This window comes from Mytilus californianus, unplaced genomic scaffold (assembly GCF_021869535.1).
Source record: "Mytilus californianus isolate M0D057914Y unplaced genomic scaffold, xbMytCali1.0.p SCAF_78, whole genome shotgun sequence".
Taxonomy (NCBI): Eukaryota; Metazoa; Mollusca; class Bivalvia; order Mytilida; family Mytilidae; genus Mytilus; species Mytilus californianus.
This window is the reverse complement of record NW_026262732.1, coordinates 417,169-561,347: the sequence shown is the minus strand read 5'-3', so window position 1 is coordinate 561,347 and position 144,179 is coordinate 417,169. Positions and strand designations below refer to the sequence as shown.

Below are 144,179 nucleotides of genomic sequence, written 5' to 3'. Positions count from 1 at the left end.
GTCATGTGACCGTGACGTCATCAACGTTTTTCATGGTTTACTCCGGATTAAAATGGAATTAAGAATTAAATTATAAGAAATGACTGTAATATTTTTTCTGTCTATTCGAAATAACATAAAAAATGCTACGCGTGTTATTCAGTGTGCACCACATTTTTGATGTTATTTCTTCATAGACAGAAAAAATATTACAGTTATTCTTTAAATAGGTAATTTATTACGACAATAAGTAGAAATATTTGCAATATAACTTTATTTTACCAATCTCACTTGATGTTGTATGCATATGATGCTTTTGTGACTATTTATTGATGATATACGGAAGGTCACCAGTAGCATACTGATGTTCAATACTCATAAATCGATTAAGCGAAAAAAATCCTATCAACAACCAAGTCTGTAAAAACAAAACTGTCAAACATGTTTTTTTCTGCTTATAAACGGTTTTCTATTTAATTTATGCAAGCCAACAAGCTATTCAACGTTTATACTCGTAATTACAATGCAAATACTGATCAAAGGTACCAGGCTATTGAGTGTGCACCACATTTTTTATGTTATTTCTTCATAGACAGAAAAAATATTACAGTCATTCCTTAAATAAATTTTCAGTCAGTCACAAAGGATAAGCAATTTTAACTTAAGTTAAATATAATTTTCAATGTCTATATAAAGTAATAGATAAGCCTTACATTTCTCATTAGAAAATAAAAATCTAATAATTTGTAATGAAAATACCTGCCTGTCTGGTGTTGAAATGTTTAACTATTTTGTTACACATTAATATCATATATTATAAAGATAAGATGTGGTATGATCTATTTATCAAATACAAAATAATGAGAATAACTAAAGGACGCGTACGGCCTTCAGCAATGATCAAACCTCACAATTTTTATTCGAGTGTTACTGATGAGTCTTTTATAGACGGAACGCGCGTCTGGCTTACATAATTTTAATCATGGTATCTATGTCGAGTTTATCATAAGGTAATCAAAAAATAGCCACGGGATGACGTTACATATATGGTCATAAGTATGGCACGCAGGAACCACATAAATGAGATAATCACAGTTTATGATAGATGAACGTCGTACATTTACCTTAACTAGAGTTATCGGTCGTAAATGCATTTACGAAATTATCGTAGACAATCTATTATTATCGTTCATAAATGCATTAACCATGTATACGGTCGACAATCTATAATAATGGAACGCGGGAACCACATTATTAGATAATAATAGTTTAACGGGCGATTCGTAAATGCATTTACGCCCTGTTTTCACAAGCAGTCCATGTGTACCCAATCACATTGGATTCTCGACCATGCTAAATAATTTTCCAATCATATCCATCGATACAAATGACAACACATTCAAACCGCAATTCAACAATAGAATCAACAACGCCAGAAACCTTCAGAGTTTAAAAATGTGTATATCATGAATGTAACTTAGCGAAATATACATTGGACATTTATGAACTAGTGTTCAATTATAGAGTATAGAGTATACCATGTTGTGCAGCAGGTCTACAATCAAATATTAAGTAGGCAAAATAGCAAGACTGTAAAATTATATAAAGCTTGCGAAATTGTTTTACTTTATGATAGTAAGTATTCAATAAATAATGTATAAAATATCAGTCTTCTTAACTTAAAAAATCTCAAATTATAAGTTTTCTAATCGTAAATTGAATCAAATTTAATTAAAACTTTATAAATTTCGTCGAACGCAGGACTTTTGTCGATTAACTTTCACCAAGAACGCCCAATCCTGAATAATTCAAAGCCAGTAATGCAGAAATAAGTAGAAAATTTAAAGAGCTATGCGACCAAAAGGGGCATGAAGTAATAGCCAAACGCCTCTCCGGTCAAATATCCCTTATGGAGTTGGACCGTTAGTTTTTTAAGTAAATTTCTTAATGTATTTACGGGAATTTTTAGAAATGTTTATCATAAATTATGTAAATACTGAAATACTACGAATACTGAGCTAATGATACTCTAGGAGATTAACAGTCCACCAGCAGCAATATCGAACCAGTGATAATAAATCGAACAATACTTAATATCAGACTCGTTCACTCTGAAGTTTATTCACGTAACTTACACTAGAATATTTCTTATAAACACACTGAATACAATTTTATCAATAGAAAATATTCAACAAATAACTCATACACGTCTTGTTAATTTAAAAAATCTCAAATCATAAGTTTTCTAACTGTAAATTACCTCAAACTGTCAAATGACCTTTCAAAAATAAACTATATATTTGAAGTTCACTCACGTCATTGCCACTAGAAATCTTTCTAATAAACAGACTAGTAGAAGAAAAACACCTGCTCATTGGACATGTAATTTTACATTGAAGTTTTCTTTATACCAAGAAACAGAAAATTATTTTTGATTTAGAAATCTGTATCGATCTTTGTTTTTGGCACACTGAAGTGCAATAGAAATCAGGGAAGGGTGACAACGCAACATAAAATATGCCATTTAATTTCAATCATTAGAATTTATTTAAAGGAGTTTTGTTTTTCAAATTAAGGAGATACTGTGTGATGGTCATTGAGACAACTATCTGCCAAAGACTGGGTTGTAAACAACAAACTACAAATTCATTCACGTCTTTCAACTAACGAATACCAAAATTCATTCCGTATTGTAAGCTTTAAAACCTTTATAGATGAGACAATGTGAATCTTTAAAAAATGACTAAAAAACCGGCCTTACTTAAGATAATAACATTAAAAGAAAACTAATTATGACTGACAACAAGCAATGACAACCACGGGACACCACGCTCCAGGTTTGAGACCGACAAAGATGTAGTATATAATATTTCAAGGAAAAGGTGAAGGTTTTTTCAACAAAATATACATAAAATTGAGAATGGAAACGGGGAATATGTCAAAGAGACAACAAACCTACAAAAGAGACGAAAACAGCCCAAGGCCACCAATGGGTCTTCAACACAACGAGAATATCTCGCACCCGGAGGTGGGCTTCAGCTGGCCCCTAAACAAAAATGTGTACTAGTACAGTGAAAATGAACGTCACACTAAACTCCAAAACATATAATAGAACTAAAATTAAAAAAAACATACAAGACTAACAAAGGCTTGAGGCTCTTGACTTGGGACAGGCGCACACATGCGGCGGGGTTAAACCTGTTTTGTGAGATCTCAACCATCCCCCTTAACCTCTAGCCAATGTAGAATAAACAAACACACAGCAATACGCACAGTAAAACTCAGTTTAAAAGAAGTCCGAGTCCGATGTCAGAATAGGAAACAGAAGAAACTAAGCAAAATGACAACGATACATACATTAACAAAGGACTACTAGCAGTTACTGACCTGTCAGCTCCAGACCTCAATTAAACTAGTTGAATGATTATGTCTTCATCATATGAAAATCAAGCACAATCCCTCCCGTTAGGGGTTTAGTATCATAACATCATAAAATATATGAGAAGAACATAATCCGTATCATGCCAACAACTGGTTTTAGAATGAATGTGTTTATTTCCGATGCAAAGTCCATATGAGTGAATCGATATTAATTCCGAAATATGCCAAACGGATTATGTTATATCTATCAAATATTGCATAAATAAAATCCTTAGAAGAGTATTGCCTTCGGATTTTAAAATCTTCTATCAAATATCAACGTTTTCAATGCGAATTTGATTTATATTTTAAAGTCAGTGATAAAAAAAACATAAAAATTATGTAGAGCATTTCGTTTTGTTCTTTTTAATAAAACAGACACAAAAATTATTATGTGTGAAGTGGAATGTAAAGTCTAAGAGATATGTAAGCACCATACGATTGGGCAGACTGTATGTTCCTACTGAACAATTGGAAGTTGACAATGGGGAAACTAAAATCATGACGTTTGTCATAAATCCTAGTTTGAAGCGTTTGTCTGTGTCAATTAAAAAAACAAATGACCAAGATATGAAGCATTTCTTCTATTATCAGGAAAAATCTTAATTTCAAAGTAATTGGTATATATGACCTTGCAAGCCCTTGCTTACAATTGATGATGAATATGTTTTACACTGTCATTCCTTGTACCAATGTGTAAACAGTGGCGTTTAAGAATAGACTTGTCTTGTCTTCTCTTTTATGAAATGTTTGGTATTGAGCGTCAAGGTATACAAAATATTACTGTCTATTATTTTGGTAATACATTCCCTTTTTGTCATCTAAGCTATCGTTTTAGTTTGGTCTTGATAATTATCAAAACATATTACACAATCATCAAGTTTTAATTCTTGTAAGAGTATTTATTCTACAGTTTTTACTGTTACTTTTCATGCTAAATAAAAAAACACAGAAAAGATACCATTGGGGGCAATAAAAGATCATCAGTCCAATAAAAACAAACAATATCATGGCCAAAAATAATAAAATGCTTCGCTGGGGCGCAGCTTGATACGACCGCAGAGGTCGAACCCTGAACAGTTGGGGCAAGTATGGACACAACATTCAAGCTTGATACAGCTCTGAATTTGGATTGTTATTAAATATTTGACACAGCATAGGTTTCTGACACAGAAAGAATGTGGTCTAAGAACTTGAATTTTTTTAATTTACCTATTATGGTCTAATGTCCAAAATCAAAATACATGGTTAGATTCAGCATATCAAAGAACCCCATATATTCAATTTTTGTTAAAATCAAACTAAGTTTAATTTTGGACCCTTTGGACCTTAATGTAGACCAATTTAAAAAAAGGGACTTAAAATTAAAAATCTAAATACACGGTTAGATTTGGAATATCAAAGAACCCCAATAATTCAATTTTTGATGAAATCAAACAAAGTTTAATTTTGGACCCTTTTGACCTCAATATGAACCAATTTGATAGCGGGGCCCACAAATAAAAAATCTAAATTCATGGTTAGATTCAGCATATCAAAGAACCCCATATATTCAATTTTTGTTGAAATCAAAAAAAGTTTAATTTTGGACCCCAACTTGGACCAACTTGAAAACTGGGCCCATAATCAAAAATCTAAACACATGTTTAGATTCAGCATATCAAAGAACCCCAAGAATTCAATTTTTGTTAAAATCAAACTAAGTTTAATTTTGGACCCTTTGGACCTTAATGTAGACCAATTTAAAAAACAGGACCCAAAATTAAAAATCTAGATACACGGTTAGATTTGGAATATCAAAGAACCCCAATAATTCAATTTTAGATGAAATCAAACAAATTTTGGACCCTTTTGACCTCAATATGAACCAATTTGATAACGGGGTCCACAAATAAAAAATCTAAATACATGGTTAGATTCAGCATATCAAAGAACCCCATATATTCAATTTTTGTTGAAATCAAACAAAGTTTAATTTTGGACCCCAATTTGGACCAACTTGAAAACTGGGCCAAAAATCAAAAATCTAAATACATGTTTAGATTCAGCATATCAAAGAACCTCATATATTCAATTTTTGCTAAAATCAAACAAAGTTTAATTTTGGACCCTTTGGACCTTAATGTAGACCAATTTGAAAACTGGACCCAAAATTAAAAATCTAAATACACTGTTAGATTCGGCATAACAAATAAATAAATGTGATCAAAGATTTTACAAATCTAATGCGCCATACTGTGCAATTAAAGATTACTTCTTGAAATTTTTCAATATTTGAAATTTGAAAAAAAAAATAATATTTGAAGAATAATTCTTTTTAATTTCTGAAATCTGAAATGAGAAAAAATTGACCCCCCCACAATTTCTTTTTATCCCCCCCCCCCTTTTTTTCCCCAAAAAAATTCTTTCCCTCAAGATATGGTCATAATCTCAATTCAAATTTCCAATGGAGTTGGCAACCATAATTACCCATTTAAATTTACCATAGTGCTAACTTAATCTATTTTATAATAGAATTAAAAATATAGTGTCAAATCTTTCATATGGATTTTTTTGTAACATTTGCAGATATTTTTACTGGTCTTCCTTTATAAATATGCATTTCTTTAAACATGATTTAAAAGCAGTGTAAGGGAAGTAACCAAAACGTTGTATTTGGATTACCTCCCTTACACTGTTTTAAATTATCTTTATTGTTTATTAACCATTACTTTATACATAATTTAAAAGCAGTGTAAGGGGGATAATTTCAATGATGTATTTGATTTATCTCCCTTACACTGCTTTAACTTATGGTTTGTACTAAAGTATTTGTCCATTAACCAGGAAAACCTTGTTTTCCCCCTTTTTTGCCCCTAATTCCTAAACGGTTTGAGCCATAACCCCCAAAGCAAATCCCAACCATCCCTTCGTGGTATGGAAACTTGTAGTATAATTCAGAGAGATCCATACACCGTTCCACAGTTATTGTCTGGAAACTAGAAAATGCTTATTTTTGGCCCCTTTTTGGCCCCTAATTCCTTAACTGTTGGTACCATAACCCCCAAAATCAATCCCCACCTTCCTTTTGTGGTATTTAACCTTATGGTCAAATTTCAAAAAGATCCATTCACTTAAACTAAAGTTAGAGTGCGAAAACCAATGTGTCTTCGGACGACGACGCCGGACGACGACGACGACGACGCCAACGTCATACCAATATACGACCACAAAATTTTTTTGCGGTCGTATAAAAACAACGAAAAGAAAAGAAAACAATAATAGAAATTATTCAGAAAACATACGATTAAGCAACGCGAAACCCACCAAAACCCAAGGAAGAATTCAGGTGGTTCGGAACGGTGAGCAGTTTCTGTTCCATGTGTGGCACCCCTCGTGTTGCTCATAAGTAAATATCCGGAGATAAGTATCATTCTCATAGCACAGAGATTTGTCTACAAAAACAGAAATCGTCGACTCAAATTCTTGTTCTGGTCACATTATTTTATGTTGAGCATAAATGCAAATCCACAGAAAACTATATCATTTAAGTTTTTAAATCGATATAAAATGTGTCAAGTTTAGTGAATTGATATTTCAACAAACATACGGTACGGTATCATCAGTCCAATAAAAACAAACAATATCATGACCAAAAAGAAAAACGACGAAAAGAAAAGAAAACAATAATAGAAATTATTCAGAAAACATACGATTAAGCAACGCGAAACCCACCAAAACCCAAGGAAAAATTCAGGTGGTTCGGAACGGTGAGCAGTTTCTGTTCCATGTGTGGCACCTCTCGTGTTGCTCATAAGTAAATATCCGGAGATAAGTATCATTCTCATAGCACAGAGATTTGTCTACAAAAACACAAATCGTCGACTCAAATTCTTGTTCTGGTCACATTATTTTATGTTGAGCATAAATGCAAATCCACAGAAAACTATATCATTTAAGTTTTTAAATCGATATAAAATGTGTCAAGTTTAGTGGATTGATATTTCAACAAACATACGGTACGGTATCATCAGTCCAATAAAAACAAACAATATCATGGCCAAAAGAAAAACGACGAAAAGAAAAGAAAAACAATAATAGAAATTATTCAGAAAACATACGATTAAGCAACGTGAAACCCACCAAAACCCAAGGAAGAATTCAGGTGGTTCGGAACGGTAAGCAGTTTCTGTTCCATGTGTGCCACCCCTCGTGTTGCTCATAAGTAAATACCCGGAGATAAGTATCATTCTCATAGCACAGAGATTTGTCTACAAAAACAGAAATCGTCGACTCAAATTCTTGTTCTGGTCACATTATTTTATGTTGAGCATAAATGTAAATCCAACAACCAACAAAAACACAGAAAACTATATCATTTAAGCTTTTTAATCGACATAAAATGTGTCAAGTTTAGTGGATTGATATTTCAACAAACATATTCGAATGGATACTTAATTGTACTCTTGTTTTTGTATTTATATGAAGCAGAATCCGTGCACAACTTTTTACACAGTTTTGGCTGCTGGATCCTAATTGTTGTCATACTAATACACTATGTCTGTTTGGGTTGCACACCGTAATTTGTCAATATAACGGATCTATGAACAAGTGTCATACAATTTTGTGGTTTAGCTAGCTTTAAAACCAGGGTTAACCCACCATTTTGTTCGGAAATGAATGTACCGATTCAGGAATGTGACAACTGTTTACCGTTCGTTCCGTTGGTTTATAACATCCAACGTTCGATTTTGTCAGTTTTTATGTAAGGATTTCCCCTTTTTGAATATACCTTGTATTTCAGTATTTTTGTTATACTTTTTTAAAAGATAAAAAAATCATCTAACTAAGATTTTTAATTTCACGTTTAAATTCATTGACTGTATCGACAGTCACAGCTCTTGTGCTGACATGAAATGTCATTGATACAGTTATTTCTTAAATGTGTGAATCATTTCAAACAGTAAAGGTAATTATACCCTTAGCCACAGATGGCCAAATGAAGATTTGGTATTTTTTGGAAAGTTTGATTTTCGATGCTCTTCAAGTTTTTAATTGATTTGGCCTTCAAAACTCTTTTGACTCCAGCCCTTCTGACGAGTCTTATGAGTACGAAACGTACGTCATGCCTACTATATTATAAGTCTGATATATTTAATCAGTTTTGAGCTTACTTCATCTCCAGTTTCGGGATAATTCAAGTCTCATGAAAATACCTGCCAGCCCATTGGTGAAACTGCTGATCTATTTAGTTGCACTTTTTTAATATATATTATCAATTTAAACCTTAAAGTATACCAACATATCTTCAGGTGTTAAAAAAGTTGAATTTTTGTAAATGTTGCTGGGCGTAATATTAAATATCCACGTTTCAGATTAAAAATTTTAATCACATATTGTACTTGTTGTAGAAATTGATTAAGAAATTATGACATAAAAGTATTGGTTTTGCAAAATTTGATATAAAGATTCAACGATAGAAAATATTTAACAAATAACTCACCTATCTAAGTTTTGTTATTTGAATGAAATTCCGATATTATTAGTCCAATTGCAAGCAGAATCAAACTGTCAAATGATCTTTTTAAGTACTAAGTAAACTATTTTGTTTACAATTAACTGACGCCGTTGATACTGACTAGAATCTTTTCAAAATAAGAATCTGATGTTGGAAAAGCACCTGCTTTCAATGAACATGTAATTTGACAGTGACATTACTAAATAATAATATACGGAAAAGCAATATCAATGATGGAATCTGAAGCCTTGATCTTTTTTTAGGACAAACTATATATGATGATACTTTAGCAAAAAGGAAAGAAGCAGCAAGGGTATAACACACCCTAAGGCATTCAATTTACTTACATCCAATAGAAAATTAAATCATTGTCATAAGGGCCACATAGCTACTTCAAGATTGAATTTGTCTATTTTTTGTTTATATTACAATAAAGACATGTGGTATAATTCTCAATAAAACGACCAATAAATCTATCAAAGACCAAACTTGAAGGGTAAGGATGTTAACAAATACAAGTCATTTTAACAATGAACCCATACAGTATAATAAGTTATGAAATGCTTCGGGGAAACAAAATCGGCAACAAGTCAAAAGAGAAAACCAAATTCATATTAAGCTAATAACATTGAGAGAAAGTAACTATGGCAGACATAAAACAACTACAATCGTTTTTTCAAGAACATGTGTCACGAGTTCGACTTCAGTATCAAGACTTAAACAACATGAAAGAAAATTGACCGAGTGAAAATGCAATCGTACACATGGACTTTGCCGAAAACTTTTCATGCACTTCAGTCGATGAAGTCCAATGTGCATATTAGAATTCGAGTGCCGTTACCTTGCACACAGTTGTTGTTTTTTTAAGAACCGACACAAATAACTCTAACATAAAACATTGTGTAAAACTAAGTCTTCGTTTCAGACAATCTTGGGCACAACAAAGGATTCGTTTATGCTATCCTTCAGAAGCTAATGCCTGAAATAAAGAATCATGTCCGGAATATAGAAGTTGTTCACTGGTGGACAGATAGTTCAAGTTCACAATACCGTAACAAGAAGGCCTTATACATCGTATCTGATCATCGAAATATACTTTGGAGTCAATACCATTTGGAATACTTTAATACAGGGTACGGGAAAGGACCATGCAAATAGGTGGAACGTCAAAGTTGCAATGGTTAATAGAGTATTATTATTTTCTAGGGGTTGGGGGTAAATAGAGTACACATAAAAACAATGTGGGAAGAGTTCAAAAGCCAAAAATAAGTACTTCTTTAATATAACGTGCAGAAGGTCAGAATAATATTCAATTTTGCACATACTGGTGATGAAGGGGGAAGAGTTCAAAGGTCAAACCTTGCTTTAAACTAAAAAGACAAAGTGATATTCTCAATTATCAATCTTTTAATATCTATGCATTAATATCATTTGTAAGGATAGGGAGTTAAAAAGGGGACTCATAAAAACAGTCTGCGAATATTAAAACTCTGAAAATAACGGCTAAATGTAATCGTTATTACGTCTTCATTATTACATGTGTATAGTCGGGAAAATTTTAGCTTTAGAACAGACTGGTAATCAAGAGGTCAGAGTTTAAGGTCAAAACTTAATCACGTCTACAAAAACCGTGAAATCAAAACTCTATTCTCAATCTTATGATATCTATGTAATCAACATTCTACTTAATGTTGTCTTTTTCTGAGTCGCTTGAAATTGTCGTTATGAATTATAGCTTAGATACTGCCGTTTCTACGACTGTGATTGTTTTTATATCGATTAATAGATCGATGTCAGGAAAATGTCACAACAATCAAGAATTTAATTCAAACTACATTAGATAAATTGTCGCTGTTTGTCTTCGTTTTGCTCATTTCGAAACCTTTTAAGAAGGCGTAAGGATTAGGAAAACTACACGCGAAACACAAATTAGCTTAAGAGAGTGTTTATGGAATAGTTTGATAGGCCATTTTTCTCCTGAGAACGACCAGTTCCAGCTGATCAAGATCAAACTCTAGAGGTTTTAAATGTACTATAGATAAACTTTGGCGTATGGCTAACTTTCAATTTATGTGTTACACTCACAGGGTCAAAATTTATACGTTATTGTCAAATTTTTCATCGCTAACCAAAATGAATTAATTTTTATTCTAAAGACTATGCATACATTTATTTAAAAAATAATTTTGTTTTTGGTTTTAAAAGTCTGTCCTCATACATTTTGGCATAAATACATTTACAGTACAAACAAAAGGCTGTGATGATATGAATTTAAGTAAAGATTCAAAGACATTTTGGAAATAGTCCTGATGTTTAATACATTCAGAGAAAATTGATCTAACCTCTTCATATTATTTTGTCTCATTTTTTCACTATTTTTAAATTTGCCGCTCTAATAAATCAAATAAACTATTCACCACAAAAAGAAATATTACAGCAGGACACTAAGTTAAATATCTTTGAGTTTGTCTATTAACTTAACACTTAAATGCACTTCTGATGTCTCTGTATGATTGTAAACTTACCGATATATATACTAATGTCTGATTCTAACTTTATCACTTGCAAATTATTATACAATAAAAGCAGATAGGAAATGTTTTATAAGATTATGTGATATTTGGGTAAAATATTCAGTTTCGTTTAACGTATTACTATAGATATCACATGGGTTTCAGGACAAAATACTTAATCCTATTCATATAAATATATATTTTATTTTACCAAAATGAATTTACCTTATACGGCAATTAACGGCGCAAAAATGTTTTTTCCTAAAATGTATAATAGAAAAATAGAACTTTATAATTTCCGCTTCCAGAGCGCTTCTCTGTACTTACCTTCACTGGAACGCTTAAACCCCAACATTTATAAGCTAATAAAGAATCATTACTTGAAAAGGTTAGGAGCTATTTGACCAAAAGGACTTCAAAGGTTTAGCTAAATTATTCTTAGTTGGCACCATTTTTTTACCGAAACTGCATAAGGATTTTTACATAGACAAATTGCAATGCGAATGACACATGAAAATTACAAAACGGGCGGTTTTGAGCATGTAAAACGTAGTTAAATCTTGATAAAGGTTAAATTATTGTTTTTCTACCCCAGCATAGATTCCCTTGGCAGTAATTGGAAAAACTTTTTGGAATTTTTGGTTTTTAATGCTCGTCAATAACATAAATGGTACAAAAGTTAGTACACCAGATGCTCATTTCGACAATTAATGTCTCTTCAGTGATGCTCGAGGCTAAAATATTTGAGAATTCAAAACCTAATACAATGCTGAAGATCGGTCAAACCAAACTCTCGGGCGTATGACATTTGCGCCGATTTTATAAATTCTCAATCTTTCATTTGTGCCGATTTGGTTGTTTCATTTGCGCTGATTCAATAATTTCAAGTTCCATTTGCTCCTTTTTGCATTTTGGTGCTGTGCTTTTTCCATGGCGTAAAGAAGTTTTATTGTCCTTTGATATTTTAAAGGCTGTAAATAGATTAGTATATCATTTGATATGTTATTGCTATACTCAGTTATTTAGTGGATGTAAACAGAGTGTTTTAATTTTAACCTTAAAAGTGACTTGTTTTGCTCGAAATCCTACTTCCACCTCCCCATTGTGGGCAGGGGTCAACATTTATATGCATGTTTTAATTGATAATTCATAACATATGTATAGCTGGCTAGCGGAAGAGGTTTATAATGATAAATAAAAATAGTTTTCACCTGTAATTTACCTGTAAAACAATCGGCGCAATTGAAAGAAATAATCGGCGCAAGTGAAAGAAAAAATCGGCGCAGGTGAAATGCAGATTGGCGCAAATGCAAAACGCCGAAACCTGCGCATATGATTTCGTCATCCAAATGTTTTGATTACCACGGACGAGTCTTATGTACAGTAGGCGACACCCGCGTCTGGCGTACCAAATTATGACCCTGGTATCGTTGATGAGTTTTTACAGAATAGAAACAAAATAAAATGAATAATGACAATGTGTACCATCGAAATGATTTTCAAAACAAGTCAATGACATCAGGTTCGCAATGAGGGTCTGGATTGGGAGTCCATCATTCCTTTCTTCTCTAATTGTTTAGGCCAATTTTCTCTTTCTTTATCTATTTTCCCATTATTCTCTATTTTTTATATTCTGGCACCCAATTATTCTGTATTCTTTATTTTTTGCCTATTTTTCTTTGTTCTTTATTTTTAGGCGATAACTAATTTTATATGTTTAGACATATTCATCCCGCAATTACACCACAGAAAGCATGGACAATTACAAAACAGTTTCCTGAATTTCGTGTCTCTGCCAAATATGTTATTGACTTATGTTCTATAGTACGTTATGAAGATGAACATTTAATTTGTGACAAATGCGACAAGTTCATTTTAAATATTGTTGAACATATACTGGTATCCTGTAATTTTATACAAGACAAACGATTTGATCTATAGCACGACTTAATTAACGTTAATCAAATTGAGTTCAGTGTCCTTATGGACAGTCTCTCTGCACATGAATTCACAACGACAATTCTTTCATGCAATACTTGAATTAGAAATGACGAGTTGACGTTTGTCTCCAAGATTTGTGTTCGTCATCTGCAGAGGTTTTGACAATCGATAGTTTGTTTCCGTAATCGCCATTATAGACAGTGCTCACGTTTTCTCTTCTTTAACTTGAAAGAGTTACTTACATTTTTTTGTTTTTTGTTTTTGTTTTATATATTGCTTGCACACCAAATCTCTATCAAAGAGGAAATAAAGTTATATATATATATATAATTAGTTTATTCAATAAAAAGTTGTGTACTATAGTACTAGCAACACAAATATTTAGACAGAGGATAAATGTGTACTATTTTGTCTTAAATTATATATTATGAAACATTATCTCCTGTTTGAGTTAAGTCATACTTACATGTACTGACTTGTGAATTCAAGCAGCAAAATGTTGAGACCAAATCTGACAAAAACTCCCTTAAAATTATAGTCACAATGATGCTCTAACCTAATTCCCATAAAAACGTAGTCTCTGCCTCATGGAAAAACAGGCAATATAAACAGCTGAAATTTGCGTCACGGTAATGCGATGTAATTTTGTTGAAAATATCGAGATATTAATAACATATCGTTGTAATGATTCGTTTTTAATCCGAATTTTTCTTAACCGTTGCACAATATCTAATGAGTGCGAGAAAGAAAGAAAAGTCATTAAAACAAGAACTGTCATCCTTATAATCCGATATATATGAATTAAAATTTAAAGTCAAACAAGAGTCATTATTAACAAATGATAGTGGTAGCAGAATCTTAACATATTGCTTACTATAGTCAACAAATAAAATACCAAAAGTATACTATCTAAAGATAACATATAAAAGTTTACATGTGTCTTTCTTAATGAGTGTAGATAGAAGTATGAACAAGTAGAACACGTTAAATAAAGATTGATTAATCAGGGTCTGGATTGGGGGTCCTTCATATCTGTATTCTTTAATTTTTTATGTCATTTTTCTATTTTATTCTTAATATTTGTTGCCCATTATTCTCTATTCTTCATATTTTAGCACTCAATATTCTTGTTTTTCTCTATTCTTTATTTTGGGACCCGTTTTTCTGTAGATTTTGCCCATTATTCTCTATTCTGTAAATCCCATCCAGACCCTCTTTAATTGATGATTGGCTCACATTAATCACATTACACTGTACCCAGTTAATGAAATTAGAATAAACCCTGGGCTGATATGCATAAAACTACTTAAGTTAAGATTTATTCCGAACGGACGGATTTTTCTACATGTCCTACGATAAATTAGTACTACGATTGGATATCTTAACTTAAGTGGTTTTATGCATATCAGCCTAGAGTTGTACTAGAACGACAGGTTTATTCGGATATAACGCGGACTAGCTAATAAGGTAACAATCCCCCAGGAACACATATTAGCCTATTCTGACTCGTTAATTATTCTGATTCAGTTTCCGACTGTACAGTGGGTATGATCTTACTCCTAAATGCCTCGGGCTTGGCTGGGATTCAACAATTACATGCTACTATCTTAAAGTCTTATATTTGATCCAGTCATAGTTCAAACCCACGAATTCCCGCCTTCTAGAAGGGAGAATAAGTAAAATATACGTTTAACGTCGTTGATTTGACCTAGCTGGCGAGAAAAACCAGGACGTCCCATGTGCTTGGCGGATAAAAAAGCAAATAACTATTTAAAAGTATTTGATTCCGTCCATTCGGGGATCGAACCCACGACAACCCGCATTCGGGCCACAGTACACTACTGCGAAACCATTAAAATATATACAGGAAAACAAACTTTAAAAATCTATATCACAGAAATATGAAAGAAGGTATATGTCCCTGGTGTCGGAGGCAGAAAGGGTTGGCTCAATCTAAAACATGAGAAAACCTAAAACTTTAAAATGAGTATTTGCTGGTTTCCTAGTTAAAGACCCCCCGCTAACGAGCAAGAACAATAATGGATCACCTTGGAGTCAGAATAATTTGCTTCTGGTACTGGTATATAGTACATAGCAAAGTTGATTAAAAACTACATTATATAGTATTTGTCGCCGGGTGTCAACGATCCATTTACTAATAAAATAATTATACAAATATAAATGAAAGGAGATGAGAAGACAGCACATTTAACATGTTTAAATAACCTATTTAAGTGTTAAAGTTTATGAAATACATTGCTGTACACGAAAAACTCAACCACACGATTTTTTGCATATGTTTTAGTCTTTTTATATTTAATTCACATTCATGTTAGTTAAACTGTACAACTATTTTTTACTTTAATATTATTCTCTGAAAATTTTTAGCTGCAAATTTTAAAAATTATTCCTTTTTTATGGCATGTCTTAGTGCTTCGTATATATGATTTAGTGTTAGGAATATACATATATATATATATATGCTAGAGTTAATGTGGTGCTATTTTATTACTATTTATTTGCATGCTGCATGCCTTGTTCTATTTGTTATTGTATATGTTTTTATATATTCGGTGAAAAGCTCATTAAAGCTTATGTTTAATTTGTTTGTCAATAAAAAGTTTTACTTACTTACTTTATTTCCTGAAAATTGTAAAATATGCTAAGCAATTTCCTATAATGTTTTCAAAAATTAATGAGCTGTGACCTACTTTTAAAAAAGAGGCAGAAGAAACAAAGGCGACAATCATAATCCAATAAAACAGACAAAAAAACTATAATGGCAAAAAACCTATGAAATGCCAAACTGTACACAAAACACTGTAACTACTCTACTAAGGAGTGTGGAACACGAAGCCCGCCAAAAACAAGTGTTGTGCCCAGGAAGGGTAAGCAGCAAATGTACATATTCAACTTAAACTGTAGCAACAATTCAGAGAGTGTAAATCGAAAGTATGCTCGACGTGTGGTAATTCTTGTTAATACGGATTTAGCCTCTGGACGTTAACCAACCACCAATCAATCGAACAGTGATACAAATAAATGGAATAGAAGATTTTGTATGGCATAGATAGATAAAAGAGAAGCAAAAGATACCAAATTAAAGGGAGACATTCAAACTCTTAATTCGAACATAAACTGACAACGCCATGGCAACTATTTAATAAACAAAAACAACAAATAAATGATTATAAATAAATTAAACAAATAAATGACACCTACCGGTATATGTTCTCGTATCCTGAAGTCAACATATAATTTCATCCATATAGTTATTTTACTTGACTTTCTCTGCCATATCGCAAATAAAAACATTCGATCTAACAGCAAATCGTTACTTTAGTTTAATGCAAATAATTACAGCTGTAGTCCTGTGTTATGTTCCGTGCTAATTGGACGTACTTCCGCAACGTTCAAACGCTCAAAGCCAAATGGTACATATTTATAGGGAAAAACTAAAGGATATCCAATTGTAACTTAGAGGACATCGAAGTGTGGTAACTTTTATTTGTTTGGCATTTCACCATTCTATGTGTGTGATGTCACTGTGACAGTTTGTTGCATTTTCTTTATATATAGATTTACACTTTTACGAGTCTATAGTTTAATTGTTTTTCATCAATTATCACTGTCTCGATTTATCAACAATATTGATCAGTAGAAAAAGATTGCTTCACTCGGCATTTATTAAAAAAAAAAATGCCAATACTATAAAAAGATAAATTTGATATAAATAGATATAAATGCATAAAAATTGAACTCAGATTGAACTTTAAGAATAAGAGATTCAGATATGAGGGTTCTGTGTATTGAAAATGTTCAGTGGGTCAGACGAAATTTTAGGAACTTAGGCTACTGATGATTTTGGTTCTTCCTTGTATATACATTTAAATAGTTTGGTTAAAATAATGGAATGAATAAAATTATTTACTATTGAAATAATTGACCAAAATAATTTCGCCCAGTTTAACACCACGTCTACACTCATACGCATTATTCAACATCGGTTAAAAATCATCTCATAGTTTAAAAAAGATTGTTTTAATGACTTCAAAAATACGAAATATAATTAATATGGTACAAACAATATTTTAAAATGTTAAGTTAAACTCACATTAACATACCAGTTTAAACAAAACAACACAAATTTCTATGAAAATTTTAAGAAAGTATTGGTTAGGCTCGCAGAAAACCAGTCAAACATCTTATAAGTAATAATTTTTCTTCTTTATAATAACCATATAACCTAACTGTTCAGGTTGTTATTCTTTATAGCATTATTTTGGATCATAACATATGTTCTAAACTTGGCTGAGTCAGGCGTTGAGGAGCGTATCCTGACTTATAGAACTCTTTTTGGTGTTCGTCCTTGACATTGTCTCATTACAGTCTACTCTACATCTTCTTAAAGTTCATATGAATTTTCAGATATCTAGAATTATTTGTAAAAAAGGGGCGAAAGATACCAGAGGGACAGTCAAACTCATAGATCGAAAATAAACTGACAACGCCATTGCTAGAAAATAAAAAGACAAACAGACAAATAATAGTACACAAGACACAGCATAGAAAACTAAAGACTAAGCAACACGAACCCCACCAAAAACTGGGGGTGATCTCAGGTGCTCCGGAAGGGTATAAGTAGATTCTGCTCCACATGTGGCACCCGTCGTGTTGCTCATGTTATTACAAATCCGGTAATTGTAAAAGATACCAGCCTTTCGTGTATGAAATTGTAATAACGTCATAAAAGCCATCGACTTAATGCATAGAAATATAAACTCATGACACACAGTGATGTATATCTAGCATGCTAGACTTACATGATAAGTTCAAGAAGCCTTGCAGACTTACACACGTTTCCTGTTGGTTTTATGAACTGAACATTCCATTGACCATGATTGAAGAGATTAATAATCCAATTATAGAATTCGTCACCAGCTAGTCTTAAAAGTGTGAAAAAAATTGATATATCATACGGGATATACAATTTACCATAATTCCTTGAGGACCTCAAGGCGGAATAGATCATGTATTGCTAACTGTGCTTCTTGGAAACGTGTATAAATTTACTAATTTCCTGGCCCATCAGTGTGTTTCCTTATAATGTGCCCCACACATTACGATATGTTCAAATCAATGTATTTTTTGCTGTTTTTTTTTACTCTTACGATATATTGTCTTGACAAGAATAGGCAAAGTTTTGCTGCTAGAATATATTAAGCATTGAATTATCCTACCAAGCTTGTATATTAATTTTGTTTGTTTGTATTTTTTTATCCTATTTAATGAGTTATTTGTTGTTTTTTTGTTTGTTTTTGTGGTTGACATAGTTTGATGTGTGTACAACGATTTAACAACTCCTGTTTTCATTAAAGTTGGAGAATAATTACTTAACTAGTGCTGCGATACTTCCCTCAATCAGCTTAGGTTAATGTCCCATTAAGCTTGTTAAATGCCATTATTTAGTTTAATGACATGTACAAATTAAAAATTGCAAATCTATAAAACTAAATGTTATTTGAAAAAAAAGAAAGTAAAACAAATTAAACAAGCAAAAACAGGAGAACATTTATCAACTGATTAAAAAAAAAGAAGCTATTATACATCCCCCCTTTTTTAATGTAGTCTTTCGCAATTGAAAACACAACATGTGTGACACTCTTAGGTTTAAGTTGCTAGAATGCAACTATTATTTGAAGACCAGTAACCAATAGAGTATATTGCTTGAGAGAGAAACATGACTATTCATGTTTCCCTTAATGTGATTGCGTTAAAATTGTCACATTACACTTTCACAAAGCCTTTCTTTTCACAAAGCAATAAAACAAAGATTTTTTTTATTGAGAAGCTGTTTTTTCCAAAACAAAACAATTTACAATCAAATTGGAAAAAAAGGTAACCAAGACTTTTCACTTCTAATTTAACATTAACGGTGCCACTTGTATAGCACCAAAAGCGCATTTCGACAATTAACGTCTCTTAAGGTAGATAGGGTGTCTTCCTCCATCTTGGATTTTGTAATACATGAAAACAATCGGTCTAGATCTTTAATAGAATGTGCAAATTTTTTGAGTAGTAGGTAATTCATGTGTAAGAATTTTCATTTCAATATAGAAAATGACATGTTTTATCATATTTATGGTTGTATTTTACAAAAAACAGAAAACTTTTGTTTTGATTCAATTTTTTCCAACTTTGCCACATAAGGGGAGGCAACTCAAATGTAAGGGCAGATAATTCAGATAAGGGTACTTTTACAATAGAATGTGTTAGGAATTTACCTATTTTATTATGTAGCAAGAAAACGGGTCCGGTGACCCCATTTTTTCTTTTTCTTATCTGAAAGCATACTATTAAAGCTATCTTCTCATATTTTATCTCAAAATTCTATGGTGTAGTTTTCGTTTTATGGCAGAAAATTGGGTTTTCCATGCATAATCTATACAAAATCTGTTAATTTTGAACAACCTGTAGCGTGAAAATAAGCCCCGTGACCCATTCTTTTTATCATTTTTTTTTAAAAAGCTTGATATAAACTACATTTTGGCAAATTATTAAAAAATTCTATGGATTATAATTTAGACACCCCATCTACCTTAAGTGATGATCGAAGCCGAAATATTTGAAAATCTAAAACTTAACGCAAACGTCGAAGAGCTGTTAAATTAAAAAAGACCGAAATTTTAGCCAAACCTAGGCAAGAAATCACAGTTATGCAAGAGGGAGGTACGTTCTTTAATTCTAAATGAGTTCCAAAATTATATAACAGCCTATATCATTTAAACAATATCCGTATTTGTTTGCCAGTACCGAAGTACTGGATACTGAGCAGTTACTGAAAATATTTTAATTTATTTTGGTTAAAGATTTACACTGCACAAATGTCAATATATATGTAATTGATACTGGAAAATTAACTGCAAGAACCACAATTGTGAATGAAAATAAACAAAGAATTTATTGAACAAAATATCGAATCAAGAACAGTTGTTTTATTCATAAATAAAACAGTGGTCACGGCATTGATACAGGACCGTATCGTTCAAGTCAAAGTTTAATGGGATAAACATGAGCACACAAAAGAGCTTCCGTATTTCCACTACCCATTTCCATCGTTTCCCAATACTTGGTCAATTACTACACATCTAGAGCCTCTGTAATCGATACAACGGATGAAAATATTTATTATTCGTTGACAATATTAAGTTTTCTAAGATGAAAAGATTGCATTGCATAGTTCTTCACAATGGCTTTCTATAAATGCAGTAATTGCTTTTAGCTTTCACGTCTCGTATTTAGTTTGAATGACAGTGAAATTCTTGGAATCGTTGCAAATTTTAAAAACCAATCAATTAACGATCGTCTAGCATTAATACTTTGAAGTTTGTGAATGGTTTATCGAAAATATAAATGATGATAGAGTTAATGCTATGCTATTAATGTAAAGGGCTACAGAGAAAATCTATTTAAATTGTTCATGTTTCGTATTTGGATAAGTTGCTGTTCGTGGCAGAAAAAAAGTAAAATAACAAAAATACAGAACTCCACGGAAAATTCAAAACGGAAAGTAGTTCCTTATCAAATGACAAAATCAAAAGCTCAAACACATCTGAGCAAACGAGTAGAAAACAACTGTCATATTCCTGACCTGGTACAGGAATTTCCTTATGTAGAAAATGGTGGTTTAAACCTGGTTTTATAGCTAGCTAAACCCCTAACTTGTATGACAGTCGCATAAAATTCCATTATATTGACAACAATGTGTGAACAAAACAAACAGACATAATTGGTAAAAATGTCAAAAATTGGGGTACAGCAGTCAACATGGCAGACCATTGTTAGTTTCTGTTTATCCCCAACTTTTAAGGCTCGGGACGATTTGGAGTTTGAAATAATGTGTACATTTATAACAAAAATAAACACATAACATCCATCCTATCATTAGCATTCAAAGATACTTTTTTGTAATAACAGATACTTAAATATGTTAATCCTATTGTTTGCAAAATTACAAATTCACGTCGTTAGGTTTTATATATGCTTGGCACTCAAACGTTCCTGATGCGGAAGGTAAATCCAGAAAAGCGCTTCGGACATACACAATTTATATAGTGGTATTTTTATTTTCTAGCACTGCGTAAATACCAATGCTGGTGGACTGTCAGTCCTCAAGGGTATCATCAACTAAGAAGTCGGTGCTTCGGTACAGACATAATATCTAACTATATTTTTTAAAATTCTCTGCTGATAAATTAAGAGATTATTAAGACACTAAGGTTCCAACACCCTCAGGCAAAGTTGACCTAAGACGAATGTGGCTATTTTATGTCCCTTTTGGTCATATAGCTCTTAATGTGTTTAAGGTTTTAACATCCGTCTGAGGTGGCTTTCAAATATTTAAGTTTGAGCGTTCCTGGTGAAGGTGAAATCCAGAAAAGCGTTTCGGGCGCACGAAATTGATAAAGTTCTATTTCATTTACAACAATAGTGCTTAAACTAGAAGGTATGATAACGCCTCTTTTGTCCATTAAACCAGAACACAATGGCTTTAATCATATATTAAAGAACATTTGTCGGACCTTTACCTTAAATTGCTTTGTCAAATATCATGCAGTTTATGTTTTTTTTTGGGAAAGATTGCTTTGAAATCATCTTTTTACCTATACTATCATCCGTCTTCAAAGGCTCTCACAGCAACCGTTTTGTGTATTATATTATTTCAAGTAATTAGGGGGAACTAGAGGATTTTGAAAATGAATATAATGGCCTGGTAAGGGCTGAAAATAAATAACTTTCCTCACGACAAGATGGATTTGAATATTCTCCGACGCAAAACGCAGGAAATAATTGTGTACAAAAGTGAAAATAAATTCCCGTGGGAAAGAATTATCATTTGTAGCAACAGACGAAAATCCTCCTGCCCCTGCCCCAGCCCCAGAATATCAAATGATTTCCCCTCAAATACATGTAGTTAAGTAAATAATGAAAGTAAAAAGATTACGGTGTCTGTATATTAAGATTTAGAATTATAATTAGTGGTAAACTTTTAAAGAGTTTCTATATATATAGCTTTTTTAAAAATTTTCTTCATACTGTCTTCATCCTTGTAAATAAATAATTGTAATTTGCGTCCAACTTGAAGCATTACAGTGGGAAATCTAGTGACAAAATATTACCTCCCCTGTAAACACTGAAAACTAGATCTTCTCAATGTTTGTCCAATTTTAGCAAGGACGCTATCAATTATGGATTCAAGGAAAAACGTTCTGATAAATAGTAAACATTGAAATAAATTGAAATAAAAACAAAACTTCCACTCAATGTTGTCATTTTCCTCCTTAACAAACGACGAGTACAACAAGCTATAGATGCTTGAAGTAGAATTGGTTTAAAATGTTACTATGCGAATAAATTCCTGGAGTACCAACTTCAATTTATTTTTTTGAATGTCTGTATACCTCTCTGGAACATGCTAATTATTCGTATATATATATATATACAGCTAGATCAGAGAAAGTCAGGGGAAAACATTCCAAAGGAATCGATTGATATGCAGCAAGGATTGACACTTTTGAAATTACTAAGTTACTATGCAAAATCAAACAGACCTTATCTCGATGTAAACATTGAATGCAAATAGATCGAGAAGACCGCAAATACTTGTACAAAACTCGAGACGACCTTTTCTTAAAATTGTATACAAAATAGTAGAAAGGTACCTACTTTATAAAAATAGTTATCTTTATTTTGTTAACCTGCACAGACAGAGTTTTAATTGTTTATATTCACGAAAAGACAATAGTTCTCTATTGAATGTACATGTGACAAGAGCAGACCGGTGTGCTCTATATCTTGAAAAAATAAGCATACTTCGGGAAATTGTAACATGCTAGGACTTTTTGGAACACTCAGAAAATTGGTGACCCGAAAGATCTTTCGATTTTGTATATACATGATTTTTTCCAATTTTTTTATCGATATGCAGCAAAGATTGGCAGTTTTTAAATTTCAGTTTCACAAGCTTCTAAAGCAATTATCTTGATTAATACTGAATATAAAACATCGTGTATTTGCATGTATATTTCTAATAACACAGTTTAACAAATAGTTTCTTTGAAATGTACAATTATTAATCAGAAATAACTTTTGATCAGTATCGTCATCGGTATTGTTTTATTATTGACTTTCTCGACTCTATCATAAGAAGAGTGAATTTTCTTTTGTTTTCGTTCACTGGATATTCCACTGATTATTTACTATGTATAACATTATAAAACATCCTAACTGACGATAATTGACTTCTTAGTTCTTAGCTAAAGTTGTTAATACATTGGTTGCATATATGGGTCATTTTCAAAACATGTCGAATTTTCAGTACACCCATGCTAAAATTTTTATTTCTAATGGAAAATGCAGTTGTCTTGAAGTGTTTGTATGAAAGTTTGTAGGATTTATGAGTCAGAACATTAATAATAAACACGATTTAGATCTATTTTGATAAGATTAAAATATATTTAAGTCCGATTTTTGCGTAATTTATGTGCGTACAGTGTCCGAGTAACACATTTCAACTGATTTTTTTCCTATTTTCTGATCGCCTTGATATCTGCAAACGGGACTTTTTCAGAACGTAAATAATAACTCTGGTGAAAAATCGTAGCTTCTTTATTATTATATGAAACATTTTTTCTACAAACTAAATTCAATTAGCGTACATGAAGTTCGTGTCCATCCTGTTACCGCTACTTAAATCAGCCGTTAAATTTTTCTCCCTATGAATATTGAACTAGTCAGTGTTGATTTCAAAAACGCAAAGTAACCTAAACATTTAACACAGCACGTTTCTTGTATAACAGTATAGAGAAAAGAAATTTCAAGACATTTAGTGAAAAAAAATAGTGGGTACTTTTTTGTCATGTCTATGCTGTTACCAACATATTGATTACTTACACCAATATTATACTTGCAAAAAGCGTAATAACGTGTTGGAAACCAAAATCACAACAGAAAAACATTATCACTTCAGCAAAGGGAGTAGTTATTTCACACCAGCATTCAAAAATGAAGAAATTTGTCTATCCTGTTATGTCTTTCCTGCTACTATGGTTGCTATGGTTACAGTAACAGGATAGACAATAGTAGACAGAAACGTCTTTAAAAAGTTTATAATAACATATAGTTGCACACATAATGAAATGTTTCGTTGTTTGAACTCATCTAAAGGTTATAACGTCTTAATCTTCGCAATTTAGCATTTGCAGGTGCAATACTGCTATCGGTAACAGGATAGACAAAAAGGTAACAGGATAGAACTTAATATAGTGATATATCATTAACGTACGTTCCTGTTACCAATAAAATAAAGACAAAAAAAAAACCAACGTGCGAGGGATTTACTTGATGTTGGATTTATTTGAAAGAGAGAACAAATGCTGAACATTATGAATTGCTATCTTAGACTTGCATTACTGGTGGTTATTTTTATAACCTTTGAAAATCAATTTTTAGAGGCATTTTTAGTACAACATGGAAAATTGGCAAATAATCTATTATTTCACAGAATGAATATATATAGAAGTTTTTACTCTTGAAATCCATCTTATTGGCTACGAAAAACAATCTTAAAATTTTATCGAAACCTTTTCTAAATAACCCGAAATTTCTTTTGAACATGGTAACAGGAGAGACAAAGTATTGCACCACCTATCAAAAAATGTTTCAATATATTCTTGCATGACATTATCAAGATTGCATCTTTTTATATGTTGTTCTATAAGTACTGTTTGTTTTGATTTGCTTATGACGAGGGTTGTTTGAATAAGTAACTTTAAATCAATTTTGCAATTTCAAAATTCGACATTTTTTGAAAATGACTTATATATGTTTGACGGATTTCAAAATAGTTTACATGTTTTTGCGAGCTTGTTTATCATGTTTAAAATAGACAATACTTATTTACCTTTCCGCTTAAAAGTGGCTGGAATATTGTTTTGCTGTTTTTCGAACGTCCGTATGTAATACCATGGATAATTTCAAAATCAATATATTGCACTATAGATATAATTTGTACCATATATTACGGAATTCACACACACTTTAGATGTAATTTGTACTATATGTTACGGAATTCACACACACTATATATGTAATTTGTACCATATGTTACGGAATTCACACACACTATAGATGTAATTTGTACCATATGTTACGGAATTCACACACACTTTAGATTAAATTTGTACCATATGTTACGGAAATCACACACACTATAGATGTAATTTGTACCATATGTTACGGAATTCACACACACTTTAGATGTAATTTGTACCATATGTTACGGAATTCATACACACTATAGATGTAATTTGTACCATATGTTACGAAATTCACACACACTATAGATGTAATTTGTGCCATGTTACGGAATTCACACACTATAGATGTAATGTGTACCATATGTTACGGAATTCACACACACTATAGATGTAATTTGTACCATATGTTACGGAATTCACACACTATAGATGTAATTTGTACCATATGTTACGGAATTCAAACACTCTAGATGTAATTTGTACCATATGTTACGGAATTCACACACACTTTAGATGTAATTTGTACCATGTTACGGAATTAACACACTATAGATGTAATTTGTACCATATGTTACGGAATTCACACACACTATAGATGTAATTTGTACCATATGTTACGGAATTCACTCACACTATAGATGTAATTTGTACCATATGTTACGGAATTCACACACACTCTAGATGTAATTTGTACCATATGTTACGGAATTCACACACACTATAGATGTAATTTGTACCATATGTTACGGAATTCACACACTATAGATGTAATTTGTACCATATGTTACGGAATTCACTCACATTATAGATGTAATTTGTACCATATGTTACGGAATTCACACACACTATAGATGTAAGTTGTACCATGTTACGGAATTCATACACACTATAGATGTAATTTGTACCATATGTTACTGAATTCACACACACTATAGATGTAATTTGTACCATATGTTATGGAATTCACACTCACTATAGATGTAGTTTGTACCATATGTTACGGAATTCAAACACACTATAGATGTAATTTGTACCATATGTTACGGAATTCATACACACTATAGATGTAATTTGTACAATATGTTACGGAATTCACACACACTATAGATGTAATTTGTGCCATGTTACGGAATTCACACACTATAGATGTAATGTGTACCATATGTTACGGAATTCACACACACTATAGATGTAATTTGTACCATATGTTACGGAATTCACACACTATAGATGTAATTTGTACCATATGTTACGGAATTCATACACACTCTAGATGTAATTTGTACCATATGTTACGGAATTCACACACACTATAGATGTAATTTGTACCATGTTACGGAATTAACACATTATAGATGTAATTTGTACCATATGTTACGGAATTCACACACACTTTAGATGTAATTTGTACCATATGTTACGGAATTCACACACACTTTAGATGTAATTTGTAACATATGTTTCGGAATTCACACACACTATAGATGTAATTTGTACCATATGTTACGGAATTTAGATGTAATTCGTACCATATGTTACGGAATTCATACACACTGTAGATGTAATTTGTACCATATGTTACGGAATTCACACACACTATAGATGTAATTTGTGCCATGTTACGGAATTCACACACTATAGATGTAATTTGTACCATATGTTACGGAATTCACACACACTATAGATGTAATCTGTACCATATGTTACGGAATTCACACACTCTAGATGTAATTTGTACCATATGTTACGGAATTCACACACACTCTAGATGTAATTTGTACCATATGTTACGGAATTCACACACTATAGATGTAATTTGTACCATATGTTACGGAATTCACTCACACTATAGATGTAATTTGTACCATATGTTACTGAATTCACACACACTATAGAAGTAATTTGTACCATGTTACGGAATTCATACACACTATAGATGTAATTTGTACCATATGTTACTGAATTCACACACACTATAGATGTAATTTGTACCATATGTTATGGAATTCACACACACTATAGATGTAATTTGTACCATATGTTACGGAATTCAAACACACTATAGATGTAATTTGTACCATATGTTACGGAATTCATACACACTATAGATGTAATTTGTACAATATGTTACGGAATTCACACACACTATAGATGTAACTTGTGCCATGTTACGGAATTCACACACTATAGATGTAATGTGTACCATATGTTACGGAATTCACACACACTATAGATGTAATTTGTACCATATGTTACGGAATTCACACACAATAGATGTAATTTGTACCATATGTTACGGAATTCATACACACTCTAGATGTAATTTGTACCATATGTTACGGAATTCACACACACTATAGCTGTAATTTGTACCATGTTACGGAATTAACACATTATAGATGTAATTTGTACCATATGTTACGGAATTCACACACACTTTAGATGTAATTTGTAAGATATGTTACGGAATACACACACACTTTAGATGTAATTTGTAACATATGTTTCGGAATTCACACACACTATAGATGTAATTTGTACCATATGTTACGGAATTTAGATGTAATTCGTACCATATGTTACGGAATTCATACACACTATAGATGTAATTTGTACCATATGTTACGGAATTCACACACACTATAGATGTAATTTGTGCCATGTTACGGAATTCACACACTATAGATGTAATTTGTACCATATGTTACGGAATTCACACACACTATAGATGTAATTTGTACCATATGTTACGGAATTCACACACTCTAGATGTAATTTGTACCATATGTTACGGAATTCACACACACTGTAGATGTAATTTGTACCATATGTTACGGAATTCACACACACTATAGATGTAATTTGTACCATGTTACGGAATTCACACACACTATAGATGTAATTTGTACCATATGTTACGGAATTCACACACTATAGATGTAATTTGTACCATATGTTACGGAATTCACTCACACTATAGATGTAATTTGTACCATATGTTACGGAATTCACACACACTATAGAAGAAATTTGTACCATGTTACGGAATTCATACACACTATAGATGTAATTTGTACCATATGTTACGGAATTCACACACACTATAGATGTAATTTGTACCATATTTTACGGAATTCACACACACTTTTGATGTAATTTGTACCATATGTTACGGAATTCACACACACTATAGATGTAATTTGTACCATATGTTACGGAATTCACACACACTTTAGATGTAATTTGTACCATATGTTACGGAATTCACACACACTATAGATGTAATTTGTACCATATTTTACGGAATTCACACACACTATAGATGTAATTTGTACCATATGTTACGGAATTCACACACACTATAGATGTAATTTGTACCATATGTTACGGAATTCACACACACTATAGAAGTAATTTGTACCATATTTTACGGAATTCACACACACTTTAGATGTAATTTGTACCATATGTTACGGAATTCACACACACTATAGATGTAATTTGTACCATATGTTACGGAATTCACACACAATAGATGTAATTTGTACCATATGTTACGGAATTCATACACACTCTAGATGTAATTTGTACCATATGTTACGGAATTCACACACACTTTAGATGTAATTTGAAACATATGTTTCGGAATTCACACACACTATAGATGTAATTTGTACCATATGTTACGGAATTTAGATGTAATTCGTACCATATGTTACGGAATTCATACACACTATAGATGTAATTTGTACCATATGTTACGGAATTCACACACACTATAGATGTAATTTGTGCCATGTTACGGAATTCACACACTATAGATGTAATTTGTACCATATGTTACGGAATTCACACACACTATAGATGTAATTTGTACCATATGTTACGGAATTCACACACTCTAGATGTAATTTGTACCATATGTTACGGAATTCACACACACTCTAGATGTAATTTGTACCATATGTTACGGAATTCACACACACTATAGATGTAATTTGTACCATGTTTCGGAATTCACACACACTATAGATGTAATTTGTACCATATGTTACGGAATTCACACACTATAGATGTAATTTGTACCATATGTTACGGAATTCAATCACACTATAGATGTAATTTGTACCATATGTTACGGAATTCACACACACACTATAGAAGTAATTTGTACCATGTTACGGAATTCATACACACTATAGATGTAATTTGTACCATATGTTACGGAATTCACACACACTTTAGATGTAATTTGTACCATATGTTACGGAATTCACACACACTTTACATGTAATTTGTACCATATGTTACGGAATTCACACACACTATAGAAGTAATTTGTACCATGTTACGGAATTCATACACACTTTAGATGTAATTTGTAACATATGTTTCGGAATTCACACACACTATAGATGTAATTTGTACCATATGTTACGGAATTTAGATGTAATTCGTACCATATGTTACGGAATTCATACACACTATAGATGTAATTTGTACCATATGTTACGGAATTCACACACACTATAGATGTAATTTGTGCCATGTTACGGAATTCACACACTATAGATGTAATTTGTACCATATGTTACGGAATTCACACACACTATAGATGTAATTTGTACCATATGTTACGGAATTCACACACTCTAGATGTAATTTGTACCATATGTTACGGAATTCACACACACTATAGATGTAATTTGTACCATGTTACGGAATTCACACACACTATAGATGTAATTTGTACCATATGTTACGGAATTCACACACTATAGATGTAATTTGTACCATATGTTACGGAATTCAATCACACTATAGATGTAATTTGTACCATATGTTACGGAATTCACACACACTAAAGAAGTAATTTGTACCATGTTACGGAATTCATACACACTATAGATGTAATTTGTACCATATGTTACGGAATTCACACACACTTTAGATGTAATTTGTACCATATGTTACGGAATTCACACACACTTTAGATGTAATTTGTACCATATGTTACGGAATTCACACACACTATAGATGTAATTTGTACCATATTTTACGGAATTCACACACACTTTAGATGTAATTTGCACCATATGTTACGGAATTCACACACACTATAGATGTAATTTGTACCATATGTTACGGAATTCACACACACTTTAGATGTAATTTGTACCATATGTTACGGAATTCACACACACTATAGATGTAATTTGTACCATATGTTACGGAATTCACACACACTTTAGATGTAATTTGTACTATATGTTACGGAATTCACACATGCTATAGATGTAATTTGTACCATATGTTACGGAATTCCCACACACTATAGATGTTTTTTGTACCATATGTTACGGAATTCCCACATACTATAGATGTAATTTGTACATGTTACGGAAATCACACACACTATAGATGTAATTTGTACCATATGTTACGGAATTCACACATGCTATAGATGTAATTTGTACCATATGTTACGGAAATCACACACACCATAGATGTAATTTGTACCATATGTTACGGAATTCACACACACTATAGATGTAATTTGTACCATATGTTACGGAATTCCCACACACTATAGATGTAAATTGTACATGTTACGGAAATCACACACTATAGATGTAATTTGTACCATATGTTACGGAATTCACACATGCTAAAGATGTAATTCGTACCATATGTTACGGAAATCACACACACTATAGATGTAATTTGTACCATATGTTACGGAATTCACACACACTATAGATGTAATTTGTACCATGTTACGGAATTCACACATGCTATAGATGTAATTTGTACCATATGTTACGGAAATCACACACACTATAGATGTAATTTGTACCATATGTTACGAAATTCGCACACACTATAGATGTAATTTGTACCATATGTTACGGAATTCCCACACACTATAGATGTAATTTGTACATGTTACGGAAATCACACACACTATAGATGTAATTTATACCATATGTTACGGAATTCACACATGCTATAGATGTAATTTGTACCATATGTTACGGAAATCACACACACTATAGATGTAATTTGTACATGTTACGGAATTCACATACACTATAGATGTAATTTGTACCATATATTACAGAATTCACACATTAAAAAAACCAGCAAGACAATATTCCAGTCACTGTTGAGTGGAAGGTAAATATTTAAAAAATACACATTTTCACAGGTTTGAAACCTTTTCCTACTTTTGCCATATAATAGGCCAAATAATAACTCTTAAGTCCAATTCTAGCTTGAAACTTTTATTTATTTTGAGATATTGCGAGCCAGGAATGGTGTCCTATATGGACTCATATTCTTGTTTGTTTATCTTTTTTCTGTTTGTGCTGTAGTCTGTTATGTACCTTCCATTGTGAGACATCTTTTTCGAGATTAAAGGGGCTTTAGATCTTAAACATCCAGTTGAATCTGGCAACATGTCCAAGGTCTTCCGAAGTCACAATCCCAATCATTTTTCCTCTTTTGTTGTATATTAATATTTTATTGTCACATGCGGAATTTGGTGGTGATGACAGATCTTAATAGTCTGTCTTTAATTTATTCAATAATTTTGTAGACAAGGAGTGGGATGGGGTTAGAGCTAGGCATATTGCAAAATAAAAGAAGAATGTGTCTAAGGACACTAATGCCCCCACTCAAGCTTTGCAACACTTTATGCCACCGTCCCCTACCGCGGGGGCATGATAGTAGAAGAATATGTTTGAGGACACAAATGCCCCGGCTCAAGCTTTGAAATGAAAATGGGACGGACGGAAAGACGGAAGGTCAAGGGTAACACTTAATTCAACCCCCTGTCACCTAAGCAGGAGCATTAAAACATGTGGCTCTTGTTTAAAGATTATATGTTGACTACTTGATATATTTCTGTTTCCTTTGGATGCTGTATACTCTGTATTTTCTTATTTTATGTGTATACTGTAGAAAGACATAATTTGAATCTGTCCAGCCTTCTGGAGCACCTTAGATCACCCCCGGATTTTGGTGGGGTTCATGTTGCTCAGTCTTTAGTTTTCTATGTTGTGTTTTGATCGTTTTTCATTTTTGCCATGGCATTGTCAGTTTGTTTTAGAATTATGAGTTTGAATATCCCTTTGGTATCTTTCACTCTCTTTTAAGAATAAATTATGGCAAGTGATAAGTTTGATAAAAACTTTTAATAATTAATGTGAAAAGGCAGGTAGTTTCTATACCAGCTCATAGTGATTGCTTGTTGGTGTCTAACACCACTTTCAGCTCTGTTGGCTACATCATAGTGGCCAGTGTTTATTGGTCGAGGAAGCCAGAGCATCAAGAGAAAACACACCTGTCAAGGGCGGGTTCAAACACATAACCTCATAGTGGAAAGGCTTGTGATCACAGTAAATGAACTATTTAGAGTACTCAACCACATAAGCCCCCTAGCTCATAGTGACATATGTGGTTTCATTTTAAATATAAGAACAATAAATAATATCATTGTAGCATATTTTAATGTCAAAATTGACATATTGTAAAATTGGTTATCTATATTTACATTAAATTTGAAAGACTAAAATTACATATCACAAAATGCTCATATAAAACAATTTTAGGCGATTCAACTAAAAATCTGTTTCAAAGACCTTTTTAAGTTTTTTTGTTTGTTTAAGGGGTATATTTTAACTTTTTGGAAGAAAAATAATAAATTAATAGTTTTGCACTTGATAAGTCTAAATGTACCCAATTTTAATTTAATACCACATTTTACAGATGAAAGAAAAAAAAAATTGCTATTTTACATATCTCTAAATACAGTGTAAAAATCAAATATGAAATTGACAGTACAATAAAAATAAAACTCTCAAAAAATTAAAAAAAAAAAATAAATATGGGGGTATTTTCTGAGAAACAAATTATTTGAATACACCTTACTGATACAGCATGTACACAAACATTTCCAATTTCTTACGTTTGTAAGAACCTTGGCATCAATATTAACATATTCTGCATATTTTGAGAAAACCTGTTATGACAACAAATACATAAAATGGATAAGTAGAAACAGTTGGTGATTTCAGATGACAAAATTGTTTCACAGGTTATATAAATATATCAATATGGCAACAATTAATGATAAAAAAAAAAACCCTAAACATAATAATTCAATTCCAACAACTTAATTTCAGTAAGGTTCTTTTTTTAATAACCTTGAACATCTTGAACTCCAAAACATCACAGGACATTAAACCTAATTGTTTAAAGATCATTTTATAATGAATAACTTTCCTGAAGGAAAATACTGTTGCCATGGTATTGAGATTTTTATACCAATAAAATACTTATGGATTATCATTCTTAACTGATCCCACGTTCACCTGCACCCTGATCTCTTTCATTTCACAGTTTTTGCTGTTATATTAAAAATGTTCATTTGAACTTAGCAACAGTATTTTTCCTACCAATTTAAATTGTTAGATGAAACTATTTGAATATGTTCATTACAATCTTAGATATTTCATATTTTTCTTTTTAAAACTTTTGATTGATTGATTGATTTTTGCTTTACATCTTATAAGGGCAAAAAGTTATATCATGGCAATAAAATGTTTTAGTGTTTTAAAGGTTTACATTATTTTTCAACCATTAACACAGATAAATGTATATGTAAGGAGAACTGTATTGACATGTAAATGCATGTAAATAAACATCTTTTGTGTGAGCATTTAACTATAATTTGCAGGTGTAAAATATCTTATAACAGCTACAATTGAACAAAAAATATGTCTATGCTTAAATACCTGTAACAATCTTCAAAATAGATTATCAATTTAAATAATAACAAACATAATAATTTAATATCTGTAGCATTTTGACTAAAACTGCAATAAAATCACCTGGTAACACGCACTAGCAAAACATAATGGGGGCTTCAGTAGCTCCCCCCCCCTCTAAGTTCACAAGGTCAAGCTTAAAAATTGTCTCATGTCATCAGCACACTTTAAAGGTAGATTAACTGTATACCGTCATCTTGGATTGTAAAATAGCAGTTCACGATAGGTCTAGTTCTTTGCTTAAATCTGTAAGTTTTGAGACAGATTTGCAATTAATGGTTAGACTATTTATTGGAATAAAGAAAAATAAATGATTTATTGCATTATTCAGACTGATTTATCAAATACCAAATATTTGTGTTTGTTCTAATCAAATTGTCTACTTAGCCATTTTAGGGGAGATAACTCAAGTAGATTTTCAAAATTCTATCTCCTAAATTTCTTTTTATTCACAAAATTTTTTTTTTTTCATGAACAACCTATGCAAATAGATGCATGTGCAAAAGATTAGACTTTTTCAGGTGCTTGAAGTTTATGAAAGTAATTATTCCACTTTTTTCTATCTATAATTATAATTAAAAAAAATATGTATCTGAGTGCACCGCCAATACTGTGCTGTAGATAAAAATATCATTTGCTGATAAAATATGTGTAACATTCATAATTTAATCCGACACACAAGATTTTTCTATTTTCAACAGTATCTGTGCGGGAAATGAGATTTTTCACTGAATCAAATGTTTGGAATGCTAAAAGCAAATTTACAAGATTTCCAATTCTTTCCACAGAAACTTTTTTTTACCATCAATTATTGGAATGTTTCGGATGCTGAAAAAACAAAGATTTCCATTTTTTTCAAAATGCAGTTTGATTTTATTCGATGAATTATCTTGGTTGGTGAAATTCAAAAGTTCCACTCTAAATGTCTTGGATGCTACTAAACAAAAGAAGTACAGGAATTCCAATTCTCTTCAATTTTCAACATTTCTTTGCAGACTATAACTCCGTTTTTAGTTACTTTATCAACTAAATGTTGCGGTTACTATCACAGTTATCAATGATCATATGACAAATATATTGCCAGCATAATCTGGAAAAGTCACTTTATTTGTAATCACATGTTCAGACAAATGACGATGACCTATATCCGTTGCCACCTCTTGATATGTTGTAGGAATACTGTCGTGATCTGGACATTGTAGTATTAGGTACTCGCACACTTCTTAAGTTGTCTGAAAAATAGTATTAAATCATATATTAAATAAATAGTAATTTTTTGTTTTGAACAATGAAAAATTGTGTTTCAAGAAGGTGCACATACATTGTCTGATTTTGTGTAATTCTTTTTTTAATTTTGAAGAGGACTTGATAAAAATTCTTTTCTTCTTTAGTGTGAGAATGCTTTCCCATTTGCAACACTTTTCACAAAAAATCTTACGATTAAAATTGATTGTAAGTTATACTGAAATATTCATGACTTACAAGTAATTTTACACATTTGATTTTGTGTGAAAATAGTTGCTGATAAAGAAGTCTAGATAGAATCTACTTAAGCTTGTAAATATGTATCATAGAGCATAATTATTTCCCACTTTATCCAGCAAATCAACCGTACTTTTATACAGTACTGTAAATTCACAAATTATTGTGTGCATTAATATATGCAATTTTTGAAAAATGGACAAAAATTACAGAAATTATCAATATCAATAAGTAATAATTGTGATTTCAGGAATATCTCCATACAGATATCAGAATATGAGTTCTTATTAAATAGCTGACACAATTTAGAAATATTTCATAGTACAAAAAAGGATTATAATTTTACTTGGATTTTCAATTTCCCATTTATCCTATTAAAATCCAAATACATGCCTGAAGTCCATTAAACTTAATATACAATGTTTGTGGTAAAACATAACTTTGAAGCAATTAATATGTCTACTAAAAATTATCCAGCTGAGCCCTACTTTACAAACTACTGACATCACTTGCATACCCTTATATCATGATAATTTTAATGAATGCTTATTAGATTTGGACAAAAAACAGTTTTATTTCTAGGATCTCAGCAGATTAATTAATATTGTTCAATTAAGTAGAAACTACTTACACCAGAGGCAGAAAAATGCAAAGATGGTCATGGTTTTGTTATAAGGATGAACCATAATGTTAATACCATAAGTATCATACCATGAAGATTTTCTGTGCTTTAACGGTCATGCTAATTTAACAATTATATATCATATCCCTACTTCTCCTTTGTATTCAGTAGAAACTTCATATTTTACGTGATAAGAATAAGGACACATCAGCAAAACATAAAATGATTTTTCTAAAAATTCATAGTTCCAGAGGTTTAAAACAATTCAAAATATTAACTAATGGTGTTCTAAAATTTGTTGATTGGTGTTTACTTCCAGCAGCAAATATTACATATACTGGACAATAACATTTAATGACATATTAACATACATGTATTTGTATTAGATAAAGAAGTAATATCAGTTTTTTTGGCATTTTTTTATGATTTATATTGATTGTTGTATTATTTCAATTAATATAAAAAAAAAAGGAGATGAACTATCCACCAAAGTTCAAATGAAGAGGATGAAAGCAATTATAGGCAACCGTACCGCCTTCAACAATGACAAAAACCCATACCGTATAGTCAGCTATTATATGAATAGGAATACACCAATCATCAGCCCATGTTACATATTATGAATATAAATAGACATGTGCAAGGAATTAATAATAATATTGACATAATAAAATCAAGTTAACTATAGCAGTTTTTTTTTATTGTAAAACATTGATAACAAATCAAAGCCACATTGTTGCATATTTCTTCAAGTTAACATGAAAAGTTGATGGAATGATAAAAACACAATTTGTTGAATCAGTGAATGTTTAATTTTGCATAAAATTTGATGAAACTTTTTCATCTATCTATTGATAATTTCTGCCTGATCATAAAGGATATAATACAAAATGCTTAGAGGCAATAGTCTAACTATAAATAGATCTGTAAATGAAAGAGAACTAGAGGCTCCAAGTCTTCATGTTATTTGGATTAGGAATGAAAAATACCGCAAGGATCATATTATTCAGAACTAAAAACCTTTCATGTTTTTGGCTTAAATGTGTTATCAAACTGTACATGTGGACATGTAACAAAACAAAATATGGTTAGTTTCAATCTACAGCAAATACAATGCTATTATTACAGCTGACCGTAAAAATATTATGAAGCAGCATCTCATATCACAAAACCTACTAATATTATATTAATGAGTAACATCACTGTTCAAACTTAATAAAAAAATATTTTTTTTTTACATTGTCTTAGTAAAGCAAACTTTAGTTAGGTAAAATTACAGGCAAAAACATAAACTTCTAAAAAAATAAATAAGATTACAACAATCATCATTTAATTTTTTTTAATCATAATTCAATCACCTAACTCTACTTTAAAACACTTCAAAAACAAAACTATGTCACAGCAGCTTTCTTTTTATACCTCCTAGGTCTATGGTTGCTAAAGCTACTACATCGACTACTGCTTCTCCTGTAGCTTAGCGAACTGCTGCAACGACTTGTGCCACGACTATTTATAAATAGACTAGTGCTACTTTCCTCGTCAATAGATAATACTACAAAGTTCACAATCAGGTCAAATCAGCCTTTTCTATTTATAAGGAGAAACTACATGTCTTTTCAATAACTTCTTATTATAAATGCCTTTTAGTTTGAGTTACATCGGTTATTCAGGAACTTTTAAAATACAAATATTAAGATTTGCATTAGGGATTAGATAAGTTTTAAGTTATTAGACACCAGAATAAATTTTAGGCAAATTTCAAAAATTAAATAAAGCAGAGAGAAACTTTAACTTATAATCAAAATTCCACCATAAAATATATCAGTATATACCTGAAATTGATGTGAAAATATAAACTTATGCTAAGACTTTAAGGAAAGATTTAGTTTTCATTTGTTTAAATGTTTAGTAGGACATCAATGTCTATCTACATCTGTAAGTTAAGAAATCAATCGTGTAAAATTTTACCTCCCCCCCCCCCCCCCCCCCCCCAAAAAAAAAAACTGACTAATATCAGAATCTTTATTTTGAATTTTGTCTTCCATAATTTCCTTTAAAGCCTTCAAACTTTTTGTAATTGAAGAAAAAAGTAAAAGATTGAAAAAATAACTTCATTTTGAGATCTTGTCATATATATTTTGAAGAAAGCAACTGCTTTTATAGGACTATAGCTATCAATCCTGAAAGATCATTTTACTACAAGATGTATTATACAAAAAAGTTCATGTGAGTATTAAAAAATCTTCTTGGGTAATGCTGTAAATTAGTCATTTCAGGCCAAATAAGTCCATTTCAATGTAATGACATAATTTGTATTCCTTTTAACTTATAATTTTCGACATAATATATGAAAAAAAAAATAGTACTTTTTGCAGTTTCATGCTCAATAATATCTTTTATGCCAACCGCAGCCCTTTCTGAGCTTCAGGTCTAGTCTCAAATTAGTGGTAAAAGTGCTGAATGGTGAAAATGGATTGTAAGCAGTTGTGTATGCAAACAGATAAGAAAAAAATGAGGGAAAAACAACAGACATTATACAGAATTATAGAACCAGTGCTCTATTATCTAAAGTGAGCTATAAAAGGGAGAGAACTATGGTACTTACTTGCTAAATCTTCATCTTCTAATGGATTCCAATCAAAGTTTTTAGGATATCCCTGAGGGTCAATAAATGGTGAAGGAAGAAATCCTTTCTTGGAGACAAGAGGATGGTAACGATCAACAGCAAAATTATATGACAAGGCTGAAAAGTACAAAATCTGTAACAGTGAAATCATTTAACATGGCAGTAAATCATAAAAATTCAGTTACAATAAAAGAATGAATGTGTTGTCATGCTAAGCATACCCCTTTCATAATTCAAAGTATAAAAAAAATAGGAAGGTGTCTATTAAACAGATCTGAATAAGGGCACACACATTAAAACTCATCACTATTGAACAGCTAACAAAATATGACATTATTCTGTTAAGTACTGTAAATTCAGAAATTACTGCGTGTATTCATTATTGCGATTTTGGCATTTTAGACTAAAATGCGATTTTAATCTTTGCGATGTTGAGAAAAATCTTAATTCATATAAAAAATTTCAAAATGCGAGTTTAAATTATTGCGATTATAACCTTGTCGCATTTTTCGCAATTATAAAAACATCGCAATAATTTCTGAATTTACAGTAGTTCCTGAGAAAAGTGTGTAGAATTTTTTTACGTTCATTATTGCGATTTTGGCATTTTAGACTAAAATGCGATTTTAATCTTTGCGATGTTGAGAAAAATCTTAATTCATATAAAAAATTTCAAAATGCGAGTTTAAATTATTGCGATTATAACCTTGTAGCATTTTTCGCAATAATAAAAACATCGCAATAATTTCTGAATTTACAGTAGTTCCTGAGAAAAGTGTGTAGAATTTTTTTTACGTTCATTCAATGTATTGAACAATTCAAAGTATTGGCAAATGGAAAGTAGGTATGACAGCTCTGAAAAGTGCTCACACGTTACATATCATCACTGTCATGCTTCTGACCATATTTGATGTCATTCTGTTATGTAGTTTCTAAAAAAAGTGTACGAAAGTATTTGTAGGATCAACAAGACGGACAAGGTAATTGCAATATAAACCCCACTTTTAAAGTGGGGGTAAAATAAATATAATAATTATCTACCCATCATAAAATTGAACTTTCAGACCAACCAAGATTTCATTTTACAAATTAATTTATCCATTTAACCAGTGGCAAGGATATAAATGTGTATTTTTTCAAATTGTACAATCAAAACAGCCATCTTAAAATGAAACAATCTTCCTTCCTATAACTTTACAATGACATGTAATTTATGCTTTTTCGTTGTATATTTAGAGTTTAAAATATTCAAAATAATTAACATCTTTCCTGAGCTTATTATTAATATGGCCATCTTCTCTGCACCTTTCATTATTCCACCACTGATTAGAGATTAAAAGGAGGAAGACCAACTATTCAAAGAACTTCTTTTACCCTTTTTATCTGTACCGATCATTTTCGACTTTTTTACAATCCAAGATGGCAAAAGACCCCCATACTACAGTCTTAGGTCAAAAGTGTTTCACCTATTGGAAATTTCCCTACAATTTCATATAAAAACACATTTTTAAAAACATTGTGAATAAACAGCTGCGCCATGAGCGCATGATACGCCCGTCGTCTTGTGTGTGAATTTTTATGCAATAAGCATAAATAGTTTCTGACATACCGCGTGACATGCGAAAACCCCCTTTTTTTTAAACAAAAAACTCAATATCTCTAAAATAAAATTTTGAATCAAAACCAAAAAGTATACAGATCTTTAGATTAATTTAACTAAGAAGTGTGTAAAATTTTAAGCAATAATCATAAATCGTTTTTGAGATACGGCGTGACATGTGAAAACCCCCCTTTAAAAAAAAAAAAAAATCAATATCTCAAAAATAAAATGTTTGAATCAAAACCAAAAAGTATACAGATCTTCAGATTAATATAACTAAGAAGTGTGTAAAATTTCAAGCAATAATCATAAATCATTTTTGAGATACGGCGCGACATGTGAAAAACCCCTCCCCCTTTTTTTACAAAATACTCAATAACTCAAAAATAAAATTTTGAATCATCACCAAAAAGTATACAGGTCTTAAGATTAATATAACTAAGAAGTGTGTAAAGTTTTAAGCAATAATCATAAACTGTTTTTGAGATACGGCACGACATGTGAAAAACCCCTCCCCCTTTTTTAACAAAATACTCAATATCTCTAAAATAAAATTTGGAATAATCACCAAAAAGTATACAGATCTTAAGATTAATATAACTAAGAAGTGTGTAAAGTTTTAAGCAATAATCATAAATTGTTTTTGAGATACGGCGCGACAAGAGAAAAAAAACACACACCTGTTTTAGTTACTAAGTCCTGTAACTCAAAAAGTTTTAATCTTATTTTCACCAAAAAGTATACAGATCGTTTGACCATCATAAGAAACAACTATATTAAGTTTCATGGAATTTTGATAAGTCATTCTCAAGTTACGGTGGGACATGTTTACGCCGGCCAGACAGACGGACACCGGACATTTGTATACCATAATACGTCCCGTAAAATTGACGGGCGGGCGTATAAAAACTAATTTATTTTAACTTGTAAATGTGTACAGTTTTTTAATGGTTATTATGAAATATTTTTGTCATGTCATTACTGAAAAATCTTGATTTGTATGCAAATATTAAAATGAAGTGTCATTTTTTCATATATAGCCATATGATTTTTTTTAGTGCAAAAATTCCTGTTTGTCTTTACACAGTGAATTCCCTAAAAGTATGAATCATAAATATATTTCATAACTATTGCAAGAAACTGAAAACATTACTGTATTTAATGAAAACAAAAATCATTCTATTCTGACAAGAAATATCTTCAGTAGAATTTTTACTAAAAATGTGTTTTTATATGTTTATGAAATGATAGGGGAAGTTCTGATAGGTGAAACACTTTTGACCTAAGACTGTACCTTGAATGTGATGTTCTTACATACATGTTCACCACATGATCATCTCCTTTTATTAATAAGATTTACAAATCGGAAGAATGTGAGAAACATTGAAAATTTTCATCCACCGACAATTCACATGATTCAATAATAAGTTATTGATTGTGGTAGACAAAAAATAACCACTCCATCAAGGCATAGCAGGATATAAATTATTGGTTTATAGCTAATATTAGCTATAGGCGATTCTCTAATTCTTAATCATCAGTATCAGATTAAATACGGTCCAACTGTTGTCTGCTAGAAAAACAATAATGAGTTAATATAAAAGAGATTCAGTTTGGAAAAATCATGTATGTAAACTTGAAGTTTTATCCTCTTACACTCTTACAGATTACAACAGCTTCCATTTATCAGATTTTTGGATCTTAAAAGGGTCAGCTAAATTTTCGCTTTCATATTTCAGAGTTTTGAACATTGCATTTAAATGTCTTGTTGGGTAAATTTTTCAATAAAATGTGTTCTGTGAAAATAACAGAAATTGGACACATGAGAAAATTTGAAGATATATGGTATATTGTATTCTATGAATATCAGTCAAACAACAAATAGATAATACATAACTCATTTAAGGGTACTATTGAATAATGGATGTATTCATTGATGGCAAATACCTCAGGCATGTCAGGACAAAAAAAAATAATTTAAATATGAACCCCGCTTTGTACTATGTCAACAAGCTGAGTCTTATTTTTTGACATACTAGTTCAAAAGGTAGCCGTATGAAACTAGTCTTTGGTTTTGTTGGTTCATGTTCGTCATATTTGTTTTTCGCTAATTGTTTTGTTATAAATTAGGCCTTTTAGTTTTCTCAATTGAATTGTGTCATATTTTTCATGGGTGGGCCTTTTAGCCGACTATAGGGTATGGGTTTTTCTCATTTTTGAAGGCTGTACGGTTGCCTATAGTTGTCTCATTGGCAATCATACCTCATCTCCTTATTTTTATATTACTCTTATCCCTAAATGCTGTGTTCTTAGCAAAGAAGCAAAAAATATAAGTTTTCAAGTCTTATGTTTGACCCAGTTTGGAATTGAACCCATGATTTCCCACATTTGAGGAAGCATACCATGAGACCACCATGGTGGTCATTGGGAATAGAACAAGTAGTGAAAAATACAACTAACAATGAGATAGTAAATGTTCAATGGTATTTTCAATCCTGTTTTACCAGCTGCTGATGGTACCCCTTGTCTTGTAAAGTTGTACAATATTTTTTAATTTTCAGGTAATAACTATAATAAATTCACCTACCTGCTGCTGATGGTACCCATTTTGACCAGTAAGGTCTTGCAGGTTTTTTGGGAGCTGGGTGCCAAAAAGGTACTGGTGGTGCTTCACCTACAAACACATTTACTACTGTAAACATATAGTGGCTGAAACATTTCTTAAAATTACAAACATTAATAATCATTTTAAATTTGTAGTTTATAATAAATTATATACATCTTTGTTTCCAGTCTTTAAGAGTTGCTTCCCTTTGTATGACCCCCCTCCACCATTTTCTACATAAGGAAATGCCTGCACCAAGTCAGGAATATGACAGTTGTTTTCCATAATTTTGATGTGTTTGAGCTTTTGATTTTGCCATATGATAAGGGACTTTCCAATTTGAATTTTCCTTGGAGTTCGGTATTTTTGTTATTTTACTTTTTTCTGTGGGCACTTTTGAATGTATAAGAACTTTTTGCTAAAAATGCTAGAATAAACCATAATTAATGGTCCAACATTAACTCCCATGTAAATAGTTCCATGACAAACTAACTGTACATTGCTTATGGTAACAAATCATACAAGGAATGGAGGTAAAGGGAGATTACTCACCATAAATTTGTTTGACTAGAGCTTTTTGTTTCATGGCGATCACCTCTGGATCCCACAGATGGAGCTGTCTTCTGTTTGGTGTCAATGACCTCAGAAGTTTACGTCTAAAATACAAATTAGAAATATAATCTTACATATCTTTATCAGTTTTCCTAAACATGTACAAGCAGCTGTGAATCATTTAAAAAAAGAACTTCAGACTTAGGAACTGTCATAGATCCAGGGACAGACATGTAGGTCGTTTCCAGCATACCCTAAAACTTCCAATGCGTGTAATAAATCAAATAGAGGTACTGAAATCAGCCGTGCATTGTGTATTATATGCACACGATGCAACTCCTTTAAAATTATCTTATGATCTCACGAAAAAAAAAATTAGTCTCTTGAATAATTTGCATTAGCTCCAAAATTACATCCGGTGGAAGTCATTCATGAAAACTATCCGTCGAAACAATTCATCTTGGACTAATAGAATCTGGAATAAAATATATCAAATCCACCGAATTACACAGGTGCATTAAAAATCATTACAGCAAATTAAACAACAAATTATCATACCCGTATGGCAACTTTTTTTTCTAATCAAACATATGTCATTATGAATAATTTAAAACCCGCTTAATATAACCAATTAATGACAGAGAAAACATTGTTCATTTTTCATGTCTAGGTAAAAATCAATCTTATATAACTAATTGGTTCAAATTAAACTGATAAATCAATGTTCATTGTAAATGAATCTGACAAAAAAAGAACATTAAAGTAATTTTATGTTTCCTCATTTATAGTTATGAACTATTTGTCAGTAAGAAAAAAATGATGAAAATGATAAAACTTGCTATTTGATAAAAATCAGTATTGAGGAATATTTCTGATTGATCCAAATTACGGACACACCTGGTTGATAATTGATTGTAAGGTTTCCTTTAACATCATCACGAATTCACATAATGAGGATGATTGATTGATTGATTGGTGTTTAATGCTACTTTCAGCACTGTTGTGCTTTTTCGTGGCGTCAGTTTTTATTGGTGGAGGAAGCCAGAGTGCCCAAGAAAACCACTGACCTTCAGAAGGAAAATTGACAATCCTAGTCAATTAAGATTGGAGTTAAGCCCATCTGCCATGTGCATGATTCGAAATCACAACCTCAGTGTTGACAGGCTAGTGATACAGTAGTTCGACTACCTAAGACTACTCGGCCACTGAGGCCCCCCTAATGAGAATGACAATAGTATTATGACCCACATAACAACCCAAATTTCCTTCATCAAAGTCTTCTGCTTTTGATTGAAAATTCATTGTCACTAGATAGGTTGTCACTATGATAAAATTTATCACATTGCAGATGTCTGACAATTGTCATATTTGTAGTTGCTTCCTTTATTTCCTTAACTTCTAGTCATTGTTTGTTTGGTTGAATGAAACAATTACAGCCATCTTCCACAATGGAATTGCACCATAATTAAATCAACTTCTACAGACAACATTGTGTTGTGGGAGTCCTATAGTGATCTATCTTGACTTTTGATAAAATTAGAGAAAGCTTTAATATTGAGACCCAGGTGCAATGATCTTTCTCCCTAAGTAACTATAATGCAAGATTCATACGTTCAACGAATATCTGTCAGAATTTTACTGTTCTATCTCAACACTTCCAATTGCATTATAATGCAGCTTATTTATTTAGCTTGACAACAGAAATTCTGAGAAATATATTGTTATAGTGTTGTATCTCCAATATTTTTCAGATATCTTTGCTCTAGACAATTTGTCATCGAAATTAAGTTAGTAATACTATGCTGAAATGTTTTACCAGATTTGATCTAGATCTATGAGTAATTCTCTGACAGAAAATCTTTTCAGAATTGGGGAATACTACAGAATTCCAAAATCCATGGCCTATCTCCATAAGAAAAGTAAGAAATAAAAAAAAAAGACTTGTTATGCTGGTTAACAGCTCTTTTATTACGAAATTAGGTGTTTTCCTTTAGACTCAGCTTAAAAAAAGACCGTCACAGTGGTTTTAGGTTCTCAACAACTTCGTTGATTTTTTGAAACTAGATACCGGTACATACATGTATGTAAGATATTAATTAGGCATTTTAGAATGTTGCATATCTAAATGAAATTCTATAAAGACAAATATAATTCCATGATGATTGTATGTAATCAAGTATAAATCTTAACCTTGAAACAGTTACTATATAAAAATGCTGCAGTGCCCAGAGTACTATATCTATACTTTACAAAGAAATTCAATGACCTTTGCTTTTTACCTCCTACATTGACATTATATTGCAGAAAGAAAGCGAAAAATAAAAATAAATGAATAGTTGAATAAATAAAATACTATAAATGCAAAGATTATTCTAACCTGAATCTCAAGATTATCTCCCATAGCTAATGATGGAAACTTAAGAAAACAAACTGTCTTCTGCCAACAAAAACAAGACACAAAAGAAATTTAATATAATGTCTCGTAATACCCCATAGTTACAACAGGTGATTTTAACTTTCTATGGGATTATGACCAAAAAATTATGGGGTCCGAAACAATAAGATTATAAGGGCTTTAACATAATGAATGCTCTGATTTTTAAATATTGATTTTCACAATTGAAATTCTTATTTGATTATGGTCTTTAAAGAACATTGTAATCCGATAATATACTTGGTGTAATTAATACATTTAAAAGCTTTTTAATCAATGAAAGAGAGAAAAAGGACACTCTTCAAAGGATGAACAATTGATTTTTAATGTGGATTATTTAGCAGCTACTTATGAATAAGGTTAAATTTGGGGACACATGAATGAAACAGCAACCCAACTGAACAGAAAAAACAAAATAAGTTGGACTGTGAGCTCTTGGTCACTAATGCTACCTCTGCTATAAGTATTTGGTAAATTGGATATTTAATGAGCAGTGGATGTGGCAATGCATCACATGGAATAGCGTGCTAACATGAAGGTTGAAGATAAATTTCAGGGTGCACTGATCCATAGTTAAGTGCCAGTCTTTGTAAGAAAAATTTCAAAACATGGCCGAAAAAAACCAACTGACCTAACCATACTTTTTTGAAGTTACCCTAATCCTGAGTTAGAAATGGTAGGTCTTTCGTTTCTGCGTGTCTGGTAAACCGAGAAAGTTCTAGATAATTTTTGGTTATAATGATAGCGAATTACGGAGTCAGCTCCCCTTAAACCAAAATATATTTTGAACATAAATTAATGTTAACTTGAGTGGGTTTTTGTTTGTCATGTTTTCAACCACTGCCCAATTCTTAGGCAGAATGGCACTTTAAAACAGAAAAATGAGACAAAAATTTCATACATGGTCATTATGTGTAAGAATATATACCGGTAATAATTCAGTAAAAAGGTTGATGAGGGATGACTCTGAAAACACCTCATGTTGTATACCATGCTGACATGAGGCCTGAAACTAAATTTCAGGAAGGGTTGATTTGTAGTTCATGAGAAAATGTGACAGAAATTTAATGGCCTGGATGAATGGGCATCCAGGGAGAATACAGTATACTCACCCCTCCTTAACAAAGATAATTACAGGTCAACATAGTGTCTAAATTAATGGAAAATGTGTCTATGGGACACAGATGATGCCCCCGCTTGCATATGACGTTATAAATGGGCATAATTCATAACGGTAAAAGTTACGACACCCAAATTTGAAACTGATCTGTATTTTGTGGTAATAAGCATTGTGTATAAGTTACATAACATTTAGTTGAGGCAAACTAAAGTTTAAGAACGGAAACTAATTTTGGGACATATGTATGGACAGACAGACAGACAAGGGTAACACTTAATGCCCCCTCCGGTGGCTAAACCATATGTTAACTTCCAAGGTCAAAATCAGCCTGATTCTGTATGTATGTGCTTGTCCCAAGTCAGGAGCCTGTAATTCAGTGGTTGTCGTTTGTTGATGTGGTACACATTTGTTTTTCGTTCATTTTTTTGTTCATAACTTAGGCCGTTAGTTTTCTCGTTTGAATTGTTTTACATTTGTCATTTCTGGGCTTTTATAGCTGACTATGCGGTATGGCTTTGCTCATTGTTGAAGGCTGTACAGTGACCTATAGTTGTTAATTTCTTTGTCATTTGGTCTCTTGTGAAGAGTTGTCTCATTGGCAATCATACCACATCTTCTTTTTTATAAACCTTGAATTGTTTTATTTTTTTATGTCGGGGCCTTTTACAATGTTTTATAGCCGACCATATGGTATGGGTTTTTCTAGTTGTTGAAGGCCGTACTGTTGCCTATAATTGCTTACATCCACTTTATTTGAACTTTGGTGGATAGTTGTCTCATTGGCAATCATACCACATCTCCTTATTTTTATATACTACAAAACTTGTAATTATAAGAGCATACACTGCAATGAATTTAGATAACAGCGATCCTGTTCATTTTGAATATTTAGTATAATGTGTAACTTCTGGATTATAAGATCTCCTCTATGTGTCTACCACGATACATCCGTTTCTAGGCAAGTGTCATGGGTGTCTATACATAATAATTACCTGTAATATTTCCTCCATGCCAACTGTATAGTAAGGGCAGCTATTTGTTTCTGGAATTCCTCTGCCCCAGTCTGTGTCTGTAGTTGATGTATAGACTGCTTGGCTACAGTCAGTATACCAAACTGTCTCATCTTGTATCTGAAAATATATAGAAGAAAACATTATTTAATTTGTATCATTATTATTGTTTTTAAGTTAACAGAGGTACATGTCATCTGAAAATGCTTAAATCTGCAATGACCTTTTACCTGGAAAAAACATAGAAAACAATTAATTATACCAAAATACACTTTTACAATTGTTGCAGAGAATTTGGGTAAAAGTACAGGCTGACACAAAAGGCCAAGGATTTTGAAATTAGATAGTTCTAAATGCATATTCTCTTTCACATTAAAACATTTTTTTTTACTGTCAACTTACGTTTGTTAGCTTATGGGACCTTTGAATTATCCTACGCAAATAATTTTTTGTACAATATCCTGTTTTAAAGTGTCAAATTGTGATGCTGTAATATTTAGCAAAAAATAGTCACTGGCATGGTTAGTCATATTTAATATTTTATAATGGTCCATTGTAAAACATATGACTTATATAACCATATATAAATGGATTTTAATTTTACATGCATTAATAATTTTTAACTAAATCCTTAACTCTTAGGTTGATGTAGTCCCCTCAGACAAATTTAAATTTACTAATGGGACTTTATACAAATGTTTATCTTAAACAAAAGTATTAACAAGATTTTGTTAAAGCATATTTATAGTATTATTTGTAATATTACATAAAAATAAACCAGAAATTTTGAAGGGAGTGATTAAATACTTTAAAACATATGAGCCTACTTACATGAGGCTGTTTCATTGTAGGGGGTATTTTATATTTTAAGATATGACAACAATTTATGATTTTATGCCATATAGTTTAAGTTCTACTGCAGAAAAGAGTTATCAAAACTTAAAACAGTTAAGACAGGCAAAAGATAAGCATATTTCTTCACCATTGAAAAACTGAACACTAGAATTTCCAAGTTTTGTTTTGATTTTGTTGTTTTCTTTTTAGGGGTAAAATACTTTATAACCATTAAAAACCTGAAATGAACAGAATTAATATATTGAGATATATCAAATGCTGGAATATGTAATAATTATCCAAAAGAATTTTTTAGAACCAAAGGAAATATGATATCTGTCATTTTTTGTTCTGACTGGACAAACTAAAAATTTGAAAGGGATTATTTCCCTTTGACTGTACACACTACTTTTGTTTTCATTCAACTTTTTAAATTAGGAGGAGATAATCACATTCACACTTTTCTCTGAAAAAAATAAACAACTGTTTTTACCACTTAATAATCCTCAAAGATAAATCAAAATGAGGAAACCAAGCGTCCATCAGCTGGTGACACTTAGTGACATAACTCGGTAGAATAACCTAGCAACAATGTTTGCAATACAGCTATACGGATGACCACATACACCAAGATTCTGCAGCACCACCTTTGATTAGCATGATTTAATATAAGAGAATCTTATTAACATGGTAAATTGTGAGCTTTTGGGACAAGCAGAGGTGAACAAATATATCCCTGGTTCAAAATACCTTGTGATCCATATAATTTGGAGTATATCTGTAATTTTATTGTTCAAATTTTTTTTAATTGTAGTATATCTGTAATTCAATTGTTCAAAAAATTATGCTGTCATGGTCTCCTTTTCTCATGAAATAATACATATATATTGCAGTATCATATATCATTCCCAGATTAAATCCCGCTCAATCTCTTAAACATTTATGATTAGGTTCTTGAATTGATGTTCAAACAGACTATATGAATAAGATGTGGCATCACTGCCTAAGAGACGACTTTCCATGATTATGGACCAGTGGATAAGGATAGTAAGTTATATAAGGCTGCATCCTGACAAAATGAGAAATAATTCAAAGAGAAAACCAATAGCCTGATTTTAAGAAAACACAATAAACAAAAAAAAAAACAATTATGCATACAACAACCAACTACTGCCACTGTATTACAGACAGGGATATAAAGAATGGAGTCTGGTTAAACATGTTTGAGAGACCTAAACCTTCCCCTAATCTGAGACAGTGGTGATAAAAAGTACAAAAGAACAACAATAAAACAAACAGTAAACAGTTGAAAGGGGTCTAGACTCATCAGATCTGTACTAAGCATAATAACATCTTATGAAATTGCAAAAGACACAAATATATGGTTACTGAGGGAAAACTTTTAATTCTGAAAATTTATCTGAAAATGAGGTCAAGGTTATATGACAATGACTAAGTGACAGGGTCACATCATGAACAATCTGTATACAATATTTATTAACCTTCAAGAAAACTGGGATAGATACTAAGGTAATTGCAAATGGTTAATGTTACTGGGAAAATATTTTTATCCTGAATAAAAGAAGATATGGAATAGACTCGACATCAATGACACGAAAAAAACCAAAGACGCCTATCACCTTAGTCTGGCTTACTATAACTTTTGCTGTAGAGCTATGATAAGAATATTTAGCAATATCAACTAAGTACTCACTTGTCTGACATTTCCTCCCTAATTTTACAGTCCAAACAAACAACTGAGAACTTAAGAACACTACACCATCATAATTTATACTTTGTCTTGCAATCAAAATTGACTTTAAACCTAAGCTTCCTTCTATTCAAAAGAACATTCAATTAAAATTCTTTTCAAATCATAGACTTATAAATCACTTTGGATTATATTACAATGAAGGCTAATCACATTTAATTCAATTGTGTATTTTTAAAGTAAAAAGTGTCATCTTTCTTGATTTACATTTTATAACTTAAATTCTCCTTACCCTTGATACTGCAAGTGTTGATTTTATGCTCACAGAAACAAAACTTAAATATTCTGTGCGTGCTATTTAAAAATTTATAGCAAATATAAACATCCTTAATGCATCATGAAAACTTTCACAAATCTCCACCACTGAGAGACAATGAAGTTATCAATTTTTCATTAAAATATCTTGTGTGCGGGACAGTTAAAAACATGAAGTGTTTATACAATGTTCAGTAACTAATTATAGTCCATTAAAAATACAAAGGCACCAATTCATCTGATTTATTAGATCAAATCTACAATCACAATTGAAATATAAAAATATGTAAAAGCCTACAAGGTTTGCTACATTTGCTTAGATAATTGGTCCAAAGGCCCATAGAGACAATTTATCACAACTTAGTACCACCAGTCCTTGATAAAATCAAAGCTGGTCTTGAAATGAATTTTCTAAACTAGAATAAATATATATAGACACTTACTTAAAAGTTATGTTTCCCGGAAAGAGGTGTCAGTGTCAATTCACAGCCATGTTTTATAACATTAATTTGCTCCAAATTGTCAACTTATTTGTTAATGTCTGTACAATAATATATAAAACTTTCACTGAAAACTAACACGTTTCTTTAAAATGAAGGATTTCGCTATGTAATATGCACCTGGGTTAAATCAAAATTTCAATAAGTATAAGATTTAAATTGTCAATTTCAACCCAGAACCTGAGATGAAAAAGATATTTATCTCTCAAGTACATTTTGTTCAAATAATAAATAATTCTTTATTATAATCCGTTATAATATTACTAATGAAAGGAAAACACTAGAAACTAGTGTTCAAGGTATTTGTTAAAATATGTGTTCGTAGATTTTGATTTAATCAGGCAAAAATACAATGTGGTTATTTCATCAAAGTTTAAAATGAAAAGAATGGCCCATTTAATATTAAAGAACAGGTTTCTTTATGGCTTAACCTTGCATTGCTGTCATAGTGACGAACTATTTGGTTTTGAATTTCGTAATTTTTTTGGTCTAAACATCATGAACATTAATCTTTCTGCAAAAACATATGTAGACCACAAAGACATAGAGTTCAAGGTTAAACAATTCATTTCAAAAAGAAGCAAAAGATCCCAGAGGGAGAATCAAAACTCATAAATTGAATAGAGATAGACAAACTCATTTCAGAAAACTAAAAACAACAAACAACAGTCTACAAAACACCACATAAAAATTTAAGATTGAGAAACACAAACCCCACCTGAAAGCAACAGATGGGGATCTCTTAAAGTATCTTAAAACTACAACAATAAATCAAATGAGGAACAGTTGGGGAAAACATTGCATGATGACTTTTTTGGTGCAACAAAAATTTATGGTATAAATTTCAAAATTGGGAAATCCAAAATAATATTGGAGCAAAATTACCAAACGGTGTATCAACTGAAAATACTGAACCATCTAAAGTCAACTTTATAGTCTGTTATCTTTATTCACAAGTCAGAGCAACATCATGTGTAGACACCTGTCTTTTATTGAAAGCCATACTGTGTTATATATGAAATTATTTTGGATCATCTCAATAGTAAGCTTCTAAATTGATATTTCTGACATGTTTTTAAGTATGTAATTTTGTAGGTATTTTGTTAACAAATAATAATAGCTGTATATGAATATATATGTTATTTAACAATGTTAACAAGGCTAGGAAAGAGTAAAAATGTATCAAGCTAACCAGGTATGTTTTTAATAAAATTATTATTGAATTATCTCCCTTAGTACATATTTTGACAATGTCAAAAAATAAAAGTTGAATACTAAAAGAATTGACAATGAAGGAACATAAAATAACAAATCTAATATAGGGTACTAAAGTAAAGATCTTTATTTTTTGTTATCCAAATTCTTCAAATGAAGCTCATGGATTTTTAACTTTTATGTGTATGTCGTCAAGTAAAACCTTGCTCCCACACAAAAATCTGTAGTTTCCACCCTCTTATCTATATATAATTATATATGTACAAGTCTAAATTGAAAACAACATTCAAACCTATGATTGGGTTGGATAAAAACCACAATTTTTATACGTGTGCATGCAAAACAAATTTCTTGGAAGAGGGGGTCAAAATACAACAAAAACAACATTTTCCAAAAGACCTAAAAAGTGAAAAAGTATATTTTAACAAAACGCATTTGACTAGCAGGTCGAACAACAGATGTTCTTAAACCCTGCTGACTGCCATGGCGATTGCCAAATAAACAGATCACCAGATGTAACAAAATGGATCTTAATTATTAATTTAATACCAAACAGAAAACAATAAACTAGCGGAAAAGATGGTATACTGCAAACATGAGGTGCAAAAATTTGTACACCATATCCGGATTTCGACAATTAATGTCTCTTCAGTGATGTCAGGAATTGAAACGGTATTTGGAATGTCATATAATTTACCTCAATTTAGGATTGACTCTTGAATTTTGAAGAGTTGAAATAGGATGGATGGATTATATAAACCTGAAGGCAAATATAATACAAGCCCAAACAAAAAAATATAAACAAGTCTAAATTGAAAACAACATTCAAACCTATGATTGCATTGGCATATATATGTATATATGAGTCAGTTGTCTAAAAAAAACTTCCTTCCAAGCCTTTTACATGATAAGGGATAGTTTGTACCATCATAACAACTATATATATATTTTATCATTGGGTAAATCTTACAACAGCCAGGTATAGATTTAGTTTTTGAATTATCTCCCTTAGCACACAAAGAATAAAAAAGTTGTAAACTTAAAATAACAGAATAAACAAAATACAAGAAGACTTTTTAATAAAAGAATAGCTCATTTGATTTATATATCTTAAGCTAATTAATGATTTTCAAAGATGACTCCTAGACTTATAAAGCAAACTTAATAAAATGCTTCGCTGGGCGCAGCTTGATACGACCGCAGAGGTCGAACCCTGAACAGTTGGGGCAAGTATGGACACAACATTCAAGCTTGATACAGCTCTGAATTTGGATTGTGATTAAATATTTGACACAGCATAGGTTTCTGACACAGAAAGAATGTGGTCTAAGAACTTCAATTTTTTTAATTTACCTATTATGGTCCAATGTCCAAAATCAAAATACATGGTTAGATTCAGCATATCAAAGAACCCCATATATTCAATTTTTGTTGAAATCAAACAAAGTTTAATTTTGGACCCCAACTTGGACAAACTTGAAAACTGGTCCCATAATCAAAAATCTAAACACATGTTTAGATTCAGCATATCAAAGTACCCGAAGAATTCAATTTTTGTTAAAATCAAACTAAGTTTAATTTTGGACCCTTTGGACCTTAATGTAGACAAATTTAAAAAACGGGACCCAAAATTAAAAATCTAAAAACACGGTTAGATTTGGCATATCAAAGAACCCCAATTATTCAATTTTTGATGAAATCAAACAAAGTTTAATTTTGGACCCTTTTGACCTCAATATGAACCAATTTGATAGCGGGCCCACAAATAAAAAATCTAAATACATGGTAAGATTCAGCATATCAAAGAACCCCATATATTCAATTTTTGTTGAAATCAAACAAAGTTTAATTTTGGACCCCAATTTGGACCAACTTGAAAACTGGGCCAAAAATCTAAAATCTAAATACATGTTTAGATTCAGCATATCAAAGAACCCCATATATTCAATTTTTGTTGAAATCAAACAAAGTTTAATTTTGGACCCCAACTTGGACCAACTTGAAAACTGGTCCCATAATTAAAAATCTAAACACATGTTTAGATTCAGCATATCAAAGAACCCCAAAAATTCAATTTTTGTTAAAATCAAACTAAGTTTAATTTTGGACCCTTTGGACCTTAATGTAGACCAATTTAAAAAACAGGACCCAAAATTAAAAATCTAAATACACAGTTAGATTTGGCATATCAAAGAACCCCAATAATTCAATTTTTTATGAAATCAAACAAAGTTTAATTTTGGACCCTTTTGACCTCAATATGAACCAATTTGATAGCAGGCCCACAAATAAAAAATCTAAATACATGGTAAGATTCAGCATATCAAAGAACCCCATATATTCAATTTTTGTTGAAATCAAACAAAGTTTAATTTTGGACCCCAATTTGGACCAACTTGAAAACTGGGCCAAAAATCTAAAATCTAAATACATGTTTAGATTTTGCATATCAAATAACCCCATATAGTCAATTTTTGTTGAAATCAAACAAAGTTTAATTTTGGACCCCAACTTGGACCAACTTGAAAACTGGGCCCATAATCAAAAATCTAAACACATGTTTAGATTCAGCATATCAAAGAACCCCAAGAATTCAATTTTTGTTAAAATCAAATTAAGTTTAATTTTAAACCCTTTGGACCTTAATGTAGACCAATTTAAAAAACGGGACCCCAAATTAAAAATCTAAATACACGGTTAGATTCGGCAAATCAAAGAACCCCAATAATTCAATTTTTGATGAAATCAAACAAAGTTAAATTTTGGACCCTTTGGACCTCAATGTGGACCAATTTAAAAACGGGGCCCAAAATCCAAAAACTTAATACACGGTTAGATTCAGCATATTAAAGAACCCCAAGAATTCAAGAATAAAACCCCATTGAAATTGATCAAGAAATAAGCAATTTATACGAAGTATCTTCTTTTGCACAACACTGTGCAATTGAATATTTCTTGCTATTGCGCAATACTGTACAATTGACAATTTCTTGCTATTGCGCAATATTGTGCTATTGGATATTTCTTGCTATTGCGCAATACTGTGCAATTGAAGATTTCTTGCTATTGCGCAATACTGTGCAATTGAAGATTTCTTGCTATTGTGCAATACTGTGCAATTGAAAATTTCTTGCTATTGCACAATACTTATTATATAATAATTTACACATCCTGTTTGGTGTGTATCTCCTACCATATCATTATTATTTGCTTTTAAATATAAATCAGAAATAATCAACTTAAAATGGAAAATTTTAAAAGAAAAAAAAAAGGAAAAAAAGAAAAAAAAAAAAAAAAAAAAATCTCCCCCCCAAAATTTTTTGAACCCCCTTATGATTCATCACCCCCAAACTCAATCCCAGCCTTCCCTTTGTGGTATGGTACCTTGCAGTACAATTTCAGAGAGATCCATACACTTGAACACAAGTTATTGTCTGGAAACTAGAAAAATGCTTATTTTTGGCCCCTTTTTGGCCCCCAATTCCTAAACGTTTCGGGCAATTACCCCCAAACTCAATTCCAGCTTTCCCTTTGTGATATGGAACCTTGTAGTACAATTTCAGAAATATCCAAACACTTACACACAAGTTATTGTCATGAAACTAGAAAAATGCTTGTTTTTTGCCCCTTTTTTGGCCCCTAATTCCTAAAATTTTGAGGCAATTACCCCCAAAATCAATTACAGCCTTCCCTTTGTGATATGGAACCTTGTGGTACAATGTCAGAGAGATCTATACACTTACACACAAGTTATTGTCTGAAAATTACAAAAATGCTTATTTTTGGCCCCTTTTTGGCCCCTAATTCCTTAACTGTTGGTACCATAACCCCCAAAATCAATCCCAACCTTCCTTTCGTGGTATTGAACCTTATGGTGAAATTTCATGGAGATCCATTCACTTAAACTAAAGTTAGAGTGCGAAAACCAATGTGTCTTCGGACGACGCCAGACGACGCCGGACGACGACGACGACGACGACGACAACGACGACGACGACGACGACGACGACGCCAACGTCATACCAATATACGACCAAAAAATTTTTAATTTTTGCGGTCGTATAAAAAAACTGCACATGTCAACTTATATATAATTAAGATTTTATACAAAACAAACAGGAACCAAAAGAGAATTTTCCAGATTTATGGAAGAAACTTATAAAGGTAGTACACCGATCTCCAATACAAAACAGACATAAAATGCTCCGCAGGGCGCAGCTTGATACGACCGCAGAGGTCGAACCCTGAACAGTTGGGGCAAGTATGGACACAACATTCAAGCTTGATACAGCTCTGAATTTGGATTGTGATTAAATATTTGACACAGCATAGGTTTCTGACACAGAATGAATGTGGTCTAAGAACTTAAAAATTTTAAATTGGACATTCACCTATTATGGTCCAATATCCAAAATCTAAATACATGGTTAGATTCAGCATATCAAAGAACCCCAAGAATTCAATTTTTGATGAAATCAAACAAAGTTTAATTTTGGACCCTTTTGATCTCAATGTGGACAAAAATGATAACAGGGCCCAAAAATCAAAAATCTAAATACATGGTTAGATTCAGCATATCAAAGAACCCCATATATTCAATTTTTGTTGAAATCAAACAAAGTTTAATTTTGGACCCCGATTTGGACCAACTTGAAAACTGGGCCCATAATCAAAAATCTAAATACATGTTTAGATTCAGCATATCAAAGAACCCTAAAAATTCAATTTTTGTTAAAATCAAACTAAGTTTAATTTTGGACCCTTTGGACCTTTATGTAGACCAATTTGAAAACGGAACCAAAAATTAAGAATCTAAATACACAGTTAGATTCGGCATATCAAAGAACCCCAATAATTCAATTTTTGATGAAATCAAACAAAGTTAAATTTTGGACCCTTTGGACTTCAATGTGGACCAATTTAAAAACGGGGCCCAAAATCCAAAAACTTAATACACGGTTAGATTCAGCATATTAGAGAACCCCATATATTCCATTTTTGTTGAAATCAAACAAAGTTTAATTTTGGACCCCGATTTGGACCAACTTGAAAACTGGGCCCATAATCAAAAATCTAAATACATGGTTAGATTCAGCATATCAAAGAACCCCATATATTCAATTTTTGTTGAAATCAAACAAAGTTTAATTTTGGACCCCGATTTGGACCAACTTGAAAACTGGGCCCATAATCAAAAATCTAAATACATGGTTAGATTCAGCATATCAAAGAACCCCATATATTCAATTTTTGATGAAATCAAACAAAGTTTAATTTTGGACCCTTTTGATCTCAATATGGACAAAGTTGATAACGGGGCCCAACAATCAAAAATCTAAATACATGGTTAGATTCAGCATATCAAAGAACCCCATATATTCAATTTTTGTTGAAATCAAACAAAGTTTAATTTTGGACCCCGATTTGGACCAACTTGAAAACTGGGCCCATAATCAAAAATCTAAATACATGGTTAGATTCAGCATATCAAAGAACCCCATATATTCAATTTTTGTTGAAATCAAACAAAGTTTAATTTTGGACCCCGATTTGGACCAACTCGAAAACTGGTCCCATAATCAAAAATCTAAATACATGGTTAGATTCAGCATATCAAAGAACCCCATATATTCAATTTTTGATGAAATCAAACAAAGTTTAATTTTGGACCCTTTTGATCTCAATGTGGACAAAGTTGATAACGGGGCCCAACAATCAAAAATCTAAATACATGGTTAGATTCAGCATATCAAAGAACCCCATATATTCAATTTTTGTTGAAATCAAACAAAGTTTAATTTTGGACCCCGATTTGGACCAACTTGAAAACTGGGCCCATAATCAAAAATCTAAATACATGGTTAGATTCAGCATATCAAAGAACCCCATATATTCAATTTTTGTTGAAATCAAACAAAGTTTAATTTTGGACCCCAATTTGGACCAACTTGAAAACTGGGCCAAAAATCTAAAATCTAAATACATGTTTAGATTTTGCATATCAAATAACCCCATATAGTCAATTTTTGTTGAAATCAAACAAAGTTTAATTTTGGACCCCAACTTGGACCAACTTGAAAACTGGGCCCATAATCAAAAATCTAAACACATGTTTAGATTCAGCATATCAAAGAACCCCAAGAATTCAATTTTTGTTAAAATCAAATTAAGTTTAATTTTAAACCCTTTGGACCTTAATGTAGACCAATTTAAAAAACGGGACCCCAAATTAAAAATCTAAATACACGGTTAGATTCGGCAAATCAAAGAACCCCAATAATTCAATTTTTGATGAAATCAAACAAAGTTAAATTTTGGACCCTTTGGACCTCAATGTGGACCAATTTAAAAACGGGGCCCAAAATCCAAAAACTTAATACACGGTTAGATTCAGCATATTAAAGAACCCCAAGAATTCAAGAATAAAACCCCATTGAAATTGATCAAGAAATAAGCAATTTATACGAAGTATCTTCTTTTGCACAACACTGTGCAATTGAATATTTCTTGCTATTGCGCAATACTGTACAATTGACAATTTCTTGCTATTGCGCAATATTGTGCTATTGGATATTTCTTGCTATTGCGCAATACTGTGCAATTGAAGATTTCTTGCTATTGCGCAATACTGTGCAATTGAAGATTTCTTGCTATTGTGCAATACTGTGCAATTGAAAATTTCTTGCTATTGCACAATACTTATTATATAATAATTTACACATCCTGTTTGGTGTGTATCTCCTACCATATCATTATTATTTGCTTTTAAATATAAATCAGAAATAATCAACTTAAAATGGAAAATTTTAAAAGAAAAAAAAAAGGAAAAAAAGAAAAAAAAAAAAAAAAAAAAATCTCCCCCCCAAAATTTTTTGAACCCCCTTATGATTCATCACCCCCAAACTCAATCCCAGCCTTCCCTTTGTGGTATGGTACCTTGCAGTACAATTTCAGAGAGATCCATACACTTGAACACAAGTTATTGTCTGGAAACTAGAAAAATGCTTATTTTTGGCCCCTTTTTGGCCCCCAATTCCTAAACGTTTCGGGCAATTACCCCCAAACTCAATTCCAGCTTTCCCTTTGTGATATGGAACCTTGTAGTACAATTTCAGAAATATCCAAACACTTACACACAAGTTATTGTCATGAAACTAGAAAAATGCTTGTTTTTTGCCCCTTTTTTGGCCCCTAATTCCTAAAATTTTGAGGCAATTACCCCCAAAATCAATTACAGCCTTCCCTTTGTGATATGGAACCTTGTGGTACAATGTCAGAGAGATCTATACACTTACACACAAGTTATTGTCTGAAAATTACAAAAATGCTTATTTTTGGCCCCTTTTTGGCCCCTAATTCCTTAACTGTTGGTACCATAACCCCCAAAATCAATCCCAACCTTCCTTTCGTGGTATTGAACCTTATGGTGAAATTTCATGGAGATCCATTCACTTAAACTAAAGTTAGAGTGCGAAAACCAATGTGTCTTCGGACGACGCCAGACGACGCCGGACGACGACGACGACGACGACGACAACGACGACGACGACGACGACGACGACGCCAACGTCATACCAATATACGACCAAAAAATTTTTAATTTTTGCGGTCGTATAAAAAAACTGCACATGTCAACTTATATATAATTAAGATTTTATACAAAACAAACAGGAACCAAAAGAGAATTTTCCAGATTTATGGAAGAAACTTATAAAGGTAGTACACCGATCTCCAATACAAAACAGACATAAAATGCTCCGCAGGGCGCAGCTTGATACGACCGCAGAGGTCGAACCCTGAACAGTTGGGGCAAGTATGGACACAACATTCAAGCTTGATACAGCTCTGAATTTGGATTGTGATTAAATATTTGACACAGCATAGGTTTCTGACACAGAATGAATGTGGTCTAAGAACTTAAAAATTTTAAATTGGACATTCACCTATTATGGTCCAATATCCAAAATCTAAATACATGGTTAGATTCAGCATATCAAAGAACCCCAAGAATTCAATTTTTGATGAAATCAAACAAAGTTTAATTTTGGACCCTTTTGATCTCAATGTGGACAAAAATGATAACAGGGCCCAAAAATCAAAAATCTAAATACATGGTTAGATTCAGCATATCAAAGAACCCCATATATTCAATTTTTGTTGAAATCAAACAAAGTTTAATTTTGGACCCCGATTTGGACCAACTTGAAAACTGGGCCCATAATCAAAAATCTAAATACATGTTTAGATTCAGCATATCAAAGAACCCTAAAAATTCAATTTTTGTTAAAATCAAACTAAGTTTAATTTTGGACCCTTTGGACCTTTATGTAGACCAATTTGAAAACGGAACCAAAAATTAAGAATCTAAATACACAGTTAGATTCGGCATATCAAAGAACCCCAATAATTCAATTTTTGATGAAATCAAACAAAGTTAAATTTTGGACCCTTTGGACTTCAATGTGGACCAATTTAAAAACGGGGCCCAAAATCCAAAAACTTAATACACGGTTAGATTCAGCATATTAGAGAACCCCATATATTCCATTTTTGTTGAAATCAAACAAAGTTTAATTTTGGACCCCGATTTGGACCAACTTGAAAACTGGGCCCATAATCAAAAATCTAAATACATGGTTAGATTCAGCATATCAAAGAACCCCATATATTCAATTTTTGTTGAAATCAAACAAAGTTTAATTTTGGACCCCGATTTGGACCAACTTGAAAACTGGGCCCATAATCAAAAATCTAAATACATGGTTAGATTCAGCATATCAAAGAACCCCATATATTCAATTTTTGATGAAATCAAACAAAGTTTAATTTTGGACCCTTTTGATCTCAATATGGACAAAGTTGATAACGGGGCCCAACAATCAAAAATCTAAATACATGGTTAGATTCAGCATATCAAAGAACCCCATATATTCAATTTTTGTTGAAATCAAACAAAGTTTAATTTTGGACCCCGATTTGGACCAACTTGAAAACTGGGCCCATAATCAAAAATCTAAATACATGGTTAGATTCAGCATATCAAAGAACCCCATATATTCAATTTTTGTTGAAATCAAACAAAGTTTAATTTTGGACCCCGATTTGGACCAACTCGAAAACTGGTCCCATAATCAAAAATCTAAATACATGGTTAGATTCAGCATATCAAAGAACCCCATATATTCAATTTTTGATGAAATCAAACAAAGTTTAATTTTGGACCCTTTTGATCTCAATGTGGACAAAGTTGATAACGGGGCCCAACAATCAAAAATCTAAATACATGGTTAGATTCAGCATATCAAAGAACCCCATATATTCAATTTTTGTTGAAATCAAACAAAGTTTAATTTTGGACCCCGATTTGGACCAACTTGAAAACTGGGCCCATAATCAAAAATCTAAATACATGGTTAGATTCAGCATATCAAAGAACCCCATATATTCAATTTTTGTTGAAATCAAACAAAGTTTAATTTTGGACCCCGATTTGGACCAACTCGAAAACTGGGCCCATAATCAAAAATCTAAATACATGGTTAGATTCAGCATATCAAAAAACCCCATATATTCAATTTTTGTTGAAATCAAACTAAGTTTAATTTTGGACCCTTTGGACCTTTATGTAGACCAATTTGAAAACAGAACCAAAAATTAAGAATCTAAATACACGGTTAGATTCGGCATATCAAAGAACCCCAATAATTCAATTTTTGATGAAATCAAACAAAGTAAAATTTTGGACCCTTTGGACCAATTTAAAAACGGGGCCCAAAATCTAAAAACTTAATACACGGTTAGATTCAGCATATTAAAGAACCCCAAGAATTCAAGAATAAAACCCCATTGAAATTGATCAAGAAATAAGCAATTTATACGAAGTATCTTCTTTTGCACAATACTGTGCAATTGATTATTTCTTGCTATTGCGCAATACTGTACAATTGACAATTTCTTGCTATTGCGCAATATTGTGCTATTGGATATTTCTTGCTATTGCGCAATACTGTGCAATTGAAGATTTCTTGCTATTGCGCAATACTGTGCAATTGAAGATTTCTTGCTATTGTGCAATACTGTGCAATTGAAAATTTCTTGCTATTGCACAATACTTATTATATAATAATTTACACATCCTGTTTGGTGTGTATCTCCTACCATATCATTATTATTTGCTTTTAAATATAAATCAGAAATAACCAACTTAAAATGGAAAATTTTAAAAGAAAAAAAAAAAGGAAAAAAAGAAAAAAAAAAGAAAAAAAAAAAATCCCCCCCCCCCAAAATTTTTTGAACCCCCTTATGATTCATCACCCCCAAACTCAATCTCAGCCTTCCCTTTGTGGTATGGTACCTTGCAGTACAATTTCAGAGAGATCCATACACTTGAACACAAGTTATTGTCTGGAAACTAGAAAAATGCTTATTTTTGGCCCCTTTTTGGCCCCCAATTCCTAAACGTTTCGGGCAATTACCCCCAAACTCAATTCCAGCTTTCCCTTTGTGATATGGAACCTTGTAGTACAATTTCAGAAATATCCAAACACTTACACACAAGTTATTGTCATGAAACTAGAAAAATGCTTGTTTTTTGCCCCTTTTTTGGCCCCTAATTCCTAACATTTTGAGGCAATTACCCCCAAAATCAATTACAGCCTTCCCTTTGTGATATGGAACCTTGTGGTACAATGTCAGAGAGATCCATACACTTACACACAAGTTATTGTCTGGAAGTTACAAAAATGCTTATTGTTGGCCCCTTTTTGGCCCCTAATTCCTTAACTGTTGGTACCATAACCCCCAAAATCAATCCCAACCTTCCTTTCATGGTATTGAACCTTATGGTAAAATTTCATGGAGATCCATTCACTTAAACTAAAGTTAGAGTGCGAAAACCAATGTGTCTTCGGACGACGCCGGACGACGACGACGACGACGACGACGACGACGACGTCATACCAATATACGACCAAAAAATTTTCAATTTTTGCGGTCGTATAAAAAATGAAAAAAAAAAACTCGCCAAAGATAAAAGGACTTATGATTTTGTACGCCAGATGTGCATTCCATCTTTAAAAGACTCATCAGTGACACACGAATCATGAAAGTGAAGTAATGAGCTATACAAACTCTTATCTTAATATGAAGTCTTAAAATAAAGCCTTTCAAAACTATTTTTACTTTGTTGATAATAAATGGGATGATATGATCTTGACATCTAAGTACAGAAATGCATTGAAATATGTCATCTGTGATGTCATTATCCTGACATATTATTTCATGAAATTTTGGTAAGGGGTTTATTATTTGTCTATCTTTTTATCAAGATTAGATCACATAAATATTCTCCTTGTAGAAATTTGATCTTCATTAAATCAGCCTTATCAATAAACTATTGCAGCCACAGGCCTAACACTGCTTTTTGGGAAATTCGCGTATTCATTTTACTGACCTATAGTAGAAATTCTTATTGGCCAAATAGAAATTTTACAAGCCTGGGCGAGTGGGTCTGCGGTCAAGCGTCAAGACTTAATATTAAAGGAAGATCAAATACAGGGACAAGACAAATGCTGAAAATGGATTCTAGCAAACAGGAATAGCCGTAGATATCAAGAAATTTTAGTTTATATAAAAATAAAAAGATGTGGTATGATTGCCAATGAGACAACTCTCCACAAGAGACCAAATGACACAGAAATTAACAACTATAGGTCATTGTACAGCCTTCAACAATGAGCAAACCCATACCGCATAATCAGCTTTAAAAGGCCCCGAAATGACAAATGTAAAACAATTCAAACGAGAAAATTAACGGCCTAATTTATATACAAAATAATTTAGTATATATTTATCAATTTCAAATTATTCTAAGTGGTCACTTAGCATTCTTTTAAAGGAGTGGGTATGGTAAGAGCCATTATAATGCTCCTAAAATGCAAAAATAGTCAAATCTTTACAAGAATTATATAATCTGGACACTTAAGCACATAAATATGTCACTTACAATGTCATTATAATGTGGAAATTAATATTTATTTGATCTAAAACTGTCTTTATACACAGTTTTTTTATGAGCCAAGGCCTTACCCAGAATAATGTTTTACCCACAATACATCTTTGTATAATATGTCATGTAGTAAAATCTCTTTTTGGGTAATGCCGAGGATCATATCTTATTACTAATGACAAGATCATTAAATGAGTCTACTTTTACAATTTTTGGCCTTTTTGCATTAAATGCAAGATGTTTGAAACCCTAATTCAATATGTTAGATAGAAGAAAAATATTAAGGTAGACTTAACTTCTTATGAACATTTGCAGGATGGTATTCTATTGAGTCATAATATTTTTTTATTTTCAAAATCAAGGGACTAAAAGATATCCTTGGCCTTATTATATCTTCTCCTTAAAAATTCTTTTTGATATGTACTTTTAATAAAATGCTTCGCTGGGGTGCAGCTTGATACGACCGCAGAGGTCGAACCCTGAACAGTTGGGGCAAGTATGGACACAACATTCAAGCTTGATACAGCTCTGAATTTGGATTGTTATTAAATATTTGACACAGCATAGGTTTCTGACACAGAAAGAATGTGGTCTAAGAACTTGAATTTTTTTTAATTTACCTATTATGGTCCAATGTCCAAAATCAAAATACATGGTTAGATTCAGCATATCAAAGAACCCCATATATTCATTTTTTGTTAAAATCAAACAAAGTTTAATTTTGGACCCCAACTTGGACAAACTTGAAAACTGGGCCCATAATCAAAAATCTAAACACATGTTTAGATTCAGCATATCAAAGAACCCCAAGAATTCAATTTTTGCTAAAATCAAACTATGTTTAATTTTGGACCCTTTGGACCTTAATGTAGACCAATTTAAAAAACGGGACTTAAAATTAAAAGTCTAAATACACGGTTAGATTTGGAATATCAAAGAACCCCAATAATTCAATTTTTGATGAAATCAAACAAAGTTTAATTTTGGACCCTTTTGACCTCAATATGAACCAATTTGATAGCGGGGCCCACAAATAAAAAATCTAAATTCATGGTTAGATTCAGCATATCAAAGAACCCCATATATTCAATTTTTGTTGAAATCAAAAAAAGTTTAATTTTGGACCCCAACTTGGACCAACTTGAAAACTGGGCCCATAATCAAAAATCTAAACACATGTTTAGATTCAGCATATCAAAGAACCCCAAGAATTCAATTTTTGTTAAAATCAAACTAAGCTTAATTTTGGACCCTTTGGACCTCAATGAAGACCAATTTAAAAAAAACGGGACCCAAATTAAAAATCTAAAAACACGGTTAGATTTGGCATATCAAAGAACCCCAATAATTCAATTTTTGATGAAATCAAACAAAGTTTAATTTTGGACCCCAATTTGGACCAACTTGAAAACTGGGCCCATAATCAAAAATCTAAATACATGTTTAGATTCAGCATATCAAAGAACCCCATATATTCAATTTTTGTTGAAATCAAACAAAGTTTAAATACTGGACCCTATCTTGGACCAACTTGAAAACTGGGCCCATAATCAAAAATCTAAACACATGTTTAGATTCAGCATATCAAAGAACCCCAAGAATTCAATTTTTGTTAAAATCAAACTAAGTTTAATTTTGGACCCTTTGGACCTTAATGTAGACCAATTTAAAAAACAGGACCCAAAATTAAAAATCTAAATACACGGTTAGATTTGGAATATCAAAGAACCCTAATAATTCAATTTTAGATGAAATCAAACAAAGTTTAATTTTGGACCCTTTTGACCTCAATATGAACCAATTTGATAACGGGGTCCACAAATCAAAAATCTAAATACATGGTTAGATTCAGCATATCAAAGAACCCCATATATTCAATTTTTGTTGAAATCAAACATAGTTTAATTTTGGACCCCAATTTGGACCAACTTGAAAACTGGGCCAAAAATCAAAAATCTAAATACATGTTTAGATTCAGCATATCAAAGAACCTCATATATTCAATTTTTGCTAAAATCAAACAAAGTTTAATTTTGGACCCTTTGGACCTTAATGTAGACCAATTTGAAAACTGGACCCAAAATTAAAAATCTAAATACACTGTTAGATTCGGCATAACAAATAAATAAATGTGATCAAAGATTTTACAAATCTAATGCGCCATACTGTGCAATTAAAGATTACTTCTTGAAATTTTTCAATATTTGAAATTTAAAAAAAAAATAATATTTGAAGAACAATTCTTTTTAATTTCTGAAATCTGAAATGAGAAAAAATTGACCCCCCACAATTTCTTTTTATCCTCCCCCCCCCCCCCCCCCCTTTTTTCCCCCAAAAAATTCTTTCCCTCAAGATATGGTCAAAATCTCAATTCAAATTTCCAATGGAGTTGGCAACCATAATTACCCATTTAAATTTACCATAGTGCTAACTTAATCTATTTTATAATAGAATTAAAAATAAAGTGTCAAATCTTTCATATGGATTTTTTTGTAAAAAAAAAGATGCAACATTTGCAGATATTTTTACTGGTCTTCCTTTATAAATATGCATTTCTTTAAACATAATTTAAAAGCAGTGTAAGGGAAGTAACCAAAACGTTGTATTTGGATTACCTCCCTTACATTGTTTTAAATTATCTTTATTGTTCATTAACCATTACTTTATACATAATTTAAAAGCAGTGTAAGGGAGATAATTTCAATGATGTATTTGATTTATCTCCCTTACACTGCTTTAAATTATGTTTTGTACTAAAGTATTTGTCCATTAACCAGGACAACCTTGTTTTTCACCCTTTTTTGCCCCTAATTCCTAAACGGTTTGAGCCATAACCCCCCAAAGCAAATCCTAACCATCCCTTTGTGGTATGGAAACTTGTAGTATAATTTCAGAGAGATCCATACACCGTTCCACAGTTATTGTCTGGAAACTAGAAAATGCTTATTTTTGGCCCCTTTTTGGCCCCTAACTCCTTAACTGTTGGTACCATAACCCCCAAAATCAATCCCAACCTTCCTTTTGTGGTATTTAACCTTATGGTAAAATTTCAAAAAGATCCATTCACTTAAACTAAAGTTAGAGTGCGAAAACCAATGTGTATTCGGACGACGACGACGCCGGACGACGACGACGACGCCAACGTCATACCAATATACGACCACAAATTTTTTTTGCGGTCGTATAAAAATTAAAACCTTGTAGGTAACATTACATGCCTCAAATTTTTGGCATTATTATATATATATAAGCTGTCTTTAATAAATAAACAAAATAAACCAGTATTTGGCTTCAAATTGGTATTTTAACTGATCATTTAATTTAAAAGTTTTAAACCATACACTGAATTAAAAGTTCAATTATTGGTTAATGTATAATATGGCATTTAAATATTTTTTTTTTAACAAGGTTTTAAATTTTTTTCCAAGCCTATAATTTATATCATGAAATTAAATATGCTTAAATCTCTTGATCTAAATTTGAAGTGAAATTTCATATGTTTTTTAAATTAAAATTTTGACACAAAAACATATATAGTTAAACCTGTTTTAAGAGACCACTTAAGGAAGAGCAGAAAAGGGAAGGGGTCTCATAAGACAGGTGGTCTTTTAATACAGGTTCGATCTTTATGAAATGCACTACAAAGGGACCAAAAATTAATGGTCTTATAACACAGGTTTTTGCTTAATACAGGTGGTCTCTTTAGAAGGTTTGACTGAATATGTCTTTTCCAGCCTACTGTAAGCAAGTTGCAAAGTAGAGTATATATCTGAACCGAAGTATTTTTTTTTTGAAAGGCACCTAAGTCCTTTGGACATGTTATGAATTAATTCTATCAAATTTCTTTCTATCAATACATGGTAGATTCTGCATAGAAAAAAAAGTCCCTATTTTTAGTAATGTCAAACTCAATCTTTTTCCTATAATAATCCAATAAATCTGATCACCACAATGAACAAGTATTGTCCCATTCAAAAGTAGCAGATTTTTCACCGACAAACTTCCCTAAAGGTAAAAATGGTAAATTCCATAATTGCCATAGAGAAAACTAAAAAAAATCTAATAGGAGAGCACACTTAACGTTAGCACAAGAATTTTTTTTCAAGAATTGTTGCCTATGCTGTAAACATTGTTGGAGATTTTGTGTTGTGCAACTTTGTTGACAGACTGAAACTTTATTGACAGACATGCAATTGTCTACCAGAGTTACACACATCCTAGTGTCATGTAAAATTAGGACTAGATGACTTTTTTAGAAGTGTACTAGTCCTTGGACCTAATTTTAGACCTATGACAAAAAGTCATACTGTCCTTTATTATAATACATACTAAACTTGTATGGAATACACAGTTTACCACTTGTATTTTCCTTAAAAATTTGTCAGAAGCAGATTTCCTGTTTAGAACCTTTTTCAAACAAATCATAAGATTTTAAAAGGCTGTCTATTTTAACTTTATATATGAAGGTTTGTTCAGGTTAAATAAGATATTTAATTTGGGATTATAAGTAAAATAAATACTGATATAATAATATAAGGACAAGAAGTGGGAACAACCACTTCAATTCAGATGAGGGGCTGTTCAAGCATTAATTTGTATTATTATATTGATTGCACTGAAGTACAGGTCAATCTTTTTTATATGTAAAAGAGGTGGGTAAGGAGGGGTCTCATCCGAATTTCACAGAAAATAAATATCAAATCCAGAATTCCAGTGAAAATAATGTGTCTGCTCTTACATCATAATGTAATTAAATCCTGAATTCCTGACAAAATAACTGGCTGGGTATTCCTGAATTCCTGAGAATTAAATGGCTCAATCCCGTATGGTGATGTCCATAATTTGCTAAAGAGAAAACTAATTCAGTTATAAATTCAAATAGGAGAGAACATTTAAAAACAGTATGCAATAATTTCTTCAAGAATCATGTCTATGCTGTATACCTGTACATTGAAGATTTCTCATTGAGAAATTTTTGACAGACATGACAGACGTACAATTATCTACGTTACACACATCCGAAAGTCATATGATGTAAAATAAGACCATTGAAACCATGCCTACACAGAGTTCCAGATCAACTGAAAGTCCACTAGTGCTATTTTAAATAGGAACATAAACATGATAAAACAATTTATTCCATATGTCCTGCTGATAACCTTGCTAACTTTATTTGAGCAACTTTGAGATGAACTAATCTGTTAGACCAAAACCTATGCCAAATATTTATACTGCTCTTCTAAAGAAAGTTATAAAATAAGGTACTAGGCTTTATCATTGTTTATGATGATGTTACCACAAACTACCTTTAACCAAAACTGATTTGGAATGGACAGACAAACTAACAGATGGGCAGACCACAGACTGGAAAACATAATACTCCTCGTAGGTGGGGATTAAACAAATTGAATATTTTTTATTTCAAATTTCCTGTTAAGAACCGTTTTCAAGCAAGTCTTAAGATTTTAAAAGGCTGTTTATTTTAACTTTATATATTCAGGTTTATTCAGTTTAAATAAGATATTTAATTTGGGATTACAAGAATTAAGTAAATACTGATATAATAATATAAGGACAAAAAGTGGGAACAACCCCTTCAATTCCAAAGAGGAGCTGTTCAAATATTATTGTATAATATTCACAAAATAACAAGAGTGCACAGGCTGAGATGTCTCACCTACTTTACTGATCATGATTGACTAAAAATATCACATTAACTTATGGGGCCCCTTTATTGATATGTGGTTAGTGCATGGTCTTTTTATAAGTTCCACTCCTAGTATTGCCTTTGTGAGACCCCCCCCCCCCCTTATTTTTTCTTGCTGAAAGGGTATTAGTGTTGGTGTGTTAAACAGTAAAAAAACATAAAATTTAATTTTTTTTCTAGATGTTAGTTTAAATCTCCTACAAATCTGCAGATCTGATAGTTTTGTTGATAAGAATTATTTAACATTTTGACTATACAACATTTTTGAAGGTTGTTCCTAGCTCTAAACTAATATAAAATGGAACCTTTTCATATCAGCAAAAATGAAGCTTTTACATGGTTCAGCTTCTGCTTACAAAAACTTTGGTGTTTGTGTCAATTTATTTTTTCAGTTATTATTAGTTAAAGGACAACTTTAATTGATATTTAGAATCATTGCAAGGTACATCTTCGTCAGTTTCACCTGACATAAAATGACCTCATTTCATGAATTACTGATCAACGTTAAGTTAATTGATGAGGTCCTTTTCTCTCGTTTCTCTGATTATGTAAGCAGAAGGTCAACTATATTTGGTGAATGGAATGATTGTAAAGTTTACATGTTTGTCTTTTAGGGGTCATCTGAACTTGACCTCATTTCATGGGTAATTGGTCAGTGTTTAGTTTTGTGGTTATGTCATGGTTATCAGATACCATAAGCAATAAGTTGCTGATCCAGGATTTGAAAAAGGCATTTATTTTGTACATATATCAGGCCGTTAGTTTTCTTGTTTGAATTGTTTTACATTTATTCTTTTGTGGGCCTTTTATCATGTTTATAGCTGATTATGCAGTATGGGTTTTACTCATTGTTGAAGGCTGTACGGTGACCTATAGTTGTTAATTTCTGTGTCATTTGGTCTCTTGTGGAGAGTTGTCTCATTGGTAATCATACCATATCTCCTTATTTATATATGTACTTATAAACAAAACATACTCTTTGTGACAGTTTTTCATTCATTCATAGAAAAGGAATTACATATTGATTAAATGATTGTTGTGTGATTTAATGCCCAGAGGCAAGTATTTCATACATATTCAGAATAGACATTTGTACGGGTGTTACCTGTTATCCATTTCACACAATATTAATACAATGATTGAAATCAAATATTGTAAATCAACTAATTTTCATGACTTTCGTAAGAATAAAAATAACAAGAATAAGTAAAACTTGCATCTTTCCTTATATAAATTAAATAAATCTTGTTTCAAAATTCTAATAGGGTTACTACAATAAAACAAATTCAATAAGACAAATAGATAATAGTGAAAATTAACTACTGTTCAGACTGCTAGAAAGGGTTAAATGCACTTTAAGTTTCTATCAGAATGATTTGGTTTACAATATACAAAATTGTTTACTTACTTTTTCCATGCTTTTTGTATTCTAAATGCAGCTTTCTGTTTGAGACGGAAGTTCTTCTGTCGTTGTTTTTCTATAGATTTGGCATTTTTGACTCCTTCGTGTGACCGTAACAATTTTTCTTGCTCGGAAACTTCTTTCTCTCTTTTCCTGTAAGTAATACGAGCTTGTTTAGACGATTGCAACAAACCATGGATGGATGTGGACAAAGTTTGGAAAAAGTGTGGCATTTTTAATGAATTTATTTAACAATATACAACTCTGAATTATTTGAAACAGTCTAAAATCACAGCTTCATGTGCCTGATATATAAATGATCACATGTTATGACTGCACATTTCTGATGGACTCTGACGATGATCTTCACTTTTATCGAATGTCAATCAAATCCAATTCTCTGTAATAACAAAATTTATCTGAACAACCAATTTTTTCACAATTTTACACATTTACTGTTGGTCACTAAATATATTGCTTCCATACAATGCCTGCTGAACTAGTGAAATCTTTCTATCACATTTGATTTGAAATTTGTCCGAAAAGTAATGCTAAATATAGTTTTCTTGCAAAAAATATTAATATGTCTGTTAATTAATTCATATACTTTTAACTATTCCTCAGGAGATGAAAAGTTCAAGAGTTTAATAGATATTTCTAAACAAATCCATAGTTTAAATATAATGTAAATCCAATTAAAATTTCCTTAAATATTTTTAAACTCCACAATCAACTTATAAACTTGAAATACAGATGAATTTGATAAGGCTAAGTCCACTTCTAACTATTGAAATGGCATATTTCTAGTTCGTTGTTAGGTTATAGAAAGACGTAACAACTAAAACACTGGATATATGATTAGAAAAAAAACAATCGCAGCTTTGTGCAAAAAACTGATCTATCATGCAAACTCTCCTGCCTATAAAACTAATAAAATCAAAATTGCATGAGTCAGTTTACAAATTTAAACAAAAAACGCTCTGTTTACAAAATTTACTTATTTTCCCCAAGCGTGAAATTTGAACATAATATATTTTTATTTCCATTTAAAATTACACCCTCAATTTGTTAGCCTAGGCTTCTTAGTACTATATCCCTTACAAAGTGTTTTATTGTCCCTGTTATTTCAAAGCCGTTATACTTCTTATATTGAACCAGAAAAGCAGAAAATTAAATATAACACATAACAAATAAGAAATAAAAAGACTACATCCAATTTGTTCATATTAAGAGCTAGTTCTATTATCAGTTTTTCAATGGATTTTTAAAGTTCTCCATAAAACGCTGTTGGTATAATTAAACACTGATTAAAAACACGTACTCATGAGAAGTTTACACATATATGACTAAATTGTGTTTATAGAAAAAATTCTATTGAGAAAGTTTCATTTTCAGTTAATTACACAGTTTACACGCTCTCACATTAATTTGTCATAAACTGAGACTTTTTTTGTTAATTGACAATTTCTTATTTCATTTTATCCATTTCAATATGTACTTGTTGAAACTGACGCTTGAGTATAAAGTACTAGTATCAACTGATATGTAACAGTACAACCACACTCAATATCACATACCTCCAAAGAACTTTCTTAATCTTAAGGCCAGAATAAAATACCTGTGTTACTGCCAACACTACCTACCCTATATTTTTGTGCCTTAATAATCCTAAAGTTTTTTTTGCCATTTTGGAACAAGCATTTATATTAAAGTCAAGAATAGTCCTCTGCAGAACCTAGGTAGAAAACTTAAAACTCTTCCCTACCTTCTGACCTTTATTCTTTCCAGTAGGTTAGCGGAAAACGGAGATAATTTTTTACCTACGCATATTCCAGTACAGTACAAAACTTATTACATAGATAATGATGGTGAATTAGTGTTAAGTGTCCAGTAGCAAGTATTACATGCATATAAGGAGGAGAACATGTAAATGCTTAAATTAATATGAAACAATTTTTTTCTTATTTGCAGATTGCTAATGAGCCACTTGTGTCGTGGTTTTTATATGTAGTGAGATCTGTCTAAGCTGAACCCTGTGTAAACAGAAAAACAATCTACACTTAAGTCTCAGTGGAGGATTCAGAGGGAGCATAGAGAGCCTGGTACCCCTTTGATAAGAAAATATATTAGCATAAAATTGTCCAAATTTTTTTCTCTATAAATAGCATTATCTGCACTTATGCCTACCCCAACCCCCTTTTTTCATAAATCTTGGTGGATCTGTCCCACAGTCTTGTATCAGTATATTTAATTGATTTTTAATAGAAACGTGATTGGATGAAACCTAATAGGAACAAAAACTTCAGTCCCAAATAGATTCTAATGGTCAGACAGATTTTACTGTTTATAAGTCATTCAGTGTTTATGATAAAAAAAAAAATAAAGCAAATAAAATGCTCCGCTGGGCCGCAACTTGATACGACCGCAGAGGTCAAACCCTGAACAATTGGGGCAAGTATGGACACAACATTCAAGCTTGATACAGCACTGAATTTGGATTGTGATTAAATATTTGACACAGCATAGGTTTCTGACACAGAATGAATGTGGTCTAAAAACTTAAAAGTTCTTAATTTACCTATTCAAACCATATCATTATTATTTGCTTTTATAAATAAATCAGAAATAACCAATTTAAAATGGAAAATTTTAAAGAAAAAAAAAGGAAAAAAAGGAAAAAATAATCCCCCCTCCCCAATTTTTTGAACCCCCTTATGATTCATCACCCCCAAACTCAATCCCAGCCTTCCCTTTGTGGTATGGTACCTTGCAGTACAATTTCAGAGAGATCCATACACTTGAACACAAGTTATTGTCTGGAAACTAGAAAAATGCTAATTTTTTGGCCCCAAATTCCTAAACGTTTAGGGCAATTACCCCCAAACTCAAACCCAGCTTTCCCTTTGTGATATGGAACCTTGTAGTACAATTTCATAAAGATCCATACACTTAAACACAAGTTATTGTCCTGAAACTAGAAAAATGCTTGTTTTTTTGCCCCTTTATGGCCCCTTATTCCTAAAATTTTGAGGCAATTACCCCCAAAATCAATCCCAGCCTTCCCTTTGTGGTATGGTACCTTGCACTACAATTTCAGAGAGATCCATACACTTGAACACAAGTTATTGTCTGGAAACTAGAAAAATGCTTATTTTTTGCCCCTTTTTGGCCCCTTATTCCTAAACGTTTTGGGCAATTACCCCCAAACTCAATTCAAGCTTTCCCTTTGTGATATGGAACCTTGTAGTACAATTTCATAAAGATCCATACACTTACACACAAGTTATTGTCATGAAACTGGAAAACTGCTTGTTTTTTGCCCTTTTTGGCCCCTAATTCCTAAAATTTTGAGGCAAATACCCCCAAAATCAATCCCAGCATTCCCTTTGTGATATGGAACCTTGTGGTACAATGTCAGAGAGATCCATACACTTACACACAAGTTATTGTCATGAAACTAGAAAAATGCTTGTTTTTTGCCCCTTTTTTGTCCCAAATTCCTAAAATTTGGAGGCAATTACCCCCAAAATCAATTCCAGCATTCCCTTTGTGATATGGAACCTTGTGGTACAATGTCAGAGAGATCCATACACTAACACACAAGTTATGTCTGGAAGTTACAATAAAGCTTATTTTAGGCCCCTAATTCCTTAACTGTTGGTACCATAACCCCCAAAATCAATCCCCACCTTCCTTTTGTGGTATGGAACCTTATGGTAGAATTTCATAGAGATCCATTCACTTAAACTAAAGTTAGAGTGCGAAAACCAATGTGTCTTCGGACGACGACGACGACACCAACATCATACCAATATACGTCGTATAAAAAGTACAAACCTGATCCAAACTAAAACTACCCATAGAGCAATGTATTTCTCAGACAAGATCTGAATGTATTCGACACATGGTGTTTTGTTTTACTAAATCAATGTTTCCCTATCATGGAAATAAGAATACTGTAAATTCAGAAATTATTGAGTTGTTTCAATTATTGAGAAAAAAACAACAGTTTTGCAATAATAAAAACTTGCATTCATAATGACAGTAGTGATTTTTCTTCATGAATTTTTTTTGTAATCACATTAATTAGATTTCTCATTTTGTAATATGTCAAGGATTCGCAATAATAAATGCATGCATTAATTGCTGAATTTACAGTAAATAATAGTGCTATTTTTATTTAAAGAGTTCGCATATCTATCCACAGTAAGTTTTGATGAAATCTTGAAAAGTTTAAAAGCAGAACCTGTTATGAAATGAAAAATCAACCACAACTAAACACCCAAGAAATTAAGTACCTTTGAAAAGAAGAAAAATTTAAACTCCTTTCTTCTTTGTACTATAATCTTCATAAGGAATTACGATATAAGTAAAAGGGTATATTGATACATCACCAAGCTCAAGCTTTTAACATGCATTGTAGTTGAATTTGCCTAATTTCAAATTCATGCATAATTTATGAATTATTAATGATATTAATAAAAATAGGTATAAAATAATGATGGTTTAACAATACTGTTTTACATCTAAAATTGTAAGTATTATAGGTGTATGTTACTATGTGGGGAATGAATATAAATGTTCTCATCTTCTAATTCTTTTCTTAAAGTTTTCTTTTAAAATTATATGTTATTGCCATTGAAAATTCAATTTCATCAATATCAAAATTTAATATACAATATTACCCCCTCCCTTCCCCCATATTCATATGCAGTTCAACATGGCATCCACACTTGTTGGCTACAATTTGGAGCCAACCTGGCCTTAAAATCAAATATATTTCAAACTATATCTGATTTTTGGAATCAAATATTCAATCTATGTTAACTTTATACTTTCATGACTTTATTAATTACTTAGTTTTGGTGCCAAATATACCTTTTTCAAGGTTTAAAAGTCTATTTTCAAATTATCAGTTTGATTCTGTCAGAACATACTTTTAACACTTTGTGTATTGTAAACTGGTTCTACATTTTCTATACCAGACAAAATGGACTGATCCCCATGAAAAGCATGATAAGTTGAAAGTGATATGGCACTATAACCACTCTTTTATAAAACAAATAACTATTGATATCAAAAGTTTTTAGTGCAAAAACAAAAGAAACAAAGAATGAAAAGATTAGGAATACTGAAAGATTACACACAGATAAATTTGGTAGTTCCGCTAGCTCTTCATTGTCAATAAAAATTTGTTCATCCTAATGGAAGCAACTCAAAATGAACTGTAATTACAGGGTCAATTACGGAATTTGCAAAAAGACTTCTAAGCCATTAAATGACAGAAAATTTAGAGAAATTGCACAATTAACGAAACCTTACCTATAAGACTAAAGAGGTTATTTAACTAACCAAAATAATCAATTTACACACTTTTGATTACTTTTTTAAAAGATATGTTTTTCAGAAATCTTAAATCATGAAATAAGCTGCATATGAAATCTTGACAGCTTAAACCAGAGAGATATGAGTTAAACTACAATGAGACAAAATGCCAGCAAAAAAAACTTCTGGTTTTAATCACTTCCATAAAATACACTGTAAGATTTTATATCAGAAAAAGCTTGTATTATGTAAAAGACTGACTTAAGATTCTAAATCTTATAGGTAGCATGGAGTTCACATTCAAGTCCGAGGATTATAATGTATTTTTGCAGAAGATAATGTTTGTCATAAAAGAGATAAATGAGGTGTAAATCAATATATAAAGTTTTGTTTAAATCTTTAATGTATGATTATAAATTGACTTTTTTTCTTTCTCAGGTTTCTAGATGAAAATAGGTATGGGAAAAGAACATTTATGTATTTAATTCTGAAAACAAGTCACACGATAAAATATGACCCAGCATTAATACATTTGTAGTTTGTCTTTATTGTGTAAAAAATGAATTGATCTACCCTACTGCTGCAAGAACTTAATAAATATTAATTCAAAGTAGAAAATATGAGACAGGATTTATATATCCTAGTTATCAGGTGCAACTGAACCTTCATTTATAAAAAAACTTAAAACTGTCAGATATTACTTAATGTCTGAAAATGTAATTTTTTCCCTTGGGATAATCATGTTGTCTTTGATAAAAAATACCATAGGTTCAAACAGTGGCTATTGAATGTTTAAAACCTTTCTCAAGCTTTGAAGTCTGACACTAAAAAGAGTACAAGACAAGATAATCTAAAGACCCTATAAGAAAGATTCCAGCCACATCTAATAAGGGTCCCTTAGCATCAATTTGAGACGCCGGGCCATTCTTACCTATGAAAGAGAACATGAGATTTATACCCTATGAAATTGTACTATTTTTGGTGATCTCAAAATAACTCTTTATAAAATTTGTGCGTCTGAAGCACTTTTCTGGATTAACCTTCAAACCTTTCTATTTGAAAATACAGGGATGTTAAAATACGTAGAAACCTGAAAAATACTGACATAAGAGGGACCTAAAAGGCAAATCTAAATTCATCTAAGGTCAACCTTGTCTGCAATTTACACACCTACCTACTCCTGAGAAATCTTAACCCAACAAATATTTCCACGAATAATAACTAATCCACAGTCAACAGAAATCCGTTACCTGTATTCTTGTTTTTGAGCGAATTTCTCCACAGCAGTAACTTTTGCTAAACTCTTTCTCCATTTAGCTGATGTAGATGGATTTTCAGGAGATGGTATTCCTTTAATTGATGGTAAAGAAGTCTTTGATGTCATTGAGAGTGCATTAATTGTTTGTATTTTCCCTGTTGCCATTCTAAATCGATCACTCCCCCTTCTGAATAATTCTCCCATGATTCACAATCAAAATGATCTTATTATATGTTTCAGAAAAAACTTGAAGCCTTTTATATGCAGCAGAATAATTCAAAATAAAAAGACATTTGATTCAATAAAAATGCTATGAACATTTTCCTTAAAGATGACTGACACTGTACTTTAGCAATATATTCCAATTCATCTAAATATATGTAACCCTTTAAAACACAAATTCCAATTAATTGCTTACTGTAGAATTTAACATTCCAAAGTTTTTAACCTCTAATTATATATAAAACTGTTTTTACTGAACTTTCTACAAACAAATCACTACCTTCACATCAATATATATATATATATATATATAAGATGAAAACAAATATACTATAGTTGATAAATATACTGCAACTGTAGAAGAGAATTTCCAATTACGTTTGACAAGAAAAGCATAAAAATTAAGTTCCTCGGTACACTTTTAGTCAAACTTATCATTCATAGAACATCCATTTTATCTATTTTCTGAAAAAATCACTAAACAATGGCTCCAAGATATTTTTCCATCAATGAAAATTTCAATCTATATCAGTACAATGCATTATTCCCAATAATAACATATACAAGCATACCACTATCACTTAACGAATTAAATGTTCTAAAGATTTTCAATATTAATTTCCCCTTACCAACGGATATGACCACTGGAGGGGTTTAAAGCGATTTTAATTTTTAATTCTTCTATTGCTTGTATTAAGAAGAAAACTGTGAAAGATTTGTGATTTAAAATCATCTTATATAAGACTGATTAGTTTCTCGATTTTGTTGTTTCAAGTGGCACTTTACTTGAAAAAATAATTACATACAAATACATATATGTATAAACTACAATGACTCTTTCTTTGTATGACACCTTGTTCTTTCCCTATATATATAAATGGTGCATCCCTTTTTTTACTGTATTTCAGCAGACCAATTAGGTTAGTTAATAATACAGCATAGATGTAAAAATAAAGAGCTGCGCCATGAGCGCATGATACGCCCGTTGCTTTTTTCAACGAACAAAGTTCCATAACTCCTCAATGTCATATCAGAAATTTATAAAAACTAAATGGAGCTTAGTTAAATAGATATAAACCAGTCACCAAAGTTTCATGAAAACTACTCAAAGCGTTTTTGAGTTATGGGAAAAAACAGGAAAATCCCCCCTTTTTTATGAATAAAATCCTCTTACTCGGAAATGTGAACCTTAAAATTTATAAAAATCGAAAGTGAACTTACATCAATAGATATAATCAATTCATCAAAGCTTCATGAAAATTGGTTCAAGAGTTTTTGAGTTATTGTCCGACATGTTGATGACTGACAGATAGACAGACTGATGGACGGATTGACAGACAATGGTATACCATAATACGTTCCGTAAACAGGCATATAAAAACAGTATAATCTGAAATGTATCCACACGTTCATATCTCCATGCAAATCCTGAGAGTACACTTCTACCTGAGATATTAGTTTAAAAGATTCACATTTATATGGTTTATTTGGGTTTTTTATGCATCTGTGTACAGTCAAACCTGTATTTAGCAGTCATTCTTGGGAAGTATAAAAAATTACTGCTCCAGAGAAGCGACCTTTTAAAATAGGTTCCAAATAATTCTAATTCCGACATTGCCTGTGCCCTGGATCGGGGCAAATTGTTTTAGTGTTTTAAATCGGTAGAGAAATCGTACTTGCAAGCAGTAATATAAATAAAATGGTGGATACCGGTGCTGTAAATCGAAGAAAAATTCGAAATATCTGAATATTCCTAGAGAATATTCGTTGGTACAGTTTTCAGTGGAAATTGAAAGAAGTGGAACACAGGAAATTCACGAATCCACCTTCTATTGTTCCATCTCGTTTGCAAGTAGGTTTGGACTTTCAATTGGACTTCGATATTGGTAACATTTATATTTGTAATAAGTCTATTCTTCTTCATAATTATTTTGGTAGTTAAAAAAATCATAAAAATTTAAAATGACTATTTCGTGTGGAAATTAGGCGATCTCTGATCGCGTTAGACAGATGACCACTGAAAAGAGTCAAATTATATAAAGAAAACATTTGGGAGGGTCTGAAAGTGACCGTTAAAGGCAGGTGATCACTGAAACGAGGGGACCTGAAAGTTTAAGGCAGGTTTGCATGTACGTTAAAACTTGTCAGTCTTGTTGATTCCAGTGCTAAAGATACTGACCCAGCCAGGTCACCTAGCAAAGACTATAAAATTATTACTGCTTCTCCAGTGCTTATAGTCCAGGAAATTGTGTAACTATCAATTCATAAAAAAAAACAAATATAAGAAAATGTCATGTAATTTAAATTCAATCCATATTCAAGGTCCATAGCGTTCAGCAAAAATCAGATTTGGTCATGTAGTACTTTGATCTACATTGTAGGAATTTAATCCAAGTCTGACATGTCTGAAATGAGTTTAAGTTTTATGCAAATATAAGGACTGCATTAAGATTAAGAGCTTTTAAACAACACTTTAAAGGTCTCGGTAAATTAAACAACTCATTACCCACACTTTAGCAACTGCATAAATCTAATGACAGTTTTGAACATCCAGGCCCAGGAATCTGAAAATGTGATGGACAGAAATAGGGATAAACAGAGGAAGAAAAAGAGAGGAACTGCTTCTATCGATTTTTAGGATTTTTTGTCTTCAAACTATTTATTTACAAAAATAAACACATCCATATAAATACACTATGGAACAATTTGTATATTTATTCAGTACAAATTGATTTAATATAATTGTTTTTGTAAAATTTAAAACCAATTAAAGTGAATTATATTGTAATATAATTTTAACAATTGAAAATCTAATATTGACACATGGTATTTAAATTTATCTGTAAAGTACAATATATTACTCACTCCCTTGTTCATACCTAGGGAAGATTTCATACTTGTCAAAATCAAACTGTCATGCTATCTTATTGGCCAAATAAATGGGGAATGTGTCCATGGGACACAGATGATGCCCCAGCTTGCATGTAACATTATATAGGGACATAACTTAAGAACGGTAAGAGTGACCCTACCCAAATTCATACTTGATCTGAGTTTTGTGGAAATAAGCATTGTGTATAAGATTCATAACATTTAGCATTGTTTAGTTGAGGCAAACTTAAGTAAGAGAACGGAAACGAAAAATTCAGCAATTTTTCAATATGTAAAGGGGCATAACTCTAGAAAGGTAAAAGTGACATCACCTAAATTCAAACTTGATCTTTGTTTTGTGGTAATAAGCTTTGTGTATTAGCTTCATAAAATTTGGTTGAGGCAAACTAAAGTTAGGGAACAGCAATTTTTCCATTTGTAAAGGGGCATAACTCAAGAAAGGTAAAAGTGACGTCACCCAAATTCAAACTTGATCTGTGTTTAGTGGTAATAAGCATTGTGTATGAGTTTCATAACATTTGTTAAGGCAAACTAAAGTTAGAGAATGGAAACAAAAAATTCAGCAATTTTTCCATTTGTAAACGAGCATAACTCTAGAACGGTTAAAGGGACGCCACCAAAATTCAATCTTGATCTGTGTTTTGTGGTAATAGGCATTGTGTATAAGTTTCATAACATTTGGTTGAGGCAAACTAAAGTTAGAGAACGGAAACCAACTTTGGGATGTACGGATGTACAGACGGACAAGGGTAAAACTTAATGCCCCCTCCGCTAAAGCGGGGACATAAAAACGGAAACCAATTACGGGACATACAGACAGACAAGGGTAAAACTTAATGCCCCCTCTGCTACGTCGGGGGCATTAAAACAGAAACCAATTACGGGACATACAGACAGACAAGGGTTAAACTTAATGCCCCCTCCACTACAGCGGGGGCATAAAAAATAAAGTCTCTCACTCTGTGAAACTTAGAATACCGTTCCAAAAACAACTGAACCGTAGGAAATCTATAATTTATATTTCACTAAGTAGGATATTTATATTCTTAAAAAAGGAAATATATGTGGTAGAGTTAAAATCTCTTTACATGACAATGTTAGTCAGCATAAATAATTATATAAATATCATATGCTTCCATGCAAATGAGAATAAGAAAGGGGATATAATTCTTCCCTTACCATTTAAGATACAGAACTTTCTCATTTTAATTCTTACATATCCCCCACCATCTACAGTTGATACCTGAACAGTAAAAAAAGGCTGGAGCCTAGAGGTTACATTTAGGAAATTTTAGTAAACAATTTTTACCACAATGATAGTAACATTTTCAAACCACCAAACATATTACTGTAAATTCATAGATTTTTATGTGCATTATATATAACTATTGCTATTGTTCATTGTTGTTGAATAAGGGTCAAAATCCACATGGATTCATTATTACCATTTCAAGAATTTTGCATACAAATATAAACGCTATAAATATTCAAAAAGAGTGTTTATTTTAAATTTGGCAAAACCTATCCCCTTTGCAATTCCAAAATCATCACAGGCATTTCTTCAACTCAAAACAGCAAATTACAATGAAAAGACTTTTAAGACAATATGTCTGAAATATGATTCTGAGAGTAATTTGTAATCACCTTCAAGAGGGTAGGAATGCCCTTTATCGTCAGGTGTCAAATGGTCATTTTCGGCTACCATTAGTGTCAACTTGGTTAAAATTTTATCGTGATTCGTCACAATATCCTTGTCAGAGGTCTCAAATAATTATCCCTTATTGTTATTTTTGAAAAGAATTTAACGTGATTCGTCAAAATCAGTCAATTTTTTTATCATCATAAAGAAAATGTACATTTTATATAGTCATGCACCAAAAATTACCGTTAACGTCATTTCGCAAGATTTTTTACCGTCATTCGTCATGAAAGTACCCCCATTACGACCCTCATTCAAGAGAGTTATATTTTCAAAAATTTAAGTATTGATTGTGGATAATCATATAATATAATTTATGTTATTGGTAAAGAAATGGAATCGGTTTCTAAAATGATTCAATGAAAAATATTGATAATGACTGGGGATGATTTATAAACAGATTTGGCAGGAAAGCTTGTAGACCCTAATTTAATCAATATCTGGTTGATCACATATTTATCAAATTGATCTAAACCAGTTTATATGCATGAAGATTTTACCAAATACCCCTGCAAGTTATAATATTTATCCATCAAAATAGTTAAATTTTTAAATTTAACTATCGAAAGTAGGTAAATATAATTGTACTTAACTGGTTACATTGTAGAATCTGTTTCTCTAATGATTTAATAGAAATTGCTGATTGCACTGTTCCAAATGGATATGGCCAGGAATTACACGAGACATATTTAATGAATGTGTGGTTTGTCAAATTTTATCAACCTATTCAGAAACCGTATATATGCATACAGAATTCGAAACAATATAAGTAATAAACACCTGAGGAAAAATCTATGCTAAAAACAGTCCCAAACCTTCCAAACTAACTGACATGCCGTTTACCAGCGGAAGGATCCATGCAAAAGACAGTCCCAAACCTTCCAAACTAACTGACATGCCGTTTTTCATGCACAAATCTAAAAACTCTTACCATATATACAGACTGTTATTAATTTTCATACCTTCAAGTAAATTATTTATCAAATAAGTCAGTCATGAAGAGTAAATAGCATAGCCTAAAAATTTAACCAAGAAAATGAAATGTTATACCAAGTTTCAGTGTTAAACTGTAAACTAGTGTAAAATATACTAGTAGTACATTCGAGGATAAATCATATTTCTACAAAGTCTAGAACAACAAGCCTAGTTACAGTAGGATTCAGCAATCTGACTAAGTTGATGAAACTTAATATCCCAACCACACAATCTCAAAAGTAATTTTTTTTAAAAACAAATTATAATAATGAAAAATATAAAATATTGACTCAATCTGACTTAGAAAATTTAAGGCTATAATTACCTGTGAAAATATATAAGAAATTATATTAAGGGGACGAAGTCCCCTATTACAGTAGAAAAATCAATAAAAAAAAAAAAAAAAAAAAAAAATCGGGAAAATTTCCCGAAATTTTCATTGTACTAATGAACTCAAAATCGTTAACTTTTTCTTTGTAACTTTTTTTAATTCCCGCATTTGCGCAGAAATCTACTTCCTTCTTCCGGTCTCGTTTGTCATGAGACTTTGAGTGAAATATATATTGATCAGTCCAGTAAAATATAGGAAGGAACACAATAACAATTTCATTTCTAATTATTCTTTGATATGAAAAAACGTTACCTGATGATAGCGTTTCTTTGTCAGTTTACATTAAATATGATGTCATAACTAAAATAACGTCACAACTAAAATCCCTAACAACAGAACCAAAATCGGAAACGTTACGGTATTTCCGTTTCTTTTTTAACAGATTTAGAACATAAAATATGTTTGAATTAAAAAAAATAATTTATATAGACTTCGTCCCCTTTCACAGGTAATGCCTGCCTCATATTACCATTGTAAATCTAGGTTAAGGTGGTAACTTTAGACCATTTAACTTGTTTCATTAGGTAAAATATTAATGAATATTTGTATACAAAAAGGGAGGTTACTCTGGTCAATATATCAACTCACAGCCAAATAAGGGCTATTCCATTTAAATGTATGTGGGAGGGTAGGAAGGGAAGTTTAATTATTGAATGTGGGTCATGGGTCTCTTTTCAGTACACGTCTATTACCATTATGCCAAATTATCTAAAAAATGGTTCTTGGTTGTAGGGATATTTTGAAAGTCCCTTCCTACCCTCCCACATACATTTTAATGGAATAGCCCTAATCAATAGAATGAAGACAATATCCTAGTAATAAAGATTATTTGACAAGACAGTGTACAACATTACACTGAGTTGAGCCAAAATCAATTTGACCATTTTTAAAGTTCAGATAACCTTGTATTTACTGTCGAGCTTATAGTTTTTAGACTACACCCTTAAAACATGATATGATGTTGGATCTGACACCAGTAACAATGATTCAAATTCAATTAATATAGGAAACATTAAGGGCTCCTGCAACTCATTTCATAAAAAATCTTACAAGAAAAAATACTTGTAAGTAGTGAACATTTCAGTATAATTTACGATCAATTTTGGTTGCAAGATTTTTTGTGAAGAGACCCTGAATTTTAATTAACTAACGAATAACAGGTGCAAAATTTTATCATAAAAATTATTGTTTGGCAGATATATAACTCATGGCTAAGACTTGTTCAGAACTTGGCCCATAAGTAACAATGACTAGAGGTTTATAAACTTACTTTTTGCCAGATATATAACTCATGGCAAACACTTGTTTAGACTTTAGCTAATGAGTAACAGTGACTTGTTCTAATAAACAAACTTTTTTTTGGCAGATATGTAACTCATGGCAAAGACTTGTTCAGACTTTAGCTCTTGAGTAACAGTGACTTGTTCTAATATACAAACCTACTATTTGGCAGATATGTAACTCACGGCAAAGACTTGTACAGACTTTGGCTCACAAGTAACAGTGACTAGTTCTAACCAACAAACTTACTTTTTGACTGATATATTACTCATGGGAAAGACTTCAGACTTTGGCTCACAAGTACCAGTGACTAGTTCTAATAAACAAACTTACTTTTTGACTGATATATTACTCATGGCAAAGACTTGTTCAGACTTTGGCTCACAAGTAAAAGTGACTAATCCTAATAAACAAACTTACTTTTTGACTGATATATTACTCATGGCAAAGACTTGTTCAGACTTTGGCTCACAAGTACCAGTAACTACTACAATAAACAAACTAACTTTTTGACTGATATATTACTCATGGCAAAGACTTGTTCAGACTTTGGCTCACAAGTAACAGTGACTAATCCTAATAAACAAACTTACTTTTTGGCAGATATGTAACTCATGGCAAAGACTTTTTCAGTCTTTGGCTCATGAGTAACAATGACTTGTTCTAATAAAGTTAAACAAACCTACTTTTTGGTAGATATGTAACTCATGGCAAAGACTTGTTCAGACTTTGCCTCACAAGTAACAGTGACTAGTCCTAATAAACAAACTTACTTTTTGGCAGATATGTAACTCATGGCAAAGACTTGTTCAGTCTTTGGCTCATGAGTAACAGTGACTAGAGTTTTATCAACATAGGCTGGCCTTTGCCTCTCTTCTACTTCCTCTTTATGCTTTGTATCTTCCTTCTTTCTTGTCTCTTCAACAGCTCTTTTTCTGCAATTAAATAAAAGGATAAAAAAAAAATAGTTTTCTGTAAAAAAATTATGTCTCGTCTATAAATACAACTTTTTCAGACAACAAAAAAATCCCTGCATGTAAGTTTTTAACTGATTCATTGGAAACTCATCTTATGGCATATGATCATAAATTTCAAAATTTGCTTGAACAGAATTTTGATGCCATAACATTTGTAAAAATTAAATTCAAACTGTATTTTTTATCCTGCAATCAGCCAACTTTTGCACAAATAGCAGGTACACCAATAAACTATCCTGTCACCCCGCTTCCCATGTTGATCAAGCGGTAATGTGGATATTTCTTTTTGCGTAACAGTTCATTATGGGGTCCTCTTCCCAGTGTGCTTTTAAACTTCCAGGTCTGCGTTTAAACTATGTTGATTTCTTTGAAAAATCAGAGACAAAGATTTGGATATAAACAACTAATGTTTTAGGTTCTCGGTAACATTGGAAATGTAAAGCAAACATTAACAAGTAAAACTGTGAGCTAATGCTCACTGATGATACCCCCGCCGAAAATATTTCGGTAAACAGGAAATTGTTGAGTGATGAATCTGAAAACACATCACAAGGTATAGCTGACTTATATAAACCCTGAAACCAAATTTCAGAAATCCTTGTCAAGTAGTTCCTGAGAAAAATGTGACGAAAATTTTCAACTTTGCTATCGTGTGTAAAATTATACAAGTGTTCGGTAAACAAGAAGTTGTTGAGTGATGAATCTGAAAACTCTTCACACGGTGTAACTTACTTATATATTCCCTGAAACCAAATTTCAGACATCCTTTTCAAGTAGTTCCTGAGAAAAATGTGTCGAAAATATTCATGGGATGGACGCACTGACGTATTGACTGACAGATGGATGGATGGACTGACGGAAGGACAGACAGAGGTAAAACAGTAAACCCCCACTTTTTAAAAGCAGGGGTATAATTAATTTGATAGTCCTCTATCATATAAAAATAAGATGTGGTATGATTACAACTCTCCACAAGAGACCAAACGACACAGAAATTAACAACTATAGGTCACCATACAGCCTTCAACAATGAGCAATGTCCACACCGCATAATCGGCTATAAAAGGCCCCGAAATGACAAAGGTAAAACAATTCAAACGAGAAAACTAACAGCCTAATTTATGTACAAAATAATGAACAAAAAACAAATATGATATACAACAACAAACGACAACCACTGTATAATCATAATCATGTCTATTAATATCAAAAGTATAATAACCTTGCAGCTTCTTTCTTCAGCTGTTCATGCTTCATCAGCAATCGTTTTCTTTCAGTGAATGTCTTCCTGACACGAAATCCTCTGAATGCGGACTAAAAAAGACAGCATATTAACAATTATTGGTGACTTTGATCCCAAATTCAACTTACAGTATTAAGGTCAAAGACACATAAATAACAACCAGAGTAACTTCACATCTTTAGTAATCCTACAATGATTAGAATCAATCAAAATTCACATTTTGTTCCAATGTCAAATTTTTCAATGGTAATTTTTACAACTTCCAGGAGAACATCGAAATGAAAGATTAATAATAATCAAACACTTTTTTCATACAATGTAACATTCAAAAGAAAACCTCATTAAAAACCAGTATCCAAGTTATGAAATCTTTGTTATAAAAAATTTCCTACATTAAATCATCATAAATTATTGACTTTACTACTTTTAAATCTGATCTACAAATCTTTCATTTTTTTCCATTTTTATTGGTACTTGATTTTACAACAAGTCAAGGACAAGATTATATAAAAAGATTGATTCATCATATGAAACTAATCTCCAACAATAAAAAATAGAACTCTAATTTGATTGCACTTTACTGTAAAAACTGAATCAACCATTTATTACAAATGAAGACATTCATATGTCATATACACAAATTTTACATTAAAAAGGGAAAATCCAAGGATTATTTAAATAAAGGACACTTCAGATTTTAATCACATATTTAGACATTTTTATTGTGTCATTAGCTCAATATTTCGACCTTAAAGTCATCATCGATGATCAATTACTGGAAACTTCATAAATCATTGACTTTTTAAAAAAACATTTAAAATTTGATCTACCAAAATGCTTTTTCTTCTTTTTATTAGAAACCTAAGGTAATTCATAGTTTTCAAGAAGTTATTAAGCATCTCTCATTATAGAAGATATAAGAGCATTCTAAAAGCTGCTTCCTATTAAATTAGAGAGATTTTAAGTTTTGAAAACATGACAAAAGGAGATAAAAGGACAGCCTTGGCAGATCTGAAAGCACTTCAGTCCTACATTGATTTTGTCTTTGACTTTATCTAGTTTCAATGGAAGACAAAAAACGTCAATATTTTTACTGAACTTTTTAACAATATAATCTGAACACCTTTAAGTGATCAAAGAACTTAAAATCAACAGCTCCTGATAGATTATAATGAATTATACTTCAAACTTCAATTCTTTTAATGGTGGTGCAAACAAGGGGAGATGACTCTAATTTATCTAGTTTCAATGGAAGACAAAAAATAGTCAATACTTTTTATCTTAGTTTCTATCAACAGAATGTGAATCCATTTAGTGATCAATGAAATTTAAATCAAAATACAATCTGAACACCTTTAAGTGATCAAAGAACTTTTAAAAATCAACAGCTCTTAACAGATTATAATGAAAAATATTTCAGGCATCAATTTTTTTAAATGGTTCCGCAAACAAGGGGAGATGACTCTAACTTACCTAGTTTCAATGAAAGACAAAAACAGTCAATACTTTAGATTTTACTTTCTAATGTCATTATCAGAATTCATTTACTGTTTAAAAGAAATTCAAACAACAGCTCCTAACAGATTACAATTAATTATGCTTCATTTGTTAAGTTTTTTTTATGGTTCTGCAAACAAGACTCTTAACTTATCTAGTTTCAATGGAAGACATAAACACTGAGTCAATATTTTTTATTTTAGTTTCTATCAACTTAATGTGAATCCATTTAGTAATCAATAAAATTTAAATCAGCAGCTCCTGACAGATATAATTAATTATACTTCAAATATTTTTATGGTTTTGCAAACACAAACAAAGGGAGATGACTCTAACTTATTTATTTTAAATGAAAGACAAAAAATAGTCAATACTTTTGATTTTTCTTTCTCTCAATATTATCTGAATCAATTAACTGTTTGAAGAAATTAAAATCAACAGCTCCTGACAGATTATAATGAATTATACTAAACACTTTTTTTATGATGGATCTGCACATAAGGGGAGATCGACTCTAACTTATCTAGTTTCAATGGAAGACAAACAAGTGAAGCTGCGAGCTACTGCTCACTGATGATACCCCCGACGCAATTTTCAACTACTTGGATGTCATGTGTAAAATGATGTAAGTGTTCGGTAAACAGGAAGATGTTGAGTGATGAATCCGAAAACGCATCACACGGTATAGCTGACTTATATAAACCCTGAAACCAAATTTCAGAAATCCTTATGTAGTTCCTGAGAAAGATGCGACAAAAATATTCATGGGACTGATGGACAGACAGACAGACAGACAGACAGAGGTAAAACAGTATAGCACCACTTTTTTAAAGCAGGGGTATAAAAACAATCAACACTTTTGATTTTACTCTCCATCAATATTGTGGGAAATTATTTACTGTTCAAAGAAATCAAATCAACAGCTCCCGGCAGATTTTAATGATTTGATTCAAAATTCAATTTTTTTAATGGTTCTACGAACAAGGGAGAAGACTTTAACTTATTTAGTTACAATGGAAGCAAAAATGGTCAATATTTTTGATTTTCTTTCTTTCAATATTATCTGAATCCAAATCTGAATCAACAGTTACATTTAATGACAGATTATACTTAATACAACAGCTCTGAAACTACTGATTTTTATTATATTGTAAATATTTCACTAATTTATGGCCACCTTTTTTATTCTAAGATTGTATCATCAATTAAAAGTGAAAAAGTTGTACCTGAATTTTCAGAGCTGCAATATCTTGAATACCCGTAATCGACAGTGCCCCCTGTTCAATCATATACTGGGCCACATCATGGTGCTCACCCATCAAAGCATAATCCAATGGAGTGTACCTGTAAGGAAAGAAAATTTATTTCATTAAAACAAAAATTCTAATATTAAAGATGTAACTAGAAATTCTGAGAAAAAAAATGGATATGTCTTACATGAGAAAATGCATACATGTCTGATAGAGGAGATAACATGCAAATAGGGAATTCTCTATAAAACATTCTACAAGTTATATAGATGTTTAGGAAGTGACCAATTATCATCTTTTAACTACTGTAGAAACATTTTTTTGTGTGGTTTTGGTCTCTAAACTTTATTTCATGTGGAGTAATTTTCATGGTTTCCAGTATGTGTAAGTTATATTCTCTGTAGGTTAAAATATCATTGGGGTTTCAGTTTCATGAATTATTACTATCCATGAAATTATTCTGATTCACAGACACTGCTTCAACAGAAAAAATATCAACTACATGTCATTGATGACAGATTAGAACAAAACTGACCTATAAAAATAACACTCCTTTTAATTCTTTCAAGGTTAAACTTTTGCAAATCAAAATCACTGACCTTGCTGTTTTGGTGATTGCTTGAGGTTACTTGTGATACAACATATGACAATTGAATCTCTCATCACAGAAATGATATTGAATTCTTGATAAATTTGAAATTTTTCTTTCTGGAAATTGTATAATTTGATTCACATTTTATGTCAGTCCTAATTATAAATTGCTGCTAGACATATCAATAAATGCCCTTCACATCAAAAATAATAATCAAGCATCTGAGAACCAAACAATTAATTCTATATGACTTTTTTATTTTGTTTATTTGTCAAAGACAAAAATGTAATACCTATTCTATACAAACATGACAAAATAAACAATAAACTTTTTTCCCCAATTTTTTCAATCAAGATATGATACTTACAAATAAATACATTTACTGATTGTCTTGTCTTTACTTTTACAAAATTTATTATTAATATTACTACCAAAATTTGTTTTTATTTTTTTTACTGTTTTTCTGTGTTTATTATTCTCTTGTTGCAAATTGTTACATGATCTGAAACCAATAATAATTCATGTTTACCTATCTTCAGTAAACTCCATGTGGTTAGGAAATGCTCTATACTCCATCAGAAGTTTTACAGCATCAAGATGACCTTTACTACAGGCCCAGTGTAGAGCTGTCATTCCCTGAAACACACAAAACAATATGTAACTTGAGTGCTATCACATGGTTTTTGTTGGTGTTTTTTTCTTCAAACATTTAAACAAAACTTTATTGCCAAAATGCTGTATACTTTTACCAAGATTACAAATTTTGTCTGGGTACCTCTGTAATGAGTTACTGATCAGGACTTTTCTGGGAATAATCATGTTTTTTTCTTTCTCACAGATAAGCTAGATGCAAATCTCACAATTTCTGACTTAGAGTTATCTCTCTTTGTATGTTTTTTACAGTTCTATAACTTTAATTTCAGTGTCATAAAATTGACTCTTGTGTCAATTACAAAATCCTGCCCTCAATTTTAAAACTACAACGCAAAAATTTGAAACATTGTTGTCCTTTATAAATATAGTAATGTTACTATGAATCTCTTTGGTCGGGTTGTTGTCTCTTTGGCACATTCCCCATTTCTATTCTAAATTTTTAATGCAACATAAATTGAAAAAAAAACTTTTCCCTAAAAATACTTTTAAGTCATGAACATTTCAGTAGAATTTATAATAATATCTAATCACAAATATTTTTTTTGTATGAAAAGAGCCAATTGTTCAAAAATACAGGATTAAACCACCAAAATTTTAATGGATGATTATGATTTGTGGAAACTATGGTTAAAATTTCTCTAATTAAGTATAATCAGCAAATTGAACAGCCTGTCAAAAAATAAAATACCTCATTGTCTTGATCATTAGGATCAGCTTTATGTTCCATTAAAACAGACATACAATTAACATAGCCACCATAAGCTGCACATTGTAGAGGTGTTCGTCTGAAGAAACAAAAAAAAACAGATTGATCTATACATTGTAAATTCAAACATTTTTGCAATGGGATAGGTTTGAAAATAAAAACACACACTCTAAATTTTGAGAGCATTATTTCTATGAGGTATTTCATGATATTGCAATAATTAATCTTGCATTTGTGTCAATTGTTCAACAATCACAATACTATAAGCATGTAAAAATTTCTGAATTTACAGTACATGTCCTGTGAAATTAGACGTAGTGAATACATTCTGTCCACTAAAAGTGTATTTCAAAAGGAAGTCTTTTTCATTTTATATGTCACACACAAATAAAATTTACACCAGTGAAAATTTTCAGCAGAAATTTTGGCTCTGAATAGGATAACTCAAAATTTTTGTACACCTGTTTATCTCCAAAACATCCTTCACAGTTTTCATGAAAGTCTATAGCTATACCACAAAGATTTTATATACTGTGAATTCATTTATTTTCGTGGGTATCAATTTTCATGGATTGAGGAAAACTTGCATTTTCCTGGATATTTGATTTCGTGGTTTTGCCATACCTTGGATACAAAGCCTAAAGAAAATTTGTAATTCGTTGACCATTTGAATTCGTGGTTTACCAGTATCAACGAAAGCCACGAAAATTGGTATCCAACGAATAATAATGAATCCACAGTAGATGCAGCAATATATTACCATCAATTTTGAAATTAATTTATTATTTCAAATCCTTGACTTCCGGCAAAAATGTGAAATCTAATTAATACAATTACGTGCAAAAATTTTATGTCAGAAGTAAACTCACTACTATGAACATGATGAATGCAAACCTATTACTGTCAAATTTTTGGCATTAATAAATAAATCGCAATAATTTCTGAATTTACAGTACTAGGAATTTTTCAGGCAACACAATGACCCAAATCTGTCCTGTAAATAATTTAATAATAGAAATTATAAATCTTTATTGTCAAATAAACAAATTAAACATGTTATTGACAAAAACATGCATTAAAGATTGATCAAAGCTTTATCAACTTGCATGAATTTAAAGAACTACAAAGAAATTTTATAGCAATTAATAAAGATAAACATACATTTAAAATAAACAGCTGCGCCATGAGCGCATGATACGCCCGTCGCTTTTTCAAAGAATAAAGTTCAATAACTTCTCAATGTCAAATCAGAAATTTAACAAAAACTAAAGGGAGGTTATCTTAATAGATATAAACCAGTCACCAAAGTTCCATGAAAACTGCTCAAAGCACTTTAATGATATAGTCTGAAAACTGGAAAATCACCCCTTTTTATGAATAAAATCCCATAACTCGGAAAAGTAAAATCTAAAATTTATAAAAATCGACAGGGAGTTTATGTCAATAGATATAAACAATTCACCAAAGTTTCATGAAAAACTGCTGAAAGCATTTTTGAGTTATTGTCCGAAAATGGAAAATCACCCTTTTTTAATGAATAAAGCCCCACAACTCGGAAAAATAAAATAAAAAATTTATAAAAATCGAAAGGGAGCTCATGTCAATAGATATAAACAATTCATCAAAGTTTCTTGCAAATTGGTGAAAGTGTTTTTGAGTTATTGTCCGAAAACTGGAAAATCCCCCTTTTTTAATGAATAAAACAACCATAACTCGAAAACATAAAATCTAAAATTTATAAAACACGAAAGGGAGCTCACGTCAATAGATATAAACTATTCACCAAAGTTTCATGCAGATTGGTTAAAGTGTTTTTGAGTTATTGTCCGACATGTTGACGACAGACGGCCAACAACGGTATACCATAATACGTCCCGTAAACGGGCGTGTAAAAAGATGGATTAACAAAATAAAATTACAAAAACACACTACATATCTTTGATATCTCCATATTTCTATATATCAATAATATCTTACCCATTATGATCCCTGAAGTTTGGATCCACACCATATTTGATTAAAGTTTGACAAATGTATGCATGGCCTCCCAACGCTGCCCTAAAATGAGAGACAAAAACACTACATTATCATTAAACTATATAGCAACAAATAAATCTTTCTATAGTGGGCAGTTTCTAGTAGTTGTCGTCATTTGTGGCGATAACTCTTTTTTTACCTATACAACAAAGAGAAGCACATATTCAAGAAATCAAAGTAACTGCCTTAGTTAAGATAAAGATTTACATTAATAAGTGGAGCAAGATTTGACCACAAAATCTGATACAAGGACAAGAACAAGCAATTATGGACACTGTCACATCACTGAGCTTGACAGTGAGTTATTTACTGAAACATTTAATACTCTTTCCACTACTGTGCCATTTTCTTGTCATGCAATAAAGTAATCATGTATTTAGATAAAGTGTAACGATGAAAGCATCGATTTTTGTACTTTTTCTGGAAGGACTATGATAACAAATAATTCTCTGTTGGGGCACTCAAATTTATTCTCAACATTATATATTAAAAGTTTCTTATTTGTAAAATCAATGCCAATATTTTAAATGTAAATGATTTCTATGTTTTTACACAAAGAAAAATGATTTTTTTTCAATTATTTCTTGTAAAGTTTCCTTTGCCTAAAAAACAGTCTTTTATATTAAATAGAATACAGGTAGCCTATTTTACTTTAATTTACACACATGTTCTGAGAACAGTGTATTTAGCTCACCAGTGTAGAGAAGACCTGCCATCATGGTCCAATACATCAACCCGAGCACCATAATCTATGAGAGTCTGAACCACATCTGTGTGGCCCATTTCACAGGCCCTGAATAATGGGGTATGTTTGAGAAGGTCTGGAGCATCAATCAGTGCACCATGGTCCAGTAATATCTTGACTGTTGAAGCATGACCAGAAAGTGCTGCAGCGTGCAATGCTGAAAAGATAAGATACAAATTTAAGAATCTAATGCATTCTGGGTAATATTTTCAAGTGTTATCAAAAGTTTGAAATTGGTTCAAAACATCATGAACAATGACAACTGAACCAATGGCATGATGTTTTCTTAACATATTGGTTTACTACTTCATGACATCCAATGAAAAAACCTAAACTCCAATGCCAATTAACTATAAGGACATTGAAAACAAATTTCTAATATGTCTTGTTTCATCTTTTCTTATCAAAGTGATGTAATAATTGGCAGCAGCATTTTTATCCTTGCTATATATACTACATGTACCATGCTTTCTTTTCTCATGTGTATAAAAAAAAATTGAAGTCAAGAGAGGCTTGAAGCAAAAGTTAACCAGACTTTACAATGCTTTAATCATGAATATGAGCTACAATATAACCTAATCATTTTCTTAGGATATCAACAGGCCTTAATAACTAGTTCAATGAAACATGGACATGTCAAGATCATTTAAAATAAATGGGGAATGTGTCCATGGGACACAGATGATGCCCCTGCTTGCATATAAAGTTATAAAGGAACATAACTCAAGAACAGCAGAAGTGACACTACCCAAAAATCATACTTGATCTGTGTTTTGTGGTAATAAGCATTGTGTATAAGTTTCATAACATTTGGTTGAGGCAAACTAAAGTTAGAGAACGGAAACCAATTTCGGGACATACTGACAAAGGTAAAAATTAATGCCCCCTCCGCTATGGCAAGGGCATAAAAAAATAGAATTTACACAAAAAGCCTGGAGAAAATCTGGTTGCTCTGGCTTTACGAGTCAACTATCTGATTTTCAAAAATCTAACAATATGCAAAATTAACCTAATTACATTCATTCCTCATTTTGTTAGTCAATATGCTTGTTTTAAAGGTAAAACCCCAATTCAAAAACCTATAGTTTCACCTCATTACATACAAATGTGCCCTTTCAAAGCAGGGAACTTCTTTATCATTAGTTTTTTTCAATTATAACAAGTATTTTTGGCTTTAGGTAGTCATTTCTTTAAATTTTATTCACAGTTTGTTTATATTCAGGATAATTCAGTGCTAAACATATTGTGTAGACACTTGTCTAATATAAATTAAAGACAACATGATGACATCAACATGCCTTATGTTTTTTGTGTTGTTGGATTGTTTTCTGATTGACTAACATCCCCAACTCATATTCATATAGTTATCATTATACTAACCTGTGCCACCATTTTTATCAACTTGTTGAATATCTACATCAGACCGTAAGAAAACTGTGACCACATCATCAGCACCTTTCCCTCCCGCCCACATAAAAGCTGACCTTCCTTCCACATCTGGTTCATCTACTACTATCTTGTATGTCAGGAACACAGCTACTGTATCCTATAATTCATCCATCAATGAATGAATACAAATATAATTGAACTTCTATAGGAAATGATTTATTAGATGCAGAAGGACTTGCTTATTTTTCCAGGACACCAACCCCCTTTTTGTAGGGTTCATGTTGTTTAAATTCATTTTGATCTGTAATATTTTTGAAACTGTTGTTTCTTCCCACCTTTTTTCATTTGATCATGGTGCTTTGTCCTTTACCAACTGTTGTTTCTGTAGTGTTTTTAATATATCCTTCATTGACATAAGATTGTAATTGTTTAATATTGAAAATCATATACCGGTAGAGAGCATTAAATGCATTTTTTGTTACGCTTTATCTATGGTTTTTTATACCCCACATCATATTTTATCTACAATAAGTATTATCACAATAACATACAACTGCAGGATGATTATTTTGAGTAGCACAATAATTAGGTGATGTGTAATCTTTAATGATATCAATTCTTACAAAAATGCATGTGTTCCGGACCATATGAGTATTAGGACCATGTGCGTATGGTCATGACCATCTGCATATATATATTCATATGTTGCGGTTAATTGAAACAAAAAATGTTGAAAAAGTGTCCCATAAATTAAGAGTTTCCATATTAAAATGAATTTTTTATCTATTCAATCATATTGAAATCATTGTAACATAATTAATGAAATAAAGTGAATTTTATTTACAAGTAAGAATTACAGTAAAATTATTTTTACATGGTTATTGATTTGTCCTTACATTTGTACGAAACCAATATGAAAACAAGTGAAACTGTGAGCACTGATGATACCCCCGCCCAAATATTTCGGTAAACAGGAAGTTGTTGAGTGATGAATCTGAAAACACATCACACGGTATAGCCGATTTATATAAACCCTGAAACCAAATTTCAGAAATCCTTGTATTGTAGTTCCTGAGAAAAATGCGACGAAAAATTTTCATGGGACGGATGGACGGACTGACGGACAGACAGAGGTAAAACAGTATACCCCCACTTTTTTAAAGCGGGGTATAATTACAAGAAATATCTATATGAACTGTTAAACAAGGAGTCAATTGCTTAACTCACATGAACTTTGGTCATTGAACCCTCTTTCTTTTCTTATATAAAGCCTGTTAAACTTTTATTTTCGTGATTTTATTAAATCAAAATTTCTTAAATATATCAAATGGTTTTAGTTATCTAATCTATTCCTGCTCTAATTTATACGATCTTAACATAACTGAAAAATCGTATGAATAGGAGAAAGAACCCAATAATTAAATGAAAATACGTTGAGATAAGAAGATTTTTTTTTCTCTGAAATAATAATTTAAACGCTTAGAAAAAAGAAAAAGAGGAACATGCTCAAAACAGCTGCAGATTCACTTCAGAACAAAAAAGTGGACAAGATAAAACGCTCTAAATTGATTCTAACGAAAGCAAGATAACAGATACACCAAGATTCGGACAATATGTAAAGATAAAATAATTCAGTTAGTTACTTGTGCCGGTTTGGATTTGGTGAATGAGGTGTGTGCTCCTGCAAAGGAAGTTAGAATTTATTTGAAAAATACCTATATAGTCTTAATACTGATATGGTCTGGCCCGTTAATAACCAAACGAATATAATACTTATATGGTCATGACCATACGCATATGGTCCAAATACTCATATGGTCCGGAACACATGTGTTATCATGCTAAACATACTCCATCTGGTAATTCAAAGTATTAGAAAACAGGAAGTCAGTGTCTAGCAGAATAGAAAAGTCCTCACACATTACAACACATCATTGTTGGGCTGCAGACCAGATATGAAGTCTTTTTGTTTGTTATTAGCTGAGATAAATGTTAGGGACATATTTGTAGGAGGAATGGACAAACTGAAGAACGAAAGAACAGATAGTCAAAGTGAATGCAACAATATAGCTCTCACTCCTCGAGTAAAATATAATAACACAAAACTTACAGAATGATTATTTTGAGCAGCATAATGAAGGGGCGTGGCACCATTTGCGTCTGCAGAAGCATAATCTCCACCATTGTCTAATAGCAGGGAAACAATTCCTGAGTGACCTGCAATATAGATATAAAATTCCAACATATTTAAAGTTTTAGATCAAGAGCTTTTTAATATTGTGCAAGGAAGACGTCACCTGACAGACCTTCAATGCTTGTTTAAATCATATCAAATCAAATATTATATCTGGCACCTGGCAGGTCCAGACCAATGAAAAAAAAAATTCAAAGATTTTGAAAGAAAATATAATTGTAAAACCAAATTTTTGTATGTGCAACTTCAAGTTTTTTTCAAGATATAATGCAATTAATTTTGAGTGTGTGTTTTTTAAACCTGAATAAATTAACACAATATTTGTATTTGCAGTGTCCAGGTTTAAATTTTGCTTTTTCAAGTAATGTTGTAAAATTTATTAGAAAATAAATTCTATCGGTTTAAGAAAAGATACAAATTTCAATACAGCTTAATCATGAGGATTTTCTTTCATCACTAAATCAATGGTTTAAATGAAAATGTGACTGAAATTTCACTTTTTTCTTTCCTTTAGTCATTTGACAAAATATTTGCATTTTATATTGCGGTTATTTCCCTTTGACTGTAAGCTAACATACAACATTAAATGAAAAAGTACATATAATTTCAAAGAAAAGATAATTTTAAACATAACATTTGAAACCATGAGTTTCGACAATTTTTAAGGTGTTGCGTTTAACAATTTTTTTTCATTTTTTACTGCAGTTATTTCCCTTTGACTGTACGTTATGTAAAGACAACATTTAGAAACTGAAACTTATTAACTTACCCACTATTCCTGAAACCAGTGTTAAGCTTCTTACCTAAAACTGCAGCCCAATGAAGAGGTGTTCTAAACATATTATCTAAAGCAGATATATTACTGTTTACAACAGAAATCTGAAATATAGTTTTCTAATCATTATAATTGTATTTTCTTTCATACGATTTGATTTCTTTCATTGGGTTATTATTTTCTTATGGGAATACTTGTCATTTTAATTATATTAAAAGAAAAATTCATATGCTAGTGTCATTTTGAATTGATGAGGATATAAGGAATTAAAACATCTTACAAAACATAACAATATGGATTTTGGTGATATACTGTGGGTTCACTATTTTTCATGGGTATCATTTTTGTGAATTATCATAACCCAAATATTGTATGTTTGATGATATTTGATTTATTGTGGTTTTGCCAAAAAATGTGTATTTTGTTGAACATATAAATGTGTGGTTCACCTTTACCCATGAAATCCACTGAAATTGATATTCCACGAATAATAATGAATCCACAGTATTACAAATCATTTAAAGTTTGTGTTGACTGATGAGTTAAGCCTTTTTCAACTGATTTTTATAGTTTGTTCTTATATTGTACTGTTACACCACTGTCCCAGGTTAGGGGGAGGGTTGGGCACCCGCTAACATGTTTAACCCCACCACATTCTGTGTGTGCCTGTCCCAAGTCAGAAGCCTGTAATTCATTGGTTGTCGTTTGTTTCTGCATGTGTATCATATTTTTTTTTCATTCATTATTTTGTACATTAGGCCATTAGTTTTCTCATTTGATTGTTTTACATTTGTCATTTCGGGGCCTTTTATAGCTGACTATGCAATATGGGTTCATCTCATTGTTGAAGGCTGTACGGTGACCTATAGTAGTAAATTTCTGTGTCATTTGCTCTCTTGTGGAGAGTTGTCTCATTGGCAATTATACCACATCTTATTTTTATAATTAATACTTTATTCTAAATCTGTCGATTCCTGTTCAAAAGATACCAATCTTTTCTTTTATGCAATAACTAAATATTACTGAGATGTTCGAAATTTCTGAATTTTCCTATGATAAGTTTTGAAAACTGAAAATTGTTTTGAAAAAAAATTATTTGCAGCTTTTTTATAAATGATTACTGGGAATCAAACAACAAATACTTTAGATCTTTAACGTCATTACTAGCAAATGGTGCTAACTACAGACTTACTAGCACTTTTACAATAGATTCATTCCCATCAGCCACTGCTAAATGTAAAGCTGTTCTCCCTTCATAGTCTGGCCAGTTTATAACAGTCGGTGTCGTTTCCTAGAAATATAGCAAAATTGTAAATCTATGTTGGGAATGCATCTACAAAATGTATAGTATCAGCAATCATAAATACATGTAATATATCCTTGCAGACAGTTTGTATTGGTGGAATATTACATGTAAAACTCTTATACAAAGATTGGCATTTTGTGGTGTTAATTTAAGTTGAAATTCAAAAACATTTACTAACACCTCAAATCAAAGCACTTTAACAGTAAAGTACCAACCATTCTTTTTTATCCAAGGCATGGTTACGATACTATCAGGAGCTAGAAAATTTAAAATCATGTGATAGCAAAAACAATTCTTTTCAAGTATTTATAAAAGGAACTTGGACATGACATCAAATTTTTTAATTTAGGATTGGAAAAAAATTTCCACATTTCCACCTTCTTGATGATTGTATTGGTTTACATTTCAAAATACTTACCAATATAAGTCTGACACAACTAGGAGCTTCTGGATCCATACAGCTAGCTGCCCAATGTAAAGGAGTTTTACCTTCGATATCAGGTATACCTATGTTTGAATCCTGAAAAAAAAGAAATATATCAAAAGTTAAAGAACAAATTTTAAAGATTTTTACTAACAAACAATTTAAGCTTGACACTTGTAACAACTTTGGGCAAAGGAAAAAATAACAATGCAGACAAAATTTGCTTAGCCTCATCAATAAGCCTCATCAGTGGTTGTTGTTGGTTGCTGTCTATCTTATTTGTTTCTGTATTTTTTTTGTAAATTAATCAGGTAGTTGTGTTTTTTTTTGCATTGATAATAACGCTGAAGTGTGATGGATTACATAAACTATATTTTCAATGTTTTCGTGTTTATATGTCGATGTAGAAGTCAATATGTTTATTAGAAGCAGCTTTTCAGGTTTTTAAGTAAATCGTCTTAAAGTATGTAGCAAAATCAAATAGGACAATCACTCATTTAGTATGAACCTGTAACAATGACATAGTACATAATATGAAATATATTCTTGTACTTCAATTGTTGCAAACACTGATTAAAGAGATAAACGTAAGTATAGATGAACTTTCATATTAGCACTGCAGGGTACTCTCAGATGATATTCAAACAGTATATGGTTATCAATAATCCTTTTTTGTTTGGTAAACAGGCATATTCCAGAATGATAGTTCTTTTAACAATTTTTTTTATTTCAACCATACACAAACATATCCTCTGAAATGCTGTAAGCGTTTTATGGACAATAATGAATGCAAACATATAAATTAACTTATAAAAAAATCAATTTCTCATAATGATAGCACATCTGCAGATTTTATAGTAGCAATCACTCATTATATAGATCATCAACTTTCGGCAAAGGCCATCGCACTACGGTGTCCCCATCACACATCTGAGTCCTACACATGAATTTCCATGAAAACTCATTGCAAAAATTCATCAATTACAAGTGCCTGTGCGATGTTGTTTACCAGTATGTAAGTCTAGTCTGTTTTGCTACACTATCTACTGTTTTGAAGTGTAATTTACCATTCCTCTCCCATCTTACCTGCTTAATTAAAAGTTTGACATGTTCCACATTGCCATAGGAAGCTGCCCAGTGTAAAGCTGTCCTCTGAAAGGAAATAAAACAGAACATTATATACAAACACATTTTTCAAACTGATAGTTAACTAATTATTCTATGTATTGCACATTTAATATTTATGAAATTCATATTTAACTCTTATGTAAATTACAACTGAAATACTTCATATCTATCTCCTATGAATTTTTTTTAAAATCTAATTCCATAGGTAAAATTGTTGTGTTTCAAGTAAAATGTGCAGTTTACTCAGTACACCAGTACACTGAATATTGCTCTTCTAAATTGGCATCCCATTGACCATTCCTTCTGATAACAAACTTTATACAGAACATGGTCCTAACCAGCAAATTTACTGTACACAATGTATTGCAATATATGATATTTAAATGAGGGCTATTCCATTTAAATGTATGAGGGAGAGGGAGAGGGGGAAGGGAATTGTTATTTGTTGATATAAGTTGAGGGTCATTTATGGTTTTATGTCTACTTGATGTATACAAACTTAAAAAAAAAAGAATGCTGGATGTTCGGCAAGCAAACATCACTTAAAGAAAGTATGATGGTTGTGTGTGTGTGTGTGGGGGGTGGGGGGGGGATTTGGAATTGGAGATCACCCCTGGTTTTGGTTGGGTTTGTGTTGCTTAGTATTAGTTTTGTGTGTAGTGTTTTGTCGATAGTTGTCTCTTCGTTTTATTGCCATGGAGTTATCGGTTTCTCTTGAACTTATAAATTTACATTGTAGCTTCAGTATCACTTGCTTCTTTTTTTTTTATTAGTACAGTAGCATTACTGAACAGTTAAATAAAGTAACAAAACATGTGATTTGGAGTACCTGTTGATATATCCATATCATGTATATCGACCACTATATCTTTTCATTGTTAACAACATCATTGTCTACATGGAATTGAAATTCATGTATTTCAAATTAATTTCAGGGGAAAAAATATTTCTCTCAGAATTTTTCTTTTTATCATCACATTTACAAGTTTTAAACATTTCAAATTAAAAAAGAAAACATTTTCAAATAAGCTACATCAGAGTTTAAGTTTAAGATGGAATTCTTGTTAAGTTAGTTTACCCTTTCCTGACAGTAGTTGTAACACTAATTAATTTCCTAAGTTAAAAAATACAAAGTCAGCCTATTTTGAGATCTATTTCCTTGTTCAGATATTAAGCTACAATTGGCATCTAATCATCTAGCAAAGAATTTTGTTCAAACCAGTGCTAGGCCAATCTTAGGCTTACAGTGATGTGAATGTTTGTGCAATGTAAAAAGTTTCACTTTGTATTTTAAGATGAAAATCTGAAATAAAAATGCTCTTCCTATGCTTTTACTTTTTTTCAAGTATTTGTCATGAATTAATACACTTTTTTCTTGATTTCTTGTAATGAATTAAAACATTGTATTCTTTCTTTGTTTTTTGCCTTATGAGCCACCTTGTTTTAATCAAAAGAATAACAGATAAAAATTTACCATACTGTTTTCTTGTCATACCTTTTTCTTGTCTTGATCATCAATTTCCCCTGGGGACAGTTGCCGTAGTAACAAATTCATGCATTTTGTAGATTTATGTCGTGTACAAAGATGGAGAACTGTTTGACCTTCATTATCTTTCTGTTTGATGTCAGCCCCCTTGGATAATAATAACTTCAGCAATCGATTATTGCCCTGTAATAAAAAAAAAAACATTGTATAATATATGATAAGGCCAAAAATAAAATTTAAATTGTTTGATGTTGCCTACCTACCCAACTAAAAAGCAGCCTACACAAAATATTCTATGGCACAAATCTGTTCAATTTCTTTTTAAATGATTTTTCCTGCTCTAAGGTTGTTTTCTTGTCTAAAACATGTGACTAATGTTGTCAGCCAAAAAAAGAAAAAAATAATCCCAAACTACCTACCCAACCCTACAAGGAATGTGTAGGCAACATCAAACAAAGAATTTTTAAGGGTGGCCTAAGTTGACTATTACTTATTAAAGAATTGTTAGAACCTGCAAAGAATGTATAAGTAGTGCACAACATGATCCATTAAAAAGACAAGGATGTAAATATTTGTTTGTTTGTGTTTAACGCCACTTTCAGCAACATTTGCTATATCAAGGAGGCATGTTTTTATTGGTAGAGGAGACTAAAAGACCCTTGTCAGGATAATTGTCAGTTCTTGTCAATTAAGATCGGTTAGAACTCCAAACCTCAAATCTGACAGGCTAGAGATTCATGTAAATAAACTTCTAAGACTACTTGGCCACCAAAGATGTAAAAACAAAAGTGATATAAATTCCTCATATTTCAATAATGTAAACAAACTCATTTTCACCAGTGATCATCTAAAAACAATTTCACAGAAAGCCTTTAAATAATTTAGTGTGCCATATAAAGTAAGGCAAGTATATCATATAAAAAATTCTTAAGGGTTCCGTTGAACCCAAGGTCTCGCCTACTTTTGCAATTGGAATTTTTTTTTCCCAAAATTTCCTTCTAGATACTAGCTTTTAATCAGTGTTCTCCCCAGGCCGTTTTAGCGTCGCGGCACCGAGACGCTATATTTTTTTCCTGTGATGCTATAATAATTTCCGCAACGCTATAATTATTTTGAGGATGCCATTTTTCTTCTCTATATTGCAAAACCATGTCCTAAATTTTGAACTTTCATCGAATTACCGCTTGTGATCATAAAAATTATATCACCTTTAATTGTAATCCCTTCAAGTCGGACAATAGAGGCAATTTAGAGTGATTAAATAGGTGTTAATTGCCCTTTGGGTGATAACTGTTTTGATACGAATACCCCAAGCTGACACTTGTGACATGACTAATACCTGAATACCACGTGGTCCAATCGCAAATTTCGACATGAAGAAAATGTAATCAGGAAATCATAAAACAATTCGAAATCTACGTTTGCATAATGAAAATTCAAAGATACAAACGATTTATCTCTTTAGAAAAGAGGTGTGGTCGTATGTTTTTACAACTTTCAAAAAATAAAAATTTACTTTCTTTCCCTTTCGGTACTACTTGTTAATCGAGAGCGTATATTAAACATTTTGATTTTGAGCTAAATAACTATAGTTTGATACTTCTTTAGAAAGTGATTATAATTGGCTTTTGTTAATGTTTCATCCATTTAATGCATTAAAAGCGTCATATTCATTCCCAATCTCTTCATGCTCTTGTCAAACATTGTTTATTTTCGTTAATTTTTCTTCAGCCGTCATTGAAATATTTGTGTAAACTACGGATCGGAACCAGACAGATATGACAAAAATCCGCATTTTTATGATTATAACTACAGATGCACAAATGGCACAGTAGACAGAAAAATGACCCCAAAAGAGAAAACTACGCATTCCACACGCATTAACAGACTACTTGTTTGATCTCCTTGCTATTAAATGTATTCTTTTTGAAAATGCATTGTTTCAATATACTGATTAAAGTAGCTTAACTTTGTTAAAAATATATATCATTTTGATATAAAGAAACAACTGGGGCTTATTCATTGAGTACCATGAAACAATGAATTTCATAGACATGATAAAGAAAAAGTTTTTTAAATGAAATTTTATTGCTATATGATACTTTCTCTTCCCTTTTTATATAAAAACCAGTTCTTTTTTTTTTACTAGATATTTAGTATTGTATATATACAGGTTGCACTATAATAAACCATTCATTCATGGCCGTTCATTCATTCATTAATTTAGTTGGGTAGGTAGGGTAACTGGAACCACACATATATTTTTATTTGGCCCAAGAGGAAAAAAATAATACTGTAACTATAAATGAATATAGAAAACATAAACTGAAACAACTGTTATCATGGTTATAATTTAATTGTATTCTCAGTTATGATTTGAACAATATAAACATAACATATTTAAGGAAATAGAGCATCGCCGCGATGTGACAAATGACATTGAAAAAAATACAGTTTATTTGTTTACGCCAAATGTGATGCTATCCAAAATTTCTGGGGAGAACACTGTTTTAATCATGAACAAGCTTCTGTCCAAGTTTGGTACAAATCCAGGATAGTTTAAGAAAGTTGTTCAAATTTTAAAAACTTTAACCACAGAGTGAATGTAATGTTAACTGGCAGAAAAACTAAGTCCATTTATAAGTAAAATATGGAAAAAATGGAATTTTTTTTTCTCCAAAATTTACTTCTGGATACTATCTTATGATCATAAACAAGCTTCTTTCCAAGTTTGGTAGAAATCCAGGATAGTTTAAGAAAGTTATTAAAATTTCAAAAACTTTAACCACAGAGTGAATGTAATGTTTCCTGGCAGAAAAACTAAGTCCATTTATAAGTAAAATACGGAAAAAATGGGATTTTTTTTTTTTACCAAATTTACTTTTGGATATTATCTTATGATCATAAACAAGCTTCTGTCCAAGTTTGGTAGAAATCCAGGATAGTTTAAGAAAGTTATTAAAATTTCAAAAACTTTAACCACAGAGTGAATATTTGTGGACGCCGCCGCCGTCGACAACGACGACACCAATGACGGAATGTAGGATCGCTTTTTCGACAAAAGTCGAAGGCTAGACAAAAAGAGACAGACGTCCCCTTTATAAACACATTTTTAACATATCCTTACCTACATGTATGTGCAATATATTACCTGAAGCAGTCCAAACACATTCTAGTCTACTTACTTTATGAGCTGCCCAATGTAGTGCTGTTCTACCTCCTTTGTCAGATCTATTAACCTGGGTCCCTGCTCGCAATAACAACTCAGCACAATCCAGTCTATCAGCCAACACACAGAACATGAGAGGAGTCCGCCCAAACTGATCACCTGTATCTAATTCCTGAGTACTTGCTAAAATGGAACAAATAATCCAAAATATTATTATCAACATTTTTAAAAATAGCAAAGCAGGCGAAAAATTGATGTTGATTGTAGATTATGTTTGGGAATATGGCAGGAAAATCTCTAAAAACATGAGAAAAACAAAACAAATGAGAGTCACTGTTACCATATCAAGGATAGACAGAGGTACAATAGTAGTATTATCAAAATACTTAATGTTTTAAATTGAGCTAAATTCATATACAAGGATCCTACTGATCGAGATAAAAAAAAGTTGGCGAATTGAAATCTGTAAAACACAAGCTTAGCCCTGCCATGTTTTAATGTGAATTTCACAATTCATGATTATAAATATTAATCTTTGGTTCTTAATGCCTTATTTCCTAATAGGACTTTGGTGTTGATAGCAGGTCCTTGTAAGTTGATAGTCTGTTAATTTTATACATAACTTTTCTTCATAGGGTGATACAAAGTTAAGTTTAAGCATATTCTTTTGTTCAAAATTAAAGGATAAATGGATCAGACACATATTTTCCAACTTAGTAACTTTTCTTTCCTATTGTTGAAGACTATATGTTGAGCTTTAAATGTTTTTTGATTGTTTTTCTATCTTTGGTTGCTGTCTCATTGACATATACCCCACATCTCCTTTTATTCATAAGACAACTTAAATGACCTACAGACTATTTGTTTGGCAAGTAAGGCTTTATCTCCATTAACAGCAGCCACATGCATCTGTGTGACTCCTTCCAACTCCTGCTCAATCTCGGCAACATTATCCATCCCACCATTCTCCATCTAGGAATGAAAATTAAAAAACAACTTAAAATTGTATAAGATGATAAGGGATGGTTTAGAAATAAATGAAAGGTGTTCTGAAGGCAGTTGTTATTCCACCCCATCATGCATACAATTTTTTTAAATTTAAAGAATATTTTCTATAATGGTTTTGGCTATTTTTTTAAAATGATCACCAGAAATTAATTTTTCCGAAAGAAGTACCTTCAACCCACTCCCCCTCTTTTCTCTCCTGTGACACCTCTAATAGGTTTAATCATGCATACTAAATTATTTTCTGTTTATCATGTTCATTGTAAAATCTTTCATTTGTACTTTTGTTTATGATAATTTGGATCTCATTTCTAAAGTGTAACCATACTTAACACAAACTGCACAAAACGCTACACCCTGACACCTGTGATTTGTGCTAAAATTGACCAAATAAATAGATACTGAACATTTGATATGAATTATATATGTTCTGCCAACAACAAATCTAGCTCTGATCAACTGTCTTAAAGGAAATGATCAGATGTAGATAATGTTGAAATAATTGATATCAGACATGTCAGACTCAATATCAATATCATTGCACAGGGACCTAATATAATCATGATAACATAAATAAGGTTCAAGGATTGCATACTACATTTTTAAAATCATATGTTCTATAAATTATAATTCTAAAAGTAAAAGCTTAAGATGATATCATATGATAGTTATCAAATGGAAGGAAGGTGTCTTTATATTGATTGATGATTGCTTAAAGTCGTGTCAGCAGGGAAAGGCCAGATTTCACCAAGTCAGTTCAACCAACATGACCAAGTGGAATTGGTGTAGCACAAGCTGAATAAAAAATAAATCACAATTTCAGAAACATACCATCGTGTATGTGTTATCTCTACAATATTAATGGATACCTTTTTTCTCTTTCTTGCATAAAAACGTCAATATTTCACAGCCTGACAGGGAAATGATTTTAGCTAAGAAAATTTCTTTGATAATATTTGCTCCATGACTATTGATTGTAGAGAATATTTAATAAGTTACATTACAATGTAGTTCAAAAGAAAATATTGAATACATTCATGCTAATATATTGATCTCATCCGTCTTAAACATATATATGAGTGTTAAATAAATAATATACACTGTAACAAAATTAATATACATATATATGCATGATATATTTATATTTTAAATTTTACATAGTTAAAAGACAATGGCACACGCCAGTAAGGCTCTAACAACTGAACGTTGGCCAAAACGGCCATTACATAACCAAATATTGACTATTTTTTGCATTTACACAAAACAGGAATTACTGATTGTCAAGAGATATAGGTGTCAAAGTACGTTTGAAGATTGCCAATTATAATAAGACGTATGTGCATTGTCCGTATTTAATATCTCTATATCTTCCTTCATCAGATCATTGTCAGCGAGGTTTTGTCAAATTCAAGATTTAAAATTAAGATAATAATCTTGGTGTCTTTTAATTTATACAACCCACCTTAAACTTAAGACCTAACATGACTAAAAAAGCATGAACAAGTTGTATTTCAATATCGTAGTTTATATTATATGTATATATAGAATTGTGTAACATGTAGATGTAACTTTGTGAGGACCATTGTCCTAAGTGCCTCAGAAATTTAATTTTGGAAGATTTTTCAAACTTTTCTTCTGAAGAGTTTGTTTATGATATGTCATTGAATATTTTATCTAAGTTACACAACAGTTTTTCATCGTCATTCATAGAATGTTAACAAAACTCTGTCTTGCTTTTATTTGTTTTTGAACATTCAAAGATCATTAACCAAAGGTCTACATATCAATGATCTTTTCATTGGCTTGTTTTTTTGTTTAAATTTTAGTCATAAGTTTGGAGGGTGGTGAAAGGTTATTTTGCATGCATCATGCTAAGCAGTTTATGGAAGGTGTTTTTCACAGAAAGACTGTTCTTCATTGGTTGCAACCATGAAAAACATCCCTAACTTTTTATCATACTTAAAGCCGCTCTCATAGTTTTTACCTTTTTATCACATATGTGCATGTGTAAAATAATCTTATAAAAGATTATTCAATTACATGTAAGTCTAAAACCTTGGCCTATCGATAATCATTACAAGACTGATCCTTTATTTTCATATTTACCTGTGTCTTTATGCCCCCCCCCTCCCCATCACTTATTTAATCTTATCTAATATTTACCTGTGTCACCCCGGGGCCATCTGCCCCCATAACCGATGTCATCTCATTTCCTGTAACCTATAAAAACAAATAAATCTTATTATTCATCTTGAAGTTAAAAATGTTCTCTGAAACAATTAATATTTACTTTTCTACCACAATTATATAACATGTTTTTTTCTCTTTACTGTTTCATATATATACAGGGATCATCCCTTAATCATGTTAATAGGGGAAAAGTTCAGTTCTCACAAAATAATTCTAACATTGACTTTACTTGGCTCGTGTATTTGTATGTATCAAGGAATTTAGTGTTCGTCTCTTTTAAATTCATACACATGTGACATGATACACACTTTAACTAGGCTCTAGCAGTTTATATGTTCAATTAAATCATGAAAATTGTATAGACAGAGAATTGCAAATTGCTGAAGACGGTATGCTTAATTCGAGATAATTTTAGTATTGTCATGTTGAGTTTTTGTCTCATCAACGCATACACCCCATCTGTCTTTTTTCATATAAAAATTCTGAAGAGAATCTAACCTTCTGTATGTGCCTGTCCCAAGTCAGGAGCCTGTAATTCAGTGGTTGTTGCTTGTTGCTGTATATCATATTTGTTTTTCGTTTATTGTTTTGTACATAAATCATGCTGTTAATTTTCTTGTTTGAATTGTCATGATTGTTTTACATTTGTCATTTAACTTGGACCTTTTATAATATAGCTTACTATGGGGTATGAGTTGTTTATTTCTACCTCATGTGGTCTCTGGTGGAGAGTGGCAATCATATCACAGATTCATAATTAAGGGGAAAAGGCATGCTGTTTCTATTGCATTTATTTTTTATTCATTCTTAATTTAACATTTCTTAAATTGATTTTTTTTGGATGTATTGTATCGCTTTATTTCTCAGACAAGCCTAACTCAATATGTTTTCTAACAAGGTCATACAAAATGCAAAGAGTGTGTCTTTATTTAGTTATAAAATTATCTAACTACATATAAACAAAAGAACAAAAATGACCTTAAAAACCCATAACAACTTTTATTGATGTTATTCACATATCTCTTAAGAAACTAAATATTAGTCAAGTTCATTTAAATTTTTCCAATAAATGTTTTTATGAAGTCAAGTAGAAAGAGATACGTTTATTTAATATAGAGTCAATATTTAAACATTGTGCCTTTGTTAATAAACAAACAAGACCATTCATTAATGATCTGGGTCAATATTTATACAGCTTTAACATAAGTTACAGCCCAAAAGAAAAGTTTAATTAAGCAGGTCCAATATATTTTCAGACTCCAACTCAACCTTCAGTATTAATAATTCCTTAGATAACCATACATGTCATATATAATTATAATCAACAAGGGATACCGTCATGTGTACATGCCGATTATTTTAAGATTCTTAATACATGTAAATAAATTTAAAACATATTTTTTTTTCAATTTCATTCTTTTTCAACAGTTACCAAATGGTTAGGGGGATGACACGCTTTTGGGATGTGGAGTATGTATGATATAGGGGTAAGGGGTAAAAAAAAAAGTGGGATCTGGGAAAAAGAAGGGGGGGAGGGGGAAATTTAAAAAAAAAAGCAGGATTGGGAAATGAGCACCCTCGTGTCACCCCACTCAACAGTATGAAACCTTTGTCAGATACCAGAAATAAACCTTCCAATGAAATCTGCATTCCACGCAAAACAAAACACAATCTTGTAAACGTGACTATCATCAATTGAAATAATTTTTTTTGTCGCTATACTGACCAATGCCTACAGCATATACGGGCCCCAAGGGTATCATCTGCCCAATGACCAGTATTTCAATACTGACATACACGACATAATTAAGCTTATACAATTTGTCTGTAATTTTCAGTTTAAATGTTTACGAGCTTATGTAGTATTTTTATTTGTATGGTATAGGTGCAGAAATTCCTAACTGGGGTTGCTGTCTCATATATTCATCATCTCCATTTATCAATATCTTCATACTATTATGTGAAACAGCAACATCAGATTCATAACTCATGCAATTTCTTATTATAATATTCTTTAGAAAAATCAGTGGGGGATCCAGAACTTTTTATACGGGGGGCCCACTGACTGACATAAGAGGGGCACTGCTCCAGTCATGCTTCAGTGATTCCCTATATAATCAACCAAATTTTTCCCACAAAAGACCCCCCCCTCCCCGGATCCGAAAATGCCCACAAATATCAAATATAAGATCTACAGAGTAAAGCAAAACTATTTTCTCTTCATGTCATTTAGAAAGTCCTCTTTAGACATGCAGGAAGGCAAAGAATGACCATTTTGCTTCATTGTTACAAATACTGTATTAGTAATCAAACCATTTCATCAACTGTTCTGTAAATATAGGTTCTACATGAACAACATGCACAGAAAAGTTCTACCATCTCCATAACTTTCCACAGGAAGTGAAGGCATCATGCTACCTCAGCAGAAAATATATACCTATTTCCAAATGGTTATTATTCAGAGCTATTTCAATTTGTCTTCATATCCAAAGTTTATATTGCTACAAATTTTTGCAAGCATTAACCAATTACTGAAAGTAACTTACCAACATTTCTTAAAAAATTGATAAAAACTTCTGAAATTTTACATTACATGTAATTTGCAGATGTCTTATATGAAACAGACTTTAACAAGATCAGCTAAAAATAGAACACTGATGAAAGCTGTGTTGATGATAAACAAAAATAGACAGGAAGCAATCAACATATTATTATCTACATTGTACCAGCACATAACACCCACATCAAATATAAACTGTTTAATTAACCTGAAATTAAGGAAATCAGTTCATGAATTTCTAAAAGTTTGTTCTTTCCTTAAATCATCTCAGAATGTTAATTTACAGCAGCTCATGTATAAACCTAGTTTTTTACTGAATTGTTGAAATTAAGCTATATATTTCCTTAAAAAAAACCAAAAAAATGAATTATTTAATAAAAGAAAATTTCATTAATTTTTCACTTTCCTCTAACAAGCATGCAGATCAATATTTTCACTTATTGTACATGTCCTGGTGGCAGAATTGGATTTCACTTTTTTTTTTTTAATTCTAAAACATCAAAAAATTTTAATTTCTTATCACTGCATGGTCACAAATATAATGTTTTAATTAACTTCCACGCTCAAGTGACAAATCTAAATCTAAGGAAATAAAGGATAAAAATCAATTCACATGCAGTCTGCACCAATAATTAAAATCTTTTCCAACTACTAGTCCGAAGACCAATATATCTGACATTTTTCTTATGCGTCTTAACAAAGTTTTACAAATACTTATTAGTCCGAATAAAATTTTACTAGTCTTGGGCATCAGACTAGTGGCTAAAGGTGCCGACTGAATTTGAACAACCCCACTCACCATGCTCACCCAAACATGACATACTTTACTCTTGGTTCAGTCTAGTAAGACATGTCACCCACACAAACACTGCAGAGATGACCAGACCCTGTTCCCGAAACTAAATATTACATGTACATGTATGCTACATAGAGAAGATCCACAAAAAAATAATAATTGTAGTCTTAAATTCTTGTTTGACCTAGTGGACCATAGATATTATATTATAATCATCTCCAACCTAGACACTGAAAAACTCGTCAACTGTAAAAAAAAAGCCAGCATTAACCAACTCTAGATGAAAACATACAAATATCAAGGCTTTCATTCAAATTTGATCTCTACCCTCACCTTTTGAGTCAACTACTTGTTAGATGTTAAGCATTTAAAAACAATAACAATATATCTAAATGCTATTCATCAACTCTATTATAATTATGAATAAACAGCTGCGCCATGAGCGCATGATACGCCGTCACATTTTTTACAAATAAAGTTCAATAACTTCTCAATGTCATATCAGAAATTTGTGAAAAACTAAAGGGAGGTTATCTTAACTGATATAAACCAGTCACCAAAGTTTGATGAAAACTGCTCAAAGCACTTTAAAGGTATTGTGTGAAAACTAGAAAATCACCCCTTTTTATGAATAAAATCCCATAACTTGGAAGTGTAAAATCTAAAATTTATAAAAATTGAAAGGGAGCTTACATCAATAGATATAAACAATTCAAAGTTTCATGAGAACTGCTGAAAGCATTTTTGAGTTATTGTCCAAAAACTGGAAAATCCCCCTTTTTTTTTAATGAATAAAACTCCATAACTCGGAAACATAAAATCTAAAATTTATAAAAATCAAAAGGGAGCTCATGTCAATAGATATAAACAATTGACCAAAGTTTCTTGCAAATTGGTGAAAGCATTTTTGAGTTATTGTCCGAAATACTTGAAAATCTCCCCTTTTTTAATGAATAAAACCCGATAACTCAGAAACGTAAAATCTAAATTTTATAAAAAACGAAAGGGAGCTCACATCAATAGATATGAACAATTCACCAAAGTTTTATGCAAATTGGTTGAAGCGTTTTTGAGTTAATGTCCGACATGTTGACAACGGACGGACGGACAGACGGACAACGGTATACCATAATACGTCCTGAAACGGGCATAAAAAAGCTATCCAAAGGCTTTGTTAAAGCTTGTAAAATTTATTTTAAATAAAATCACTTTCTACTCACACTTTTTAAAGATTTAAAATGAAAAACAGCATTACATTTTATACAGCAAGATTTTAATTTACAGGCACACAATACATTTTACACTGTAAGTATTAGATGTAAGCTTCTCATATTTTTTTGAGGGGCAATCGCCCCGAAAATACGAGATGATTACATTATTGTACATCTGATTTACGAAGTAATAAATAAATTGTTTATCTTTTCTCTTGTTCTTAAAAGACCAATTAGTTTTGATAAAACAAGAAAAGTGTCATTATCTCAAATTTACCAGACGCAGTAACACTTTCAGAAGATGTTTAATATTTATGGATTAGGAACAAAATCTTAATTGCGTCTATTTTTCTGTCATCAAATTGATACCTTATCACTGCTTTTGTATGGCATTATGAATTGCTGTACTATCTTGTTTTTTCTGGTTTAATTGCCAAAACATGAACTTTTTTACTCATAAATGATAACAATTCTATGTTAATACATGTATAATAATGTATCTCAATTCAATTAATAAATGTTAATATCAACCCATTACTTTAAATTAGGAAATAAACAAATAAAACCTGAGCAGCATTTACTGGTCAAAATCAATCTTACTTACATGACTTACACATCCATTAAACATGACTAAGTCATTAAAGACTAAGTCACTATAGCTAACTCACAAATATTCACTTTGTCTCCTGTAGAAAAAATATGAATGAGAGCTCGAGTCTGTCTAAAATCAGAGACAATTTGTGTACTTTCCAATTCAATGTTATAAACACTAAATAAAACATGCAAAAATCTTAGATTTGAGAAAATTATGTCAAACTAGAGGATTGGGTAGTGATATGACACCCAAATGATACCCTACAGAAAGCAATGGCAAGGTCTATGATATAGGGCAACCCCAAGATATCTTAAATGTAGATAAAAAACAAATAGGAGGTGCACAAATGACAATGGCATTTATATTAAGTTAAGAATATTATGAGAAAGTTTCAATCAATTCTTATCAAGAGGTAAGGAGTAGTTGTGGATACAAAATAGGCACTCCCCTAGATATATAAGGCATTGGCAAAGCCTTTGATTTGCTAAGCGAAACCAAAAAAAATATTTCTGATAAAAAATCAAAATGGGAGGTCCCCATTAACATTTTTCTGTTCATGTTCTGAGAAAGTTTAGTGAAAGAGGAGCTGTGGATACAAAATGAGTACCCCATGAAAACTAAGTCCATGATTTCTAAATCTAAGGAAAACTAAAAACAATTCAGATAAAAAATTAAAATAGGAGGTGAAGTATGGCATCATATAGTAAAGATTCTGAGAAAATTTCATTAAATTCTAATCTATGATTTAGGAGTTCTAAGTAAAAAATAAAAATTATTGAGAAACTTTTCACATTTGTCTACATGTACATGTATGTATTACTGTACCAACACTTTCTCACATTCATACACTTTATAATAATTTTACAGTCTCAAACAAATGAACATACAAATTAAAATATAATGTCATATACATGTACATATTACATATTTTCTGTATTGCATTTGTAATTTATAGTAATTGAATTTCGTTATTTTACTGCAAAGGAAAAGGACAACCATGTCCGATGACGTAATATATAAAGTACAAAATTTGTTTCGCAGATTATTGAAAACATAAGATTAATTAGTCTGCAAATCCATTTGATATTGTCAAAAAATAATTAGAGAAAAAGTTTCCACCACTGTAACTCATCATGTGATACCATATTTCTCAACAGTTAAATTAGAAATAGTTCTTAAAAAAACCTGCAAGAACAGATATTTTACTAGGTACAAACAAATGTAAAATAAGCGGAGTTTCAGTTGTTTATTAGCCTAATGTCTCTTAATTCATACTCTGCTATACACCTGTATAAGCACAATAATTAATTTGATAAAAGCCTTAGCCAATTAATGGTTAAGGATGGATACTAATTACTTTAAAGTCTTATTTGTAGAAAAAATCAAATGTCATTGACATTATATACACTCCAGACAATGCACCGATAAGATTATTTGTTTAACATTCTTCAACATGCATTTTGATATGTTCAAGTTGTAAATACATGAAATATATATATTTTTAAAGTATTTTCTTAATCCATGTTCATGATATTAATTGTCGAGAACCATCTCCAATAACATAACAAAATTTTTCTTTCTCAACATGTGAATTTTGTTAATTCTGTGGAAACAAATGACAGCCCAAATATATTTATTATATGACATGTCACATCACTTAAAAGGGGCTAGTTGTTGCATAATCATTTTGAAGGTTAAGGATTCAATTGAGTTAAATTAAACATATATTAATTTAAAATTAAATGCAACTATCAACATGGTTCATGGCTATACTTTGTCAAAAATGACTTTTCATGGAACAGGGTTAATTGTTGGCCTTCTTTTACCTATAGATGTTCTAACCAGTGGAGATCTATACTAAACCAATTTCAACTATAACATTAATATTGTACCTAGCAATAGCACCATTGACAGTCAGCCCTGACCTTAAAACTTACCTAAAATAAACCTTAGCCTAACCCTGTTCTTTAAATGAACCCTAACCCTGAAGTACAGATACCCCTTAAGAATTGTATTAGTTACTTCAGGGGCCATACATGTAGTTATTATCTGTTAATAACTACTTTTACAGTATTTAGTTTGCTCAGAGACTGTCCTGTAGTCTGTAAGAATCCAGGTCTGCTTGCCCAAAATCACGATCGCTCCCATTCATGTTCACCAACTTTCACGTTTGCACTCCACACATTCACACCCTGGGTCCATTCGCACCCTATTTATTGGTCTTGTGTTGAATAATTTTGGAATTGTGTTTTTGGTAGTGTGTTGCTTTAAATAAGTTTTATTATTGTTTCAAAATAAAGTGACATTCTGAAAACATAAACATGTTTCCTTAAGTGTTTTATTAATTAATTTTGACAAAAAGAATAATAAATAAAAAATTGTCAAGATGGTCATGGCAAAGTTCGTTCATGTAAGACTTGTAAGACTTTTAAAAGAAAGACAGAAGATACCAAATGGCTATCAAACTCGTCACAATGACTTTGCCAGAAAAACACAAATACTAGGCTACAAATCACATGTTTTTTTTAGGTGTTTATGGTGTTGTATGTCAGCTATAAGTACCTTCAGAGCATTTATTTCCATGTGTTAAGAAGATTGAAGGTACCAGCATATATATTTACATTAAAAAAAAGTACCCAAAACAATAAATATTACATGTATTACAATCATCCAAATTGACCAATTATTAAAAAAAAAACTTCATTTAACATGTTTAAAAATCCCCAAATTTTTATTCATCATCATGATCATGATCATGAAAATATAAATATTTTTATATATATATATATATATACATCTAAAAAACATCAAATAATTCAACCGGTAGTTGAATATAAAAATAAGGTGCGAACTGACCCAGGGGTGAATGTGTGGGGTGCGTATGTAAGCGTACTTTCATTCCGCCGTGTATTTATTCCGGGTAACTGTTTTTCACTAGAGAATATTGGATGTAAATAGTGTGAAAGCGTCGATCTTGATATCGTTGTTTTGTTGATATTAGACCGGTTTATTGTTTACATAAATAAATGGGTTAAAATTAAAATGATTTTCAAGGAACAAGTTTAATTAATCTGAGTCAATCTAGTAAATAATATTGATGATAATGAGGAGGATGTTTTTATAACTCAAAATACTTTATCAATGATCAGGACATTGAACATGATACAAACCAAATTTAAACATTTGTTAAAGAGCAGATTTGTTCTTACATAAAGTTTCAATTATAGAAGCATCCTTTGATACTGACATAGAAGATATGATTTTATATACAAGTCGACCGAAAGGCAATACACAGAAAAACTTCGGGAATCCAGTAAAAATAAATATTACAATTAGTGACAATTTAAAAGCATATGATTTGATAGATTTGCATAGAAAAATTATTTAATGTAAATCTTATTCGTTAATAAGCATTATTGTGTTTATATCTTGCTTCAAAATGAGTACTAATCACTTTATCAATGTATGGATCCAAAGCACTGGTGTAATTGATCCCGGTATAAAATAACTGGTGCAATCATTCCGGTACAAAATCACTAGTGTAATCATTCCTTGTTTAAAACCACTAGTGTGAACATTCCTTGGATGAAAACTCTCCACTTTTTACATAAATCAACTATGCAAGTTTCAAATACACTAAAATCTATAAAGCCACATTTTATATATATTTCCCCTTCAAAAAACCCTTTTTAGAACCTTATAATGACTTGTGGATGTTTTACACTGGACCCGGATAGAAAAACCTAGTGAATTTTCGTAGGTGGATAAAAATCACTGGGGATTTTCTTCCGCCGGATAAAGTACACTGGCGGAATCAAACCACTGTTACACGAACGTGTAGGGTTCAAAGGTGCATTGGGAGCGAACGGACTTCAGTGTAGTTGGATAGTTATTGGTCGTGGATGAATATTCTCTTACTGTTAGTGGCATTGAATTATACCAGATCTCAATAATTTTTACACAGATTTAGATTAATAATTTATTTTATTTTTCAAAGGATTTTAAATTAAATGTCTTAAGTACAATGTTAAAACATGGACACTGGACTTTTATATGTAACAATTATTCAAATTATTCAATTTAATAAAAAAAAAAAAAATAGCTACTTGCTACTATTACTAACTTCGTCATCTTCCGCATGTATAATTAATATATATTATTGTAAATCATAAATGATAATAATCCGCAAACTGGTTAAAGACTAAAGTGTCCGATAATTTAATAATAATTAAATAATCTATGTGATTACTGAGATTAATTGGATTACCTGTGTGTCCGTCACAATATTTTCACCCATGAACACCTCAGGGTGGAGTATAATGTTATTCTTTCACGGGTGAATGAGTTAATTTTTTACACTTCCGTGGCACATGTCGAACCGCCATATTGTTGTGCATAGAAACCAAACTGGTCGATAAGACGGCAATTCTGATTGGATGATTTTGAAAGGCGGTAATTTTGTATAGGATAAATAATTAATTCGCACAAAGGACACGAAGCGTCCGAGAAAGACATTGATTAATTGATTAATTGGTGTTTAACACCACTGTCCCAAGTCAGCAGCCTGTTCAGTGGTTCATACCTTTCATATATTTGTTTATCTTTTGGTAAATTGTTTTCTTATAAATTAGGCCGTTAGTTTTCTTATTTGAATTGTTTCATATTCTTCATGTCGGGCTCTTTTATATGTTTATAGCCGACTATACGGTATGGATATGTCTAATTGTTGAAGGCCGCACAGTTGCCTATAATTGCTTACATCCACTTCATTTGAACTTTGAAGGATAAAACTTTGTCTCATGGGCAATCATATACAACTGACATCTCCTTATTTTTATATTTGCATTGTATGAATCTCAGGCGTGGATCCAAGATTTCATCTTTTAATTTTGAGGTTATTAGGAAGGCTAAACCCTTCCTAAAAATGACGTATCTTTAAAAAAAACAAGGATTTTTATCTCCAATGATTTTCACGCCTTGATCAAGTTTCCTTTAATATCCTACTATGACCACAGCCAGGCGTGGACCCTCCAACTTAAGGTAAATTCAAAAAAGGGGATTCCCATAAAACCTTGATAAAAATCAAGCATTAGACTATATCAACCAACGAACAGGAAGGAATGGAAAACAACGGTCATATTCCTGACTTGGTATAGGCATTCTTCAACGAAAATGTTGGGTTAAATTACACCAGGTTTTATAGGTAGCTAATTATAACCTTCAACTTGTATGCCATTTGTGTAAAGATCAATATAGATTTTAATAGAAATAAGAAGGTGTGATATGAGTGCCAATGAGAAATCTCTCCATCCAAGTCACAATGTGTAAAAAGTAAACAATTATAGGCCAAAGTACGGCCTTCAACACGGAGCCTTGGCTCACAGCGAACAGCAAGCTATAAATGGCCCCAAAATGACAAGTGTAAAACAATTCAAACAGGAAAACCAACGGTCCAATCTATACAACTGAAAACGAGAAACGAGAAACACTCAAGAACCACACCAACAAACGACAACCACTTAACAACAGGTGCAAATAAACGCAGCGGGCCCAAACGTTTCAACAGGCGCCAACACTCACCCCAACCCGAAACAGCAGTGTAACACTACAACACAGAAAGACACACTATAAAACACCTACCGAAATGGCCTAACTCAACCAAAAAGACACACCAGCAAAAACAAGCAAACACACACTGAACGAACAAACCCGATCTATGACACAACACAATGCATGTTTAATAACATTGTAAATGTACCATTAAAGATAGTTATTAAAGAAGGAAAAGGGAAAGAGGGGGGGGGGGTATTTTTGTTTGTTTGTTCTGAAATGATTTTTTTTCGTACACGCTACCATATCAATTTTTTTTTTGTCGCGCAAAGTGCGACTTTTTTTCAAAGAACTTAACATAAAATTTTCAAATTGTATGGCAAAACTCTGGATTAGAATTTTTTTTCCCTATCTACTTGATCAAAATATGTATTTCTTCAGAGTTGGGAATGAGAATATTTCTTAATAGAAAAAAACACAACCCCGTCAGAGTTAAATGATCGTTTCTTACATAGCACTGGGCAAGAAATGCAGTGAATGAATACAAAAAAGAGTATGTATATTTATATCAAAGATCTGATCAGGATGAGTAGACTTTAATTAAGCTTGATTTCAAACACTTTTTTTCAAAATATTTAAACAAGCAAAAACTATAAAGGATTAATAATCAACTGCTTTCACGATACCGGAAAAGTCAACTGAGGGTTAATAACGCCACTGTTATTGATATTGCACACACTGTTGTTTTTTTTTTATCACAGACTCCTCGGTGGAACTGGAGTACCATTAACAAATCTTAGAATATATCAATGTGTAGTGTCTTCGTGTGAGAACACGAAAGAAGGACAAAATAGGTGACAATATATATATATATATAACATGTATAATGAATTGTCTTATCTTTTTTGTATTGAAAGTACAGGCAGACGTTTTTCTTCGACAGTTTTAATACAATGCTCGAAAACAGTAAGGTATATATATATAAAAAGAAGATGTGGTATGATTGCCAATGAGACAACTCTCCACAATAGACCAAATGACACAGAAATTAACAACTATAGGTCACTATATATATAATCACTTTAGTATAAAAAAAAATCAGGAGACGTGCCAATAAACAGGTACCCACTAAAGAGAAAGGAAAAAAGACGTCAACAGCATTAGCACACGGTCTTCAAGCTCATATATTTGAATAGAGAAATATGAAAGTATGTAAGATGGTTCAAATTACCAAACAATTTCTTCCATGAAATTCTGCATAAAGTAAACTATACGAAATAAGGAGTCGATGGGCAAACTTCAATGAGACGACAATTTTCCTATTGCGTATATACTTGATTATTGTTAGTTTTTGTTGTTGTTTAAATAATGTCTTATATTGTAATATGCTCAACGTGACCCCATTTAATGGAAATAAAACATCTTCAAACACCTTCTTCTTCTATTCGCAAAACGAAGAAAAAAGACATCTTGAGTTTAACATAGGGCATTCAACAACATTCAAGTATGTTATATTCCTTTTGTTTCATTATAGAGATTATGACAGATCTTTCATCGACATCGAACTTCCCAAATGTCAAAAAGGTATTACTAATGACGGGTACTCCGAACTTAGGAACAGGCACTGGAGATAGTCGTGTCAGTAATGTTCCTTAAACTGAACTGTAAACGGGATGTACGTCGTACTTGCAAATATTTTTTAAATGTTGTAGACAAGTATTAATTTGTATGGCAGCCATATATCCAGAAGAAGAAAACATAGTTTTTACGCAATAGGAACTGTAACATGTAAGATGTGACAGATGAACATTTAGTGGAATAATTGAATATCGCTTGTTTTTCAACAAGTGTCTTTACAACATGCTCTCACTGTATCACCCTGATTGACTTTACAATTTATCTTGTCATCAATTGGGACCATTTAACCGACACTGACAGTATCTTTATTATATATATTATATATATATATACACACTTGAATAAAGTTTCAATTTTACACAATATAAATGTTTTCCGCTGCTCTTTGGTCGGCACGGTTGTTAATTGTCTCTTTGACACATTCCCCGTTTCCATTCTCTATTTTATAAATAGCTGCCTCCTACAATAAGTATATTCATACTAGTTATCTTAGTCTAAGACTGTGACCCAACACGGTAATTGGACGAAATCGTACCGTGTAATCGAACCTTAAGGTGGCTCGACGACGAGGGGGGTCAGTTTTAACGACCTTGACTACCCATGAGGGTCTTGCACGGTCGGGTTAAGGTGATTAACTAATTGATGGTTAACGACCTTGACTGGCTATACAGCCCTCGCACGGTCGGCTCGATGCCCGAAGGTGATTGGTGAGCATTAAATAATTTCTGATGCAAAGTTGGTCAGGAACAGGTAGAAGGCACCATTTTGGTAGGCGGCCGTTTTGGTTTACGTAAGTTGTTTTGGTTTTTAACTATTTTGTTGTTTCTTTTCAGTCTGGACTCCACAACGGCTGCTTCCAGTGTCAGGGTGATCAGCTGGGCAGCCCGCTAACCACGTCGATGTGTTGCTGGTAAATCTTTGACTCTGTAGTAGATGACTGCTACTGCACCTAACTACGATACAGCTTGCCCTCGGACGTCTGGGCAGCATATGACACTCACCCATCTACAATGGGTTTCAGAGTGTCGCTAACGCAAGCTTACTGTATGGTGTTTCATAAACTAGTTTGTCGTTGTTGTTGAACCATCTGAGCAGCGTAACATGTTGTAGTTTACGGATAATCAGGAGCTGATCCAGCACGTCTGTTCAGCTGTAAGGACTGAGACGTGATTGATGATGATTTTTTTTTTCATCTTTATTCTGATGATGATGATGCTGATGGATGGCAATGTAAGGTGATAATGTGATTATGTGATTGATGATGATGGGGATTTTTAACGACCTTGACTGGCTATAAAGCCCTCGCACGGTCGGATTGGGGTGTCTTCCTCCATCTTATATTTTACAATAGCAGATAGATAACAATCGGTCTAGATCTTTAATGAAATATTCAAATTTCGACAATAGTATGTAATTCATGTGTAAGATTTTTATGTTAATATAGAAAATTATGTGTTTTATCATATTTTACGGCTGTATTTTACCAAAAACAAAATGTTTTTGTTTGATTCATTTTTTTCAACTTTGCCATATAAGGGGAGATAACTCAGATATCGTGACTTTTATGATAGAATGTGTTGTGAATACATCTATTTTATTTTGTAGCAAGAAAACCAGTGCGGTGACCCCATTTTTTCTTTTTCTTATCTGAAAGCATATTATTAGAGCTATCTTCTCATTCTTAAAGTTATATTTTGAAAAAAACATGATATGAACTACATTTTGACAAATTATTAAGAAATTCTATGGATTTCAATTTAGACCCCCAATCTACCTTAATGCAATATAGGTACAGAAATAATGCGTATAGTTCAACGGAGAAATCTCAAGGGAAACAAATAGTGACATGCAAAATAAATGACACAGTAAAAGTATGTTGAGAACAAAACTTGTGACATTACGTACAGCAAAAGACATGAATTAAATTTTCTATTGTGAAATTTCCATATTTCCTAAGTAACTGCAAACTGTGGAAAAATCCCAGTTTGTAAGATATTTCAAAGCTTGCTTTCCTACGATTGCTACTTACACTAAAGCTGCTGAAACCATGGTTTGAATGATAAAATTAAAGTCCTTTGTTTGAAAGCTTAATGGACGCCATCATGGTTTCGTAAAAAGTTATTGAATATCTGTGTCACAAAGTACCCTAGATATATGTTCCATATGTCGAATCACAATCCCATGCCCTTTCAGTGTTTATGACATCACCGAATGCGACTTATCATCAGGCTTTTGTTTGTCATGAGCAATACAGGAGGGTAGGAATGCTCTTTACCGTCAGGCGTCAAATGGTCATTTTCGGCGACCGTTAGCGTCAAATTGGTTACAATTTTATCGTGATTTGTCAAAGTGTCCTTATCGTGATTCGTCAGAGGTCTCAAATAATTATCCGTTACCATTATTTTCGTCATAAAGAAAATGTACATTTTATCGTCATGCACCAAAAATTACCGTTAACGTCATTTGGCAAGATTCTTTTACCGTTATTCGTCACGAAGGTACCTCCCATTACGACCCTCATACAGCGGGTGCCAATTGTGGAGCAGGAACTGCTTATCCTTTCGATGTATTAGTGTTCACCTCTGTTTTGGCGGGATTAGTGTTGCTTTATCTTAATTGTTTGTGTAATACTTGTGGACTGTTTTGTTTGCTTTTTTGTCATGATCTAGACCTGGATTTGTCTGTCACTCTTCTTAATAGTTTTTGGTTGACTTCTTGGTATCTTAATTGTTACATATTTCTGCATAACAGATAAACATGATTTAGGTCACACAACATCTATATCCGACTGACACTATTTATATAAACTATCGAAACACTTCACTGTATTTGAAATTATTTCCGCTTCTAATTGATTTGTAAGTTTGTAAGTACATGCCAGAATAAAAGCAATGAGAAAAAAAAATGTTGTTATTAGTGGAAATAAAATATGATAATATTAACGGTACAAATTTTACTACTCCAAATGCGCATTTCGACAGTTAATGTACCTTCAGTAATGCTCGAGGCCAAAATATTTGAAAATCAAAAAACAGTTAATAAGCTAAAGTATAGCAAAATCCGGACAAGGAATACGAGCTTTGCAGAGGAATCTATGAACTTTGATATGTTGACAAAAGTCCCAGATTCACTTATAGTGACATATCACCAAATCTGATAAAGTTTTTTCTAAATATAAACATTGTGTATGAAGCGCGAAAGTAATTCATACAAAAAACGTGCGCACGATTAATGCTTTTACAACCCTATAAATTTGCAATAAGAAACATTCAATCCTTATGATTATATATTTATACTACAACCATGAAATTACGATTTATTCATTTATTTCAAAATTAATTACATTGTTTATGTCTACATTGTTGTGACGTTGCCACGGGAAGCACTTGCTGTCTAGAATATTGCATTTTATTATGAAATGCAATCTAAATTCTAATCCTGGAATGCCTGAGAATGTTCTCGGTCTATCATAAGTACGGATTCTTATGAAACATACATGTAATGTAATTATTTTGCAAAGATGAAACCTCATAGACATATGTATATCTGACATTTTTTCAAATTATATTATGCATCTGAAATATAAGTTTAAACAAAATTGAAATAATAAAAATCAAACGACATAAAAAGTCGACCTAGTATTTCGACTTAAAAGGTATTCGTCCAGGTTGCATGCAAGTCTATTTTTCGGGACATCTTTTACACATTTTCTAGTTGAATGTAGATACAGTTAAGTCTGCCTCATATCTTGAGTAACATACAGAAATTGACAATAAGAGTCGGTTGAAAACACAACTTTATACAACAAACAAGATGATTTCAGCTTCACAATTGTGAGCAACATTCCAGCAGCGAGTATATATTAGGAGTATATATCTCCCTGTTGATACGAGATTCCATAGCTTGAGTTTCATATCATGATGTCCTTGAAAGAGAGTTGCTGCTTACAGGGAAGCTTTTAAACCAAGAGTTCCAAGTGGTAAAGTTAAGATCATCCTTTCCGAAATTTTACGAACGCCAACACAAGTTGTAGAATATCTGTTCCACAAATGACGAAGGATATGTTCCAATTGTCGTAACCAAATCCCGTCCTCTTGTCCTAAAACGTCACCTACCGAATAAGATTTATCCCCGGGATTTTACTTACATGGGCAAGACGACGGGTGCCACATGTGGAGCAGGATATGCATTCCCTTCTGAAACACCTGAGATCACCACCAGTGTTTGGTGGGATTCGTGCTGCTTAGTCGTTAGTTTTATATGTTGTGTTTTATATACTGTTGTTTGTTTGTTTTTTGTTTTGAATAATTTTTCATTATGTCTATTTCGGTTTGTTATTGGGTTCAGTGCAGTTCTGAGCAAAGAATGATTTTTTTGTCTTTTATTAATAAACGCACTGCAGCCGATATATTGGTTGCGGGCGTGAATTGAATAGTAGTGCTAACTACTAGACTGGTGATAGCGTCAGGGGAGGACCCCCCCCCCCCTTTCCTCAAAACGTTTATTCCTGATCAAGTGTTGTGGGCGCTGAAAAATAGTATTACCATTGTTTTATTTGTTAGTTGACTGTTTTCTTCGATACTACCATCTGCATAGGAGCCAATACTTTGAACATGGTCAAATGAAATAATCCTTTTTGACTATACATTTTCTCAGTCTATAATGTTGATATGTTGACATTTGACATAAAAAATATTTTTGTAAAATTATTTATTATTTTTAGTATTGTATATAACAAAATTCAAGTGTTTGATGTCATTGAGTAATATTTCCTATTTCTACATTGATTTCATCATTGAAAACCAATTATATTAACACACATGTATATGAGGAAATACATAAGGAAAGCTATACGCAGCTCTATAAGTCACAAAGATTTATGCTTGGAAAAGAACAGATTGACAAGGTAAATGTTCCATTTTGCAATTTGTTTTCTAAGCATTGGAGTTTTTATCGGAATACTCGAACGACCATTCGACATTGGACATTTACCAATTATGGTCCTATATCAAAAATATGAATACATGTTTAAATTCATCATATCAAAGACCCCAAGAATTCATTTTTTGTTAAAATCAAACAAATTTAATTTTGGACCCTTTGGATCTTAATGTGAACCATTTTGAAAACGGGGCCCAAATCAATAATCTAAATACACGGTTAGATTCGGCATATCCAAAGAACCCCAATAATTCAATTTTTGATGAAATCAAACAAACTTTAATTTTGTTCCCTTTGGACCTTAATGTATACAATTTAAAAACGGAGCCCAAAATCCAAAATCTAAAAAAACGGTTAGATTCAGCATATTAAAGACTTTGAATTAAACCACATTGAAATTGGCCAAGATTAAAGCAATTTATACAAAGTATTAAAAAAGTATTGATATTGGCCCCTTTTCCTTAACGGTAACCATAACCCCCAAAATCAATCCCAACAACCTATATGGAACCTGTTGGTACAATTTCATGAAGATCCATACACTAATAAACAAGTTATTGTCCTGAAACAAGAAACATGCTTGTTTTTGGTCCCTTATTCATAAACAGTGAGGACAGGAACCCCAAAAATTCCTTTTGTGGTATGGAATTCGAAACTTGTGGAACAATTTCATAAAGATATACACCTATATTCAAGTTAATGCCTGGAAACAAAATTTTTGTGGTCGTACAAAAAAACTGAATTAGATAAAAAGATTTTATTTAAATTATTGCAGAGAATGTTTGGCGTATTTATTTGTTTATATTTTTCTATTGAACAAAATGTGACATCAATCCAAAAACAATGAGAAGCAAATGGTGTGCAAAATGCCTAAATTTAGAAAATGCCTGTAACATATATATTCATATATATTATTATATATTCATAATATTATAAAACGTTACAGTACAGTTATGTTTTTCAGACATGAATACATTTATGTTGAAGTCTCAACTACTACTACTCATCATGCAGATTTTAGGTACTGTATACATTCTTATATATTCGTGTTATCGAAGTTGTTGATGATGTTAATGTCGTAAGACAGAAAATTATTTTTTGTCGACATGCATTACATTTTTTTCATGATTAAATCATCTCGTGCATTGCACTTTTAGGGAGAATGAATTCTAACGTTCCCTCTGAATGTGAGGTTATGCTTATCTTGGACTTCAATCGTTTAAGACTATGCGCAAGCTCGCCTTTTAATGTGAGATTATGTTTATCTTGGAAAACCAAATGATGAACCTAAATTGTTTCATTAAGACCATGTGCTAGTATTGTCCTCAAAGCGCTTTGCAGACAAATATTTCGAAAACTTCATTATAAAGATAAATCAAACTCAGTTGTCTGCACACAAGGAATAACGTCGGTTTTGGCGGATCCCCAACAGAGTCAAATATTTACAGTTTCGTATGATAAGGAAATGCTAGTTTCTGTACATATGTAATCGATTATGCCATCAGATTTACAGCTTCGTCAATTTTGTGCGTTGTATGCATTTTTTAAGTTGACCATGGCCAACAAATAGTTGAAATTGAGACTTTCAAATTGACAAGATTAGCCAGGACCCCAGGCTAGGTTTTTATTGACTACTCCCTTTTTTATTTACCACAAAGTTCAGTATTTTTGTAAATACTTTTTTTTAAATCACAGTAGAGGTCATTCCTAACAGGTTATGTACGGAGAGCGTATACGCGTATTAAATATTTAATCACGTTGTTTAGGTCAGATAGATTGTGGCTGTTCATCAGTTCATTAAGTTTCAACGAATTTGGTTGGTTTCTATATTTTCTTGTTTATAACTGCTTACAGTCATCATAAGATATAGTACATGTACAATATAATGGAGTTTATTACCTATGTCTCAGGAGATGAAAACTAAACATTTTTCTATTGCCAATATTTGGTCATCTACCATTCTCAATAGGCAATATTTGATTTCGCATTTTAACTCTACACCAATCAATAAAGTTCAAATAAAATTCAAATTGATTTCACGGTATTTTTTATACATAAGATAATTGAGTGCTTTTTGTGGTTCTTTACAGAAGTGTGTATGTCTAAAATAAACTATATTTATAGTTTGGCCATAGTATATATAGCAATATTTCTGTGTATCCCGCACACATTCCAAACCACGACTATGCCGAAGTATGCCAGGATTTTACATATATCATTTCTAGATTAAGATAATGAGTTCTTTAAAAAATAAAATTACCGGAAGTATTTCTTGTTTTTCGGATAACATTTATCTCGATTAATTAATAATACAAAGTTATATATTGATTTCCAAAGGATATCTGCTCGATTCTCTATAAATTATGAATTAAATCGAGTGTATATTGATCTACATTTAACAAATATAAAGATCTTGAATTGGACACATAGTTCTGGTGAAAACATTTGTTTTTTGTCTAGTAATCAAATGCGTTCCGATACTGTTGGAATGAAACCAGAAAATATTAATATCTAGGATAAGTTTTGGTATCGGGTAGTTTTAAAATTCAAATATGGTAAATGGTTTGCAGTAATGGCTCTTAGACCTATGTCATTTCGGATAAGTACATAGAAACCATATATACACGGAATAACGAGACCACGAACAACAGCAGTTACATAAACAAATTTTGCAATTCGAACTTGGTTAAATGTCCTAGTAAAAGATTTATGGACCATGCATCTTTTGTTTACAAAAGTACAAAGTAATTTGTACTGTTCTAGCTATATTTGACCGGTTTTAAAATCTTACTAGTTTTAAAGGCATTGACTCTATGGTCATACCATTATGTAGATAGATTGATTGATTGGTTTTTGCTTTACGCCACCTAGATAGATAATTGACAAATACTTTAAAAAATATACTATTTCTAGAATATTAATTTCTTTATTTTTTTCTGTTTTTTTTTTCTTTCTTCCTCATAGTTTTTAATATTCTTATATTTCTTTATTGGAAGTTATCGATATTATGATTGAGTAATCTATATATTTCAGCATTCAAATTATCAACAAGCACTAACTCCATATTTTCTATATATTATTAATGTCATGCCGGTACTTTTTGTATCTAACTAGAATATGTAAATTTGATAGATTAAAAAAAAGATATGATGCACTTTGTGGGGAATTTGTCAAAACGTCTTAAAAGTTTCAAAGATGATTTACTTGCCATCAAAAGAGTGCATACATAGTGTTTGCTTAACATGAAACTACAAATTTTAAAAACTTATCGGCTTATCAGTTTAACATATTTATTGACAGGAACTAGGTGCGATAAAATTTTAGAGAACACAACACTTTTCGTAGACAAAGGTGACACAGTTGTCTTAAATTGCACACGTTTTTGTGCAAATGGAATTACTTGGGAAGGTCCAGACGGGTCAACAGTTATGCCAAATGAAACTGTACCAATAGCTTACTCAGATGGTCTACATATCCATCCCAACTTAACAATACCAAATATCGCTATATATGGTAATTTCACTAGAGGAACATGTCATCTGCAAATAAAAAACTTTTCGACAGCCAACGATGGTATTTACCAGTGTATTTATTTCCTGTCTGATAGTTTAAATATTCGAAGATACAACGTATTCAGTAATAGTAAGTTAGATACAATAGTTTATTGCTGACCTCAATCTGCAAACTGCCTGTTTAAATTTTTAATAAATTTCTTCAAGTACCTTCAATACCAAACGTTTTTGACACGATCTAACGTCAACATTGTCCTACGGAGTTTTAAATTTGATAAATATGGTCTGTGTAAGTAACATTTTCCCCTTTAAAACATTACAGATAGTTTTTGCTGTTCTTTATCATAAATAATACGAAAAATTATTCATTAATCCGTTATGTCATTAAGTAAACCCATTTGTAGTTATATGTTTCAATAATTAAATTAAGGTGGCAGTATTTTACCGATGTTCAAATCACGTAAATCGAATGGGAAGAGACAAGCCAAGGTAACAATCACAAACCGAGGGAATCACCTGAACTTATTGAACTCATAAAGGAGTTAAACACGTGCATCGACAGAGTAAGCTTCTCCTGCTATGAATCTATATCACCCATGTGAATTCAGACTCAGTGAAAATGTCACAACCGGAATAAGACACAATCGTGTAAAACACGCAACAAACAACTATTAATAGAGTTTAATCGATTTGATCTGTATTGAAAAATATGCATTTGTAAAAACTAGAATGAAGATACAAAGGGGGCATGCGAAAATTATTAGTCCAATAAGAAAGGACAACATTCTGACCAAAAACGAAAACGACGAAAGGACAAATAACAATTACAAAAAACTTAGCATAGAAAAAAATAAAGACTTATAGGTACATATAGTAACAATTAACATGCGTTTTAATTTCAAACAGATTAGTCTGACGGATTTTAAACTTTCATTGAAGTGCAATGTCATTTATTTTTTTAAGGACCGCCGACCAATTTGAAAATAGTAAACGTTTCAGAGAATAATATAATATATGGAAAAGAGGGAGTTCGAATGGAAATAAAATGTACTGTGAAAACTGGTATACCAGCAGCAAACTTGATTTGGAGAAAAGAGGATTTGACTGTTTCAAATGATAGCAGAGGAAGTATTCTGTATAAAATTACTCTAACTAGATTCGATCATAAGCAAAACATGACATGTTATGCCATTAGTGATTTGTTGACAGCTCCACTGTCTCAGACAATATACTTAGATATACAATGTAAGTCAATACATACGACCCCTGATGTTCAGACCATATAAACATGTAGATTTCCAATGAACATAATATTCTTTAAGAAGGAGATATGTACGCATGTTTATTTGTTGCCGTCTCTTTTTAGCTACTCTATACATTGTCTTTTATATATAGGTATAATACGGATTTCAGTGCATAGAAAGAGTAAACTTCATCAAGTATGCTCGGGACAAAATGTTTGGAAAGTTAAATACTCGAGACAATATGTATGGAAAGATAACTACATTATATAAACGCATGATTCCTACGCACTGTTGTTTGCAACTCAAAATATGGATTCCTTATAGACCAGCTGTGTCATGCTATTATAGAAATTTAAAAAGCCATGACAGATTTAAAACCTTATGTTAATAAGGTTTAACGTAAACAAAAACAGCATGGAGACATGTTTATTTTCGTTCAACTCAGTGGTAGAAGATACCGATGCGTTATAAGTAGGGATGACAACGAGTACTCGAGTACCAAAATAATACTCGACTAATCGGTTTTCTGTTAGAATATGTTGTTGCCTTCTTAAAGGAAAAATATTTTTATTAAGCGCGCCTCCCGGAAAATTAAATATTTATCAAAATTAAAATACGTTTCGAATGTTTGCGTTTAATTGTCATTTAACATTTCCTGGAACAGAGGTAGGCTATGCAAAAGAACACTTTTCCAAGGTCTACATTTTAGCTAATCTTGTCTTAGTCATTCTACCACCTCTGTAACGCCAGAGCAATTTTTATTTATTATTTGATTTTCATCAGCAGAACTGTTAGTTACGTTACAAAGTTGATAAATCGACTCGTCCCAGAAAAAGTTGTCAAGATAATATATCTAAATCAGAACAAATTCGTTGCACCCTTTGTCGACCCTCAGAAAATGGTTAAAGTTCTGATCATCACTCCTTTGTTGATCATTTGATGTGTTTCTTTACGATTCCCAAATATTGTTGTTTGAGTAATCAATTTTCTATAGATATTTATTAATTAATTGATTAGATTTTTGCCAGTTGACATAATTAGTACATGTAGTAAATGAGCTATTAATTATGGTATACAATTCCTGGGACTATCATCTAGTCCTAGGTAATAATGTTGTGGGTTTTACGTCCATAAGACAACTCCCCACAATCCGTAAATTGGGTATAATTTTGAATGAATGAATGGATGCATCTTTATTCTCACAAACCAAATACATAATTACAGAGAAGATAATATATTACATTGATAACAAATATTAATAATATAGCACATGTGAAATACAGATGACTGTTATATAATATTATAATATACATTTGGACAAAAGATAAAAAAAAAAAAAATTACTAGTAGTTCAGTTGTTTTTAACCAAGAGGATAGACTTTCACAGAAATATATTTAATAAATCTACCAAGTTTCTTAAGCTCAACACAATTTCGGGTTGAACATACTTGTTTGAATATAATCATTTATATTATTATTACAATATTGTGGTAAGTATTTGCTTCTTTCATCTTTGTGTTTCCATTTTGTAGATGCTTTTCCGAGCGAGTACTCGAGTATCGCTCGGTAAATCCAACGAGCACTCGATTAGTAAATCTTCACCGAATTGACATCCCTAGTTATAAGGTGATAAAGAAATCGGAATACAGAAGCTGTCAAACATATATTTTGATTTATGAATGTAGGCTTTGTAACATCATTAAGATAGAGAGAACTGAATGTTGTATTTTTCTTCGTAATTTATCCTTTCGACATTATTTTCTGTGTTCTTGGCTTCTGCTTCAGCTGTATAAAACAACCGATGATATAACTATAAAAGTAATGAGATGTCGAATTAGAATAATCTTAAGTCTTCACATCGAGAAATCCATCCCGCTTTTTATAAGAAACTTATTCATACTTGAATACCTAAAAGGTTGATTATCATTTATTATTTAAAATAGATAGACCTTACTTGACGATTATTCGAAGCAAAAACGGATCAATAATTGAAGGTGAATCTGTGGAATTGTGCTGTCTTTCAAACAGTAATCCACCCGTACATTACATAGCATGGTATCAAAACATGTATGAAGTTTTTTCTTGGAGACAAAATGGTACATCTAAATTTGATGGACTCAATAAAGATTTCTGCCTCCCGATTTCTACAGTATATAGAAGTCATACTGGAATTTACACATGTTTTGCAGAAAATAACATTGCAAAATCGACTTCCTCAATTGGCGTCACTGTTTTATGTGAGTAATTTATGTAGTCTTATCTTTTTAAACACATATTTTCTCAGTTGAACTACATTGTTAGGGTTTAAAATTTGAAGCCAACTGCGAACGCTATTTCAACTTATATTCAATAATTGTTAAGATTGGTGGAAGATTTGAATAAATAATTAATTTTTCTAGAATTTCTTATATTGAATATCAGCCTGCGTTCTATCTACACAACCTGAAAAGTCATAACTTCAAATATATTTATACTTTTCTATATTGGTCTATTTATCACTTTTAAAAATACAAATATTACATCAGTTTGATGTTCTACGTGCCTGGAAAATAGCAGTGGAAGTGTATATGATTAATAGATAAGTACACGACCCTATTTTCATCCGCCCGGTTATCATTTTTTGGCCAACTTCAAATGCCTTGGCGAAAATAGGACTCTCTGCATGATGACCAGTTCGATATCGAAAAAGTCCATGTATTTTTCTGATTTGAATAAGGTACACTTGAAGATATATAAATTTAAATAAAATGAATAAAGGAGTTTTAAATTGCTTGTTCTTGAATCATAACATGAACAATTGCATTGCATACAAATAGCATTACGTTTGGACGAGTTTGTTTTAAAGACGCAAAATACACATCAAAGGTACATGATTTATTAGTTTGAATATCAGACGCTCGTTTCGTACTTAAGACTCATCAGAAACATTAGAATAAAAGCAACAATAACGAAGTTAATTTATGTCTGACATTTATTTGACATTTTATAGATGCACCAGATGTTAAAGTAACCTACATAAATTCAGAGCAAAGCATAACTCTTCATTGCATTCCCGACGGAAATCCAGACAATTACACATTTTATGATTGGGAACACAGATCAGAATTCAATGAACACATTCGTCGTATCCATGGAACACCGGAAGGTCAACTTATTATAAAAAAATCTCAGATCAGGAAAGCAAATGAGGACGACGGTATTTACGTGTGTACTGTATCTAATGGTATCTCTAATCTAAAAGAGAATTTTACTCAAGAAGGTCAAATTTGCATTGAATCAAGTGGTAAGAGTGATGTGAATGAAAATTAAAAGCACGAAAACAACCATATTTAAGAGTAGCATAAGTGATTTTACATTTTTGTCTCGCCTCGACGGAGTCAAAAAGCGAGACATAGGTATGCTGTTTCCGGCGTCGGCGGCGGCGGCGGCCGGCGTCAACAATGTATTAGTTTGTGATAAGGTCTAATTCATGGTGAACCACTAGTGGTAGGTCAATGATATTTGGTATGCAGTTCTATTAGCATTGGCACATCTCATTACTATGGAGATTATTTGGATACGCCCCCTCAGTCAAGGTCTATTGACTTTGAAACTTTGCTTAGTTTACATGTATTAGTTTGTGATTTGGTCAGTTTATGGGGAACCACTTGTGGTAGGTCAATGATATTTGGTATGCAGTTGTATAAACATTGGCATATCTCATTTCCATGGAGATTATTTGGCCTCGCCCCCTCATTCATGGTCTATTGACTTTGAAACTTTTGCCTAGTTTTCATGTATTAGTTTGTGATTAGGTCAGTTTAAGGGGAACAGTTAGTGGTAGGTCAATGATAATTGGTATGCAGTTGTAAAAGCATTAGCACATCTCATTTCCATCGAGAATATTTGGCTCCGCCCCCTTAGTCATGTTCTTTTGACTTTGAAAATTTTGCTTAGTTTACATGTATTAGTTTGTGATTAGGTTAGTTCAAGGGGAACCATTAGTGGTAGGCCAATGTTAATTGGTATTCAGTTGTGTAAGCATTAGCACATCTCATTTCCATGGAGAATATTTGGCCCCATCCCCTCAGTCATGGTCTATTGACTTTGAAACTTTTGCTTACTTTATGGCATGTATTAGTTTGTGATTAGATCAGTTTAAGATGAAATGCTAATGTTAAGTCAATGATATTTGGTATGCAGTTGTATTAGCATTGGCACATAGCATGTTGTAATACTAGGTGTGAACCATGTTAAAGTATAAATGTATGCTTTTCAAACTCAAATATTACCTATATAATCAAGTTTTAGATAACTTTTTTTTCCACGATATTTTATTACAATATATGATACATGAAATATATTTATACACGTGTCAAATCAGGACAAGTTAACAAGTTAATGGTTAATAAAATCTTTGCAATGTTGATCTAAAATAGTAATGCATAAGCATTATGATAGTATGCGAATTGCAGAGTGCCAGTGTCAAAGAATAAAATCAGAATATGCACAAAAGAGACCTCTTTTAATCATACATTGTAACATGATAAATCGAAGTAAGGTATAGTTACTTCAGAGGGTAAGTTAAAGAAAGTAACATCTGGAGACCGACTCGATAAGTCGAGTCCTGATTCTAAATGTAATTCGTATCGTTATTTGAATTTGCAATGTTTAATAGAGATATGACAAACAGGAAGAGACGCGATTGGTAAGTTCTCGATCTTGGCATTACAGAATAGAACTCAGAACACTGAACTCGGCTTCAAACAACTACACAAATATAATCAGAGAGACCAACGAAAATATTTACATTTTAAATAAAAAATGCTGAGCAATAATTAAATCATGGACATTAGGACATGCCAATATAATAATATTATGTTAAGAAGAGGCCGACATCTTTGCAAATACAGTAGCAAAGGAATTTAAGAAATACCATCATTACCTTACAGAAAGTTAAAAAGCAGTCATAGCGTGCTTCGAGAAAATAACAGGGTAGATACATTATTTGTTCAAATAAAAAGTAAACACTGAACTATCACATGAAACAAACATGTAAGCCTAGACCGTATTATGTGTTCGAGTTAATTCTGTAATTCATTTTCACCAGATGGAACATATTCATATATTTTGTATAGGCACAGTAAAATATAAGACGACAGCTGTAAATGAATTTGATTTCATTAATATTGTTGATACGTTTGTGTAACGCGCAGTTTATACTTCGTTTATGGTGTCCTGGTGTACTGTCGTAAATTCATGGGAGATGTCCGTTGCTATTCTGTGGTTTACAAGTCGTAATGTACTATTATATTATTTATTTATGTATTTCTCTGTCCTGAGTGTTCTTGCGTTTATTTGTACTGTATTCCTGTCACGTAATGTTGTCATTTTAGCGGTATTTTCACATTGCCATATAAGCGGGAGGTTTGGCTAGCCATAAAACCAGGTTCAACCCACTATGTTTTCTTAAAATGTCCTGTACCAAGTCAGGAATATGGCAGTTGTTATCAAATAGTCCGTTTCTATGTATGTTGGCGTTTGTTTTTGTTGCAGTTCAGTGTTTCTGTTGTTCCGTTGTTTTCCTCTTATAGTTGATGTGTTTCCTTCGGTTTTAGTTTGTAACCCGGATATGTTTTCGCTTAATCGATTGATGACTATTGAACAGCGGTATAGTAATGTGCATTTATGTATGGTACATAAGAAATAAAAAAAACAGGTTTTAACTTTTTAGGACAGAGTTTGGACATATGGGAAATTTCATAATGATGATGCCACTAATATTATTGAATCAAAAACTACTCCAGCAAAGTTAAAATGATGATATTGTCACATCAAAAAGTTTTCGATCTTCGTTATTTTTTTATTTATTGTTTGATTGTCCAGAGTTTCAGTCCTTAACTAAATAATGACATTTTAGCTATAGAATAAATCGCAGATGTCAACACACTTGCATTATCACATTATATTGGCATTTTCTTATTTGGGTTGGATGTTTGCATAGCAGGAGTTTGGGTTTTGTTACTGTCAGAAAAAAGTATACTCAACATACATAGATACAAAAAGAAAACCGAATTGAATGTTTCAATGTATAAAATAGTTAAATTTAGATTGAGGTCATTAAGTTTCGTGTGAATAATCAGATTAACATGGAAAAACATGTTTTGTCTATTCCAGCATCACCAGTTTTTGTTGCAGACAATAAACCAGTTCAAATTGGACAATATGGAAAAATAATAAAATTAACCATAACAGTTTATGATAAGCTCTATAATAGCAATGTTTTGATTAAAAAGAATGGTACGACTGTTATGGTTAAGTCGACAATAGAAAATATAACAACACATGATACATTTTATGGAGCAAAAATAAGAGTTTCTGGAATGCAATATACTTTTCACCTGCATTTGACATCAACAAACAATTTCACGACCTACATGATGGAAGCATGCAACGATGTAGGATGTAATCATTTTTACGTACACGTACAATCTGCAAGTAAGTTAATCAAAATCTTGAATGAATATTTAAAAAAAATAGATGTTTATTTTTTTTTTACACATAATACAAACATATTTGATTACTGCCAATTTGTTAACCTATAAAGAAGAATATAATTCAAGGAAACAAATTTTCATGCGAATTCGTATATTTTGTAACGAAATGCACGGACAAAACAATACGAAAGGCAATTTATTTCAAAGTGCTTTCACAGATGAACATAGTCAAGAATGCTCACTCTCAAATAATGGTTTGCACGCCACAGAATCACAACACTTACCAAAAAATTTTAAAAAAATCTACCAATTGCCAGAAGAGAGTTAATACTTTCTTTTAAATAGCAAACATTATTTCTACTACACTACGATACAATAAACCAAGAAATAACAAAGACAGTGTTAAAATAAAAACAGGATAAGAAATACCATTGATAGTTCATTGTTTGATTACAGATCAATATTGTAATTGTATTTTCCGCAGTTTGTTCCAAACGTTAACTGGAATACTTTTTGTTGTTTGTGAGAAATTCAAGTAAGATTGGTTTTAACCAGCAATGGAAAGGTAAACCTCAACAAGTCATTACCTGAGAATAGAAAACACAATTATGTTGACTTAATATTAGTTTGAATTTGGAATTTGTTTAAACGCGTCACAGGGTTTTGAAAGATAGGACGGATAAATACAAAATTTCAATATGTTTTTTTTTATACCATTTTAATTCAGGAGGATAGAAAATCCGTTTCTATAAGATTTAAACCGATTATCAACACTACTGTAGAGACGTGTCGTTTATATCTTACTAGTAAAGTTAAACTTTTTTGTTAGATTTCTTCCAGAACTATTTTTCTTTCCTTTATTACAATCAATTTTATTTGTTTAAAAAAGCTGTTTCTAACGACTGCTCACGAAACTATTTCATTATATTGTTTTCTGTTACAAATTATATTTACAGGTTGTCCGGAACCGCCATCAAATGTTTCAGTTAAAGCAACAGGACATATAGTAACCGTGTCATGGATCCCAGGTTTCAATGGAGGTTTTGTTCAAGAGTTTTTCTTAGAATTTGGAATAGACTTCAATTTGAACTTTACAATAAGAGTACCTGAAACGGATACAAAAGAGGAAAACATGAACCACAGTTTAGATAACCTGTCTCCAAATACAGCATATTTCATCTGCATATTTTCTAGAAACAAGATAGGAGATAGTAATAAAACAGATTCCGTTGCTTTCGTGACATCACGTAAGTGTCTCTCAAATATTTTTCTTTCTTATATCCTGGACACCAGCTTAACCACAAATACGTTCTATTGTATAACGTGGCATACTCTTTAAAAAGCAATTGTTTTACAAAGCATTTAGATTTAGATTGCAAAAATACATAAGTTGAGGAAGAAAATTACCTGTGGGCGTCTTTGTAGTACGTACTGCATCAATTAACATCTAAGAACATATTCCCAATGAATTTAATTTACTTTTATTAACCTATAACTCCTTGCTTTTCCATTTTCTATAAATTCTTGGCTTTCAAAGTGATTAGTTTGAGCGTTCATGAAAAGTTTTTTTGGCGCACCAAATGTGTACAGTTTTATTTTCATTTTTGGCACTGGAACCCAAGGGTATAATCAGCTCAGTACTGAGTGCATAAGTTCTGAAATGATTATCAACATACCTTTGTTTTTAATTCGCCGTTGATAAACTATGAAATTAGTTACGTTGCAACCCCCTCAAGCAAAGTTGACCGTAGATAGATTCGGTTATTCTTTTTATGTCTAATTTGGCCATATAGTGCCAATGCATATTTTTTTTTAACTGTGACAGATTTGGGTTACATCTCTCCCAACGAAGAAACAACATGAAAAGGTCTTCGGAGTATGAAATTTATAAATTGTTATTTTCATTTTTTTTTTATATCTTATCATTTCATTCATCCAGAGGTATCACAAAACGATTCTACTTTGCATAGAAAACTAATTTCACTACCAGTTGTTACCACGATTGGACTGTGTTTAACCATTGGAATTGGAATTTTTCTGTACATGAAACAGAAAGGTAAATAGTATATGTTAGTTAAACCTTACATTGTATTTTAAAAGCGATATTAATATTTTACATTTATATGAGTCTATCAATGAATGTTAACGTTTTTAAATTTACGAAACTGCTGATATTCGAAATGAACACATCAACGAAATAAGGCCACCTGCTTTAAAACTATGGTCATGATGGTAATTTTTTGGACAAAAAAATGCAGTAATTAATTGTATATAAAATAAATATCATCCAGAGATGAGCGTTCATGACATAATAAAGCGATCAAAAACGGATGAAAGCAATACCTCATCTCTCTTTTTTAACTTGACAGTTATTGTTTTGCTGATAGGACATCAATTATAATCTAAAGGCATACATGTATACCAATAAAAAAGGGTGAAGATACCTAGAGGACAACAAAAAATCATCATTCTAAAAAAAAAAACCGAAAAAAAAAAAAAGACAACACCTACCCAAATAGAAAATCGACGACATGATTAACAACAATAACAAAACGCAGCATTAAAAACCAAAGATCAATTAACACGAACCCAAATCAAAACCGGGGTGAATTAAGGTTTGGCGGAAGGGTAAGCACTTCAATTAAAATCAACCATTGTGGTATTCATTGCAAGAAAAAATACAGAGATAAGGTGCCTTCAGGTATGTCACAATCGCAAAAGGACGACGGGATTGTGGTTATGAAAAATGGAACATATCATTGTCACTGCAATATCGTATTAACTCGGAGATATAAACTCCATATGCAAGAGCTGATGGAGATATCTTGCCACAAAGAAATGGAAAGTTTATAATGTCAAAACTGACATCACCTCTTTTTTAAAGTTCACTATTTGGAAGCTAAAATCATCTCTTTTGTCATAAAGTCAAGTTTTCAACCGACCCTCATTTTCAATTTTAGATGTATATCCAGATATGAAACAGACCGTGTATCCGTAATGCCCTTTATTTAAAGATCGTTTAGAAAAAATGCATAAAAGAATGAAAGAAAATAGCCACCAAACTTTGAGTTATTCACATTTAAAGCGAAACATCAGGTAAAATGTAAATGGGAGCTTCATTACATTTTACCGAGAGGCTTTTAAATGAAGTTTGCATTTGAAAATAAGAAAATAAGTTAGCAACTTCTATCGGAGGTGAACAGTTGGTTTTTATAAGAATGGCGATTGTCTGTCAAAATACAATTCCTCCGACTGTTGATAACATGGTGTCAATTGAACAATAAAAAAAGAGGCTACCTACGGGTTTTTGGTTTGGTTTGTGTTGCTCCTTATTGTTTCTCTGTGAAGTGTTTTTGTAAATTCTGTTTCTTCGTTTTTCTTTTTGAACATGTTACTGTCTATTTTTCTTCCATTTTTCTGTTCTACCACCTATTTCGACAAGATCAATAAATATAAACGTTTTACAGCGATAATTTTTACCAGTAAAATATCTATGTTCAAGTACCTGCTTGAAATGTGATCCGCTAATCCGAAATAATAGTAACTATACGTTTTTGAATTCATGAAACAAAATGGTATATTATACAATTAAAATGAAATTTTTTCTTGATAATTTTTTTTTTTTACAGCAAAAAAATCATTTGGAACAAATATAAGGTATGATGTAATTGAAAAGATTTTGCATTTCTGTCATATGAGAATGGAGTGGAACAACTGAGATAACTGAATGCTATATATACATTAATTTAAGATCAATTATGTACATAAAGCTACTTTTACACGCATTTCGCCGTTCATAGAGTTTTTTCTACGTGTTGAAAGCCTGAAGAGAAAGGAAAAACAGCAACAAAAGTGCTGTTCCTTTGCTTTTTTGTGTTTTTTTTTATTGCTGTGCATGTTCTAATTTTGTGTCATGGATGTACACTATATCCTTACTTTTCTATTATAAAAATGAATGACCAATTCCGTAGTAGTAATATTTGGGTGAAAAGATATTGACAAATAGAGTGCCCTTCCATATAAAAATGAGCATTGCACATGACATGAAAGAATTATTTCTTTTTTATTTAGTTTGCTATTACCATATTACTTTTCATGATACTTGAAACGAAGTATCTTTTATCTAAATTTATTGAATGCCGAAGATAGAAAATCAAAAGTCAGTTGTTTATCATTACATCACAGACATTGGCGAATAAAAAATTAACGACTGATCATTTGTATTGTTGAGGAATGACAGTCTACATTATTTTAAGAAAGAAATATCACTGATAAAAAAATGAAGAGAAAATTTTCTGCATTGGAATACTGTAAATTCAGAAATTATTGCGAGCATTTATTATTGGAATTTATGAAAAATGGACACAAATGGGGAATTAATTATTGCGATATCAGGGAAACTGAATACATATACATGTATCATATATCAATATGCAAGTTCTTATTATTGCGATATTCTCTCAGTCGCATTATTCACAATAGTAAAAACCTTGCAAAAATTTCTGAATTTACAGTACTATTGCTATTAAATAACTATACACATATTAACTTTACTTTTAGTGGCACTGAAGATGAATATGCATCGGATACTCAAGGTACAATTAAAAGACTATTAATTGTTTAGTTTCGATGATTCCATTATCTACTGCATACTTTATGATAAAGTATTTTAAAAGCTTTATAAAATGATAATTTATTTGAAATAAAGTGTATAGGTAGAAAAGGTAACGTCATGATTATTGAGTACGTTCATTCATTTTAGAGATGAATAAATGTGGTATGATTAACAAGGAGACAACTCTCCATAGGAAACCACATGCGTAGA

General features: G+C 31.6%; 1 protein-coding gene across 3 annotated transcripts; it reads right to left on the bottom strand.

Moving 5' to 3' along the window:
* Positions 1-32,940: 32,940 nt before the first annotated feature.
* On the bottom strand, positions 32,941-120,370 carry LOC127710421 (inversin-like). 3 transcript variants are annotated; one of them, XM_052216244.1, is made up of 25 exons: positions 120,261-120,370; positions 110,805-110,861; positions 108,491-108,608; positions 107,653-107,819; positions 104,477-104,650; positions 102,940-103,005; positions 101,848-101,949; positions 101,316-101,414; positions 100,152-100,227; positions 99,265-99,371; positions 97,146-97,311; positions 95,715-95,922; positions 94,961-95,041; positions 92,966-93,062; positions 92,153-92,259; positions 91,008-91,125; positions 88,264-88,355; positions 86,838-86,999; positions 72,028-72,174; positions 48,313-48,450; positions 43,767-43,870; positions 43,197-43,283; positions 38,989-39,126; positions 37,803-37,935; positions 32,941-35,511 (listed from the first exon to the last, which is right to left on the bottom strand). In XM_052216244.1, the coding sequence occupies exons 1-25, from the start codon at positions 120,288-120,290 to the stop codon at positions 35,484-35,486; spliced, it is 2,802 nt and encodes a 933-aa protein (XP_052072204.1). In that variant the 5' UTR covers positions 120,291-120,370; the 3' UTR covers positions 32,941-35,483. The 3 variants fall into 3 exon arrangements, with proteins under 3 accessions (XP_052072204.1, XP_052072205.1, XP_052072206.1); XM_052216245.1 differs by lacking the exon at positions 120,261-120,370 and adding an exon at positions 116,003-116,058; XM_052216246.1 differs by lacking the exon at positions 37,803-37,935.
* Positions 120,371-144,179: the final 23,809 nt, after the last annotated feature.

Bases quoted from the DNA above. Each gene is read 5' to 3' on its own strand.
- LOC127710421 (XM_052216244.1), bottom strand. From the start codon at position 120,290: ATGGGTGAAAATATTGTGACGGACACACAG. The intron at 107,820-108,490 runs GTAGGTCATTTA...GTTCCATTTTAG, and splicing joins ACTTGCCAAACAAATAGTCT to CAAGTACTCAGGAATTAGAT. The intron at 37,936-38,988 runs GTAAGTACCATA...TGAACTTTGTAG, and splicing joins AGAAGATGAAGATTTAGCAA to TATTATCTATTGACGAGGAA.